Source organism: Culex pipiens, chromosome 3, assembly GCF_016801865.2.
Source record: "Culex pipiens pallens isolate TS chromosome 3, TS_CPP_V2, whole genome shotgun sequence".
NCBI lineage: Eukaryota > Metazoa > Arthropoda > Insecta > Diptera > Culicidae > Culex > Culex pipiens.
Window position 1 is genome coordinate 154,539,093 of NC_068939.1, and position 121,896 is coordinate 154,660,988.

General features: G+C 40.0%; 6 protein-coding genes across 8 annotated transcripts; 4 read left to right on the forward strand and 2 right to left on the reverse strand.

Annotated features, from left to right (window-relative positions):
• Positions 1-748: 748 nt before the first annotated feature.
• LOC120418164 (TP53-binding protein 1-like) lies at positions 749-24,577 on the forward strand. The gene is given in 8 exon segments (XM_039580461.2): positions 749-1,247; positions 4,648-5,956; positions 6,023-7,296; positions 7,365-8,748; positions 23,120-23,304; positions 23,364-23,515; positions 23,576-23,785; positions 23,850-24,577. Coding segments are annotated over 8 exon segments (5,025 nt in total). The 5' UTR covers positions 749-1,198; the 3' UTR covers positions 24,312-24,577.
• Positions 24,578-28,142: 3,565 nt separating this feature from the next.
• LOC120418168 (uncharacterized) lies at positions 28,143-69,185 on the forward strand. Of its 3 annotated transcripts, none has more exons than XM_039580466.2 (4): positions 28,143-28,761; positions 60,684-61,222; positions 66,129-67,313; positions 67,385-69,185. In XM_039580466.2, the coding sequence occupies exons 1-4, from the start codon at positions 28,732-28,734 to the stop codon at positions 68,241-68,243; spliced, it is 2,613 nt and encodes an 870-aa protein (XP_039436400.1). In that variant the 5' UTR covers positions 28,143-28,731; the 3' UTR covers positions 68,244-69,185. The 3 variants fall into 3 exon arrangements, with proteins under 3 accessions (XP_039436400.1, XP_039436401.1, XP_039436399.1); XM_039580467.2 differs by lacking the exon at positions 28,143-28,761 and adding an exon at positions 40,264-40,404; XM_039580465.2 differs by lacking the exon at positions 28,143-28,761 and adding an exon at positions 46,916-47,534.
• An 11,729-nt stretch (positions 69,186-80,914) lies between these two features.
• On the reverse strand, positions 80,915-85,138 carry LOC120418176 (uncharacterized). Its single transcript, XM_039580476.2, has 3 exons — positions 84,740-85,138; positions 84,329-84,420; positions 80,915-81,213 (listed from the first exon to the last, which is right to left on the reverse strand). The coding sequence occupies exons 1-3, from the start codon at positions 84,991-84,993 to the stop codon at positions 81,182-81,184; spliced, it is 378 nt and encodes a 125-aa protein (XP_039436410.1). The 5' UTR covers positions 84,994-85,138; the 3' UTR covers positions 80,915-81,181.
• Positions 85,139-91,251: 6,113 nt separating this feature from the next.
• On the forward strand, positions 91,252-100,651 carry LOC120418178 (vacuolar protein sorting-associated protein 33B). The gene is made up of 3 exons (XM_052710919.1): positions 91,252-91,320; positions 98,559-98,731; positions 98,799-100,651. The coding sequence occupies exons 2-3, from the start codon at positions 98,574-98,576 to the stop codon at positions 100,588-100,590; spliced, it is 1,950 nt and encodes a 649-aa protein (XP_052566879.1). The 5' UTR covers positions 91,252-91,320; positions 98,559-98,573; the 3' UTR covers positions 100,591-100,651.
• Positions 100,652-100,716: 65 nt separating this feature from the next.
• Positions 100,717-101,811, reverse strand: LOC120418175 (uncharacterized). Its single transcript, XM_039580475.1, has one exon. It carries the CDS (start codon positions 101,809-101,811, stop codon positions 100,717-100,719), a length of 1,095 nt encoding a protein of 364 aa, XP_039436409.1.
• A 2,312-nt stretch (positions 101,812-104,123) lies between these two features.
• Positions 104,124-105,932, forward strand: LOC120418180 (uncharacterized). Its single transcript, XM_039580480.2, has 2 exons — positions 104,124-104,296; positions 104,355-105,932. Exons 1-2 carry the CDS (start codon positions 104,281-104,283, stop codon positions 105,839-105,841), a joined length of 1,503 nt encoding a protein of 500 aa, XP_039436414.1. The 5' UTR covers positions 104,124-104,280; the 3' UTR covers positions 105,842-105,932.
• Positions 105,933-121,896: the final 15,964 nt, after the last annotated feature.

The window sequence follows — 121,896 nt, forward strand, 5'->3', positions numbered from 1 at the left end:
TAAAGAGGACATTCTGCCGCGGCGATTGATGTATAAAACATGGTACCGTAATCAGGGGTGAATCGGGACTACAGTCTGAATAGGGACAGCAGTTTTTAGAGCACTTAAAGCTTTTAAATTTGGAAATGGATGTACACATTTTGTTGGCCTGAGTCTGTTCTAAACGAAACCAACCAGAAAAATCAAAATATTGTGCTCCAACATGGTTCAAACTGCTGTCCCAATTCGCCCCATGTGTCCCGATTGACCCCAGTTTACGGTACTTTATTCGAATTTTATGTACTTTTATCTCACAAACATTTTCCGTACGAGGGGGTACGGACAAATATTTGACACACTGTAATTAGGTTGAACTACCCTAAGGAGAAAGCATAACGCACCAACACCATCACACCTCCCAAAGCGTAACGCCATGATATCGCGCTTGCAAGAAAATTCCGTTCACTAGCGGCACCGCTCAAGATTCGCAAACCCATCGTCCATCTTGGATGGCGACTTCGTTGCAGGGCTGCCAGTTGTTACCGCACTGGAGTTTGATTGAATCGTTTTAATGCCTTTTTGAAAGAGATGTTTTACGATAGAATTTCACGAAAATGCCATTCTATGAAGAACTTAATTTTAATCCATTTTATTTTAACAAATTCTTAATCAACTTGATTGAATTTCAACGTTGATTAGCCATTTTGCGCCTCGCTGTCACCCTGACAGTTGGTAACGCCTGCGCGGCATTTTGCAGCGCCCCCTCCGTCAGCCTGGCAACACTGACTCGCGTGCATAGAAAAAAGTAGCAGCGACTCGATTCGGGCTCGGCGCAACGGAGATTGGCTCGGGCAGTTTTTCGCGTAAATTCACTCCGAAACCGGTTGGAACCTACGCCAGTGAGTGCGGTGCGTGCGGGAACAGTGAAATCGGCCACCGGAACCAGGACACGACCGGTAAAAAAGCACTTTCAGACGCAACTTGCCACTCGCGGCTGCTGGACATTTTCTTCTTTGCCTTTTTTTTGCTTGCTTGCTTGCTGTCCAGTGAGTGTGAGTTTGTGTGTGCGTTTGTGGGGGTTAGAGAGAGACAGAGCAAGCGGGACGCAGCAGGCCGCGCCGGGAGTGAACGGAACAACAACAACCCTTGACTAGCGGCACATTAGTTTTGGAAGAAGCGACGACGATCATCCGGAGGAGCGTTTTTCGGTGGAGGTAAAATGGATGCAGAATCGACCGTGGCGGAGAAGATCGTTCCGCCGAACAATGGTGAGTTTGGGAGTTTTTGTCCAGGAAGGTCATTTTGAATTCCGCCCCAAATCAACTTAATCTACCTGGAAAATTTAAGCGAAAACTCGCGATCTCGTAATTTACCCATAAATCAACAACAGGTAATCAAAGGTTCTTTCCGATTCCTTTCTCCGGGTTTCGGTCGTCATTCAGCAAGATTTTGCCTGGAAAGATGCAAAAATCTTGACAACGAACTCTCCCCGCGGCGGAGTGTTGACACCAATACAAGCGCGTGTGGTGTGTGGGGTGCACACACACACATTCTTCCAGCTTCTCGCGAATCGCGGTGGTGTGGGAAGGGTGGCCAAAAACAATGATTTTGCGTGGCAAATCAAAATAATTTTTAATAAAAAAAAAACTAGAGCAACTCACAATCTTCGAGTATACCAGCATCCAGGGTTGCGTGGCGCTAAATGAAGATTGTGCGCAAACTTTGAATAATTTGCCTTTGTGAAACATGGAAGGTATTGTTCCGATTTGCAACATGTTGAAAATTTAATGTTAAACCCTCAATCTTTTGGGCTTATTGAAGAGGTCTTTTGATCACCCATTTCGAACGATGGGTTGCATGATTGATCCGGAAAACGTTTTCATCAAAATAGTCTCAAAAAGTGTATAAATAACTGATAACTTTCGAAATGATTGTCAGTCTTCAATTTTTCGAATTCGTTGGACAGGTCCTTTCTGAAAATATATAACATGACGGGCTTTCTTGCTAAAAACCACCCGTTTTGCAATTTTCAGAACATAAACCAACATCGGATTTTTGCATAAATTTTGAAGTACTTTACTAAACTTCATAATTTTTAATAGGGACTTATGGGACCCCAATAAGGCTTTCTAGGCCCAGTGAAAAAAATATAGTTTACCCAAAAATTACGAACTTCTCGTCATAGTGTCCTGACGCAAACAAAGATCGAGCTCGAGCTGTCACAGCCCTGCGAAGTATGTTGGCTGACATATCGGGCGGTCAGTTGAAAAACCCATAATTCACCACACAAAAAAAAAAAACATTTGCTAGAAAGAGATAGGAAATCTGATGCAAACTAACCGACGCTAACATTTCAAAAAGCATCATGTATAAACCGTGCGTTTCGAGAAAAACGCATTTGAATGTTGAGCATCATTTTTCATTTCCCTTTTTAATATTTATGAAAGCAAAAGAGGATGTTCTTATGCGCTGGGCTTTGTCATAATGAGGCGTGATATTTAATGTTTGGTCATTTTGAAGTGTTATTCTTGATTTAACATTTTTTTAAATATTGTTTTCGAAAAGATCAGAAAATTTCACGAATGTTTCATATTTTAACATTGTAAATCGGACCATTATTTGCTGATATATCGACATTAGAAAATGGTGGATTATTTGGGTGAGACTTAGAAAACATAAATTTTTCTTGTTTTTAAACCTTTGCATGGCAATATCTTAGCAACTAAGGGTCGTATCAACAAAGTTCATAAAAGTAAAATATAGAGAATTTTCTCAGCTTTTCAAAAATATTTTTTTCTATAGATGGGCAAACATGGGCACTAATTTTAAAAAATGAACAGCTGCGACTATTTTGAAAAAAGTTACCTAAAAATGGCTATAACTTGAAAACGGTGCAGTTTATCAAAATTTCACTAGAGTACTTTGCAAACTCAATTTTACATCGAAAAATTAAGTTAAAAAAAATTTGCGAACAATATTTAAATTTTTTGAAAAAATCTGTATTGATTCAAAAAATCATAACTTGGTCAAAGATTTTTTTGCCCAACCTGGAAATTTCTAAAAAGTTGGCATTTGATGTCCTCTAAAACATATCAGAAAAAAATAAAAATATTTTTTTTTTGCAAATCAAGTTTAAGTGACAAAAAAAAAAAATAAATCACCAAAAAAAATTTATCGTGTATCATTTTTTTCAGTGTAGTCCTTATCCATACCTACAACTTTGCCGAAGACACCAAATCGATCAAAAAATTCCTTCAAAAGATACAGATTTTTGAATATTCATTTATATTTTTTTTATGGACAGCTGCCAAATTTGTATGGAAAATTATATGGACAAACTAATAATGCAAAATGGCCTCTTTGGGCATACCGAAGGCACCAAAAAAGTTTCAGCCAGATTAAAAAATACAAAAAAAAAATCGAATGACCGAAATCTCAGAGAATTTCTCAGCTGTCAAAATGCTAATCCGCCCTTTTCTCGTGTTGCTCCAGAGTTGACGAATCTTTGACGGCCTTTCTTCCCATTTAAACACGTGTAATGAAAGGCCATAATTGCAATGTCGTACAGACCCTTCCAAATGTTGCTCCCAGAAATTCTGTACGGCTGTAGCAGAATTCTAATTTAAATGCTAATCAAACTTTAATTGAATAGAATAAACATTACTTTTTCAGAAATATACAATCTAAGGCACTTTCAAATGTTTTTCAAGATTTGCTCGCAAATGTACAACATATTCGAGAATTATTCACTGCCTCTCAGATTTATTTTCAATAACTGATTGGAAATCTGTTAACACTTGGATCCAAAATCTCAATTTACCCAAAAATGGATAAACAAAAATACTTTTATTCTTAACTTGGCCAAAGTATAGAAACTAGAAACCAGTATGTTAAATAAACAAGAAAAAAGTGGATAAAATGCTATTGTTTAAAATAGAAGCAAATTACAATGGTGGACTAAAAAAAGTTTTATGTTTGTTTAAAATAAAAAATCGTTTTTGATTGAACAAATTTTGATTCCCACTTTTCCCCTCTCAAAACAATTTGTCAAAAGAAAATGGAAGAAATCTCTTAGATGTTTTGTAGGTATTTTTTAATTTATTTGTATTTTTATTTATATTCTGTTTTTTTTTAATCTCTTACACTTTAACACAAAACCAGCTTTTGGCAACCCTGCCAGGTATGCTTTTTCAATCTCAACATACTTTTACGGCGGCAACACACAGACACACCTAGTGTGCGTGCGTGTACAAACACTAATTTTTTGCTCTTCTGCCTTCGCCTCCGGTTCTTGTTCTGCTTCTTCCGATCCCTTTACGGCCAAGGGGTCAACGGAGTTTGGCTGGAGAGAGTGGTGTGATGGTAGAAGGTGGTTGGTTGTATGGTTGGAGAAGAGACTGAGGGCAAAAGTTCTGCTGCGGGTGAGAGTTGCGAGTTTTGTGTGTTGTTTCGATGCGAACACCTTTTCCTGGTTCGTTAAAGACCGCGAACATTGCTGCTACACAGCCAGCACACAAGCTTGTTTCCTTCGGCTTTCTTCCTCCACCTGAGATGGATCCAAATTGGATTTATTAGTCGGGAAACCCAGATATTAGAGGTAGATTGGGTGCTTTTTGGGGTGTAACTGTGCTGGAAAACTCAAGTTCTAATCATGTTCTATTTCCGCAGGTTCCGGTGAAACGACGGATCCGGCCGTGCTAAAGGAGAAGGCCGCCGAAGAACTCAAGTCAGCGGCATCGCTCAAGGGCGGAGGTGGCGAGGAGACCACCGCAACACCGGAAGCTGTCCCAATTGAGAAGGACGACCTGCTGGAGCGTCTGGAGAAGATCGACACCTCGTCACCCGCGACCACGACCACCAGCGCCACCACCACCAAGGAAACCGGCGACGGCAGCTCGGCGGCCACAAACGACGTTGACATGGAAAACGACGATCTGATCCAGCGGCTGGAGGCCATCGAAAAGGGGGAAGCGGAAGAGTCTGCGACGCCGACTTCTTCTTCCAAGAAAGAGGAGGACAAGAAGGAAGACGATCTTTCTCCGGCGGAGGCAAACCACCAGAACGGGTTGGACAAACCTGACGAGGACGAACTGCTCGAGGAAAAGATGGAAGTTGACGGCGCAGTAGCAGCGGAAGACAAGAAGGAAGAATCTAGCGTGTCGGAAAAGACGACGAACGGATCGTCATCGGCAGACCATGACACGCAGGCGGCAAGTTCGGCCAAACGGCGCCACTCCGAGGACGAAGAGCTTGAGCCGTCGAGCAAGAAGGTTCACGTCGAAGAGGACGCCAAGAAGCCGGAAACGGTGCCCGCCGAAGAGAAAAAAGAAGAACCTGTTGTGGAGTAGGAGAAGCCGGATTCTGTGCCGGAGGAGAAATCCGAACCTGAACCGGTTGTAGAGGAAAAGCCCAAGCAAGAAGATAAGCCAGCTGTCGAAGAAAGCGTCAAAGCAGAGGAAGAACCGCCAAAGGAGCCGGAAATCGTGGAGGAACCGCCTAAGGAGGAAGAGAAAGTGCCGGAAAAGGAGGCCGTCGTTGACAGTGCTAAGGAGCTTGTTGGCGAATCGAAGGAGGATGAAAAGACCGCGACCGAAGAGAAGCCTTTAGAAGAGTCTGCACCTCCTCCAGAACCCGATCCTGTTGAAGAGCCAGATTCCAAAGAGGAAGAAGCTGTCGAAACCCCAGCCCTCGAAACTGCTCCTGAAGAGAAGAAAGAAGAGAAGCCTGAGGAAATGGATTCTGTTCCGGAGAAGAAAGACGAGCCGGTGCCGGAACCCGCTGTCGAAGAGAAGAAGCCGGAAGAGCCCAAGAAAGACACGAAGCCGGTTGAAGAGGAAGCGAAAGCGGACGAGGTAGTCGCTGAATCTGCGGAGAAGGAAGAGGTCGCCGTTGAATCTAAGGACAAATCAGAAGAAAAGATGGAAGAGGTTGCCGTTGAATCTACAGAAAAGTCGGATGAAAAGACGGAGGAGGTTCGGTAAGTTATTTCCGGCAATATTTCGTATTTTTATCGGAATTGTAATGATTTTTTTACGATTTATAGGGAATCTGTCGAGGAAGCTAAACAGGAGCCAGCTGCTTCAACGGAAAAGGTCGAACCAGTTGACGTCGAAACTGAGAAAGAGACCAAACCCGAGCCGGTTCCAGCTGAAGACAAAGTCGAAGCCCTTCCCGACACGGAACCAAAATCGGAATCGGAATCCCAGCCAGAGGAACAACCCACAAGTTCGTCACCTGCCGAAGCGAAGGAGACAACCGACGACGCCGCCATCAGTTCCTCATCGGAACCGAAAGAAACGGCTGAAGCCAGCCCGGCAGAGGCAGAAACCGTTACGAGCTCGGACGAGAAGCCTGCTGCCGAGCCGGAAAAGGTTGTAGATTCCACACCGGAGGCAGCCGCCCCAGTGCCAACTCAGGCCGAACCGCAGGCCGATGAAGCGATGGAAGTTGACGCCGTCGAGCCAGTTGTGGAGGCGTCCACGGCCGTCGAAGTTTCCGAGACTCCCTGTGCCAAGAAGGAGGCCTATCAGTGCACCGAAAAGGAGGAGGAGAAAAAGGAGGACACCACCCCGAAAGAGGTTCCAGCAGCTGAACCAGAGAAGGCCTCCGCCACGGAAGAGGATGAGCAAATGGAGGTAGACTCCGCGGCCGTCGCGCCGTCCCAGAGCAAATCCGACGGAGATGTTACGGAAGGCATGAACACAAGCAGCGAGGAACTGATCATAACTCTTGCCAAGGAGGGAGACGCAGCGGAGAAGGAGGAAAATGTCGTCGATTTCGCGAGTGAAACGAACAACACAACCACGACGGTGTCGGCCCTGGACAAAAATGTGGACGCCGAGGAGGTGCCGCCGGCGCCGGCCGCCGATGAGTCCAAGGTGCTGGACGACAGCATCGAGAGTTCGCTTCCCACGTCCAGCTCGGACAAAATGGCCGACCGGTTAAAGCAGCGGTTGGATTTGATCTCGAACGGAAGCAGCACACCGAACGCGGCCGTCAGCTCGAGCAACGTGTACAACTCGACCCCGATCCAGAAACAGTTCGAAATCAGCTCGGAGAACGTGAGCAAGATTACGCGACCCTCGGTAGACAACAGCCACCAGGAGGACGAGGAGGAGCACAACGCCATCGTGGCGGACAATTCAACGGCCGTGGACGAAAAGGAAGCGGTTGCGTCTACCTCGGCGGCTGTTGCAGCGAAGGAGCCGGAGCCCAAGAAGGATGCTCCCGAAACGAGCAAGGAGTTGGCTGCCTCGTCGGTAAAAGAAGAAAGCAGTCTGAAGTCGTCGGAATCGTCGGAGGTCGATTCGTGTACAGGTTTGTTGCGCCGGGTGGGGAATTGGCTAGCAGGGAAGTGTTATTTAATGAATCTTATTCTCTTACAGCTTCCTCGGCGCTGAACACCGCAGAGGAGACCAACCTGTACGCCAGCAACGCCCGCAAATTCAACGGAATCTCCTCCACGTCAGGATCCGAGCTAGACGATAAATCTGCCGTGCAGACGCCAGCAAATGTGACGACCACTGCAGCCTCGACCACAACGACAACCACCGCCGCCAACAAGCTTGACCTCACCCAGGCCCTGACTTCCGAGGATGCGCTGTACGAGGTCAGCGTATGGTTCGACGGAGCGGAGTTGCAGTTCTTGTCGGTGGAGAAGGTGATCGAGAACAAGCTGGCAGCGCCCGGTTTGGCTGGTTCAACTCAAGATCTGACCGGAATCGACTCGTCAAAGCAGTCCTCCAACGGTAGCGTGGGCAGTCTTGGTCCGTACCAGCTGCCTTCGGCGAGACCGGCCGCCGATTCACACTCAAGCGCAACGGACAGTTCGGGGACAATCTCCAGCCAGTCGAAGGCGCCACTATCCAAGGTTAAGCACACCGTCCGAGGGGCCAAGGCGCTGGCATCGTTGATGATCGAAGAGTTCACCAAGATCAAGCGGGCACTCAGCAAGGATGACGAACTATCGGACGCCGAACTGGACCAAAGCAGTTCCAACGCGAAGACGCCCAAAACCACCGCCAAAAAGGGTGGTCGAGGACAGAAGCGAACCCGCACCGAGTCCGAAGCCGAAGAAGACTCCAAGTCGAAGCAAGCCTCCTCGAAGAGCGCCAAGAAGCAGAAACCGGACACACCCGTACCTGCCGAGCCGGAACCGCCAGTGAACCAGGACGATTGGTTGTGCTGTATGGCACGGTGGTCCGACCGAAAGTACTATGCCGGCAAGGTCACAGGTTACAAGGGAGACAACAAGTACATGGTGCTGTTCGAGGACGGCGCCTCGAAGGCCCTCTCCAAGGACGTCATCGTGATCGGCGACAAGGACACGCTCCCGATCGTCGGACACGCCGTACACGCGCTCACCGGGGGCGACACCTACGAGGCCGGTTTCGTCGACGAGGTCAAGCGGAACGAAACCACCAACGAAGTGTCGTACGTGGTCCGGATCGGCGAGGGCACCGTCGAGGTGACCGCCTCCGACCTCTACCTAAACGAGGAGCAGGCCAAGTAAATCAACCGGGCATACAAGGCCGCCGAAGGGGGCGCGGACGATCCGATGCAGTCGCCGTCGGCCAGCGGCAAGCGGGGCAGCACGACAAACACGCCGATTCTGCAGACGCCGGACGAAGCGACCGCCGCGGGTGGTGGCGAAAAGGGTTCGCGGTCGACGCGGAGCAAACGCGGCGGGGACAAGCCACAGACGCCGGTCACGCCCGAGGCTGGTTACTCGGGTGGCGTGGGCAAGGGCAAGGGACGGCGCGGTCGAAGGTAAGTGGACATTTTGAGCACCTTTTTATAGCGGCGTGGCCTTGGTTATCTTTTTGGGTTTGTAACACATTTTGTTAAATAACAAGCAACAAAATATTTGGTTAAATTAGCTCTGACTTGGCTGATTCTACAAACTCTCCTCCTGTGTGATTGCTCAAATGTGGACAATTTCTAAGTCTCTTTCTCTAGTTTGATTGAAATTTGCTTTAACGTTTTGATTTATTGTTTTCAAACGCCAAATAAAACTAATTTAGCAACCAACTTCGGTGGCATAGCTCTTAAAAAAGAGCATGTTTAAACATGACATTTCCTTTACTAGCGCAGCTCGGAAGGCATCGGTATTCCCTGAAACCTGTATTGCAAGAAAAGAGGATTCATGTAAAGGCTTGTTATTTTTCGCAACCTTGAAGAGAACTTTTCACTATTTTATCGACATGCCAGCCAAGCTACGATGCTAAAGGAAAGGATTCAATTGAAAAAAAAAAATCATCTAAGAAAGTTGTTCAGTCTCACCTAGTGACTCATTTCATGAATTTTTGGGTGAGGTTTTTTTTTGCCGATTTCACTTATATGTAATCTCCTAAGAGGATTCGCATTTTTCGGTCGACGTGCCACCCGAATTACGATGCTTTGTAAAGGCCTCAAGAGTTTCAATAAAGACTTTGTTTTATAATAATTTTAGCTGCCTTTTAAGCTACGATGCTTTGTAAACATTTCGAGATTGAGTTTTATTCAAACCTGGTTTATAATCACTTCTTACGTCGACGTGCCATCAGAGTTACGATGCCAAGAAAAGATTTCAAAATTCAGTTTCATTTGAAAACATTGACTTATAAAAACTGTTTCGTCGACGTGCCCTCTGAGATACAAAGCTAAGAAAATGAAGTTTTATTTCAGATTTTTTGTGTATGCTAACTTTTTTGTCGAGCTGCTTTTTAAGCTACGATTTAGCAAGATTTAGTTTCATTCAAAAACTTTGGTTTATAAAAATGAAAAGTTTTGTCGACGTGGCCTCTTCGTTACGATGCTAAGAGAGGCTTCAAGATTCAGTTTAATTCAAAAACAGTAGTTATAAAAAAAATCTGTTGACGTGCCATGTGAGTTACTCAAGAAAAGGCTTCAAGTTTCAGTTTCTTTCTTTAACTTTGGTTTACAATAACGTTTTCGTCAAGCTGCTTTCTAAGCTACGTTGATTTGTAAAGATTTCGAGATTCAGTTTCATTCAAAAACTGGTTTCACTATGAAATATCAAGGTTAAGTTTGATTCAAAATCATTTGTTTAAAATCGTGTTTTCGTTGAGCTGCCTTTTAAGCTACGATTTTGTGTAAAGATTTCAAGATTCAGTTTAAAAAAAAAAGGGTTAATACAAACTTTTCTGTCGACGTGCCTTTTTAGCGCCGATGCTAAGATAGGCTTCAAGATTCAGTTTCAATCAAAAACATTGCTTATATAAAAACTTTTCTTTCAAGTCTCTGAGTTACGATGTCAAGAAAATACTTCAAGACTTAGTTGCATTTCAAAACATTGGTTTGAAATCACTTTTTTGTCGAGCTACCTTCTAAGCAACGATGCTATGTAAAGATTCATGATTTAGTTTCATTTAAACACTTTTCTCTCGACGTGACCTCTAAGGTACGATACTAAAATATGCTTCAAGATTCGGTTTCATTCAAAAACATTGGAAATAAAAACTTTTCTGTCAACGTGCCATCCGAGTTACGATGCCAAGAAAAGGCTTCAAGTTTAAGTTTCTCTCTGTAATAACGTTTTTGTCGAGATACCTTATAAGGTACGCTGCTATGTAAAGATTTCGAGATTCAATTTCATTTAAAAACTGGTTTCACTTTTCGGTCGACGTGCCATCCAAGTTACAATGCTATGAATTGGCTTGAAGACTAAGTTTGATTCAAAATCATTGGTTTAAAATCATTTTTTCGTTGAGCTGCCTTCTAAGCAACGATGCTATGTAAAGATTTCAAGATTAAGTTTCATTTAAACATTTTCCTGTCGACGTGCCTTCTGAGCTATGATTCTAAGAAAAGATTTGAGATTCAATTTCATTTAAAAACATTGGTTTGTAAAAACTTTTCTGTCGACGTGCCATCCGAGTTAAGATGCCAAGAAAAGGCTTCAAGTTATAGTTTCGTCCTATAACTTTGGTTTCCAATAACGTTTTCGTCGAGCTGCCTTCTAAGCTACGTTGCTATGTAAAGATTTCGAAATTCCATTTAATTCAAAAACTGTTGTCAAAAGTTGTTGCAAATTTCAATCAAATCAAACATATTAGAACCACCTGTGGTGTAAATAACCATAAATCTCCTTTCTCACAATCTTTCCCCCTTCACATTCTAGGCTGTCGTAAATCCGCGACGCGCATTCTTCGTGCGACGACGACGTCGAGAGCTCACGCCTTTTTGTGTGCGCGCGCGCTCGATGAGAAAAAAAACAAACTCTTAAGTAATATAACATCAAAAAACAGCTAAAAAACAACAACACAGCAAAATCAGAAAAGAAAAAAACCGTTTATAGTCAATAGGAACAAAAAGTAAACTTTTTAGCTATACATATATTGTACTCTCTCCACCTTCCCCCTCCACCCCTCCTCCTTCCCCTACAATCGCATAATATCAGACGACACGAGAATGGAGACGCGGCGGGGCAAGCCATTCTATGTTATTTAGCTATAACAGCATAAAGGAAGAGCGAGAGAGAGAGAAGGATAAGAACAATGACAGCCACATTTCGCCAGCAAAGTCACCAATCGTATATAAATTGAAAGTATTATTGAATCGAAAGTGAAATAAAAAAAAAACAACAGAAAAGTGTAAGAAAGTGTATTGAGAATATCAGCAAAAAATTACGCGTTTAGAATTTGTGAGTGGTGTTGTATAGACAAAAAAAAACAAGAAGAAGAAAAAACACGTTTCCATGTTTTAGCAAAAGAAACTTACAAGAAATTATAAAACAAGATAAAAACAAAATTAAAAGAGATATTTGCTTTTCGGTGTTGGCATTTAGAGAAGGAGTCTTCTTTGCACTTTTAACAACACCTTTCCCAACTGAAGGCAAACAATTTATAAAAATATGCAAACTCAAGAATTTGGTCGAAATTTTTGGCATTCCTACAACAAATTAGGGTAGGATGGCAGTCGTCCGCTGACTTACAGATATAAGTTATTGCTAGGGTTTATTTTTTTTTCTTTCCTTTCTTTACAAAACATAGAATTAGCGTTAGATTCGTTCGCTTCGACGTTCTGTGACAGACTATTTTAACAATCTGTGTATCATGCTAGAGGCAAAGGCAGATTAGATTTTAGAAATCTACAAACTATCCTCGTGGAAATAGAAAGTTCTACAATACTAAACAATACAATTTGTGTTCTATTCTATCAACAGCAAAAAAACAACAAGTAGCTTTGTGGTCTGATTTGAATCGTTTCTTCCATCTAAATTACACATAATAAAACAAAAACACACACACACTCCAAGATGAGAAATGCCACCGAAGGAAGAAGGTCTCTCCTCTTCACTCTACATCCCACACTCATCAATTCTTCCTATTTTGTGACAAACAAAAAAGCAGCTGAATGAAAATAACTAATCTCTCCAGCATAAAAACGCAATTGAATAGTGTAATAGCATTTAAGAGGATAATCGTAAATCAATTAGATTACACACTCACACACGCTACTAGTGTTGGTGTCAACAGCAACAACTACACAAACAGAAATCACCCTCAAACACACAGACAAACAGACATATTATGCGGCAACTGAAAGGGAAGCAACCGTTTGTAATTTAGAGAAAAGAAAAAAATAAAAAACGGACAGAAACATAAACAACCGTAGAATATTTATTAAATGTTCCACACGCGTCGAAGAATGAAATTCCTACACCACGAAATTGGCTGGCACACACAAAAATTAAAACAACTGTTCGTCGTGAAATTATGAAGGAAGAAGAAGGAAATCTCATTCTGCTAATATCGGTATTATATATAAAGAAAGAAGAATAAAAACACATGGAAAGGAAGGCATTATTCAAGTAAGCAAAAGAAAACACATTCTACAGAAACAAAAATACAAGCATTGAGCTGCGTCAGAAAAAAAAACTATACTGGAAATAGTAATTTTAAAAATTGAAGAATATAAAAATAATAAAAACGTAATTATTCTTAACGAATCACACAACAAGTTTTGTTTTGCCTTTTTTTCGTTTCCTAGTCCGATAAGTCCCTTCGATGAGAGAGATTCCCATGTTGTTTGTTTCATGAGCGAGAGAGAGAGAGAGAGGTTCAAGAAAGGAAAAGAGAGATAATGTTGCGGGAAATGCCAAATGTGTTGACCAAAAACCTTTTGTTTCGTATTGTTTTGTTGTGCACTCGAATTGTAAACATGCTTTTATTATTTTTAATGCTTTCTGTTAATGTTACGGTTGGTTGGTCTTTGCTGGCGAAAAAATGGCAAGAAAATAAACTCTTTTCCTCTCTCGACCTCGTCTCTATTTCTTTCGGTCTCTTTTGTTTTGCTGGTGGTCTTGGTCTTTGGAGGGTTTGGTGGTCGCAGTTTTGTTTTCTATTGGTTTTGCTGTCGACAGTACTGGAAGCTGACAAAATGGTTTTGGCATTTTCACTATATTTTCGTTTCCGTTTTCTACGGAAAAAAGACTCTGTGTTAAGGTAAAACGGGAAGCAAAAATTGAAAACTTCAAACATCCCTTCAAAATTAATCCGAAAAATCAGGGGGCAAAAAAATATTTTTTCAAAAAAAATATCAAATTTTCAATTGAAATAGAAGTCTAATTAACTGAGAACAATCTAAAATGCCTTTTTGCATTGATAATCATATTTAACATGTTTGGACCCGTTTAAAAATATTTTGTACTTTTATGGAAGGGCTTAACAAAGCTGGAGGAGGCCGTTACCAGAGCGGAACTAATCGTGTATGCCATCGCCGATAAATAGAGGGTGACGAGCGGGAATTCCCGGGAAAAAATTCCCGGGAATTCGACCATTTTTGGACCTCTCGATTCCCGGGAAATTCGGTCGAGACTCCCGGGAAATTTTAAACTTATAAATATCGAAGCAAAATTATATAAACTAATCAGAAAAACATATGAAAAATTCAAAATTGTTTTGAACATTGAATGTTCAATCAAGTTCGAATAAACCAATGCTTCTCTAATCTTCTTATTCAGATAGTGTAAATTTTAACTTGTCAAATATTACAAAAAAAAAACTATAATTGAGAGGAGCACTTCGGATAATCGAATCACGAAATTTTTATTTTTCGTTTTCTTATTTTTGATTGTTTAGCTTAACAATGACCCCTAAACTACTCTAAAGTGATTCAGAAACTTTTAATCCAAGATGGCGGCCAAAATGGCGGTGTTGAAACATTGAAAAATGCATTTTTATATTTAATAGGCAATCTATTCATATTGACTAAAATGGGTTCGCAGAACTCGAATTTATTTTTTTTGTTCGTGATTCGATTATCCGAAGTCCCATACAAACCTTCGGATAATCGAAAATTCGGATAATCGAGCTCAAGCTCAAGAAACGATTTTGTTTTTGCAGATTCAGAAAAAAAAATCAAAAGGTTTTATATACTAGTTCCTCAAAATAGTGAGGCTACCTAAATTAACGTTTTCTAGAATTAGTATGAATTAATTGTAACTGAATTCATTAAAAAGAAACAAATTTATTACTTTTCATTTTAAATTTTGTCACTATTTGCATAGAAAAAAAACTCCCGGGTCCCGGGAATTCCCGGGAAATGGCCAAATTCAACTCTCGATACCCGAAAAATTGAAAATCTCGAGAATCGTCACCCTCTACCGATAAATGAACATCAAATACATTTACGGAGGATATGGTGGATGCTGTTTCAAGAGGCTGTGGTTGAGTCTATTCAATCATCCTGGATGTGCAATTTGAACCAGCGAATCATCCGGAAATATTTGTTGGGAGTGGAGATATTCGGTGCTAAAGGAACACTTCCACTTCATTTTCACCACCTGGCTGTTTTTTTTGAAGATTTGCTGTTTCTTGGGGAGAGCTTTCCAATTTACACTAACACACCACACCTAACTGATTCGGAGCGTTTGGTACGGTATGTCCACGCATCCTTCCTCCCCTGATGATTCTGTGAAATGTGATCCGTTCACAGAATCTGTCTCTGCGGTTAATGCAATGCAGTAGGCCTGGCCGCTTTAATTTTTGCTATACATTTTCGTGGTAACTCGGATGTACTGCAATTATTAATATTGACAAGAAAGGACTTGGAGCGTAATCTAACTGCAAGTTCTTCCAGGATGCTTTCTTCGGACTGGCTGCGCTTGTGTTCGATTAGATTAGATTAGATTAGATTATGAAATTATAATGTACAGCACCGCAAAAACTTTTTTTTCTCGAAAAAATTAAACTTTCGACGGTACTTAGAAATTTTGGAAATCAATGATTGTAAAACAACTAGACAGGTGTATGATGCATTTTAAAACACTTTTTTCATTCATATGTTGACACCGTTGCCTGTAATATCAATTTTTAACTTTTTAACTCTCGACTGAGCTTTGTTGTTTTCGAACACTTTAGAACAGTTTCAAACTAGGGTGTGTGTCTTGGACAGTTTTTTTTCTGCTATAGTTTGAGGTGTGCACTTTTGTATAGAGCTTTCCACAAGTTGCACGATTGTCTAAAAATCGCTGCAATCTGCAATAAAAGAATTAAAATTATGAATTGAAGAGCGAGATTTTTTCAATTATTAATTTTTTGAATTTTGATGATTAGATGTGCTGAATTTTATTTTTTTCGAAATTTTGAATTTCTCTACCGCTAACTAGATGGAAGCGTTACCACTAGGCTACGTGGCTCGGACGCAGGAAAGTAGGTACATTACAAATTGTTTTTGTTGATGAGACTTTTATTTCCATAAAAATGTGAAGTATTTTGACTTTTTTTGCCTCTGAATTTTCGGGCCGATTTTGAAAGGGATGGGGGAGAGATAAACCTTAAAAAATATTTGCAACGAGTTTTATAAGAATTAGAAATTTCTGGATGCAGGCCAAGGATTGATACCTAAGAGCATGCAATGGCACTGACCTTGTTGCGTGCTCTTCGGTTGACGTCCACGTAAGGAACATCCTGGAAGGAGCGTAACTAACTACATCCGTAGTTCTGTTAGATCATCCGAATTATCTTGATCAGAACAGTATAGCTCTGGTTCCTTGCGAGTGTCCTATTTTCTTACCTCCACGTTGGCTTGGTTTTCATGATGACCTAGCTGGTGGCCTGTGGAAACGGATCGTAATTCTTTGACCACCGCGGGTCAGAGTCGAGACGGCTGAAAGAAAGGGGCGCAACAATGTGGGAAAGGGAAATAATTTGTGATTGTAGACGGTATTGTTTCGATTCGCAGTATGTTGAGTCAACTGCTGTGGATGTACCTAAAACATCGCACAACGGGGTTTCTCTTCTCTTCATTCTCAGCTACCACCTATCTCCTATTTTTATTTTGCTTTACTAATTCTCACTTCTTCACTGATTCTTCTATTTAATATCCATCATTTGATTTTGATTTTACTAACTTTTGATTCTCTTATCTCTCAAAACTTTTCCACTCTTTTTTACCAATTGATACTGCTGTAACAAACTTTGTTTTGTATTTTTTTTTTCCTTAAAAATATACTTTTCCTTAATGTACTAGTAATATCAAGTCTATTTATCATTCGCCTAATCTTTTTTGATTTTTTGTGGGTCTCGTGGCGCAGGGGTAGCGGCTTCGGCTGCCGATCCCGATGATGCTATGAGACGCGGGTTCGATTCCCGCCTTATCCACTGAGCTTCTATCGGATGGTGAAGTAAAACGTCGGTCCCGGTTTCTCCTGTCTCGTCAGAGGCGCTGGAGCAGAAATCCCACGTTAGAGGAAGGCCATGCCCCGGGGGGCGTAGTGCCAATAGTTTCGTTTTTTTTTATTTTAATGCGAATTTATTTATTTGAATAATTCTCTATCTGTCCTATAAATTATCATTACTATAATCTAAGCTTGTTTTGTATCTCTATTTATTAACTATTGTCTAATTTTACATCTAATACATCTAGCTTCTCATTTTTATTCTTTGAAATACGATCATCATTCTCTTACAATTGATACTTGATTTTTATAAAATAAATTCTCTTTTACTGTCTATTGTTTTCAATATTCACCCTTTTTTTTTCAAACAAGTGAGGTTTGAGCCCTTACTCAATTTATGGAATGGTTAAAGGATTAATACAAATACTACTATTGTACTTTTGGTAAACTTTTGAATAACATGCTTAGGTCCAAAAAATTGTAACAAAACACCGCGACATAAGAAATATCAACAGATAAACACGACTTAACATTAGGGAATATTAAAAAAAAAAATTCAGGAGCAAACAATACACAGTAAAATAACAATTAGTTTTTTAATTCAAACTAAAATAACACAGTTTTTGCTTTAATGAAAGTTGATAGGCACACTATAAATGGTTAGGCGCTTATACTTACATCAAACCCTACGTAATGTACCACCCCCGGCCGAGTTAAAATGCGTAACCGGAAAAGAAGGTGTGCATGCCTGGCACGAACACTCAAAGCGTGTTCTAGCGTGCTGCTCGTACTGACTCAGAGCAAGGGTGAGATGTAGGTGTAAGGGCAGTGCGTGTTCGTCGGGAACCTGGTGCATAAGATCGGTCAAGGCCCGTTCTTACACTGAAAATTGCGAATTGCGAATTGCGAATTAGAAATTTCTGGATTTTTCAATTGGAGTTTATAAATTATTGAATTTTACATTTAGAATTTTTGAATATTTCAATCTCTTTATTTTTTTTCCCTTATATTTAATACATTACACCAGAATAGTAATAAATTTACACATTTCAATTCAATTCGGATTTATTGGTGAATATATCAAGATACACTAAGTTCTTTTGGAGTTTTTGTATTCCTTTCTGCTGTGTGTTACATCATAATCATAACCCATTTTGGAACAATTATTGTTTGTAACTAAGGGGTTAGGGTTACCAAGAGTAAGAAAAAACTCAAATACTAAATTGGCAAGGGAAAGGGGTTAAAATAGAGAAGGCTTAAAACTAAATTTACACATTTTCTGAGGTAAAATTACACATTTTTTTCTGACATAACAAATATACCCTTTTCCAGATGTAATATTTTGCCTTCCTCACTGAGGTAAGGCTATAATCCTGCTCTGAAAATGAACTTATTATTAAAAGCTCCTAGACCCACCTTCATGTATACATATCGACTCAGAATCGAAAACTAAACAAATGTCTGTGTGTGTGTATGTATGTATGTGACCAAAATTCTCACTGAGTTTGCTCAGCACTGGCTGAACCGATTTTGATCGAACCAGTTGCATTCGACTTGGTTTAGGGTCTCATACATCGCTATTGAATTGTTTGAAGTTTCGATAAGTAGTTCAAAAGTTATGTATAAAAATGTGTTTTCACAAATACCCGAATCTCAATTATATGCATGTAAACGATGTCCGGATCCATCATCCGACCCATCGTTGGTAAGGTAATTGAAAAGACTTTCCAATGAGTCCAAAACATTTAAGAACTGACAACCCTGTATCCTTGTGTTCTTTTTTTCTGGATCTAAAAAAAAAGCTGAAACCACTCATATTACCCATTTTTGGTAAAAAGTGAGGAAGGCATCAGCCACATAGGTGGATTAAGTTAGTTTTTTACTGTGCAGTCACTGGACTCCCACCACCCCTCTCATCCGCGCAGAGCTCGTTCGTTTGAATTTCTACCGATATTCCAACCACCTTCATCATGACTGCACTCAAATGATTGCTGCCACCACACTTGCCCACACAAGCTAGAAAGAGATAAGATAGGGAGAAAGAGAAAAAGCATGTGTCGTTGTGTCATCTGGCTGTTTGAGTGTTGAGCTCGGCATTCTTTCGTGTCAACTTCGTGTTTGTTAACTGATGATCACATCCTGTTACAACCAAACGACGATCGTGACCGGCGCTGTCAGTGAACATTTAACGATCGAGTCGATAATAACACCGACCAACAAAATTTCTGCGCAGGCTCAACACGAGGGGAAAATGTCCACGTGGTTTATGGATGATCCCTATTTACATATACGGTATAACCATTTGGATTGGGAGTGTTTCTTTATTACGTAACGCAAAAAAGTATGTTTTGGTATAGAAAAAAAAAAATACAGAGAAAGTCGACTTGCGGAAACGTAGAGAATTTAATCCAATATTTTTCAGGTAACTGGGTTGATTTTAAACTGGATTGGTAGCCCACTTGAAAAGTTTGTATGGGACTTCGGGTAATGAAATCATGAGCAAAAACATTTTTTTCGTATCTTTTTATTCTCTTGCATTGAACAACAAATTCGAGTTCTGCGGCCAGGTTTTAGCCAAATTTGAATAGTTTATTGCTTATTGAATAAAAAAAATCATTTTTTAAATATTTCATCACCGCCATTTTGGCCTCCATCTATGATTTAAAAATTCTAAATCACTTTAGAGTAGTAAAGTTAGTAGGCTTGAGTTCGACAATCAGAAATAAAAGTAGTTTATGCAACAAGTTGCAAAAAGAGGATTTTTTCAGCACGAGTCGTACATTTATCCAACGAGGTTCACCGAGTTGGATAAATACGAAGAGTGCTTAAAAAATCAAGTTTTGCAACGAGTTCCATACAACATTTTTTGCAATTCCGAAAAACACCCATTGAGTGAAATTTTAAGTCAAATTTTCACGTATTTTGTCAATAAATCGCTTAAATCAAAAAAATGTTGAAAAGTGTTACTTTTCGAAACAAGTGCTGAAAAGTTCAACTTTTCAGCACCCATTTCAGTGCTGATAAGTAGAACTTTTCAGCATTTATTTTGAAAAGTGTTGCTATTTGATTCTGTTATTTTTGGTACAGAAAAGTAGGCTATTTCGTCGTTCAAGAATGACAGGAAAATTAAGTAGTTTCACGACGGAATTGCAAAAAAAAATATATTTTTGTGTTTCGATTATCCGAAGTTTTGATTATCCAAAGTGAAATTTTGCAAATGCCTTCGGATAATCGAGTCTGGACTGTATCAGTTTTGATATGCAACTGTAAAACACACGATTAAAAACCATTTCTGATCACTTTTCTCATTTTAATGCAAAAAAAATAAATTGACAAGACAACATTTTTACGATGGCTCAACTTAGGTACCCTTGGAATGAGCTGTCAAGTAACTAGGATCTTCTCTGTCAAGAAGGGCCGCGAATTTATTTTTTTAAAATTGAATTAAAAATTCATTTTAAATCCTTTGCGGTCGTACAAATGGTCATTGTAATCCAGGGGTGACCAAAGTATGGCCCGCGGGCCAAACGTGGCCCGCGAAGTGATTTTTTGTGGCCCGCGCGGACCCATTTTGAATGATCATGTAAAATGGCCCGTTGACCATTTGTAGCGAGTTATTATTTTTCAAAATTAAATTTTATTTAAACCTTTTTTATTCTAATTTTTTTTGCTAATATAAACTAATGAATTATCCTTATTTTTTCCCAATTTTACGACTCAAATATTTTGTTCAAAACATTTTTTAGTTCGGGATTCAAATTCATGACGGTTTGATAACGAATCTGATTGATTACCATCTGATACAGGCAGACAAAATATTGAAATTGGAGGAATAAGGCCGTTGCAAATATTTTACAAAGTTTTTTCAGTCCAACCCTCCCTCACCCTTCAAAATCGACTCGAAAAAAAAGGGACAAACAATATTTTTAAAAAACTTCAAAATTGAAATTTTAAGAAAAATTTTAAGCATGTTTGGGTTTATTCAAAACTAATTTGAATTATAGAATTTTCGATGAACAGTGGTTTTGCAAAAAGTGTTTTTACGTTGAAATGCTTCATTTTTGGAAAAATAATTATTGGAAATCAACTGTGCTGGATGTATAATACACTTTCTAATTCTATTTTTTTATTGAAATCTGGATATTCTGGCTTGTAATTTCATATTTTTATTTTTCTGCCTTCCCTCGATAATGGCTTCAGTGGAGGGACAAACACTTTTTTTTAAATATTAGCATCGGCCTAGTTGTGGGAAAATAATTCTGCAACGATTTTTCACTAGTTACACTAAAGATAAAATGACGCTGTTACATAAGTTGTTAATATTTCATGTCACCAATTTCCAAAATAAAACCAACTTCAAAATTTCTATGAATTTCAACTTAATACAAATTTTTCAAACACCAAAAATAATAAAATCAACAAATATGATGGAAAACTGTAAATTTTTGATAAATGTTTTTTAAATAACGAAAATGTTCAAAAAAATAAAAGAAATTTCAAAATATTTAATACTTTTTACGTATATTTTAAATCAAAATAATGTAATTCAATTTTTAAAATAAACTTTTTCGTGCGTTTGGCCCGCAAGCTCTTTTGAGCATAAAATTTGGCCCGGCATCCAAAAACTTTGAGCACCCCTGTTGTAATCAGAAAAATAAGCTTTATAGTTGTGAACAATTTTAATTATCACAGATTTAAACTTAATTTTTTGCAATTCCGTCGTGAAACTACTTACTTTTCCTGTCATTCTTGAACGACGAAATAGCCTACTTTTCTGTACCAAAAATAACAGAATCGAATAGCATCACTTTTCAAAATAAATGCTGAAAAGTTCTACTTTTCAGCACTGAAAAAGATGCTGAAAAGTTGAACTTTTCAGCACTTGTTTCGAAAAGTAAAACTTTTCAAAATTTTTTTGATTAAACGATTTATTGACAAAATACATGAAAATTTAACTTAAAATTTCACTCAATGGGTGTTTTTCGGAATTGCAAAAAATGTTGTATGGAACTCGTTGCAAAACTAGATTTTTTCAGCACTCTTCGTATTTATCCAACTCGGTGAACCTCGTTGGATAAATGCACGACTCGTGCTGAAAAAATCCTCTTTTTGTTTGTTTGTTTGTTTATATTTATTCCGAACTTAAGACATACATCTTATCTGTTCACGCCGTGACGTAGAATGAAATGCGCTGAGAAACAATTGGTAAACAACGAAAGAAAGAACTAGACAATCAAACTGAATTAATCTAAAAACTAACTATTATTAAAATGCTCTAAACATGCTTTCTTAAATCCTATACTCGAATTTAACAATTGTAGATTAGGCGGCAATTGATTCCATTCTGCAATACCTCTAACAAAAAAAGAATTGGCATAGTGAGATGATCTAAATCTTGGCAAGATGAATTTTCTTCCTCTTCGGCTTCTCATAGGAGTTATTTTTGAGGTGATGTATGGAGGGGACTGATTGACAATAAATTTATGTAAGAGTAGAACTGATCTAAGCACACCAAAACGAGAAAACGGACAACCAATTAGGATATTCTGTCTGTGAGTCACGCTTGCAAAACGATTTAAACCAAACACAAAACGTACACAACAGTTTAAAGCAACTTTTAATTTATTATAAGCAAAAGTGGACGATTGTTTCAACACAAAGTCACAGGTTATAAAGTGCGGTAAAATTAAAGCTTTAAATAATTTTAGTTTAATCTTAAAGTCGAGATGATTTGCTTTGAGACGAAGGGATCTTAAAGCAGCATAAACTTTTCCACACTGCATCAAAATGAATTCGTCCCACTCGAATTTACTGGTAATTTTCACTCCTAAGCTGATAACTGTATCGTTATAATGAACTAATTGATTATTTAAAAATATGTCGGGTTTAAACACAGGTCTTTTTGATCTTGAAATACAAATAGCTTGCGTTTTTGATGCATTAAGTTTTAAATTGTTTGAAATAGCCCAATTGGCAACAATGGTCATATTTGTATTTATCATGTTAGATATTTCAAGTTGTGGTTTATTGGTACAGTCAAAATATATCTGTACGTCATCTGCGAACAAGTGAACACCACATCCTTGTAGGTGTGACGGTAGATCATTAATGTATAATGAGAAAAGTAATGGACCAAGAACGGATCCTTGTGGCACTCCTGAAAGAACCGGAAGCAACTGAGAAAATATTCCGTCGTTAAAAACAGCAAAACCTCTTTTTGCAACTTGTTGCATAAACTACTATTAGGACCCAATAGGAAACTTAAAAAGTTACCTCTGGAAACATTTCGTAACACTTATTTTTCATATTTTATTAAGTAAAGGTTATGCGTCGGTGGTCCCCTTCGAATTTCTCGTTCAGCTCAGTTAACGAGCAGTATTCGGTAACTGGTCCAATTACCAAAATTACCAAAAAATTACTGTACTTGGTTCTAATTTTGCGAATTTTTCAATGGATTTTTAAACTTCACCAAAATTTTCACTCAACACCCATTCGAAATCGTTTTTTCATCTGTAGTAAAGCCCAACCGTCTGCCACGGGCCAACCTGGCAACGGGCCCGTCTCGATATCCGAATCGAGCGACGTGTCGGACACGCTCGAGGAGGACATGCCCGCCCCACCCAGCCCGGGACCCGACCTCGAGTCGGTGGACGGCGTCCAGCCGGAGTTGCAGCGCACCCAGAAGGAGTCGGAGATTCGAAGTATGTTTGCAAATCATGAATTAAAATAAGATTAGTTTTATGATTCGACTTTTTTTCAGAAATGTACCTTGTCGCAGAATACCTGGGCAACGGAAACGGACATACGCTGGAAGACGTGCTGGGGCCACTGCCCGGAAGCAAAACTGTGTTTCGGAACAAACACTTCATTTTGACTTGTACCATTCCACCGAAGGGAATCTGTAGTACTCCGGTAGGTTGAAACAGTTTTAAGTTCTTTCGAAATTCAGAATAATTTTATTTGGTTTTCCAGGACAAGGACGACATGCGGAACAAATATCGGAAGTTCAGCTTGGTACCGTTCGTGAAGGAACACCTGCGACTGCAGATCGAAATGGGCGGCGGCAAGGTGTACGACCACTTTGAGGACATTCCCAAGGCAAAGTACAAGCAGTGCAAGCTGATCGCGCCCCATCCCTCGGCGACGGCCAAGTACGTCCAGTGTCTTGCCGTGGACGTTCCGGTGAGTTGAGATTGTTTTATCACTTTTCAAACCTGCTAAACCGAGTGTCCCCTCCCTCTGTCAGGCCGTTTCGCACGAGTGGATCATCGAGTGCTGTCGAACGCTCACCTTCCTGGACTACAAACCGTTCGCCCTGCCCGCCGGTTGGTCCTTTCTCGAGGAACGCTACATTCGCTGGAACTGCGGCCGAGGCGTCGAGCTCCGATCGACGGTCAATCCGTTCGTGGGCTATTGTATCAACATCGCCAGCCTCAACAAGGACTTTACCGAGTTTTGGAGCCGGGTGTGCAAAATGGCCGGCGGAACGGTGCGACTCATCAAGGCCGAAGCGGACCTCACGCCGAACCTGTCCGGCTTCATGCTGACCGACCAGGAGTTTCCCGAGGATATCAAACTGCGAGCCACCCGGTACGGGCTGCAGATCGTCTCGACGGTGTGGGTCGTGCAGAGTTTGATCGTGGGCCGAGTCTGCCAGCCCGATAGCCACGAGAAGCTAACGCAAATCTACCAGGACGATGACTATTAGCTGTGTGTTTTAAGTAAGTCAAACTCAACTCTTTTTAACTTTTGTTTTGTTCTGTTAAATCGTTCCCAGTAATTGTTGTTGGCCGAAATCGGTCGGTGCTCGTTTAACCGTGAGGTAGAGTAATCACTCATAGGTAAAATTTCAAAAATTGTAGACAAAAATCTGGCATTTTTTACTTTCGTAAACTAGCAATGTCGAAAAATGTTTCAAACTGGCTAGTAAGTATTTTTTCAATTGTAAAACGCGTGACCAATAAAACATGCACCTGACCTGAGTAATGAAAAATCAATCTGAAATTATTTTAATTTATGTTAATATTGAGAAAATCGGAATAAAAAAAGGGAGAAGCTGTTGCAATTTGACAACAATTAAGTTTTTTTTCCTCCTCTGTAGATTTCAAATTGTGTTGTTGTTTGAACATTTCGAGCCAAACATTTCATTAGGGCACAAAACCCAAAACCGCGATTCGAGAAAATCGCTTGCAAAAAGTGGACAACTTGTTTCAATTCCTATTTAAAAAAGAAGCTTGACTGATGGTATTTTTACTGATGATACGATAAAACACATCATTATCCTCAACTCTGCTTAAATGCTTCTTAATTTTTGTTGATTTTTGCAATAAAACTCATAATTTAAAAAAAATCTCGTTATTATGCCCTTTTAACTTTCCAACTGTTGTTCAAAATGGGCCCTTTCTAAATGCAATTTCGAAGAGAGCTGAAAGGGCACTAGAGCGCTGTCACTGGATTGTTGTTTTGAATAATGTTTACGGGCCCTTTTGTTTAGTTAGAAATAATGGGGAATTCAGTGGAAATTTTGATAATTGGTGAAGTTTTGTGATTGAATAGTGTAGATAAGGTATGTGAAACATAAAAATTCTTCAAAAGTGTACTGAACAGCAGCCGCGGGCCGTATTAAATATTGTATTGAGACGAAGTTTTTTTCTTCAGAAATCCTTGGTGAAACGTAAACCAAACTTTATTTTGAAGTGAATTAGTGTTAAGAATGTATGAAAAGTTCACACTATAACATAGAAAGTTCCTTAACCACGAAAAACTAACGAAAAAGAAAAGGGCTCAATTGAACTTTTTTCTGGTTTGGAGTGAACATGGTTATGTGCCCTTTTGTGTTTTTGATTTTTTCAATAGGAAATTCTAGAGTTTTTTTTGATTAGGTCCTATAAACATATGAAAGACAATAGTTTATTGGTCCTTTTCAAAAAAAACTCTGGAATTGTTTGTTATCAATCTGATTCTTGGAGGGCATGTAGGGAGTGTACTAATGAATGGAATAGTGGAACAATCCCGAATGTTTACGTTTTGGTTTTGTGCCCTAATGAAATGTTTGGCTCGATTTGTGCTCAAACTCAATCTAATTGAACGAATCATCTTTGCGGTTAACTTTACGCAGTTGGCCTGGTCGTTTAGAAAAGAAGGATATTGGAAGTAATCACCCCGACATTCTCCAGGATACTTCCGAAAGGTTGGCTGCTCTAGGGTTAGATTTTCTATTCTATGTCAATAATCAATGAAGCAAACCTTAAAATCACGGTGATAGCCATTTGACAGTTGATTTCTGGTAAAAATATGTGTTTATAATTTATAAAATGGTAGTCCATTTCTGAAAAAAAAAACTATTCTCGGCCGATCGCAAATGAACATTTTTAAATATTTATATTGGAAATATTGAAAAATTTCACAGAGATTCAATTTGTTTACGTTGAAAATCGATAGTTTCCGAGATATCGTCAAATAAAAACATAAGACTAATGAGCAATTTTCTTCAAAATCTGCCGATCTAGTGCATTTTTTCTTATTTAAAAAAAATATGTTAGCTTTTTATTTGATTTTTTAAATGGTTTTTAAAATAGAAATATTTTTAAAACTATTTTGTACGTCAGTTTTTAATGTAACAGCAATTCCTCACGAAAATAGCATGATTCAAAAAAAAAAGTTCTCCAAGCGGGCTCAACATTTTTCTGGGGGTTCCTTGGCCAAAATAATTAGACCCGTATTTTTTTTGTTTGGCAATTAGGGTGACCTACGCCGTGTTAGGGTGGTCCAAAAAATGTCAATTTTCATTATTTTTCGCAAAAACCACTTTTTTCAAAAAATCATATCTCCGCGCCATTCAATCCGATTTTAGCTGTCTTAGACACAAGAAAGGTGATTAGTTTGGCTATTTGAGAAAAATAGTTTCAAAAATCTAGCTTAACATTTGAAAAGGTCGTATGAAAACTTAAAATGCTGTTTTGAAGGTCTCGGGACCAAAGAGCCTATGTCTGAAAATATTTGTACCTGATTCCTCGGAAAATTTTACATAACATATCAAGAATGGTGAAGTTATGTTTTCAATTTTCTGAGATACGATTTAAAAAAATAAAAACTGGGTTTTTCAACGCGCCACGCGCAAAAATGAGCAAATGACGAAAACGGCAAAAAACGACTTTTTTCACTAAAACTGCGATAACTTGAAAATTTCAGCGATGACCTATACATGTTAGGGTACCAAATTTTTCGTATTTTAAAAACCCAAACTTCTTACTATTTTTCCCAAATAGCCAAACTAATCACCTTTCTTTTGAGTCTAAGACAGCTAAAATCGGATTGAATGGCGCGGAGATATGATTTTTTGAAAAAAAGTGGTTTTTGCGAAAATGACGAAAATGGCCATTTTTCGGACCACCCTAACACGGCGTAGGTCACCCTAATGGCCAAACAAATAAATACGGGTCTAATTATTTTGGCCAAGGAACCCCCTGAAAACTTTTTTTTCGAATCAAATTTTCTGATATCTTGCAAAAAATGTTTGTGAAAATTTAAAATTCAAGACTAACAAGGCCAATACGTACCGCCCAAGAAAAGGGGTTAAGAAATGGCTTTACGAACAGCAGAACAAAGGAGAGCGAACGACTTTTTGGGGCTTTTTTCACCTTCTCTGGCTTGCTTTTGCTGCTGCTTCTACCCATTAGTAATTTTTCTTGGCTGGTTCCTTCCGAAGTTCGTATACCGCTTGAAAAGGATCTAATAATCTAATATTTCTTATTTTATTGAAATTTTCGAAATATTGTTTTCAAAAAGATAGGAGAATTTTCTTAGTTTTGTTTCTTTTTTTCTGAATTGGCAATACCTGGATACTACTCTTATAAAACAAAAATTGCATGTTTGATTGAAAAAATATGGAGTTTTTTTGGTATTTTTGAAAAATTATATTATTGTTTGAAAATTGAATTGTCTTTCTAAGCATAATTGGGTGCTTGAAATTAATTTAGATTGCTTAACCCTCTACTGCCCAAATTTTTTTTTCGAAGTTTTTTAGTTTTTCCCATGTTTAGGATGTAATTTTGAGCAACTTTTGTTCTACGAAAAACTTTACTTCTCTTGTTTTTGGTTTATCTTGTTTCATTTTTAGTATTTGCATTTATCTTGTTTAGTTCATGTTTGTTATTGGTAGAATTTGGCCTATTCTGCCACCTCCTATCATTACATTTAGCCTATCTATTTTTTCATGTTTTTACAGTAACTTTTTCAATTGTTTGCTTGTTTTTCACATGTTCTGCTATAGAATGGCAAAAATTTTAATTAAAGTTTTTGTTAATCATTTGAAAAGATTGTACATATCAGTTAACCATGGGTTCTTTCCACTTGAGTTTAATTTCAAAACGGTCGCAATTTTGTTCTCGCTCTCCCAGCCTAACGCCCCTCGCTCCCAAAACATAACGGCACCCGGTGAATGAAAGTCCGTTACGTTCGCGTTTGTCACCGCACGGTCCCAGCCCTGCAAAAGCTACACGTTGGAGGTTTGCCGACGTTCATTCATCTGTCATCTGTCAGTTTGTGTGCGAGTTTCGGGATCGTTCCGTTTTCGTCGTCGTCCGAATCAATTTGCGCAAATTGTACAACAAAAACAAACCCAAAACGGGCTGCGGTTGTTTGGTGTTACAGCTCAAGGCTTTCCAGGTGTGATTGGAATTTAATTTGGCCCTAATTGATGCCGGAAGCGGCAATTTAAAGTGCTAGTAAAGTACGATTCCGAGGCGATTAGAAGAGAGTTACGCCTTTTGTGGGCTAAAAAGAGAGTGTTACTCACACAGCGAAAAGTTGCATCATTCATTGGAAAAAAAAGAACGGAGAAATTGTGCATGTGGTGGAAATACAACGGCGCGCGCGTGTAAACAAACCAAACAGACGTCGTGATTGTGTTAGTGCTTCTGCGGTATTTTGATTCTCTGACCTAAACTCAGGCTGGGCTGGCGTTATTGAAAGTTTTGTGTGCTAGATTACTCATCGATTTGTGATTGCAGCAGGTATTTTCGGGGATTTCCACGAAACTATTGCGCGGTTTTTTTTGTTTGATCAAATAAATAATCAAACGTTGTGATTGTGAACGAGTCCATACTAAATGACAACTAGGAGACGCAATGGATCTTGAAGAAACTGTAAACTATTTGGTAAGTACCGAGTTCATCCATATGGAATCTATTTTTTCTTAAATTCTCTCAATTTTAGAAACACTTAAGAACAATATAAATTTTAAATTGCAAAAAAATTAAGCGATCGGAAAATTTGATCATTGGGTGTTCAATAGAAGACTGACGTGTCAGAAAGCTGTTTACATAGGATTGCATCATGCAGGTGCAACTGTAAACTGATTCACTGCGCCCACCACAACGCTCAAATTATGTTCTTTTGATCTGATCATTGACACATTTTTGGTCTAGTTTATAAACTAAATATTAAAGATACGGTAACATTTTCTACCCAAAACTTTCACATATTTAAAAACATGCAACTGTGATAAACGCTACTGATTTTGGTCTACCTTTTTGTGGGATTTTACGCGCAATAATTGCGTTGGTTTTGTTTCTTCTCCAAACAAAGTGCATTATTTTACGCGTTTACAACAAAAAACATACATAAAAATTCAAATTGGTGCCATTGCAAGTTGCTGTAAATTATTGTAAACTAACTTTTAAACTAAAGTGTTTAAAATTTATTTTTATATTTTAAATCAAATAGGGTAAATTTAGACTCTTTACAAAGATGTTAAAAAACATAAAACTTAATATACCTATTTCCATAAATTCTTTGTTATTTTGCAAATTTGGGGAAGTAGCATAACCACTTTGTGTATTAACTAAGGCTACCAAGTCTTGCTGAGCAAAAATAAACCGCGATTTGTTGAATCAAATCTTCATGTTCTTCCATTTTTTCATCGTTTAAATTTTTTCGAAATTTTAAGTTTGCTTTTAAAAATAATATCGTTCTCATAAAAAGATTTCTAGAGTTTTTTTTAAAGGTCCTAAAAACATGTGAAACACAATAGCTTATAGGACTAATTATAGGACCTTCTAAGAAAACTTATATTTGTAATTAAAATGTTTACAGGTTTTCACAAGCTTTAGAAAGTATTTGGATCTTTTATCGGATAAATATGTTTTGTAAGGAATTTGAAAAGAACAATAATTGATAATCAACTTTGAACTGAGGAAAACTCGGAAAACTATCCAAATTATCTATTTAAAGCAAATTGACAGTTAAATAAAATAACCAGATCAGAAAAGCAATTCAATTTAAAAAAGAAGTCGAAATTCCGCAAAAAAAAAACGCGTATAATGCGAAAAATTCCGTACACAAATTCCGGCCTGTTAAAAATCCGCGGAGAGCGTCGAAAATTCTAACTGTAAGTAAAAATTCCGTACAGTTGGTAGCCTGAATATTAACCCTCTACAGCCCATTTTTTTTTTCAAAAATTTGTATTTTTCCCGTGTTCAGGAGGTTATTTTGAGCAAACTTTTGCTCTACGAAAAACTTAACTTCTCTTGTTTTATAGTTTTCTTGTTTCATTTTTAATATTTTAATTTGCATTTATCATGTTTAGTCTGTATTTGTTTCTGATAGTATTCGGCTTACTCTACCACCTACTATCTTTGAATTTTGCCTTCAGTTTTTTCATGTTTTTACAGCCACTTTTTAAATTTTTTGTTTATTTTTCACAACACGGAGAAAAAAGAGTTCTCAAAATCGTGAACAAGCGTTCATGAAAATGGAAACCACGAACAAAGTGTTCAAATTTCATGGTACGTTTTTTAAAATCGTACCATGGGATTTGAACACTTTGTTCGAGGTTCCCATTTTCATGAACGCTTGTTCACGATTTTGAGAACTCTTTTTTCTCCGTGAATGATGCCATTTTATTGTAAAAAAATAAGTGGCATCGTCTGGTACACTACAAAAACTACTACATACTTATTTTCACATAATATAGAGGAAATGTTAGTAAGAAACACAGCCAAAGTTGACCCCAGAAAAAAGGACATTTTTTAAAACATAAAAAAACATAAAAAAAAGTCACACTTCCTTAGAATTTTCTTAAATTTTATGTAGAGCGTCCAATTTCCCGTCCCGAGAATTCCCGGGATTTCCCGGAAAAAAATATTTCCCGTTTCCCGGGAAATTTGTAAATTTCCCGGGAATTCCCGAAATTCAAGCGAAAACATACATTTTCTTAACTTTTTTGGACCAACATTTTGAAAATGCTCTGAAAAAATATTAAATGAGAAAACTCTACATTATTTTGTTCAATTATATTCATTGTTAAATTCATATATGTATCAGATTATCAGAATTTTCGATATCAATTATCAAATTATAAACCTGAAAATCATGTGGTTCAAAAAATCATCTTCATCTGTCAATGATGGTTCTGAATGAAGGGTCCAAAAATAGTAAATTCAAATGAAAAAATAATCACTATATGAATAATGCTTCTACAAACAATACAAAGAAAACCATTTTTTGATTGAAACATTCTGAATCAAGATTTGAATGTTTTTCTAAAACAAACATGGCCGCCAAATGGCCGATCGGGAATGATGCCTTCCAGAGCCTTAAAAGAATTGTGATTTTGCAGTATGGATTCATTTTAACTCACTGTCTAAACAAATTGATAAAAAATACTTCCCATTAAAAATACCTGAGATATATTTTTTTTATTCATTGTACTTGATTTATTGTAATTTGAAAAAATATTTTCATTTTCTTGTAGCTGTATGATTTTTTACATGCAGTCAAGCTGTTAATTGATTTTCATACTTATTTTAACCATTAAAGTCACTGTCCTAAACAATGTTTTGCATAACATTAATCAGAACCAAGTTCAGAAACAATTTTCAATATATTTAAAATTTCCCGGGAATTCCCGGAATTTCCCGGGAAATTGGTTGAAAATCTCCCGTTTCCCGGGAATTTGTAACCCCGGGAAATTGGACGCTCTAATTTTAAGAGTTCTTCTTTCTAATGCATTTTATAGATCGAAAAATTGATTTCTGGCGAATTTTTAGATCGAAACCGGCCTAGAGGCGGGGTTGGGTTGTAGAGGGGCTAAAATGTATAAAGCATTTGTGATACTTTTTGCTTTTAAATTTTGAGAGTTGGGCTTGGAATTCAGTGTTTTATTTCTTTTGAACAAACAGATTATTTTCTTATATGTTTTTTTCCCATTTTAAATAAAAATGGGACTTATTTTTATTTGTTTTAAATATTTTTTAACAGGTCGAAAGGAAACATAAAACAAATCCATAATCAATTTCAAGTTTATGACCAAGTCTCGGGTGAGTTTTCAAAAAGCCGTAAGCGCCACCGTGCCCTCCGACACTCATTTTCGTTTTTCTCCAAATTGAAACAAAATTTCATTGATCGTTAGTTTAGGGCACTTGAAGGACGTGTAGATGAACAAATTCAAGTATTTTTGAAATTGTTTCGTAAGTAGGTCGAATACCGATGCAAAAAGGGCTGTGTTTACCTATGGCTCTTAGGTTTTGAAAAATAATCCTAGAAGTATAGTATTTTTTTTAATAATTGAAATTGCTTTTGATAACTGTAAAGCAACACTTAAAAAAACTCGACTTTTATCAAATTTGCCTTCGAAGTCTCAAGTGCAACAGCCTTATTTGAAAAAAAAAAATATAAAGACCTGCCAAAACAAAACATGTGATAACATTTCATAGCCAGATCCGGCCTGCGACTACCCTTGAAAATTGTTCAATGACTGGGTCTTTAGGCCGTTCTTGAAATATTGAACAAATAAGTTGAATGCCTAAATTAAAAAAAAAACATGCTTTTGATATCAAACTTTCACATTTTAGAACAGAATTTGGATGTTGCTAATTCAACGTGTTATAGTATTTTGCTTATGCATTTTATTAATAATAATATTTTTTTTCCTCGATAATTAAAAACATTATTTTTCTTTAAATTTGATTCATTTAAATTTTAAATTTATGTTTTTCAGAATCTATTTTTAAAGTGAAAAATACTACAGCAGAAAACCATATTTTCCAATTCGTAAAAAAATTATTTGTTTGAAAAAACTTAGATTGTCATCTAAAAATGTACAGAAGAAAACTAAATTCAAATTTTTAACAGTTTTTACTGCGTTTAATTCAAATTCATGTTAATCTTTTGTTAAGGAACTCGAATAAAATTGATATTTTTGCGATAAATGAATAAGCAAGGTTGCTGTAACTATTTTTTTTCTGAATAACAGTTTATAAGCAAAATAAGCAAACAATTATATTGAAAATAAATATGGTTGCAAATATTTTTTTTACGATTAAAAATGTGAACCACGAAGGAATTTATTCATGAGTATGGTGCATTTGCATTATAAAAGTGAATATAGGGGAAATATACCCATTTTAAGCCTAATAAGCGGTCAAGTTTGAATGATGCTGGATAATCTGGAGTGTTCCTTGAAATTTTCTAAAACCAAGTACACTAACGAGTGAGCAACTAATTGTGAACATTTCTGTTTATTTTCACTTTTATTAAAAGTTATGCTATTCCTTTTACAAGCATTTAAAACAAAAAAATCGCAATTGCATTCTATTCAGTCGAGTGCATTGGGCCACGCCCATTTTCCTATTTTCAGCTTAGTTCTTTTTTCTTCCAGCGCTTTTTTGGGTCTGCTTAGTGCTGCCAAATGATGAAATTTTAAGCGAACACTCACGAAAGGTAGCATTCATAGCGAAAGTTTCCTGGCAGCACTTGCTCACTCCAACAGGCGCTGCTGGTGGTGTTGGTGGCCACCCTTTGTTCTTTATTTGCCTTTGCTTCTCGCTCGGTTTTCTTCAGCCTTCGATTGGAATGGGTCGTCAAAATTCAAACGTCAAAAGACTTGGCGCGTTTGTTTTTTTTGATGGCGCTTGCTAATTATTTACATGTTTCGGGATTATTTTTCGAGTCAGTGACTAACTATTGTGCAAAAGAACATGTTGCCGGTAGTTGGAATCAATTTTATATCTTAAGCGCTTTGAAAACGTTAGCGCAAGCGAAAAGATATTAATGGCGACATTCGTTAAGCAATTAACCTCCCATCTTGGGTGTGGATGTGTGTGCCACCAAAATAATGAGAAATGGTCTCGCAAAATAGAAATTATGATCAAAAGTGCATTAAATTTGATCTTTTTGGCCAGTAAATGGCATAAATTTGCGTGCTTACTTGAGGCGGTGCTGTTGCTGGTAAGTTTATAGCCTAAATAGTATTTTTGGAGCTTTAATCGAGCATCAAACTCTTCATATGACGATGATAGGTGTTTGATTAGAAAGGGTATATTTCCCCTATTAGTTCGTGGATCTCAAATTCATGAACACTATTCACGATTTCGGGAATTGATTTTTTTTTTTCGTGTAGCAAGGCACAAATAAAGCATATATTTTCAATCGAGTTTACATTTGGAATCGTTCTGTGAACTGAAGATTCTCTTTTTCGGCAGTAATTAGTTTTATTTCTAGAATGTAATTTGAAAAAAAAATCATTTTTAACTTTAATAAAAACTCAATGGACAAATTTTAAAAATTAAATTTGCAATGACCTTGGTATGAGCTCAAACATCATTTGCGTTTTGTTTTGTTTCAAAATTCATAATAAAATTTCAAAGACTGTTATTATCAATTAACTAACGTATAGCTCAATATGTTTAAAGTAAAGTTGATTAACACTCGAAATTACCCACAGATAGCACTCTCTGCACTCTCTGCACCGTGCTTCGCACATCCGTTGCAACGCGTTGTTAGGTGCTCTAATTTTGCTGCGCACAGTACTTTTCATCTGTTATCGCTCTGCGCGCGCTGTTATCAGTACACTGCTGCTTCTGCACTCAAGCCTCAAGGTGTGTGTGTGCACTTTTGTGAACTCTAGGAGGAGCAAAGTGTCCTTGAACCTATGCAGCGTGCAATCATCTGATGCATTTGACTACGGGCGAGGACTTCTGAAATTTTGGACGCAATTTATTTCCAATTTATTCCACCAAAAAGAAGCTCACCGGCAGATAACTGTTCCTTCTCTAAACTGCGCAGCAAAATTTCTTCCTCAGATTGGTGCTAATCGAACAGGTAAACAACAAGTCTCTGGAAGTGGCAAATGTTTTGCGCCACCAATGAGTCAATGAACTATTTGGTATTTGCGCGACTGACGACACTTTTGTAACCCCATTTTCGAAAGGTCCTCCTCCCACGTCGGGCTAGGATTCGATCGAACTCAAAATCAATTAGGACGCAGGAAGCAACCTATATGAGGGAGGAAAGGATGCATAAAGAATAGTAAAAAAGGACGCACCAAGCACCATAAAAGCGTTTATGACTATAATTGTCTAGTCTCCGAGCTATGAAGAGTCTAGCCAGAAACAGGTTTCGTTGCCACGCTCTCCTCAGTCCGGTCATTTGAATCTGTTGTGTAATCGGTATTCTCCCAATTTTTTTTTTCGGGAACCTGATTTTCTGGTTCTGTACGGGATAAGAATTGAGGTTGATCGAATCTGAATGCTATTAGGGAGGATGACTTTAAGATTCTGTCTACGGTGCGGACAGGCAAATGTTTGACGTCGGCAAAAGAAATCCCGTTCGCGATAGTTTGAGTTGAAGTAATTTATGCTTAAATTCTTGTTCTTTATGCAGAATTGTAAAATATCTCTAGACTTTTTTTTTGTAAAAAAAGGTTAGACTAACACAATATCAAACTAAACATAAATTCAAGTCTACAATTTTCTGTGTGGACACTGAGAAATCTCATGTTCAGATATTGAAATCTTATAAGGCCACTGCAAATCTTTTTCAAAGTTAATGTTAACGTTTAAGGTGAAACGGGACGACAGTTTTTAGACAAAATCTGGTCAACTTAAATTAATTTCTGAACTCGACAGACTGCTTGCTATCGTTATACTTATCGGTTGCACACGAAACTTGTTTAAATTGCGGCATTTTCAGTAAAAATGCTTTTAAAAACTCGAGTCGTGGTATCAATATGCACGGAGAAAAAAGAGTTCCCAATATCGTGAACAAGCGTGCATGAAAATGGGAACCACGAACAAAGTGTTCAAATCCCATGGTACGATTTTGAAAAACGTACCATGGAATTTGAACACTTTATTCGTGGTTCCCATTTTCATGAACGCTTGTTCACGATATTTGGAACTCTTTTTTCTCCGTGTGGCGGTGCCTTTTCGTTTCAACTTAAATAATTTGTATTCTATTTAATGATATTGGAAATAAAAAAAAATGTTTATAATGCCGTTTTTGTTTTTTACTCAGGATAAAGTAAACCAGAGGGAAAAGCCATAACAATAATCATGTAATTTTCTAGAAGACAAATTTAAAATTAAAACGTTACTTAATCCACCTTTAGGTGACGTGATCGCAGCACCAAAGAGGTCCTAATAAAAATGTGATGAGTAAAACAAAAACAGACCTCCTACAAACTTTTTTTCAAGATTGTACTCAGCAAAAAATCCGATGGTAAAATCGCATGCGAAAGCATGCACATCACCTTCGTCAAAATAAACACTTAATATTACACACTGCATGTACAATTTTTGCAAATACAAAAAAAAAGTTGCAACCGACGGAATTCAAACCCAGCACCATCGTCAAGGACTGGCGCCTTAGCCCGCTCGGCCATCAGACCGATGAAGAATGTAATGGATAAACGCATATATAGGCTTGACATTAAGGTCAAGTAGGTTTCCCATACTGATGGGCTACATATTTCAGGGTGTAAAATCACATAAATTTGCATAAAATAATGCAATATTTATTTTACACCCAGGCCTTTTACACGCAGCTGGATTACTACTTTTTTAGCTGTGTACATACACCGCCGTGGCGAAATAGATTGAGGTTATGTAAATTCAGAGCTTTTTTTTTAAATTGCTTGTAATTTTAGATAGATAAGTCAGGTCTTGAAAATTCTTAATCCACAAGAAAGGTCATTTCAGAACCTTTCAAAAAATATTTAATATGGCAGGTTTCCATACATAAAGCACCCTTTTTTGCAAACTTCGAATTTTATATGCAGCAGTTTTTAAGCATAACTTTTGATGTGCTTTACTAAATCGTATAAATTTCAATAGGGACTTATGGGACTCCAAGACGCTCATTCGATTCGACAATGTCATAATAGAAACATGCATAAAAATGTTTATTTTCATCCATTTTAACCCTTTGAAAAATGAAAGTTAAAAAAATTAAAAAGCTTTTTTCTGGTGTCATCTAGTATCCTTGGAAACGAACTTGATTTTCAATAAATGTGAATCGAAGATTTTTTTTAACTTTAATTTTTTAAAGGGTTAAAATTGATGAAAAAAACATTTTCATGCATGTTTCTATTGTGAAATTGTCTCAGGAACACGAATATGATAAAATTATCAACATAAAATGTGATCTAAGGGGCCCCCCTAGCAAAAATTTACAACCAAAAAATTCACTAACAGTAAAAGTGTCTATTTAATATTTTAAAATGCATACCCAAAGCGTTCTCAGTCTCAGATGGTAGTCCCAGATGTCCCATTCAAGCTGCAGGTCGAACCGAGTTGATATCTGGATGGAACACTTTTTTATTCGAGTTTTAAAATCATGCTATTTTTTCACTAAAATGCCAATAACTCCCTTTAGATTTAACCAATTGGGATGCTTCTCCCTGCATTTTGTTGCATTTTTTAAGCCCTTTCAGATACATTTTGAATTTTGAAATTAAATTGAATTTTGCCTTATTTATAGCCTTTTTAAGATTTTTGACGCTTTTGAACATTTAAACTTTGTTTTCCGATTTGCCCCACTTCCCGTTAACCTAGAACAACCCCAAAAATTTCAGGCAGATTGCTGAGGTAGATGCGAGATGGGTATGCTTTGCTCGTGGACTCGCTCTTAAATCACTTTAGGGTCATACTTAAGCTAAAAAATCAAAAATAAGACAACAAAGAATTTCTGACAATTATCCGAAGTTTCGATTATCGGAAGTGAAATTTTGTCAAGGCCTTCGGATAATCGAGTCTGGACTGATCTGGTCTGGTATTCAGAAATTGAGAAATTAAAAAAAATCAGAAACAATTATTCAAAAATCAAAAATTCTGAAATAGAAAATTCAAAAATTCAAAATAAAGAAAACTATTACTTTTAATTTAAAAACTCAAAAATTTGAAACTCTAAATTTATAAAAATAAGAAAATCGAAACTCAAATATTCAAAGTCCTCGCAAAAATGTCACTCCAGATAACCAAATTATTCGAAGTCTAAAATTTTCACATAATTACTCTACCTAACTCCAAAAAAATTGAGAAGTCCCAGAAAGAATGCGCCATTTTGATTGGCCGCGTTCCTTCCGAGATCCGTATTTAAAATTAAAAACAAAAATAAAACTTATGTTATGAGCAACATTTAGACATTAGCCCTAATGTATTTCTAGACCAATTTCTGATTCTTTTTGCTTAAAAACATTGATTATTAAGCTTCAAATTCAAAAAATGAATACAAATATCACTTAAGTGGTCCTTACTTGAGACAAGGTTGCTAGTTTGTATATGTTCAGATTCCTTTGGTTTTTCGATTATCTATTCAAGGATTGGATTAGAGATCTGGATATAATTTGCATGCAGATTGAGATAAGTGAGATACTGCTGCAAAAAAGTGTATAATTATCAGTTAGGTCATCACTTGAGGCAGGGTTGCCAGATCTACAATCTTTTATACTCATTGAGAAGGTCTTTGATTTACTATCCACTTTGATTTTCAAAAAATCAAATCAAATTATTCGCTCTACAGCATTGCCTTGGCGTTCTCGATTGCGAGATTCCTACTCGAAAATAGGTGTTCGAAGGCTTGATTGTTGAGGCAATTGCAAACCTCTTTTTACACCTTAGCTTCCATCCACCCCGGGATTCGAACTGACGACCTTTGGATTGTTAGTCCAACTGCCTACCAGCGACTCCACCGAGACAGGACCCAGGGAGACCGAACCTTTTTTAGGTTAGTCCGGGGCCAACATTTACTTCCCTTTCCGACGGAAGGCGTGATCAGACAAATCTCGTCTCGAAAAATGCCACCGGGACCGTCTGGGATCGAACCCAGGCCGACTGGGTGAGAGGCAATCACGCTTACCCCTACACCACGGTCCCGGCCACTTTGATTTTATTTACCTAATTATTGAAAGCAAATTGCTTTTGTTTATAGTGCATATTTTAATACAATTTTTCAATAAAATTTAAAGCCATGACTCGTAATTTAATTTTTTATATTTTTTCAAAAAGATCGAAACAAATTTTCCTTCGTTCAAAATCATATTTAGCATGTCTGGGATCGACCAAAAATGTTTAGAATTTTTGTGAATTTCCGTTGCACAGTAATGCGAAAAGTTTTTTTTCGGCTGAAAAAAAAGTTCGTCAATACTTAGATATTTTGAAAACTAATGATTGCGATACAACTGGGCAGGTGTAGAATGCATTTTAAAACTCTTTTTTCATCAAAATGTTAATACCATGGCTTGTTATTACAATTTTTACATTTTTTTGTCCCCTCCCTTTTACTTTTGCCAGAGAGGATGGGCATAAACTTGCAACGGCCTAAGCGTTATTTTTACAAGTTTTTCTTGTATTATGCCAAAAAAAGATTCAGAAGCTCCCTCGCAAAACATACAAGCTGATACATAACCTACACTCCATTCCTAGCTTCAGCAACAATTCACAGTTATGTGCGAGGGAGAGAGAGAGAGCGAAACTTTACAATCATAGCTGAAAACAAAAAACTGAAACGAAAAATAATATTGAAGAAAAAAAACTTTAATCTCACCTCGCCGATCGCCTTACGCAAGAAAGCAGCTCGCGGCGAACGAAAAGAGAGCGAGGGAGCGAGTAGAGAAAAGGAAAGAAAGAAATAGGCTCAAATTGGATGAAGAATATGTATGAAGCGATATAGTAAGGAAAGAGGGACAAGAGAGAAAGACGAAAGTTACAGACTGTGAAGTTGTATGAAGAGAGTATAGAAGAAGATGAGACGGGCTTGACTTTGACTAATATTGTAGAAGTCATGTGCCGGTTGATCATTCAACGCATGCCCGTCGACCGTTTTGGAGGAGAGAAAGAATTTCTTCTTCTTCTCTGTGGGTTTTCGTAACTCTTCGCGGGTCTATTACACTGGACGACACAATTTTAATTAATTTTATATTTGACTAAACAAATTATTTAGCTGATAACATCCTATAGGATTTTAATTATCCTCAACAAAAAATCTCTCAGATTTTTAAAGTTAATTATCAAATAAACAAAACCCACTTTTTTTTTGCCACACCGTGTTGTAATGGCCAACCGCGGCGGGGCTTCTTCCGCCCATGTAGGGAGAGCCCCGACGGGACCATCCAAGCCAACCGGGCGTGGAAAGAATGCGTGAACCCACCACAAGAACGAACCCACTGCTGGGTAGGTGCTTCAACCCCGGACGCTTCGGCGGTTGGATTTCAGTTTCAAGCGTGGTGTGCTACCTGAGTGACGCAACAGGTTTTGGGCTTCGAGACCAGCAAATTGACGTAAATTGGGCCAACCGTGTAATGACAACGTAAAAATTGTGTTATCGCTCGTTATCACTAAAGTGAAGGTGGAAACAAATGAACCATGTTAGTTTTGTGAAGGTTTGATTGTTGTTTTCGGAAACGGTGTCGAGGCTGAAATCAAGCTGTAGGGTAGTGGGCTCAGTTCAGTTGATTGTAACAACGATATGGGAAGATAGCACACGAGGCAGGAAGGCTAGAACTGGAGTTCAAAATGGAGTATGTAAGTATCTGGGTTGAGCGAAAAGCATGTATTAAGTTTCTAAGAGTTGGGTTTTGTTTAGATCTCACAGATAGTTTTATTTTGTTTAAAATATAAAGTTAAACAGTGTTTACCCCTTGAAAATATGAAACTTTCGTGCACCTTTACTGTTCTACGCATAAGTGTCGTATATCATTTGTTGACGATGTTGGCTTTAGATCGTCAAATAGTCCTGTTTGGAGTATATTTTCAAATAACTTTCTCAAAAAGTATACTTTGTTTGGACGAACTGTACTGCCGTTCTACGCATAATTGTCCCATGTAATTTTTTGACGATTTTGACATTTTTCAATTTAGTTTAAAGTATACTTTTAGAAAAACAAATAAAATTTAGTACTTTGTTCGGAAACTTTACAAAAACAAAACCAAGTCTGTTTGTCCCATCGTTGCATTTCTACGCATAATTGTCCCACCAAGTATTTTCTATCACGAAATCAGTAGTTTTACGAAGCATTATGCCTTGTTTACCTGTTGATGAGGGTGATAAACTGCTAACTGGGGTGATTAGGGACATATGATGCGAATAGAACCCCCGGGACAATTATGCGTAGAACGACAGTTATAACCACTTTCAATTTGGGGGCAGCAAGACCCATTGAAGAATGCCTTATAAAATGTTTTCAAAAATCGGGGTGGCCACTCAATTTCTATGTCCTACATTTTGACTTTTTCCCAAATTTTGGTGCAATTAATTCCGAAATGTATATTGTTTTTTAAATGAATTTAAATTACACTCAAAAAAGGTACCTAAAACATTAGTTTAAAGGTACATGCAAAAAAATCACAAATTTTTTTATTACAGTCCAGACTTGATTATCCGAAGGTTCGGAGAAATTTGACTTCGGATAATCGAAACTTTGGATAATCGAATCACCAAAAAAATATATTTCGTTGCCTAATTTTTTATTGTCAATCTTTAAACTACGCTAAAGTGATTTAGAATTTTCAATTCCAAGATGGCGGTGACGAAATATTGAAAAAAAAATGCATTTTATTATTTAATTGGCTATTAACTATTCAAATTTGCAGAACTCGAATTTGATATTAAGAAAAAAAAAGTTGTTCGTGATTCGATTATCCGAAGTCCCACACAAACCTTCGAATAATCGAACTTTGGATAATCGAGACTTCGGATAATCGAGTCTGGACTGTACAGCAAGTTTATTGCATCGATTAAAGTTTTCTGTATTTTACGTAGTTATGGTAAAATTTTGTAGTATTTAGGATGAAAACACACTCAGAATGTCTCTGAAACATATAATTTAGAGGATCAACAGTTTTATTCATTTTTTTCAACATTTTCATAAAAGAAATCAATAATTTTACCATAAAGCAGATGAAGTTCTTAAGGGAAGTATTAAATATTTTGTATTTTACGTAGCTTTGGTAAAATTTTGTAGTTTTTGATAGCAAAATTGTGAAAAGTATTGTTGAAACAAGAAGTTTTGAAAATTTTCATGTAGAAAAAGTAGGTTGTTTACGAATAAAAACATTCCCAGTTCTGAGAAAATATTAGGAACTCTGAAATTTACGTAGTTTTGTGAAGAAATTGTAGTATTTAGGACGTAAACATGTAGTGAAATGTTAAAAAACATATGGTTGTAACTTTTCCAACAATTAAATACAGAGGTTATCGCGACAAATTTGAAGCTCTAGTCATGAAATGATGCATTTTTAATGTTTCTGTAGTTTTTACGTAGTTTTCAGAATTTATTTGAAAAAAAAAAACAATTGAAATTTGAGAAGCTCATCAAAATTCTAAGATCATAACGAAAGTTTTGACATGAAATTCTAGCAAAGTTATTGAGTATTTGCAGCGTAGCAAAAATGTTCCCGCTAGAGTCACTTTCCAGAAATACACGCGGAAAAAAAGTTGCTCCAACTGATTTAGTCGTAGTGATTAGAGGATTGATCAAATCGAGATCTGCAAAGTTCTAAACTCATCTGGATCCGTACAAATCTCTGGAAAAATTATCATCCAGATTGGTTAAATTTTGGCTGAGAACCAGCGAGTTGAAGTTACCGTTCCGACTTTTTTTCCGCCTTGGTCGTTCGTGTAAGTACGGGATGCCTTGGACGGAGGAGTGTTAAAAAGATGATTTTCAATCCCTCCTGGAAGTTTAATGAAGATATGTCGTGATTAAACTGAAGAATTTAACGATTTTAGCTCAAAATTTGGCCAAAATGGACCAAATTGGCTGAAATTTGGGGTGAAGAGTCTCACAATATATCCCGTGTGCATGGATGGTCCCATATCAATAAATTATATAAAAACTAAACTGCATTGGCGAATGCAGTCGGTTCTTCAAATTTTAATGTTTTCTTCTCTTTTTGTTATTCTCAATTCTAAATTGTTGAGTAATGCAATACAAATAATGAGCAAATAGAATCCGTCAATTTCAACAAAGTTGCTTGTTTCATTAAACAGACACAGTATAAACAGTTGCTTTATTCCCGCTTCGAAGGCTGTCGAAATCGAGTTTGAAAAACAATTTTCTTATTTTTCGTCAAAAACTGAAACGAACATGTTCCACGCAAGGCTGCTGTACCTTGTAACGTTTGTCACTCCACACTTCCCGCTCCTATCTCCAACTGATGCTGATAAAACAATGTGTCGCTTGAGATAAGCAACAACGCCCTCCTCCTTCATGAAACGAGTCATTGATAACGCACGCTGACGCTTGAAAAAAAAAAACAAATGAGAACAGAACGGACTTGGCTGATTATCCTATTTGAGTACGTTATTCCAGTACCACCAAGTGCCGACATGTGGCACGAATGGGATTACCAAGTTTTATGGTTTTGTTGTCTCCGCAAACCGCCTCGTGTTTCGCTGCTGCAACTTTGGAAATCCTTTCGCCGAAAAACGGTTACCTCACCCGCTGACATTTCTCTCAATCTGCGGGGTGAAAGGAATCCTTGCTGAACCAGTTTTAATGTCGCGACACGGGGACAAAGACGACGACGACGGGAAAAAGGTTAAACGCCTCTCGGGCGGACAAATTATGTGTGTCCTTTGCGGTATCTGAGCGCTACCTGTTGCAATTCAAGTTAATTTCGTAAAGTTGTTACCCGAGTTGTTGTCTGTCGAGTTGAAACTCCCACAGCATCGAGATGATAGTTTTTGGCTTTCTCATTTTTGTTTTTGGCCTGATTGTCTAGACCGGCTAAATGGTTTCGCAAGGGGTTCATAAAGTCAAACTAAGTTATTCCGTGGGAACGACTGGAGTCTGGCGGCCAACTGTTTGTTTTCACTTTCTTAAGATGCAGCAAGCTTAGCAATTGCGAAAATATTTCAAACTGTTAATATTTAATTTCTGTTTTTATATACACAGAAAAAAATGGGAATATTCTTCATCAGTTTCTAATAAATTTTCAAAATGGTCACTTTTTTTAAATTGTTTAAGTAAAATGAATTATAAAAAGAGGTTATATTCAACCAACCAAATTTTCAACCTTCCAAAATTATTTTTTTTTCTGTTGAGAAATAGCTATTTTCGTTATAAATCGAGAGGCGAACAGAATAATATAAACTTTGAAAAATATTTGCAACGACCTAACATCATCGTTCAAATAAAAAATGTATCTAAAAATGTTCATTTTCGATTTCAACTTTTCAGCACTTGTGTTAATAATTTTCCAGTCTGTTATTTTTGGTAAAGAAAAAAAGGCCGTTTCGTCGATCGAGACTGCCAGGAAAAGTTATAAATTTCATGACGAAATTGCAAAACAATATTTGTATGGTTTTATATTTTGAAAAGTATTTATTGTGGCATGACTTTTATATACTTCGGGAAGTTGATAAGAACCCCAAAAGGAACTGAAAATTGTTGTGCTGGAAAATCGCTTTCGATATTGAGCTCAAATCAGGAATTTTTCTGGTACTATTGTACCCGACCCTCTCCGATTTCAATGAAACGTTTTAGACATGTTATCCTAGGCCTATATAAGCCATTTTTGTGTATATGGAGCCAATTGTACTCGAAAATAACATTTGAGAAGGGCGTAAGTTATTTAAATATTTTTTTTTATTTTGTATAATTTAAAAATAACTGTATCTCGAAGCCGTTGCATCTTAGCAAAAAGTGGTCAAAGACAAACTTATAGGAAATTAAACGGGCTTTCTTCAAAAAATTCTTCAAAATTTTTGAGTTAATAGCCTAAGATGTTACAAAAAGACTCACGAAAAATGCAAGATGGTATGTCTTTCCTAAAAACAAATACAAAAATCATTTACTAAAACTGTTTTTGTGAAAAGTGGTCTAAACGTCAAAATTTTCAAAAACCGATATTGGGAATTGATTTCCCAGACAATTTTACATTAAAGTATCCATATTGACCATCCTTGTGAAGGTACAGTAGTTTTAAAAACAAAAATTTTGAAAAAATAGGTTATGTGGTGGTTTTTTGCAATTTCTATATGACAGACTTGATTTTTCCGTCTCGTAAATATTTTTACCGGAAAAATTGATTGATTGATTGATTGATTTTTTTTTCAATTTCCTTTAAGTTTGCCTTAAACAGCCATTGAATTGGATGTAAGAGCTCACAGATATAAGCTAAATTACATTGCTCATAATTGAAAATAGTATATTTTTTCCAGTGTGGTAGAAACCAGGATAGTAAATAAGCTTACTTAAATATTTAAACGAGTCAAATTTAAAAGTTGTCAGAGGCAAACTTATGAGAAATTGGACGAACTTTCTGGTTAAAAATATTTTCGAGACGGAAAAATCAAGTCTGTCATATAGAAATTGCCAAAAACCATAAAAAAACATTTTTTTCAACATTTGTATTTTTAAAACCGCTGTATCTTTACAAGTATTGGACATAGTACAATGGTCAATATGGAGACTTTTATGTAAAATTGTCTGGGAAATCGATTCCCACTATCGGATTTTGAAAATTTTGACGTTTAGACCACCTTTCAAAAAAACAGTTTTAGTAAATGATTTTTGTATTTGTTTTAAGGAAAGACATACCATCTTGCATTTTTCGTGAGTCTTTTTGCAACATCTTAGGCTATTTACTGAAACATTTTGAACGAAAATAAAATCGTGACCTTTAAATTTAACTTTTGAGCTTAAAAATTGAAAAATCTCATAGAATTGGCGTGTATTTTTCTTCCAGTGTATTTTTTTCAGAAAGCCCGTCGAATTTTCTACAAGTTTGTCTTTGACCACTTTTTGATACTATGCAACGGCTTCGAGATACAGTAATTTTTTAATTACAAAATAAAAAAAAAATTTAAATAACTTACGCCCTTCTCAAATGTTATTTTCGAGTACAATTGGCTCCATATACACAAAAATGGCTTATATAGGCCTAGGATAACATGTCTAAAAAGTTTCATTGAAATCGGAGAGGGTCGGGAAAAAAAGTACCAGAAAAAATCCTGATTTGAGCTGGAATTGCTCTATTACACCCTAATGTTTCACGTCTTTTTCGATGCGTGGTCCAGAAATTCAAAATTGTTTTGAAACATCAAATGCTTTATTCGATAAAAAATGTAGAAATAAATGATGTTCAGTATAACATACAGTTAAAAAATCATGGTCATAATACATCTGGAATGGGTGCATCTTTCATATCAGAAAAATGTGTAATTTTAGACTTAATCAAAATTGTGCAATAGGGCAATAGTCTTATGCAATATTTAAAGCAGTTAATTTGAAAAATAAACGTTTATATATCTGTAAAATAATAAAAAAAGGAAAACATAAAAAAAAACGATGGCTTTGTGAAAGATTTTGTGACAAAAAAAAACAAAAATATATGTGTTGTTAACATTTTGTTAACTTTTGTAACATCTGCACTATATTTTCCTACCCATTGTAACAAACAAACTTCAAAGTTCCCAGTTCTAAATGACCATGGTTTACAAACTTCCAGAAAACACAACCAACAAACGCTTTTCTTGGCATCACCACCGCCATACCAATTTATTGTTAACTTCCGTAGCATTGATAAAATTCAAGCTACAGCCATTGAGCTCACGAACATACGAAGAAAAGCAAGTGTAAGAGAGAGAGAGTTTCCCAATACCACCATGATCGAGACCATTCTCCACCGGTTTCTCTCTCACTCTTTCTCCGCTCCGTCGACTGACTCGAGACTCACAGCGGAAAAAGGTGACTTAGTTTCCAAGCGACCGCCGAGCTGCCCAGTTGACTCGGAGCGGCGTGCGTGCGCGATTTTGCTTGTGAAAATTTTGCGATTAATCGGTGTTCCACACCTGTGTCAATTGGGTGCTCTCTCTCTCTCTCTATACACGTGTTCGATACGAGAGTCCTTGAAGTGTTTTGGTCGTCATTTCCTAAGCCTGTGTTCAAGAGTTGGAATGCAGTTGCAGTTTTAAGCATTTCGAAAGGAAGTTGTGTGATCAAGTGCGACTGTTGTTCAGATGAAAAGCTCATATAACAAAAACCACCACACAACCATAAAACCGTCACAGAAAGTGCACAGAAGTGAACGGAATGAAGGCAAAAAAAAGAAGTAATAATTGCCACGTTAAATAATTTTCCGCGAGCCATAGTTGAAGCCGTGGCAGAAGCATAAAAAGAAGAAGTTTAGCGCCTCGCGAGTGTTTTAAGCGCGTAGAGTAAAAGTGTTGATTTGTTTCGGTGTAACCACCGATTTTTGGGCCATAGTGAAAATGTGCCCCCCAAGCGTGTCCAATGGAATCGACCAGCAGCAGCTGATATTGGCCAACTGTTGTGGTGGCGGTGGAATAGTTACCAACCATTAAATAAAAAATAAACTTCAAACGTTGATCAAATTGCAATTTTCGGTGGTTGGACCCTTGAGTTTGGGGAGTTTTCCAAAAGAGGAAAAAAGAAGAAAAACCGCAGCAGAGCTTGGTGCGATCCACCCCTTCGGAGATCGGATCTTGGCTGCTTGAGCGGGCTTTACACAACTGGTCGTAACGAATAAACGGTGCCTGCTGATTCATAAAACAACAGCATCTGAGGAAGAAAGTAGCGAGTAGCTAGTGGAGCTAATGGTCATCGTCGTCGACAAATTAAAAGAAAAAACTAGATTGTCCAAAATACGCAACCATGGATAGCGTAATGAGCGACTTGCTCCTAAATGTATGTATTTTGAGCTTTTTTAGAGCAATTTCTGGGTTCATCTTGGGTCTCTTGTTTTAAGTGATAAAGCACATGTGGTTAATCAATTGCGGGTGTCGGCGTTTTTAGTCAATTACTATTCCACATTTCGTGATATCCTAACTTCAAAGAATGTTTACGTAAGGTGTGGGAAATTTATTTCATGTATTTTTAAAAGTAAAACCAATTTTGAATATTTTTTTTATTGTTTTTGCAAAAGTCTCATTCGCATGGAGATGGTAACCTTAGCGGGTTGCAGACTGGATTTCGTCATGTATATGTGGTGATTGTCGAATCCAGGTTGCTTAGACATTGATTAAAGAGAATTAAAACCACTTCTATCAGAACAGGACAGGCAGCACCATGAAAGCCATCCATTGTCAGCCGCTCCCATCTCCACTAGCAAACAAAAGGTTAGATTTTGGAAGGTTGAAAATTTGGTTGGTTGAATATCACCTCTTTTTTGAGTAATTTTACCTAAAAATGTGTAAAAATGTGAACCTGATGAATATTACCATCGCTTTTTTCTGTGCAAATAATTGATAAAAAATCACGGCAGAAACATTTTTGGCTTAAATATTCATTTAAAATCAAGCTTCCCATGCGCCAGTGCCAACGCACACCGCGGGTTTGGTTTTCTAGCTTCGGTACGTGCCTGAACCCATTTTTGTATTGGTATCTTGGTACATCGTACCAGCGCACCACGACACTCTCGGCTCGCCCCATCGGTTTTGTGTCTGGCACTCACCCATGGCATGAACACAGCGTGCCGTGGTACGTGTCGTGGTATTGAACCCGTTTTGTACCACCAGCGCGTACCACGGCACGTACCTCGGCTCGTGACGAGTGAAGCACCTTGGCTCATATACCGGGTTCATGCCATGGGTGAGTGCCAGACACAAAACCGACGCGGCAAACCGAGAGTGTCGTGGTGCGCTGGTACGATGAACCAAAATACCCTCGGTTCGTGTGAGTCGGGTACGGGTGTAAACCGAACAAAGCAGGCGCAAAGCAAACCCGAGATACAAGTGAACCGCGTGTACCGCACGGTGCAGGGAAGCTTGTTTAAAATCGTATTTTACGCAGGGTTGCCAATCATATTGGAAAATCGGAAAATCGGGAATCAGTCTGGAATTCGTCATGATCCGCAAAAAAATCGAAAAAGGAATTTGTAATATTTTTTCAAAAAGTCGGCATACCTCTCTGGAAAAAGTTCTAGCTCTTGAATAATTTTATAATATTTTGTATACTTTTTAAAACAATTGCACTCAATTCGTCTTGAGCACTTAATCAATATTCGGAGGTTCGTTTCACTATTTTAATCTTTTTGAGAATGGAAGAATTTAAGCCATAAAAATCCTGATAGCTCTTAGGAATTTTTGTTGACGTTTACATATAGGAAAATGATTGATTTCCAGAAAAAATAAATATCGAAAACATACAAAATTAACATCAAACAAAATATTAAAACTGTAAAATGGACAAAACGAATTATACAAATTTTCATTCATGCTGTCATAAAAATGTTTTAAGAATATGTATTTTCAAAAATTGTTCAAGTTTCCTCTCTTTATCAAAATGATGATTGTTTCCATTTTTGAAAAAAAAAATATTTTCAAATTTGATTTCTTTCACAGTAAAATGTTAAATAAAGACGGTCGAAAAATTTAAAATAAAACCCCGGAATTCAAAAATCCGTTCCGGGATGGCCAAAGCGAGCGCATGTCATAAATTGAATATTAATTCTTAGACAAATATAACTTATTTTTGCTTATCTTTTCAATTAATCCTCACTTTCCTTTAAAAAAAAACATCCGTTGAAAAATGTGCACTTGATATACCAGTTTGGACCAAAGTGTGCTTTAAAAAGTGCAAATTTGAACTCCATCAACCTGGTTGCCTTTTCAGGGAGTTGAATGTTAAGTCGGATCAATCCATGCTCCCTGACAAAATAAGTCCAGAGTCATGGAGACATTCCGTGGTCAATCAATGTACGTAAATATTGACAAATCATCAATGAAACCATTACCTGGAGCAAACATTACCTGATAATGTGACTTCTCTACCCGTCACATTCGACGTCAGCACTAGCAAATCTACTCAGAAGCACACGAATGTGCCCCGTCCAAGGTCAACCCCGGCACCACGACCGCTCAGCCACACTCTGCATGGCGAAAAAAAAAACAAGTCAGTTCATCAACCAGTAATTACGGCTGGCTTCTGCAGAATAAGCCCGACTCCCGACCCTTTGGGTTCACTTGGTCTTGGCAGTTTCTTCGTAAAAATGCATTAATTTGTGTATGTGATGCATCACCTCGTTGGCCTTATAGTGCTATAAATAGGGGGCGCCCTCCAGGTCCCAGGGTCTTGGCGTCGCTCTCTAGGGTTCACCTTTATGGTGGTCATGTCGCGCGAGCCATTTTATTTTCTTCGTAAGTGCCCTCCGCGATGTGATTGCTACACGTTACGGTGGAGCAACTATCAGTTACGTAATACTCCACAGTTCATACAGCCCCCCTCAGTGGTAGAGAGTGACCATTACTGATAGCATGTTACGATTACGGGTTCGTCGTATTAAGGTACGCGACCCTACTTTGTTCCGTTCAAATTTGCACGGTTATAACTATTTGGAGTGCATCCTTAACTTTAACTGGCAACACTGTACCGGTTGACCTCCTGGCTTATATGTTTGATTCATGCGAAGCACTTACTACGAACAAATACATCCTCACACAACCTCTTGGGAACAGAGCGAGCAACAATCAGCGGAGTCGTTGATAAGATCCCGCATATTATTCATCACCACCAGCACACAGAGTCATATTTGATTGCCGGAGAATGAAAGCGTGACGGTGGTGGTGCTGGTGATGATGGCGGCACCGAGCCTTGCACACATTTATGGGAAATTCAAATTAATCGACCGGCAATTGTACGGGGTTTCCCGCGAAACCCCGTGCGTTATTCCAAGTCTGGAATGTTTTTGCAGTGATTTTAATAGCAATAATAAAAATATACTTCGGAATTCGATGTACAAAGTGTGTAGAACTTTTGTTTTTGGGAAACATTTGCCTTTGGATAAGCGTTATCAAAACCTTGGAAAGACTAGCTATCACCACATTTCGCAGATAACCCAAGTATACGTGTTGGGGGGTATCATTTGGGATTTCGAACTTTAGAATGGAGCACTATTTAAAACCGCATTAGCCCATAATATTATGTTGGGCTTGTTTTGAAAATAAGCCGTTATCATCTGTTCAAGTCAAGATTTGCGGGGTTATTTGGAAACTTATTGAGGAAACATTATTGTATAGTTCACGTTTCTGTTTTCTACAAATGAGCAACTCTCTACGAAATCGGCCGATTTCGACCATTTTTATTTTTTGTATTTTTTTATTTGGGTCAAACTTTGTGGGGGCCTTCCCTATGACCAAATAAGCTATTTTGTGTCATTGGTTCACCCATACAAGTCTCCATACAATTTTGGCTGCTGTCCATACAAAAATGGTATGTAAATATTCAAACAGCCGTAACTTTTGAGTGAATTTTCTGATCACTGATTTTCTGTCTTCGGCAAAGTTGTAGGTATTTTTGAGGACTATTGAGAAAAAAATAGGTATACGGAAAAAAAATTTGCTGATTTTTTTATAAACTTTTTTTTCACAAAAACTCAATTTCCCAAAATACGTATTTTTTGATTTTTCGAGATTTTTTTACATGTTTTAGGGGACAAAAATCCGCATTTTTTGAGCCATAGAGAAACATGGTCAAAAAATCTGCCGCCGAGTTATGAATTTTTCTGTAATTCTGTAATTTCTGTAATTTCGGAATACATTCGTCCGGCTTCAGCTGAAGATTCATGCTGTCCCATGTTGCATGTACGAGTGTAGACCTACGGAAAACCTTGCCGCGAGGAGAGGTGAGTGAGAAGTACACGAACCACCTACGACATAATTCCTCGGGCGGCCCAGGTCAACTCGAAGTTACCCCAGGCACCCCCAGTGCAGGACACATTGGGGGTAGAAAGTGGATAGAATTTTCAGTGAATACAATAATTATGACAATATAGGTTCATATAATCCTTGTTCCTTGATCTTACCTTTTGACACTATCAAACCTAGCAATATTACTATTGCATCTTACCATTCCCTTTTGACAGTGTCAACTTCAAACCTTCATCCATTGTGCAATTAACACCTAATTTCCGCTATATTCTTCATGCGGAATCGTCGTCTACTTTCTTCGCCTTATTATCACTTAACCACGACGCGATATTGTTCTCACATTTTTTGAGCTTCAACGACCGATTGTTATTCACGCACTTATAAAAATACTTGTTCTGTTTCGCGGCTTTGTGAAAAATACACGTGTGTTGGCTTATACAATGACTTTTTCGGTCATCGTATGCTCGCAAGGTACATGAAAGAGAAAAAGAGAAAAAATGGGATAAGTACAATGTAAAATAAAATCGAACATTGAATAACATACTAACACAGAAAGAAAGAATAAAGAAACCTTATTTTGCAACTAGACAGAACTACTAACTTGTAACGAGAAGTTTTCGAGAAAACAACTGAAGTTGTGACATATGGGACAAGACAAACAACTTGAATAGTTAACATATATAATAAAACATATTGAACGTACCTTTAATCATATTAATAACAGTTATGCCCAAATTTCTTACCAATTTTTTCAGTAGTTACATTTCTACAATAATGTATTGCGATTCCAAGATTGAAGAATAGAGTACTTAAAGTTTGTGAAGTAAGGGACAAGTTATAGCAATAACAAAAAATAGATAGGTAGATTTTACTAAATTTTATCTTAAAATAATAGGAAAAATCTAGCTTGTTTTGAAAATAGCCAATGCACCAAGAGCAAACATACAGCATGTCACGTTCACACCATATGGAGTAAATGTGATAAACTATATGTCCACATTCGGGGCACCACCTTTTTCAGAATATAGGAAATGATAGAAGGAAGACCCCATTCTGTATGGTGGAAGATTTCTGCAACACCTTGGACTCGGACCAGACATTTTGTCTGAAATAAGAGAGAAAGACAAATATTAAAATTGTGGTATTATCACTAAATCCTATCATCCTTTCACCCCCCAAGACATGGTCTATCCTTCGTGCCTTCGTGTCTTGGGTGATGGCGAATTCTACCTTCTTCAATGATCTTCGGACCACCTCCAACTAGAATTCACAACAGGACCTCCCTCGACTCCAGTTTACAACATGACAGCGACGAGAACACAGCCGAATGGGAGTTGACAGTATCAAATGCATGCTATACCCTTTGCTTTGCTGGATACTTACTAATAGCAAAGGGCGAGAGTCCTGCGACTCTCAGCAATCATGAATACTGCCCATTTGCCACAATCTGCCGCCGAGTTATGAATTTTTGAAAAAATAGTGATTTTTGGAAAAAATCGAAATTTCATGCAAAAACAAATTTGACGTTGTTTTTTAATGCAAAATTGAATTTGCAATCGAAAACTACTTTACAGATTTTTTGATAAAGAGCTCTGTTTTCAAGATATAGCCACCGAAAGTTCAATTTTAGCGAAATATTTGCAGTTTTTCGATTTAAAAAAAAAAAGTGACCATGAGTGACCATTTCTAAAAATATTTTTTTTGAAAAGTTCAGAAAATTTGCTATAAAATTGTCTAAGAGACATTGAAGATTGGACCTCGGGTTGCTGAGATACAGCCGCTTTAAGAAAAAAAAACACGAAAATGAAGTTTTATAAGTCTCACCAAAACAACGCACCATTTTCTAATGTCGATATCTCAGCAACTAATGGTCCGATTTTCAATGTTAAAACATGAAACATTCGTGAAATTTTCCGATCTTTTCGAAAAAAATATCTTTAAAAATTTTAAATCAAGACTAACATTTTAAAAGGGCCAAACATTGAATATTATTATTTTCAAAAAATCTCGAAAATCAAAAAATACATATTTTGGGAAATTGAGTTTTTGTGAAAAAAAAGTTATTAAAAAAATCGGCAAATTTTTTTTTCCGTGTACCTATTTTTTCTCAATAGTCCTCAAAAATACCTACAACTTTGCCGAAGACACGAAGATTGATCAGAAAATTCACTCAAAGTTACAGCTGTTTGAATATTTATCTACCATTTTTGTATGGACAGCAGCCAAAATTGTATGGAGACTTGTATGGGTGAACCAATGACACAAAATAGCTTATTAGGTCATAGGGAAGGCCCCCACAAAGTTTGACCCAAATCAAAAAATACAAATAAAATCCATTTCCGGTTTTGGTAGAGAATTGATCAAATATGTTTTGTCTGTTTGATCTTTTTTATATTTTTGAAAAGATTTGCAAAGAAGAACAGTTCGGCAGAATGCAAATATTCGAAAATCGGTATTCTAAAAAGGGATTTTCTGTACGATTTGGCGTCTTCGCCAAAGTTTTAGGTTATGATTTAGATTTTATGTAAAAAATAGGTACACGGAAAAATACCTATTTTTATATTGATTTTTTTTGAGCATGAGCATGAGCATGAGAGATCACCCATGGTTGCCCCTCCGTTGCTGAACAGAACCGTAATATCCTTTCAGCACTACTGATCATAGGCTTTGACGATCTAGTAGTGTTTCCCTTATCAACAGCATGTATGAATGCGCCGAAAAGATAAAACACCATGATTGCTAAAGCTAGATCAATTGCGAATAGGTAACAGTCATTGGCCACCAACGGCGCCCGCCATGTCAGTTTGTAGACCTCGATTTTAAGGGACGGGAATGTTAGTTAGCGCAGGTTGCTACTAGGGCAGCTGATTTACTCTGTGCTTACACCCCACGAGCGCCAGGAACCTGAAAACTTGTTAGTAGGATAGGGTGTTTGGTCAGGATTCATCATAGAAGATGATGATGCAACCCAAAATCATAGTGTTTGTTGAAAGGTGTTACACTCAAACCCCGATGGTTTTACACCAACTGTTGTCAAACGAACGGGGTCACTTTTTAGTTTGACACCCCTTTTACACGGAGTTCACACACACTACCAAACGTTTGTTTTAATAGTGTGTGTGAGCGCCGTGTACAAAGTGACAGTTCGTCACTTTTTAGTTTGACTTTGACCAACCAACGGGGTACAAACTAAAAAGTGTCAAAAAAAAAAGTGACCAACCACCGGGGGTTGAGTGTATATATTATTCTCAAGGCAACCAATCGGATGCTGCGGATGAGACATTTCCCGTTTATCGGTTGTTCAATTTTAAATTAAATGGTTTAGTCTTAGACAGCCGGCTGTGGAAATATAGAACCAAAATCATTTGTAATTAAAACTGAAGGGTTTAACAGTGTAATTTTAAACTTGAGATGATTTCACGAGTTTTAAATGATTGATGTTTAGTGAGGTACTGATTAACTTTACGAACGACGAGTTACGATGTTTATCGAGATGAAATGGTATGATAGGGTTTTGTTGTTGTTGCACGCCGCGACGGACACGAAAAAAAAATGTATGACCCCTTTCTCCCCTCTTTCTCTCCGCTCTTTTTTAACAAAAAATACTGCACATAATTTGCAATATTGATTAAAATCACGACCAAAGTTGACCTAAGATTTTTTTAAATACGAGATTTCATTTCCAATGCTTTTTTTAAATTGAAATTTTTAGTTTCGAAGCCCGTCTAGAAGCGGGGTTGGGTCGTTAGGTCATTCCAGGTGTAGGAGTCGTCTATTTGAAGTTGTTACAGACTAAAAAATATATACAAAAAAGGAATATTTCCTTGCAAATGCATGTACTAGTTAGAACAAATTCCTTCCAAAAATCTTGAAAATCATTCTTCGTGCTTTCAGTCTCTTTTAAATTTCTCTCGTAACGATTGTTCAGTGAATTTTTTTTTCTAGAGAACCTTACTCAAAATAATATTGAAATTATAAATAAATTGTTTAAGTTTATTAAAGTTACAGACATTTAGTTTTGCAATTAAATAATTATTAATATTTAATGCATATTTAACTCAAACCAATCATATTATAAATTTTAAAACTTACAGCGTTGATTTGCTAGCCACTTGAGCTCAAACTGCGTGATCATCGACAAACAAAAAAAAACCCCCGGCAAATAAACGACTGCCACGAACGCGACGCCGGCTTTTCAACACTCTCACACACTCGACTCATTTTCGCATACCTTCACCCAGGTTAATGAGCTCTGCCCACTGTCTCTCCCTCTCTCACATGCTCGCGAATGCTAAGCTACTCAGGCTCGGCTCGCCCAGAGAACGGCTTCGAGCACGTGTTCCGAGAACCAAAACTGTCGACGTATGCAATACCGCTCTCTTTTTTTTGGGGGGCTAGCTTGGAGCGAATTCGAAAGGGAACCTGTTTTTTTTAACCGGGTCTCTACGCAAAGTGACGCAATTTTACAGTCGTGTCGGCACATCGAGCGCAAGTCTTGACAAGTAAAACAATTCAATCAAAGGTTGCTCTCGAAGGAGGAGAAGGAGAAACAGGAGACACAGGTCGTCGTAGACAAGCTCACGTTCGATATGAAAGTCATTTTGACCGACCTGTGGAGTACCCTCAAAGTGGGGACGACGAAATTTAGGTCATTGTGGAATTCGTCATCGTTGTTCAAGCCAATACCGCGGAGTTGCGGTCATGACGAGACAGGCATTCGAAAACGAAAACAGTAATAGCTTGTAACGGGACCTGACATTCTTCGATAAACATTTATTTACTTCTCCTCTTACACACTGCTTTGTTGATAGACTTTTGGTGAAGAGTTCTTCAATCTCTCCAAACAAGAACTTGAACCTGATTGTAATCACAGTTAGTTGCCACTTGCATAACTTTGTTTGTTCCGTTTATTTTAAAGGAAGAGAACGGCGTCGGAGAAAGTTGTTCTACAAGTTTCTTTCAAATCGGTCCCAAAGTCGTTCCAACGGCAACGTGGTGTTCTTCAAAGTGAACGGCCTCCAAATGTTGGTTGGCGTCGCGTCGTCCACATGCAGATTTTGTGCAAACCTTCGCCGGTCCAGTCGATTTACTATAGTCGCGTTTTTTGGGTTGAATATTTGGTGCATGCAATTTTGTTTCAGCAGTTTCGATTTAGCCCGCGGGGGAGCTCTACGAATTTTGTTGCCATGCCATGTGGTCTGTTTTACGGTACACACGGTCTTGACATTTTGATGATTTTTAAGCTGGAACTGGTTGGTAGTGAATTTAAAGGTTTGTAGTCTGATTCGAAGGAACGGGTTAGGGCGTTGCTGCGCCTCCCGGGAGGTCATAATTTCTCAGAATAAAGTTTACTGTATAACTTGTTGCTTATAAATAACTCGAATAAAGTCTCTGAATTGTGTTAGTCATTCGGTAAAAATATATAGTATTTAATGAATTAATGAATTTAGTTAAACAAATTAAGAATATTTACCTCGAAAAAGACCATTGCCAAATTTAAGTTGGAATCTTTTATAAAATATTCAATCAATGCAATGTGACAAAATGAGGTAGAATCATACGATTGCCATAATCGAAAATATGAGGCTCTATTTTTATACATATATGTTTTTCATCAACATTGTCACCTCTTGTTAAATAAACAAAAAACTAATAAAAGTCTTTTGATTCATAAAAAAATTAAGATCTGCGTCCAATATTTATTAGGATTCTGAATGTCTCCTTTCAAATGTTGCCCCAGAAATAGTCTTTTCATTTTCAAATAGACTGAAATAGTGAAAGGAACCTTAAATTTAAAGTTAGTTACTTGTAAGTTATTAAAGAAGTGAGTGAATTTATTTTAAAATTGTACAAAATATTACACAAAATATTTTCAAGTTTCAGCGATTGTCCACGCTCTATACCTAAAAGACAAGCAAAACAATGTAAATGGACCAAAGCCGAAGTGTAAACAAAGAGTCTGTTCTGCTCGCTTCTAACGTAAACATCCACTGACATAAGCAAGACAGATTGTTCGTTTACACTTCGGCTTTGGCCCATTTACATTGTTTTGCTTTAAAATTTGCTTGAAAATTTGTTTTATATTTTTGCGCAATTTAATGTTTTGTGCAGGTCAATTTAAAAAAAAATGAGGAATTATTATTGAAGTAACTATTTTTTCTGATAAGGCAAATATTTTACAAAGATTTTGTACCTAGGCTCGGCAAAAAAATATAAAAATTGAAATAACAAGCCAAAATTTCAACATTTCAATGCTTTGGAAAATATTTGCAACAGCCTAAAGTAGGTATTAGACTTTGACAAACAAACAAACAGTTACTCAAACTTTTTGACAGTTTGCTTGCTTTGTTTGTCTGCCTGCATTTGATTGTAGAAACGTCAGCCGGCATACAGTCTGCCTTGTTTGTGAGCAAGGCAAACCATCAAACACTAAAAAGTTGCGGGTTTGTTTGTTAGTTATATAGTCTAATACCTTCTTCAGAAAACATATTTTTTCCTGCTTGTTTTTCTCTTGGAGGCTCCATTGGACCAATCTTCAATGTCCTATAAGCAATTTTCTGATCTCCTTGAAAAAATAATACCTGTTCAGGTAAAAAGTCACGATTTGAAAATAAAATCAAGTAGTAAAACCTTGACAACGGTGCACATCATATTTTATTTGTAAGTGCATTTTGATTTCAAGTTTTTTTTTTTACATTTATAAATAATTTTGTTTGACGCATTTTTGTCAACGCCTACGATTTTTTTTTTTAAATAAGCTTAATAATTATGCTTAGTGATTTTTCACGCTCCAAAATCGCAAATTTCACGGGGACCTTAATTTCAAAACACAAAATTTCACGGAACGGGAAAAATGTGAACATAAGTCTATAATCTTATGCTAAAAATACAGAAACTACTTTTTATGCTTCATTGTATATTATTTTTCAATAGCCAAAAAAAATCTTCACAAAATTTGAACGAAACACAAAAAAAAACTTACCTTATTTTCAAAAAAGTGTCCCCGTCTATAAATATATTTTGAAACAAAATGTAGAGCATGCGTATTCTCATTTATTGAACTGCTTTTTTATATTCGTGCAATATGTATAGCTAAACAGTTTTCGTTGATTTGGTTTTAAATTCTCTTTTTAAATTTAATTGAATTTAATGTCAAAGCTAGATTTGACAATCTTGTCTAGCAAAAATATTTAAAATAGTGACTTGAATTTTCTGCGACATTTTGCCTAGTAAAAATATTTTTTAAAGTTTTCATCTCACTTTCAAAAATTAAATTAAAAATCAATAGGCACACATAATTTGATTTGTAACAAAATCCTCTAAATTTTATTTAAAATCAGAAAACAAAAAAATCATATTTTTTAACTTCCAAAATAGTCGCATATCGTAAAAATTGATCAGGACTCAGAAAAAACTGATTTTTATAAGATCATATATAGTATTCATTTAATCTTAATAAACCAAGCTTTACTTTTTTTATTTTAAAATTATACCTTTCAATTAAAATAAAAGTCAAATTGTTATTACAGCGAATGCAAATATTGTTAAAATTTATTACCTAGTTTCCTAAGGAAAAATGATAAACTGATCTAAATAGCAATATTTTTCTTATTTTTTTTCTCTACTCTAATGGATTTAAATTTGTCGTTCTATATTCTTATTGCTTGCTCCTCTGGTCAATTATATATTGACTAAGGGAAAGACGACTGTTTTTACTGAGTGTTACTTTTACATGAACGTTTGCTTATAATTGATTTCTAAACATAAATCAAATCAATAAAAATGATCTGTGCATTCTTCAAAAACTTATCACAATATCATTTTTCAGTCAATTGTAACAAAGTTTGGTTGAAAAAGGAAATTTTTTTCAAATGATTGATGATATCATCCTTGGGATAACTTGATGATTATGAGAATATGTTTTTTACTTTGACTGATTTTTGCAAACATCATTTAAGTATTCGCAGCATTCATTTCTCAGTAAATCTTGTAACAATAATGTTCGTTTGCTAACAATTCTTGAAATGGTTCATATCACGCTTTTCAATTGAAAACTAATAAAATTTACTTAAAAAAAGTCTTTACTGATAACATATTTATTATATTGTTATTTCAAAGAATTGATTTGAGAAAATTGATAAATTTCACGGGATTTCACGAAAATCTTAAAAATTTCACGAATTTCACAATGTCCGCGAAATCGTAAAAATTCACTAACCCCATAATAAATTTTAAAAATGTTTTTTGTTGCGCAATTCAATGTTTCCGAAAACAACAAATCCGTTTTGAAAATTCAGATTTTTTTTTTATTTTCATTGCCTTTTGTATGGATAACTGCCAAAATTGTATGGATGAACTTATGATGCCAAATGACTTCTTTGGTCATAAAGAAAGTACCCTAAAAGTTTCCGTCAAATTTATCCTGAAAATTGTATAAAACATACCACTTAATGCAATATTTAATTTTTTTGCCTTTACCAAAGCGTTTTTTTTTACTTTAGTAACTAATTCATTGAAACCGATCCATTTCGTGCCCACCACGCTAAATTGCATAACTCCTAAAATTTGCAACGTCTTTGATGAAGCTCTTCAAATTACATTCGGTTCACCGCAACTTTTACTTCTCGTTTGCTTTTTTTTTCTTGTTCGATTGTATGGCTGCAATTCGCGTCGCAAATTATGCCGCAGTCGCGGCATATGAAAAAAAGGTGACGTGCACTACCACTATTCGCAAAACAAGCCCCGATTTATGTGTGAGCTCTTGTAGTCTAATGGGAGAAACCATCTTGCGGGTCTTGGTACCAGAAGTAAGCGCATTATGTGGCCTGGGACGTGCTATAAATAAACGCTGCTTTTATGATACACTCGTTTTGCGAAGGGAAACTATTTCAGGAATATCAACTTTATGCTGTTTTGCTCACTATTCACTAATAATAACCTATGTTATTGTACTCACCTTAGTTATTGCATCACAGCGCGACCTGTGAGCATGATTCAAGGTTCGACCACGCGTATTACGTCAACCGCAAATCCTTAGCCACACGGAGCCGGCCGGCAGTCGTACGTTTTCCTGTCCCCGAAAAAAAAATCCTTTAATTCAATTATGCAATTCACTTTCACCCAACTGGCCCAACCAATATCTAGTTATTGCTTTCACTCACCTCAATTCTCGTCTCTTTCTTTTCTCCAGCCGGAGGAGTGGCCCGCCAACCCGGACGACTTCATGGACCTGTTCCAGCTGGACACGAACCTGCTGTTCAGCGAGTCCAGCAACGGTGGCTCGCCGGACGCCGGCATGAACGACATTTCGTCCAGCTTGATCAGCAACCTGCAGAACGGATTCAGCAGCAGCAGCAGCTCGTACGCAACAGGCGAACTCGGCATGATGGCCAACCTGGGTCTGCCCGAGCAGGCCATGTCGCCGCTTTCGTCGCTCAGCTCGGACCAGGAGTTCCACGGCTTCCCGGGTAGCTCGGCCGGATCGCTGGAGGACGACGGCGAGGACGAGTTTATGGGCGACGCATCGCCGGAGATGGCCGCTGCCGTTGTGCCGACGGTCGCGGTAGAACAGCCGGAACTGACGACCATCAAGATGGATCTACTGGAAGACGATGGGATGGCCGAGTTTAACGAGTTTGAGAGGTGCGTTGCCGAGCAGCAACAGCAGCAGCAAGGCGCGCTTTCGTCGGCCGCGTCCGACAGTGGGCTGTCGAGCGATAACTTGGACTTGTGAGTAGCTATTTGATTTCTTTACTGGATTGCTTGGGAAATTAGTTCCATAGATTAGTTTTATCACCTCTCAGTTTTTGAGAGACCATGAAGTTAAATGTTGAAAAGTTGGTCACAAGATTTGAAATATAATTAAAATCCGAAATAATTTAATGTGCGTTTAAGCCACTTTTTTATGATTAAATTAAAACTCCAAAAAAATCAAGAATTCCAAAAAATCCAAATTCAAAAAAAAAATCTAAGAGCTTAAAAAATATAAAAATTGAATATAAAAACAATCAATAGAACAAAACCATAAAAATTCGTAAATTCTCAAACCTTGGACCTTTAAAAAAAGGAATATCCGAATTCTTATATTCTGGACCTTTAAAAAAAATTAAAACTGCAGAACTCATCAATTCTTAAATGCTGCAATTTTTGTCACCATCATAGATTACAGAAAATCTGATAACTTTGGAGCTTTTTTGAAGTCATATTTTAGGTTAGAGAAATTTTGAGAAAAAAATAATACAAATTTCGTATTTCGATTTTTCTGAATGACACTTAAGCGAGGATCATCGAGTAAGAACTGCATGCTAATTATAAAATCCTCAGATTTAGAATTATGAAAAGTTTTATTTTTAGAAAATTAATGATTTTTTAAATTTTCTTTTAAAATTTTATTTATTTGTGTATTTAAATTTCAAAATATTTGATTTTTTTTAGTCACATTTATTGTGATGGCTTTTCTCGCTGGTTTACTTTATCCTAAAAATCCTAATTACCGGCGCTTCAACATTCTGCGTTCTAAGATTGGGTTTTGGGACGGCGCGGATTTTTTTCGACTTCTCCGTAAGGGACCATCCACAAACCACGTGGACACTTTTTTGGAAATCGCAACCCCCCCCCCCCCCCCCTCTTGGACAATTATCCATACAAAAAAAACTTTTTTTGTATTGAGCGTGGACAATCGCCATACCCCCCCCCCCCCCCCCTAAAGTGTCCACGTGGTTTATGGATGGTCCCTAACTACCCTGTAATATAAACACTCGAAAATCTGTAACTTTTGAAGGAGTTTTCTGAAAATTTTGTGTCTTCGGCAAAGTTGTAGGTATTGATGAGAACTTTTTTTGGAAAAATATGCACACGGAATTCGTTTTGCGGATATTTAAATTCAAAAACTAAGTTTTCCAAAACCCGTTTTTTTTATTTTTGAGATTTTTTTTATATGTCAAAAACTCAAAAACAACTCGTAAATTTTGAGCCATACAGAAATATGGTCAAAAATTCTGCCGCCGAGCTATAATTTTTTGAAAAATAGTGATTTTTGGAAAAAAAATCGGAATTTTATACAATTTTTTAAATGTAAAATTTAATATTCAAGCGAAAATTAGGTACTTAATTTTTTATGACAAAGCGCCCCGTTTTCAAGATATTAGAAGTTTTTCGACTTTTCAAAAAAGTGACCATGCGTGAGTGACCATTTCTGAAAATATTTTTTTAATTCAGAAAATTTGCTATAAATTAGTCTAAAAGACATTGAAGTTTGGACCTCTGGTTGCTGAGAAACAGCAAAAATAAAATTGAATAAAATAAAATTTAAATAACAAGCCATAGTCTCTGCATTTGGATGCAAAAAGTGTTCTAAAATGCATTTTACACTAGTTCAGTTGTTTTTCAATCATTAGTTTTCAAAAAATGTAAGATTTGACGAAAAAAAAAGTTTTAGTCAAAAAAACTTTTAGCGGTACTAAACATCGCAAATTTTTGAAAATTCTGAAGGTTTTTAAATCAACCCAAAAATAATATATATTGATTTCAGCTGATTGCACTCAAGTTTCCATTGAAATTTTGTGAAAAAAAAAAACATTTGCCCCCTGATATTCTTTGAATTTTGTGTCCCCCTCACAAAAACTTTAAATAAAATTTGTACCAGCCTAATGGTTTGATTTTCAATGTTAAAAAATGAAACATTTGTGAAACTGTTCGATCTTTTCTAAAACAATACTATATTTTTCATCAAGACTAAAATTTAAATATTGAATGTTTGGCCCTTTTGAAAAGTTAATTGAAAAAAGCGATTAAAAAAATTAAAAAAGACCGTACAACAAAACGAGTTGTCCCTGATAAGTTTTGAACGATTCAATAAAAACGAGTTCGAACATATTTTCAATAGTTTCAAGGCAGAACAGCGACATCTAAACTTCAACCGAGTTGGCCAAAATTTGGCACACAGAGACGATTGTCCCTAAGAAAATGGATAAAGGTGCGTGCCAAAATGGAATATGCAAATGTTAGAACACGTTTTTTTTCAGTCTAAATTGTCTTATATGAATGTTTCGGGATTGAAAGAGTTGATATCTGTAAAAATATTTAATTTGAATTCATCTTTTCAATATTTTTTGATAAGAAATATAACCAAAATTTAACAAAATTATTTTAAAAAGGTATTAACTTTTATAAGTAGTTCGCTCGCTCTTATTTTGTATGATCAACTTTAACATGCACTATGGAAAACATACAGGAATTCATTTTTGCATTCACGGGTCCCCCACAGACCGTTATTATGAGAAAAAAAATTCCACCCAAACCAATGATTGGACATGGTTCCTGGGACCATTCTGCACCTCTAGGCCGAGTTTCAAAATATTTGCCGGCAGAAATTTCGAATACGGTCAGTTTTAGTGTTTTGAGTAGAAATTAAGGGGAAATCGCATGTAAAATGCGTAGGAAAAGATCAAAGTTTCAATGTTTTAACTCGGAAACATTACTGGTCATGGTTTTAAATTGTACTAACATGTAGCAGAATGATATAAAAACGATTTACAGCACTGACTTAGCCGGATTAAGCCTAAGTCAAGTGACTTAAGTTATTATTTACAAAAAAACTCCTACATCAAGGAATTTTCAGTTAAAGAAAACTAGATTGCCCAAAAATAACTTAAAATGGGGTGACTTTGAGCCAAGGGGTGACATTGTACCAAATTTTACGATTTTATAATAGCCAGATAGCTTACCAACAAGCTCGATAAGCTTGAATTGTAAAGTATAATCGTAGCAAATATTGTTCTTAGATTTTGTTGTCCTCTGCCATAAAAAGTTCAATAAGAACGAAAAACTAAAAAAAACAATATATAAAGCTTTAGTTCCATAAGCCTTACCGCTTGACCCCAACTAGAGTTTAGGACACAAGTCACATTGAAAACTTACATCGCCTGTACGTATTTGACTCTACTGGGTTCGGTGGTGGAGTGTTAAACGTGGTTGCCTCTCACCCTTGTTGGGCTGGTATTGTTTGTAGAGCGAACAATTTGATTTGATTTGATATTTAACTGTACTATTTCCATGTATTCATAAGATATGCCAAGCTTGTTATAAGATTGATTGTGTTTTCACATTGAGTAGAAGTAGGTTTTGTTTTGATGAATACATTATTAGTGAACGTTCTTGATGAACAATAATATGTTCTATTGAATTCTAATTATGAGTTACTTTAGTCAATTATAAAATGTTATTTTTTATTTCATGACGATAACTGCAATGTTGGAAAATAATTAATTGTTTTGAAATATGAATCTTGTGAGAAGTTGTGTCATTTAACTTTTTGCTAATTATTATCATTACACAGGACAACAAAAATATATGAGCTAAATGATAGCTGAAGTACTCTCAGGATTTCATTCGTAAGGTTGAAATTTGTAAACGGTTAAAAACAAAAAAGAACAATTTTGTTCTAATTGCAATGTCAAAAACTTGCCACGTACAAAAATTTGTTGCCCTAATATTTTGATTGTGTTTTATTTGATTTCAGTAGGAATTGATTCAAGACTGTAAAATGTGAGCATCATTTTCAAATTTGGAGGATTCCAGGAGATTGTAAATTTATTTTAATTTATTTAATTTTAAATCAGCAGGCTTTATTTAAACAGATTAAGCAGATTTGCGTAGCAATATCAGCAAAGTGCTTTGTGGGAGCATAAATAGACCAAATTAATCCGTCTACAAATAAATAAATTAACATAATACTCAAGCTTACAAAGCAATCTTTATGCCTTGGCTCAAAGTCACCCCATTTTAAGTAATTTTTGTGCAATCTAGTTTTCTTTGACTGAAAATTCCTTGATGTAGGAGTTTTTTTTTAATATTAAGGTATAAACTTGTAAATAATATACTTAAGTCACTTGACTTAGGCTTAATCCGGCTAGGTCAGTGCTGTAAATCGTTTTTATATAATTCTGCTACATGTTAGTACAATTTAAAACCATGACCAGTAATGTTTCCGAGTTAAAACATTGAAACTTTGATCTTTTCCTACGCATTTTACATGCGATTTCCCCTTAATTTCAGAGGTGCAGAATGGTTCTAGGAATCATGTCCAATCATTGGTTTGGGTGGAAATTTTTTTCTCATAATAACGGTCTGTGGGGGACCCGTGGCATTGCTATTTTCAAAATGCAGTTTGTTGCATTGCTGGTGTGGTGATCTTCTAGACATCTGATGATCTCGTCATCAGACCCGGTGGCGGCGACTGCATGAGCCGCCATCACAGTGGTGGCGAAAGTATAAGAAACCACAAGTAGAGCGCAGCTCAACGGATAGCGTACGCAGTTGAAAGAAGCTTAATGATATACCACGATCACGATACTAGTATGTACGGTTGAGTACTGTATTTTACACACAACGCTAGTAGTCCTCCAAATTGAAGCTGGCACGAGAAACAAAACCGGCGAATCATTTCGACGCTGCGCGTCTGTTTTTAAACTTCCCGCACAAAGCGCGAACGTGACGATGGTTCAGGCCTAATATCTGGGTCAGGAACGACGACGCTTAAGTGAGTGCTCGATATGAATCTCGCTGCAGCAATGCATCGTCACTACTTTAAATAGAACTTCAATCAGCTAATCAACCCTTTCTCTTTACTTTGCAGTGGCACGGACTACGAAGCCCTCAGCCCGGCTGTGTCGTCGCCGGGGCCATCGATCAGCGAACGTGGCGGTCAAAACTCCCCGCCGCGGTACATGAAGCAAGAACCGATCCAGAACCAGCAGATCATCGTTCAGCAGCCGCAAACGGTGACCGCCGTCATGTCCAAGGCGGGCAGCAAGGTCTACCAGACGGTCAAGACGGTTATCAGCAACGGTGCCCAGCAGCTCAAGAAGGCAGCTCCGACGACAGCCAAGGTGATTGTCGAGAAGGCTCAGCCGGACTTTGAGCCAACGGTGGCCACAAATGTCACCGCCGGTGGAGGGTTGGTTTTGAGCAAGGATCAGCTGCAGACGACCCAGCTAGTCAACGGCAAGGAGGTCAAAATATACCGCGTTGCAACGGCCAAGGCCGGCCAAACGGTCGCGAACAATATGAATAAAAAAGTTACCCTTCAGTTGAAGAACGGTTCGATGACGACGGGAAAGTCCGGTGGAACCGTTTTCCTGAACAACAAGAACGTCGTGTTGACGTCTGGTGGCGCTGCCAACGGAGTGCGTAAAATCATTCGTGTTCAGCAGCAACAGCAGCAGAACGGTCGTTCCATTTTGGTGCCCGTTTCGATTCAGGACTTGCGAACTATCAAGATTGTCAACCCAGCGAACTTGAATGCCAAGTCCGCCAACATTAAGCTGGCCGCGGCGAATCTGCTGCAGCAGTCCAAGCAAGGACTCATCCAGAAGAACGTCGTCCTCAGCAAGGAGCAGCTTGTGATGGACGATGGCGGCAGCGACACCGCGCCCAACTCGGACAACGAAAGCTTCGTCTTCGAGGACATTATGCAGCAAAGCAATTCCGTTATCGAGCAGGTCCAGAAGCAACAGCACCATAATCACCACTCTCTGGTGAGCGATTCCGACGCCGAAGATCTGGACGACGACCTGGATGGGGACGACGGGATGAGCCTAAACGGCGGAAAGACCGCTTCCGGAGCCTACCAAAAGTTGGTTCTCACCGCGGAAGAGAAGCGCCTGCTTTCGAAGGAAGGAATTTCGCTGCCGACGAGCTACCCGCTGACCAAGCACGAGGAACGCGAGCTGAAGCGAATCCGGCGGAAGATCCGCAACAAGATTTCCGCCCAGGACTCGCGCAAGCGCAAGAAGGAGTACGTTGACGGGCTGGAAGAGAGGTGAGATGTTTTTTGAGAGGGAGTGAGTTTGAGAATGTTAACTAAAATTAGATTTTTTTTCGTTTCTGCAGGGTCAAACAGTGCACCGAGGAGAACCAGACGCTGCTGAAGCGCATCAAGATCCTGCAAAGCCAGAACCACGATCTCATGAGCCAGATGAAGAAGATCCAGTCACTGCTGACCAAGGGTACCGGCAAGACGACACAACCGGCCACCTGTCTAATGGTGCTACTGCTGAGCATGGCCCTCGTTGCCGTCCCGAACCTGAAACTTGGCGGAACCCAGCAACAGCAGAACATCCAGGACTCGATCGAGATGGCCGAACTGCTGCAGGATGCCGCCACCGAGAAGACCCAGGTTCAGACGCCCCAGGCCCAAAGCCGGCGCTCGCTTCTGTTCGACACCAAGGAACAGCTCGGTGACGCACTGGTCGACGAAGAGATCAACTTCGATGAAATCATGGCCTTCAACGTCAACTCGCTGATCGCCAACGAGCACGATTACACGTCCGAGGAGGAACCGCCCAAGGCCAAAAAGGCCAAGACGCACTCCCTCGTTGAGTACGACGTGGACGACGACGTCTGGAACGGCAGCAGCAAGATGCGCATCAAGCTGGAAGCCGAAGAAACGCTGTTCAACCAGAAGGCGGCCCAGTTCCAGCGCGAGTTCGAGCAAATCGTTGCCAACAGCGAGCACAGCTCCGGGTTCAACATAAAATCCGAAGTGATCGTCGATCGTGATCTGCTGGAGTCGGTGAAAAAATCGCCCGAAATCTACTCGTCGACGGTTTTCGCCAAGGATGGCCACAACATTGACCTGCTGGGGACCTCCGGAGGCCAACTTTCATCGGACGTTGAGGAAGCAAACCAGAAGCTGAACGCCTCCCAACAAATCCAGCAACAAAACAACAAACGAAAGCTGCTGCTTTAAATTATTTGCATGCATGTTTATTTTCAAACCTTGGGCTGTTGATTCTATGTGTACATAAAACTTCATTTCCATAAGAGTAGTTGTAGGGAAAAACAAAAAATTAAGAAATCAAATTTATTTCTTAAGTTCTGCATGTGGTGTATCCAATTATAAAATTGATGCATTTTTTTAAAATAAAACTGTTGACACGTGTATCGTCCAAACTTTACATTGCAAGCGAAGAAACAGCCACATTTAGTATTGAGACGTACTGGTATGAAATTGGAAATTTCCATCTCTAGTTAATATCTTTAGAATGAACACAAAATATAAAAATTATATCTGTTATACTTTATTGTTGCTTGTTTCCCACCCCCCTTCTTTTTAAGTTTAAAAAAGTAATCAATTTTGTGCAATTTTATGTTTCTCCTTCCTCCCACCACTCCAACTGTAAACTGTTAAAAGCAAACTCTAAACTGCTTCTTGTGCTAAGGTTAGAACACATTTTCTTGATCACCTAAAATCACCCATTACTTTAGTATCATCACACACTGTTAAGACAAGAATAAAAAAAAAACGCACGGGAAATCAAATTTAAAGCTATATCTCTAAACTATAAAGTTTCAATCTAATAATGACGAAGATGAGAGTAACTAATGTAAGTTAACTTTTTTGTTAGTCGATAAAACAAGTGCACACATTAGGCACCATCCAACAACACCCTCTCTCTTGCGGTAGCAGATCGATTCCTATTAAAATTGATGATTTCTCCCTTGTCCTTGTCCAGGTTAAGCAAATTTATGTCCGATACAACGCAGAAGACAGAGAAGCAAAATTTGATAAATGATGAAGAATGTATGGTTACACTGATTGTTACAACAAGACAGGCAGATAGATGTACACCCCACACACTATTATACAATAGCATTAAAATAATATATTCTATTGCTGTATAAAACAGTACGTGCCAAAGTGTTTTATTTTCGAATGAGATATCCGAAGTCCAAATAAATTTGTAAATACATGTCTCATCGTTTTAACCCCTCACCCCGTGAACATTATATAACATCATTTTAAAATTATTTAGATCAATCGGACCGCGCACTGGATTCACAATCCAGAATTCGTCGGTTCGAATCCGGAGATGGACGCAAAAAAATCTAAGCGTAAATATAGGTATCCGGTGCTTCTCCCCGTGCCATACCTTCACACTTAGGAGACCCGGGACTGTATGAGAAGAAGACTGAAATATTTTTTTTTTTGCAAAAATAGTGTGTTCCTTCAAATAATTTATTCTAGTTCTGCTATATTGTGGTTAGCTTTTCCATTATTTCAAACATAAACAGTTCAGTTCTTTAAAAAGTTCTTAGAAAAAATAACAACAGCATTTTCTTTATTTGTGATATAAATATACATAAAAAAAACATAATTCAATCTTGTATATGTAATTTTTATTGCCAGTTTTTATTCCATTCTTGGTAACAAATACTTTTTTCAATAGTTTTTTTTTTTTATTTCAAGCATATTCTTTTTATGATATTTCTGTAAGTTTTTGAACTTCCCGCATAAAGATTTCCGATGAACTTACAGTAAATTTTAACGTTACAAAACGATAAAATATATTGTCATTTTGACAGTGTTTTAACAGTAGACAGCATCGTTTTTTAAGATAATTTGCGTCGTATTTTGGGACTTTACCATAAAAAAGGGGGGTTGTTATGCACCGGTACCATAAAAATTTCGAAATTTTTCCATGCAATTTTTTTCCAAATACGACGCATTTTACTGTTAATCTAATGTTGCATTTTTCATCCAAAAACTCGTCCTGACTATAGAAAACATCATGCATTAATAATAAATACAGCAAGCATTACAATGCAATGCACAGTCAATTTACAGTTCTTCATGGTTTCTTATCTACTGAATGATGCGGTAAAAACTATATGCGGACAATAAAACTAATAAGCATTACAATGAATTACACAGTAAAATTATTGTTTTCATGGTTTGTTCCCTACTAAATTGTACTGTGACAACAATATTCGGACATTAAAATAAATAGTAAATACAGTATGTTTTACAGTACTTTTATATTATTCATTGTAATTTATTTACATTCAACATTGAATAACTTTGTTTTTTTTTCAATTGTTAATTGATAATGTCTTCTCTAGAGTTTTGCAAACACCAAAACGAAGCCGCTTTCTTTCGCTTTCGATCTCGATCGCGACCGATTCTTGTTTCTCCTCGGATGGGTGATGTCATGGTGCGTTTAAACTGACCACCGGCTCCTTTTTGTCGACTGGAGACTCCGGATTGATTTGCTGGTTTCGTTAGTGCTTAAAATGAGAAGACAATTAAGTAAAGGATAAAATCAAACATTTTTCATAACGCTGGGTACAAAGCTCAGAACGAACGCGGTAAAAAAAAAGTTGCGCAAGTTTTATGCTCCCGCTCGAGTTGAACCTACACAAAAAATTCGTAGTTCGGTGTTATTTGATTCTTAAATTCTAAAAATAATTAAGTTATTAGATGCTAATATTATTATTATTAAAAATTATAATTAATCTCAGCATTTAAAAAAAATCGGAATTTCCAATTTATTTTTCTAAGATTCATTAATTTTTGAATACTATAATTCTTAAATCCTAAAATCTTAATTTCTTAAATTCTTAATTTCTTAAATTCAATAAAACATTATGCAAAAAAATAAAACAAATGAAACACAACATTAATTAAACATTACTGAAACGTTTGTTATTTTAAATTGCATTCAAATTTTCGTATCCAAATTATTAAATTTATTCAACAAAAAAAAAATGATAAATAGGTTCTTCACGATTTTGTTTGAACTTCACGATCTGTTCTTTTTCGTTCCTGCTTACCCGGTTGTGTTGGGAATGTTCCCTTGGTGATCATTTGACCCATGTGCAATGATGTTCCTCTATCGTCTGATGATTGCGACCGGACTGGTACTCCCCGGCAGCACAAATTGGGCCACACGCCATCCACGATCGTCCTTGTAGAAAAGCCAACTTCTTGGCGATCTTGTCGAGTGATTCTGTTGCGGCTTTCCTCGTCCAAATCGAGCGCGAAGTTCACCCCGTAGGCGAAATGTTCCCTGTTGAATAAAAACACTAAATGATCGTATTGTTTTTACATGCAGCAACATAACCAAACTTTTCGGCACCCGCAGCAAACGTAAATCAGTACAAACTTGCTGCCGGATCTCTTCCGGAAAAGATCCGACAGCAATTTTGAGTGGTTTGACGTTGGTTGGGAGAGTCGAAAAATGAAGACAAATCACTTCTTGCATCAGCCAATCAGGTTTTACGCCGACTCGAGTTTAAGGTTAGAAATTTGACAGCTTGCCTTTACTGTTTACATTTTTTACACGTGTGTCAGTAAAAATGTGTGTGCGTGTGCGCTCATGATGTCAAGCTGTGAAACCTAATTAGGTTTTACGCCGTGACGTCATTTGACAGCTCGTGTGCACTGTTTACATGGTCTTCGTCGATTGTCGACGAATTTCACCGAACAAAATCGACGACCGCATCGAACTGTGCACTCTTTTCTATCCTCCAAATCGAGTCGGCGTAAAACCTAATTAGGTTTTACGCCGACTCGATTTTTAGGTTAGAAATTTGACAGTTCGGCTGCACTGATTACTTTTTTTGCACGTGTGTCTAAGTAAAAATGTGTGTGCGTGTGCGCTCGTGACGTCACGCTGTAAAACCTAATTGTCTTTTGCGAGAGTAACACAAAAAAAAACTTTTCGGCATCCTCAGCAAATGTCAAATCAGTAAAAATTGCTGCCGGATCTTTTTCCGGATCTCTCCCGGAAAAGATCCGGCAGCAATTTTGTTTGGTTTGACGTTTGTTGAGTGTGCCGAAAAAAGATGAACAAATCACTTCATGCATCAGCCAATATCCAAGCAGCTCAAGCAGGCAAAAGAAAATGTATGCCGTGGGACGGGATTCCGCCCTCCGCAAATATAACCCACCTGAAACATTCGTTGTTTTAAAGCAAAACTCTTCGCCATCGTCGGAACAGTTCGAACACCCGGCGGATGTGTCCAACACCAGGAACGCATTCAGAATCCTGAGGCCAACCGCTGGATGTTACTTTTTCACGAGCACACGCGATTTACCGTTGAAAATTTCGGTTAACACTGCGACCGAATACAGACACAGACAGGATCGAGCACGCGCGAGTGAAAAACTTTGACAGCTCGCTCAACTATGGTGCGTTCGTTTCAGGAGCGTCGCACGGGTTCAGTGTAATGGTGTGTCCGTTGCAAGAGCGACGGCTGCACATATTAAGTGTCATGTTACCCAGTCACGAAATACTCTAGCAAAGCTGGTTCTGTCAGAATCCTGCTAGAACGGTCGAACATTTCTGCTAGAATTCTGTAAGAATATCCAGCTCTGTAAGAACTCTGCTAGAATCCTGCTAGAACGCCGTGACAGGGTAGGTTCGTTTGTTGATACTTATTATTGCTTATTGCGAGATAAAATCACGTTTCTCCATCGCTGTGAGTTACAGGAGATTATTGCCGCCTAACTTCCGCAGGGTAAAAATCAGCAAGTTGAACTGAAATTATGCATTGATTTGGCTGTCAACTTGGTTTGTTTTGAATATTTTCCAAAAAGTCAGCTGAAAACTCAAGGCAACCTTTGACAACAGACAAAAAATTGTTCTGCGGTTGTCATGCGGCTGTCATGCGACCATTATCTTGCGGTCGTATCGCCGCGCGTGAACTCTAATTATTTTTTTTTTTTTTTTTCATAAAATTATTTTTATTAGGTCCTTTTCGGTACTGGGACCTGGTTAGGACCGAGTCGGCTTTTGTAATTACAAAAAACTTAATAATTACAGAGGATCTTGTGTGTAAATGTTAGTGGGAGGGGAGCCGATTACCCGCGGCCTACTCGGGGTTAGTAGGGAAGGGATTGATGTTAAAGACAAGGCGTGGGAAGGGAAGGGGGATTGTGTAGGGGTCTTGGTTGGCTCTTCTGGCCTTTGCGTTTTGTCCTCAGCCGCAACTCGGTGTCCAGCTGCTGGGGCGATCTTGCTTTGCTTCCGGTGCAAACCAGAAACGACGGCTTTGTGTGAAGGCGAGTTATACTAAATAAAGGAAAACTAACTGAAGAGAAACTAACTGGAAGAAAACTAAATAGATATTTTGGAATCTGAGAGGAACTGATAGATAGGATAGAGAACATCAAGGTCTAGCTGAGAAAGCGCGTCTCGCATCGGGATTTCTGGTGGTCTTCCTCGGGCCCTGAGGGTATCTTTCAACTTAATTCTGTGAGCCTGGTGATCTGGACACGCCCATACGAGATGGTCGATGTCCTGATAACCCTGCCCACAGTCGCATATGTTCGTATCACTCATGTTGATACGGTAAAGATGAGCCTTGGACGAGTAATGGTTCGACATAAGGCGGGACATCGTTCTGATGAATCCACGCGTCAAGTCCATTCCCTTGAACCAGGCTTTTCTTTGCACCTTAGGTCGTATGGAATACATCCAACGTCCTTTGGTGTCGTCGTCCCATTGATTTTGCCAATCCAGAAGCGCACGCTGCCTCGGAAAACCGTAGCATTCTTGTAGGCTAATTGGCCTTTCAAAAATGTTTCCACTCTCAGCACCCTTCTTGGCGAGCAAGTCCGCTTTCTCATTACCCGGAATCGAGCAATGAGCGCGGACCCATACCACCGTGATGCTGAAGGACTGAGCCGCCAGGTTGTTTAAAGTCTTGCGTATTTCCGTGAGGAAAAACGTAGACTCCCTGGTCGGCTTCAGAGTCCGGATAGCCTCAACAGAGCTAAAGCTATCGGTGAAGATGAAGTAGTGGTCAGGTGGCATGGTCTCGATGATTCGCAGTGCGCAGTAAACCGCGGCTAACTCTGCGACGTAAACCGAACTCGGGTCCTTCAGCTTAAAGAACAGCTGATAAGATTCATGATAAACACCGAAGCCCGTACAGCCGTCGAGCTTGGAGCCATCGGTGAAGAATCTGTTGTTTGGAGGAACATGGTTGTACTTTGATGCGAAGATCGACGGTACAACTCCCCGCAGAAGATGGTTTGGGATACCGCGAGTATCGGCTTTCATGGACGTGTCGAAGCCAATCAGGGTGCTGCTGGTTAACGGAGGCGTGCGCTGTACCGTTGTGCTCGGGCTCCACTCCCACGATGACATAAAGTCATAATATAGAAGCATGCGCCGAGACTCAACGTGAAGGTTCAGCAACGTTTCAAAGTTGTCAATTACCAGTTTATTCCTGTAATCACACCGGATCAGGAACCGGTAAGACAGTTCGTAGTAACGAGTTCGCAGAGGCAACACTCCCGCCAAGACCTCGAGGGTCATGTTGTGAGTTGAGTGCATGCATCCCAAGACAATGCGAAGACTTCGGTACTGTATCCGCTGGAGAACCAACAAGCGTGATTTCGCAGCTGACTGGAAGCAGAAACTGCCATATTCCAGCACCGAGAGTATCGTTGTCTTGTACAGTCGAAGCAGGTCAGAAGGATGAGCACCCCACCGGTTGCCAGAGACGCTGCGCAGAAAATTAGTTCTTTGCAGGCACTTTTGCTTCAGGTAGTTAATGTGCTTCCCCCATGTTCCCTTCTGATCAAAGATGGTTCCCATGTACATGAAGTGGTCCGACTGCTCGATAGTCTTTCCCGAGAGAGAAAGATTGAGCTGCGGCGGTTCATGCTTCCCCGTAAAAACGACCAGTTCCGTCTTCTCCGGAGAGAATTCAATACCCTTTCCAACTGCCCAATGGGCCAAGTTGTTCAGGGTATCTTGCAAGGGTTCTAGCAGATCGACTTCCTTCTTGGCAGCGATTGAAACCACTGCGTCATCTGCGTACTGTATAAGGGTGCAGTCTCCGGTCAAGCAATCATCGATATCGCTGACGTAGAAGTTATACATGGATGGACTAAGGCGTGAGCCTTGTGCCAAACCCATGTAACTTATCCGGGTGATTGCCAGATCACCTTGCACAAAGTGCATGTGTTTTTCTGACAACAGGTTGATGAGGAAGTTGCACATCGTCGGATTGAGACCGCTCCGCCGCAGCTTTACTCCCAACACATCGATGGAGACTGAATCGAATGCACCCTTGATGTCTAGGAAGACAGAAGCCATTTGCTGTTTTTTACCACGGGCTATGTCGATCCCTGTGGCCAGCAAGGCTAGACAGTCGCTTGTTCCCTTGCCTCTCCGGAAGCCATACTGCGTGTCAGACAGCAAGTGCTCTCGTTCCATCCATGGTTCGAGGCGGTCGAGGATCATCTTCTCCAGCAACTTGCGTAGACACGACAGCAAGCTGATTGGACGATACGAGTTGTGGTCGGATGCCGGCTTACCGGGCTTTTGAATGGCAACCACCCGGACCTGTCGCCATTCGTGTGGAATTATGTTCTGCTCCACGAACTTGTTGAACAGATTCAACAGACGCTGCTTGGCGACGTCCGGAAGATTTTTCAGCAAGCTGAACTTGATCTTGTCCGGACCAGGAGCAGTGTTGTTGCCCGTCAATAGTGCTATGGAGAGCTCTACCATCGAGAAGGGAGGATTAGAATCGCTCCCATCAACAACGTCGAATGATGGTTGTGTCGGCACCGAGTCCGGGCACACCTTCTTGGCGAAATCCAATATCCACTTGTCCGATTTTTCCACACTCTCGTTCGGAACGGAACCTCTACGCATGGCCCTCGCAACGCGCCACAGAGTGCTCATGGACGTATCTGCTGGTAGTCCTTCAACGAACTCCCGCCAGTACATTCGCTTCTTCCGCTTCAGAGTATTACTGTACCTGCGATCAAGAGCTCTGTACTTTTGGAAGTTCGCTCGGATTCCACACTTGCAGAAGTCCACATAAGCTTCAGACCTGGCCGCCGAGAGATCCGTACACTCCTTGTCCCACCAGGGAAGTGGCGGGCGCGTTCGGATGTACGGTCCCGGGACGGGTTTTGTCTGAGCTTGTAACGCACTGTCATAGATCAAATTAGCCAGAAACGCATATTCTTCAAGCGGTGCCAACCCAGCTCGCAACTCAACTCCAATGGAGACTGCCTCCGCGTACTGTTTCCAGTCGATATTTCGCGTCAGATCGTAAGGCATCTCCACCGTTGTCGATTGCTGTGAGCCATGGCTAACCAGAATAGCGATCGGCAAATGATCACTGCCACGAGGATCTTGAAGCACGTTCCAGTCACAAAGAACTGCCAGACTGTTGGAACAGAGCGACAAGTCGATGGCACTCGCCTTCGTGCCGGACGTGGTTGGCGTTGGTGGTGTTGCAATCCGCGTAACTTGCTTGTCCCTATTTAGGAGGGTCATCTGGAAGTCGTCGCACAGTTCATGAATCAGATATGCTTGAGGGTCTGTCTTGTGACTTCCCCACTCGGTGCTGTGAAGATTAAAGTCACCCAGAACCAGTCGCGGTGCCTGCAACAGCTCAAGCATACCCCACAACTTTTGTCGAGTTAACGACACCTGTGGGGGAACATAGACGGACACAATGCAAATGTCCAGTCCTCTGATCCTGGCCTGTACTGCGACTGCTTCGATTCCTCCTAGATTCGGGAGCGTGACCTTTCTAAAAGTGTGGCATTTCCTGACCCCAATCAGTACGCCTCCACCTCTATTTGGCCCTGCCCTGCTCTCTGTGATGATGTTGTACCCCCGGAAAGCTGGCGTCTCATCTCCGATAAGAAACGTTTCGCTCAGCGCAAAGACATCACAGTCTCGTTCGAATGCGAATTGTTGAAAATCGTTTAACTTGGGGGTTAAACTTCTGCAATTCCATTGTAGAAAGGAGATGCCGTTTTTCGTTTTTGGTGTATTACCCATCAAAGGAAATGAACGACAAGAGGGGCGTCGTGCTAGCAAGCTGTTTCCCGATGTGTCTAGCGAGAGGCTCAAACCGCTTTATGATTAAACGCGTCGGTTCACTCACAAAAGAGCACAGCCATTCCACGATTGTGGAAAAAGGAAGGACTCCTTTGAAGGCATCGGTGATCGGATTCGGTTGAGGAACCGTTTTTAGGGGGATCTTTGGCAGCTTGGGAACGGGCTTCAGCGGCTTGAGAGGAATCGGTGCCGGCTTCGGTGTCGGCTTCGGTGCCGGCTTCGGAGCGGGCTTACCCGACGGACCGAAAGGAAAATCCTCCTCGAAGTTCAACGAGTCACTTTCCTTACCCTTGCCGCCAGCGGCTTTCCTGGACTTGGAAGCCTTGTTGCGCTTCGGGTTTGGTCCGGAAGAGTCACTTTCCTCGTCTCTCTGGAAGAGGACCTCCACATCGGAATCTTCGTCCCCCGAATCTTCGTCCGCCAAAGGAGCGAAGCGATTGGGGTGGGTCACCTGACTAAGGATTTCCGCGAAGGACTTCTTGGAGCGTTCCCTCAAGGATCGCTTCATCTTGTCCTCGCGCTCCTTGTACTTTGGGCACTGTCGAGTTTTGTGCGGTTCCCCGCCACAAAGCAGGCATTTTTCAGCCTGCTTTTGGCAATCCACGTCCTTGTGGGGGCCGGCGCACTTTGAGCACTTGCTCTTGTTGCTGCAGTAGGTCTTGGTGTGTCCCAACTGCTGGCAGTTTTCGCAGCTCATCACTCGCGGAACGTACAATCGAACTGGAAGCCGAAGCTTGTACAGCTCAATGTAGTCCGGCAGAGCTGACCCTGCAAAAGTCACCCGGAACGAGGCAGAAGGAATGAACTTCTTCTGGCCACCCTCGGTGGTGACGTTGCCCAGTTGCCGGCACTCGAGTACCTCCACAGCTGGAAGTTTAGGGTTCTTGAAGCGTCCCACCGCCCTTGAGAGGTCGACAAGCGACAGACTGTCATCGGTCACCACGCCGTCGATTTCGACTTTGTGGGCCGGAATCCAAACACGGTACTCAATGCTGAACCGCAGATCAGTTACGATCTGATTAGCTTGCACCGCGGAGTTCACGATCACGCGGAGCTTGCTCTTGTTCAGCTTGGTACATTCGACCACCCCAGGATAGTGCTTCTGCAAATCCTTGGTGATCTGTACAAAGTTTAACGGCTTCTGTTTGGGCCGGAAGAAGACCACCCATTCCGTTTGCGATCCCTCTTGATACTGACGAGGACGAGGAATCGGTTTTTGGGAATGAGGATTCAGGAGCGGTGGGGGATTTGGATCCGGATTCGGCACCGGTGTTTTAGGAGGAATTGGATCTGGATTGGGAGAAGGAATTGGGTTTGGAGTCAAGGGGGGAATCGGGTCTGGAGTCAAGGGAGGAATCGGTGGTTGAGGGGGAACCGGATTCGGATCTGATTTAGGACGCTTTCGCTTCTTCCTCTTAGACCCGTCCGTGGATCCCCCTTTACCGTCAGCATCCTTATCCTTCAGGAAGTGGTCCCTGTTGGTGGTGTTTGAAGGAACTCCCGAGACAGAGTCCTTCATTTCCACGTCCTCGTCACCATCAATGGATGAATCGAAATCAGATTCCTCGTGTTCCGACTCGGTCGGATCCATGATTGAGGAAAAAACGGAAGAAAACTAATCAAACCAAAAATAAGACTAAAATAACGCAGAAGAAATGAGAAAAAAATCTAACAGGAAAAAAAAAACTATGAGAAAAAAAAAAAACTAAAAGCAAACAAAAAACTCGCCTTTCGCACTCACCGCCGAACTGGCCGCACTGGCTGCCGCCCGCAGCGGGATGCGCGGGAAGCTCGTTTGCGCGCGCTTGTTGTTGTTGTTGTTGTGCTGCCTGCTGCCAGCCACGTAAACAACGGGGTTGTCTCCGACCTGGCCTGGCCGAAAACTGGTCCGCCGACCGCAGTCGACTCTCCGGGGCCGTTTCCACCGACCAACGACCGTCTCTCGCCTCAGCTGCCTCCGCGGCCGCTGCTGCTGACTCCTCCTGCTGCTGCTGCTCGGATGCAGGAACTCGTTCCTCTTCCGCTGCTGCACCGCCGCCGTGTCCACGACGACCAGATTGTGGCCTCTCTGACCACCGGAACGGGCTTGTCCGCTCGCACACGCCTCGGAATCGCCGTGAAAAACGCACCAAACACACCGCGAAAAAACACGACTAACCGCTGAGACTTCTGCCGGAGCAATGAACTCTAATTATTAACGCCCGCAGTAATATTTATTTTTCGAAAAAAAATTTATATATTTAATTGTTTAAATGTTTAAATGTTTAAATGTTTAAATGTTTAAATGTTTAAATGTTTAAATGTTTAAATGTTTAAATGTTTAAATGTTTAAATGTTTAAATGTTTAAATGTTTAAATGTTTAAATGTTTCAATACACTCAACTCCCGGTGGTTGGTCACTATTTCGTTTAAAAAAAAAAACAAACTGAAAAGCGATAAACTGTCTCTTTTTACACGGCGCTCACGCACACTATCAAAACGAACGTTTGGTAGTGTATGTGAACTCCATGTAAAAGGGGTGTCAAACTAAAAAGTGACCCCGTTGGTTTGACAACAGTTGGTGTCAAACCATCGGAGTTTGAGTGTAATAAAATCAAAAAATATAAAGTGTCAGAGTATCAAAACTTCACAATGTGTAGAAGCAATCAAACAACATTTAATTCTAAAATGTTAAAATTTCGAAAAAATCTAATATTTTTTGTGTTGCCATATAATTATTTTACGAATATTTTATTACTGAAATATTTCTATTTTCGACTCTTTTGATATTTAATATTTTAAAATTTATTTATTTTTTAATATTTCAATGTTTCAATTTTTTAACATCTTAATTTTTCAAAATATTTTTTATAAAAATAGTTTAATATTTTAGTATTTCAATACTTTTTAAATGAAAATAGTTTAATATTTTAATATTTAAGTACTTTAATATTTTAATAATTTGATTTTATTTGATTTGAGCTTGTCAACGTAGATTGTGATGTTTTGTATTTAAAATATAACAATGAAACTTACTGTAAAAAATAATTGAAAAAAATGCATTATGAGATTTCCAATAACAGAACCATAATATTTGCTGTAATCATGAATTTTAAGGTAGCTCTATCTTCATTCCAATAAAGTTCGAAAAAGTCAACAATAAACTTACCATAGATATTATGATATCTATTGTAACTGCATGGTTTTAACAGTGCAAATCATCATATAATTTTATGCGGGTTTTTCAAAATAGGAGCTTCATTCTTGTATCATTTTTTTATTGTGATTTTTGTATTTTTCAAGTTTTAGTATTATAAGCTTTCTATGTTTTTTTTTTTTTTCAAATTTGTTGTTCCTTTCTTCCCGCATAAAGTTTTACTATAAACTAACAGTCGATTTTATGGTTATCACACGATAAATTCTATGGTTATTTTTACCATGATTCTACAGTAGCCTTTATGTTTTTTCACCATAGAATATATCTTATTTTGGGAAATTACTATAAAAAAGGGGTATTGTTAGGCACAGTCACCATAAAAATTTCGACTTTTCCCCATACAAAAAAAAACCAAAAACTATATATTCTACCGTATTTTCATTGATGCCTTTTCCGTCCAAAAAATTACCCTGACCATAGAAAACATCATACCTTTATAATAAAAACAGTAATCATTACAATGGTTTGCACAGTAAATTCACAGTTCTTCATGGATTTTTCCATACTAAATAGTACGGTTTAAACTATATTCGTACATTGAAATAAATAATAACTACAGTATGATTCATAGTATTTTCATTGTATTTATTTTTTTCTCTCCACTAAATTGTGCTGTTAAACATAGATTTATACATTGAAATTAATGGTCAATACGGTAAGTTTTATTGTATTTTTATAGTTTTTTTCGTTGATTTAAAAAAATAGTCCTTTTTTCCGCGTCGTTTTCTTTTAATATTCTGCTTCAATCCGAACTTTCTGACGTTATTCGAAATATTTGTAGCCGGTGCCGGAACTACTGCTTCGTACTTGGGATGAACTCTCGCGTATTTATGAAGCACAATCCTCAGTGGAATAGGCCCCTGTAAAAGAGAAACACACTAAATTAGACACAGGGAATATTTTCATATGTTTGTTTCGGTACAAATGCTATTAAATTAGCTGTAACTAAAATTCTAAAATTCTAAAATTCTAAAATTCTAAAATTCTAAAATTCTAAAATTCTAAAATTCTAAAATTCTAAAATTCTAAAATTCTAAAATTCTAAAATTCTAAAATTCTAAAATTCTAAAATTCTAAAATTCTAAAATTCTAAAATTCTAAAATTCTAAAATTCTAAAATTCTAAAATTCTAAAATTCTAAAATTCTAAAATTCTAAAATTCTAAAATTCTAAAATTCTAAAATTCTAAAATTCTAAAATTCTAAAATTCTAAAATTCTAAAATTCTAAAATTCTAAAATTCTAAAATTCTAAAATTCTAAAATTCTAAAATTCTAAAATTCTAAAATTCTAAAATTCTAAAATTCTAAAATTCTAAAATTCTAAAATTCTAAAATTCTAAAATTCTAAAATTCTAAAATTCTAAAATTCTAAAATTCTAAAATTCTAAAATTCTAAAATTCTAAAATTCTAAAATTCTAAAATTCTAAAATTCTAAAATTCTAAAATTCTAAAATTCTAAAATTCTAAAATTCTAAAATTCTAAAATTCTAAAATTCTAAAATTCTAAAATTCTAAAATTCTAAAATTCTAAAATTCTAAAATTCTAAAATTCTAAAATTCTAAAATTCTAAAATTCTAAAATTCTAAAATTCTAAAATTCTAAAATTCTAAAATTCTAAAATTCTAAAATTCTAAAATTCTAAAATTCTAAAATTCTAAAATTCTAAAATTCTAAAATTCTAAAATTCTAAAATTCTAAAATTACTAAATTCTTAATAACTCAATTTCCTAATTTCTTTATTTCCTAATTTCTTAATATCCTGATTTCCTAATTTTCTAATTTCCTAATTTTCTAATTTTCTAAATTTATAATTTTCTAATTTTCTAATTTTCTAATTTTCTAATTTTCTAATTTTCTAATTTTCTAATTTTCTTATTTTCTAATGTTCTAATTTTTTAATTTTCTAATTTTCTAATTTTCTAATTTCCTAATTTCCTAATTGGCTGAATTCCTAACTTCCTAATTTCCTAATTTACTAATTTCCTGATTTCCTGATTTCCTAATTTCCTGATTTCCTAATTTCCTAATTTCCTTATTCCCTAATTTTCTAATTTTGTTATTTCTTAATTTCTAAATTTCTTAATTTCTTAATTTCTAAATTTATAAATTTCTAAATTTCTTAATTTATTAATTTCCTAATTTCCGAATTTCCGAATATCCGAATTTCCTAATTTTGTAATTTTTTAAATGTTAAATTTTTTAATTTCTTAATTTCCCAATTTCCAAATTTCCTAATTTCCTAATTTTCTAATTTCCTATTTTCTAATTTCTAAATTTCCTAATTTCCGAATTTCCGAATTTTTCTTATTTCCGAATTTCCTAATATCCTAATTTCCTAATTTCCTAATTTCCTAATTTCCTTATTTCCTTATTTCCTAATTTCCTAATTGCCCAATTTCCTAATTTCCTAATTTCCTAATTTCCTTATTTCCTTATTTCCTTATTTCCTAATAGCCCAATTTCCTAATTTCCTAATTTTCTAATTTCCTTATTTCCTAATTTCCTAATTGCCCAATTTCCTAATTTCCTTATTTCCTAATTTCCTAATTGCCCAATTTCCTAATATCCTAATTTCCTAATCTCCTAATTTCCTAATTTCCTAATTTCATAATTTCCTAATTTCCTAATTTTCTAATTTTCTAATTTCTAAATTTCCTAATTTCCGAATTTCCTAATTGCCTAATTTCCAAATTTCCTAATTTCCTGATTTCCTCATTTCCTAATTTCCTAATTTCCTAATTTCCTAATTTCCTAATTTTCTTATTTCCTAATTTCCTAATTGCCCAATTTCCTTATTTCCTAATTTCCTTATTTCCTAATTTTTCTAATTGCCCAATTTCCTAATTTCCTAATTTTCTAATTTCTAAATTTCCTTATTTCCGAATTTCCGAATTTTTCTAATTTCCGAATTTCCGAATTTCCTAATATCCTAATTTCCTAAATTCCTGTTTTCCTAATTTCCTAATTTCCTAATTTCCTAATTTCCCAATTTCCCAATTTCCTAATTTCCTAATTTCCTAATTTCCTAATTTCCTAATTGCCCAATTTCCTAATTTCCTAATTTCCTAATTGCCCAATTTCCTTATTTCCTAATTGCCTTATTTCCTTATTTCCTAATTTCCTAATTTCCTAATCTCCTAATTTCCTAATTTCCTAATCTCCTAATTTCCTAATTTCCTAATTGCCTAATTTCCTAATTTCCTTATTTCCTAATTTCTTAATTTCCTTATTTCCTAATTTCCTAATTTCCTAATTTCCTAATTTCCTAATTGCCCAATTTCCTAATTTCCTAATTTCCTAATTGCCCAATTTCCTTATTTCCTAATTGCCTTATTTCCTTATTTCCTAATTTCCTAATTTCCTAATCTCCTAATTTCCTAATTTCCTAATCTCCTAATTTCCTAATTTCCTAATTGCCTAATTTCCTAATTTCCTTATTTCCTAATTTCTTAATTTCCTTATTTCCTAATTTCCTAATTTTCTAATTTCCTAATTGCCTTATTTCCTAATTTCCTAATTTCCTAATTGCCTAATTTCCTAATTTCCTTATTTCCTAATTTCTTAATTTCCTAATTGCCTAATTTCCAAATTTACTAATTTCCTGATTTCCGAATTTCCTAATTTCCTAATTTCCTAATTTCCTAATTCCCTAATTTCCTAATTTCTTAATTTCCTAATTTCCTAATTTCCTAATTTCCTAATTTCCGAATTTCCGAATTTCCTAATTTCCGAATTTCCGAATTTCCAAACAAAATTATATGAACATTTGTAATAATCAGTAGCATTCAAATTTGCAAATTCTATTTAAAAAAAAACACACACACACACACAGGCACCGTGCCAATAAACGTCAAACGCTACTTTCTGTTTCTATTATTTTTCAGTTGCGTACCACTCAACAAAATTCTTTTCGTGACCTTTTCCTTGACCGTTGTTTGGACGTTCACCGTTGAGCATCAACACACAACTTACCTAACGATTTTCGCCTCCAGACGAAACGACCATCCTGAACAAATCCGGCCGGAAGTGTCCGCAGCAGGCGCCGGACCTGGTAGAAGAAGTCCCTGTAAAAAAAGAGGAACACACACAGTTTGTTCAGACCATTGCTCTCTTGCTGACCTTGAACATTCTCTTTTGAAGATAACCAAACTTGTCCGCACCCTCAGCAAACGTCAAATCAAAACAAATTGCTGCCGGATCTTTCTCCGGATCTCTCCCGTAAAAGATTCGGCAACAATTTTGTATGGCTTGAAGTTTGCGGAGAGTACCAAAAAAAGGTAAACAAATCACTTTGTGCATCAACCAATAGCTTGGGAAATTTGCCTGCTGCTGTTGCGGGGCGATTCCGCCCTCTCCAAGTTCAACAAAACTCCTTATACTCACCCAAATATGAAAAAGTTCCGCCATCCCAGAGCCGTTCCGGTTCGATCACCCGGCAAATTTGTCCAAGACCGTGTTGGACAAACGCCGGATGTTGCCTTTTTCACGAACACACGCGATTTCACTAACACTTTTTCGATTAAACAGCGGCCAAACACGATCGACACAAACATGATCGAACACGCGCGCGATTGAAAACAAATGAGAGCTCGCCATGGTACGTTCATTAGGGGAGCGTCGCCCAGTTTAGGTGTCATGGTGCGTTCGTTAGGGGAGCGTCGCCCAATTTAGGTGTCATGGTGTGTTCGTTTTGTGATCTTTAATATTTTTTGCCGTTTCAATTATTGAATAAAAATGTTTAAATGTTTAAATGTTTAAATGTTTAAATGTTTAAATGTTTAAATGTTTAAATGTTTAAATGTTTAAATGTTTAAATGTTTAAATGTTTAAATGTTTAAATGTTTAAATGTTTAAATGTTTAAATGTTTAAATGTTTAAATGTTTAAATGTTTAAATGTTTAAATGTTTAAATGTTTAAATGTTTAAATGTTTAAATGTTTAAATGTTTAAATGTTTAAATGTTTAAATGTTTAAATGATTAAATGTTTAAATGTTTAAATGTTTAAATGTTTAAATGTTTAAATGTTTAAATGTTTAAATGTTTAAATGTTTAAATGTTTAAATGTTTAAATGTTTAAATGTTTAAATGTTTAAATGTTTAAATGTTTAAATGTTTAAATGTTTAAATGTTTAAATGTTTAAATGTTTAAATGTTTAAATGTTTAAATGTTTAAATGTTTAAATGTTTAAATGTTTAAATGTTTAAATGTTTAAATGTTTAAATGTTTAAATGTTTAAATGTTTAAATGTTTAAATGTTTAAATGTTTAAATGTTTAAATGTTTAAATGTTTAAATGTTTAAATGTTTAAATGTTTAAATGTTTAAATGTTTAAATGTTTAAATGTTTGAATATTTTAATATTTTAATATTTTTATTTTTTAATATTTTAATATTTTAATATTTTAATATTTTAATGTTTTAATATTTTAATATTTTAATATTTTAATATTTTAATATTTAAATATTTAAATATTTTAATATTTTAATATTTTAATATTTTAATATTTTAATATTTTAATATTTTAATATTTTAATATTTTAATATTTTAATATTTTAATATTTTAATATTTTAATATTTTAATATTTTAATATTTTAATATTTTAATTTTTTAATATTTTAATATTTTAATATTTTAATTTTTTAATATTTTAATATTTTAATATTTTAATATTTTAATATTTTAATATTTTAATGTTTTAATATTTTAATATTTTAATATTTTTATATTTTAATATTTTAATATTTTAATATTTTTATATTTTAATATTTTTATATTTTAATATTTTAATATTTTAATATTTTAATATTTTAATATTGTAATATTTTAATATTTTAATATTTTAATATTTTAATATTTTAATATTTTAATATTTTAATTTTTTAATGTTTTAATATTTTAATTTTTTAATATTTAAATATTTAAATATTTAAATATTTAAATATTTAAATATTTTAATATTTTAATATTTTAATATTTTAATATTTTTATATTTTTATATTTTCAATACTTTTATTACATGATTCGCATTATTTAAAAAAATCGTTCAAAAAAAGTTCACACTATGCAACTATAACATTACAATGAAACTTACTGTAACAAAAAATTGGAAAAAATGCGTTATGAGATTTCCAATAACAAAACCATAATATTTGCTGTATTCATGAAATGTACAGTAGTTTTATTGTTTCAATTTATTACATTGCCAATAACAAAACCATGAAATTTGCTGTAACTATGAAATCTACGATAACTTTATCGTCATTCCAATGAAGTAAAAAAAAATCAACCATAAACTTACCATAAATATTATAATATCTATTGTAACTTCATGGTTTTGACAATACAAATCATCATATAATTTTATTCGGGTTAGCTTTCTTTGTATGGTTTTTGAGTAGTTCAGATTAGTTTTCAAAAAGACCTAAGAGCCAATGGTAAACAAAGCCTTTTTTGCATCGGTATTCAACCTACTCACGAAAAACGTAACATACACGTCTTTCAAGTGCCTCAAACTAAAAATAATTGAAATTTTGTTACAATTTGGAGAAAAACCAATATTAGTGTCGGAGGTCACGGTGGCTGTTACGGCTTTTTGAAACCTCACCCGAACTATAAACTTTTGTGTTTCATATGTTTATACTGCCGTTCTACGCATAATTGTCCCATGTTCAAAAAAGTGCAACAAACAGAGAAAAACGCGATTGAAATTTTTCGACCGATTTCTGTGTTTCTACGCATAATTGTCCCGTGGGTTCCTATTCGCCCTATGTGTCCCTAATCGCCCCAGTTAGCAGTTTATGGCCCTTATTTGTGATTCTCTTGCTATACAACAGGTAAACAAGTCAGTAAAACTAATGATTCCGTGTAAGAAAATACTTGGTGGGACAATTATGCGTAGAAGTTTAACGATGGGACAAACAGACTTGGTGTTGTTTTTAAGAGCGAGTTTTTAACCGATGTGAAACAGGTCGTATCGAGGTGCTCCGATTTGGATGAAACTTTCAGGGTTTGTTTGTCTATACATGAGATGAACTCATGAGCCCTCTACGACAAAGGGAAGTGGGGTAAAACAGGCATTGAAGTTTGAGGTCGAAAAAACATAAAAAATCTTAAAATTGCTCGCATTTCCGTAAAACTTCATCAATTCCAACTCTCTTAGATGCATTCGAAAGGTATTTTGAAGCCCTTCAAAATGTGCTATAGACATCCAGGATTGGTTTGACTTTTTCTTATAGCTTTTGCAAATTACTGTTAAAAATGGATTTTTTTAAAACCTTAATAACTTTTGGCAACAGCCTCCAACACCCATACTCCCATAGGTCAAAAGTTAGGGAATTTCATGGACTATAAGCCTACGGTATTAACTTTTTGGCCAATCGCAGTTTTTCTCATAGTTTTACGATTTTTCTAGAACAAACATTTTACAACGTTAGTTTTTGCCCTGTAGGCCAAGAAGACGGCACTTTTTGGTCTCAATTTTGTCATATTCGGAATCCTCGGACAATTTCACGTAAGTTAGAAGTATTGGAGTTGTAAATTTGATTGAAAAAAATGCCATTTGGAATAAATAAAAATATTTTTTTACATTTTGTCAGATTAGGGGTAAAACAGATATTCGCCTACTTGATACAGCATTTGACGTATTGATCACAGAATAAACCAAATCTAACTTTTTTTCAAAAATGCTTTATTTAATTATTTTTTAAAATCAAATTTACAACTCCAATACTTCTAACTTACGTGAAATTGTCCGAGGATTCCGAATATGACAAAATTGAGACCAAAAAGTGGCGCTTTGGCGGCCTACAGGGCAAAAACTAACGTTGTAAAATGTTTGTTATAGAAAAATCGAAAAACTATGAGAAAAACTGCGATTGGCCAAAAAGTTAATACCGTAGGCTTATAGTCCATGAAATTACCTATCTTTTGACCTATGAGAGTATGGGTGTTGGAGGCTGTTGCAAAAAGATATGAAGGTTTTAAAAAAAATACATTTTTGACAGTAATTTGCAAAAGCTAAGAGAAAAAGTTGAACCAATCTTGGATGTCTATGGCACATTTTGAAGTGCTTCAAAAGACCTTTCGAATGCATCTAAGAGAGTTGGAATTGAAGAAGTTTTACGGAAATGCGAGCAATTTTAAGATTTTTTATGTTTTTTCGACCTCAAACTTCAAAGCCCGTTTTACCCCACTTCCCTTTGTCGTAGAGGGCTCATATTTGGCATGAGTTCATCTCATGCATAGACAAACAAACGCTGAAAGTTTCATCCAAATCGGAGCACCTCGATACGACCTCTAGAACAAACCGAGCAATATTTACAAATACTGTCTCTTAATGAGTTTCCGAACAAAGTACCAGATTGTATGTGCTTTTCATAAAGTACACATCAAACTAAACTTTAAAATGTCATAAAGTCAAAATCGTCCAAAACTGACATGGGACAATTATGCGTAGAACGGCAGTATAGGACCTATAAAAAAAAACTCTTGATTTATTGCTTTGGATGAAACTTTGTCCTTGCATTCACTCTGTCTTTTTTCATCATTAATTATTTCATACATGTCTTTATACAATTTTGGGGACAAAATGGGTTAGTTTAATGTATGAAATTATGTATCTTAAGAAGGGATTTTCAGATCGTTTTGGTGTCTCCGGCAAAGTGAGGTTTTTTTTTAATAATTTGGTCTAAAATATAAAATAAGGAATATTTTTTAAATTTAAGACCTGTTCAAAAGTAAATCCTTATACTTTTAAACTTTTTTTAAAAAGATCAGAAAATTTCGCCAAGTTTCAATTTTTAACATTGAAAATTGAACCAATTGTTTATACCTAAAAGTAGTTATGACTTAAAAACGCTATACTCTATAAAAACGTTACTTAATCCACCTTTAGGTGGTTGGTGCCTTCCTCTCATTTATAGAATGATTCCAACCCCCCTAAAGTGTCCATATGGTTTATGGATTGCCCCTAACGTGATCGCAGCACCAAATAGGTCCTAACAAAAATAAGTGATGATTAAAAAAAAAACAGACTGCCTTCAGACTTTTTGTCAACATAGTACTTACACCACAGTGGGGAAATAGATTGAGGTTATGTAATTTCAGAGCATTTTCTAAACTGCTTGTAATTTTAGATAGGTAAGTCAGATCTTGAAAATTATTAATCCATAAGAAAGGTCATTTCAGAACTTTCTAAAAATATATGATATGGCAGGTTTCCATGCAAAAACCTCCCTTTTTTGCAAATTGTGAAATTTATATGCAGCAGTTTGTTAAGAATAACTTTTGATGTGCTTTACTAAATCTCATGAATTTCAATAGGGACTTATGGGACCTCAAGACGAATCGAATGAGGCCAATACGGTCAAAATCGGTTCAGCCAGTGACGAGATATTCCAGTGACATTGATTCGGTACACATGTCTACATACCGAGCTACATACAGCAAAACACACAGACATTTGCTCAGCAGGTGATTCTGAGTCCATATGTACAAATGAAGGTAGGTCTAGGAAAAGCAAAGCAAAGCAATCCACTTTAACGACCCCCGGGTCTTTTGTGGTCTCTGTTGCAAGTTTCTGCTCATTTCTAGGCGTCCGAAGGTTATGTGTGGTGAGTCACCCAAAACCTCTTTTGCGCAAACTAGGTAGGTCTAGGAGGTCTAATTAAAAAGTTAATTTTTCGAGTGATTTTATAGCCTTTCCTCAGTAAGGTGAGGAAGGCAAAAAACATGGTTGATACTATTCAATAGCAAATTCGATTTTGCATTAAAAAAAGATTTTTAAACATTGTTTCTTTCATATTTTCGGTATTTTCCTCAAAACACGATTCATATCTGCTACACCCTAGGCTACACCATATTTTGATCACAATGACTCAGATGGTCTTTTATTTTAAGACTAGGTTTAAGATGTCTTTTTCAGTCCTCTTAAAATATGGAAAAATCTAAAATTAAAGATTTAGTCATAAAAAATTAGATTAAGAAAGGGATTTAAAAATTTATATGGGTAAATGCCAGAGGTTAAAAACAGTTTTCTCTTGGTGTATGGATGTTCTCTAACTGTATTTTAAATTGGTAACGTTTTTGATTTTTTGGAGATCTGAGTTTATATGTTATAATAATTAATAAATATTATTTTCAAAATTAAATTACAATTTATTGATGCGGACGGTTTCTATGGGACTTCGAATAAAGAAATCACAAACAAAAAAATGTTTCTCGTTTTTTTTTATTTTCTTACTTTCGACATCAAAATACATAGAATTCTCCGACCCCATTTTAGTCAAATTTGAATGGTTGATTGCTATTAAAGTTATCAAATCCATTTTTTTCCAATATTTTACCCCACCACACCATTTTATTTCTAATTTTATAATATTAATTTTTGTTCCTATAATTTGGTTTGTATTGTTTTTTGTTATTTTTCAGTTTTTTTTTGTACATATTAAGGCCGTTGCAAATAGTTGCCAAAGTTTATGGCCATTTTTAAGCAAATATTTCTGATTCCTAAGAATTTATGTATTTATTTTAGAATTTAATTTTTTGTATTCTTATTTGTTTAGAATATCTAGTTTGTAAGGGTTCGTTCAAAAATTACGTCCAGGAAAAGGGGGAGGGGGGGGGGGTCTAGGGTTTTGTGACAGCCCATGTTAAAGGTATAGGAAAAGTGCGTGACAGGGGGGAGGGGGGGGGGTCTGAAATCCCGAAAATCTCTGGACGTAATATTTGAACAAACCCTAAGATAAACCACCATTGGGGCCCAAGCCTGTTTGTGTCCTATAAATAAATAAATGATTTTAACATAATCTACTGCACTGCTTTTTCCGCTTTTTCTTCCTGCCCCAAATTTCAAAAAACGAGTAAAATTGCACCTGCATCCGATTGATTCAAATTAGTTGTGTAATGTTTATTTTGAGCCCGATAGGATTCTGTAAAATTTAATGTTATGATTCACGACCTAGGTTCATACACGGCTACGTCACGACTGTCATCCACATATAAAGCGAGTGAAGTCAAAATCGAACCAAGATCGAACCAAGTTTTTGCCGCGTGGCTTTTGGAAATGTCGTATGCGCATCGGACATGAGCTAAAAAAATAAAAATACATTTTTAGTTTTGTTTTCTTTTTTACATTTAATCTCAGGGGACAACTAGGGGAACAGCATTTAATTCCTTCAAGCACATAATGTTGGCATACCAGCACTGTGGTGTTCAGTGACAGCTAGTTTAAATCATTTTCGACTTAAATTTAGTAAGTTTACTAAAAGCGCAATTCATTTTAAACCAACGGTCAGGAAAAATAAAAATAATTTCATTTTATTTTAAGGAAACTGAAGCTATTCAGTTTTTAAGCTAAGATGTGTGTTGTATTGTATTACTTGAATCGTCAAGTAGGACTTTTTTTTATTGATCTAATAATTTTAAAATGTGGAAAAATGTACGTAATAATTGTAATTATCTCGCAAATATATGCAAAAGATAGAAAAAACTTGGCTGTCCCGCCCGTGTGGATCAATCGGACCGCGCACTAAAATTCTTTGTGTAAATATGGGTATCCGGCGCCGTCGCTCCGTGCCGTACTCAAACACTTAGGAGCCCAGGGCGGCGAAGTCCTTGTAGTTAAAAAAAAGGAAGACAGTAGTGGTTGGTACTAGCAATAGTGGCCGACAGCTCTAAAGTCAACTTCGTTTCGTTTAGTAAAAACCTACAAAAAAAAATAATTTGGGAGCAACATTTATAAATTTATTTCATACGACCTTTTCAAAAACCACACGTAAACAATAGTGACAGCGCCTCTGGCGGGGACTTCAGGAAACTGCATGCGTGTCAGATCCCTGGGTTTTTTTTTTTTTTTTTCATAAAATTATTTTTATTAGGTCCTTTTCGGTACTGGGACCTGGTTAGGACCGAGTCGGCTTTTGTAATTACATTTGGCTTAATAATTACAGAGGATCTTGTGTGTAAATGTTAGTGGGAGGGGAGCCGATTACCCGCGGCCTACTCGGGGTTAGTAGGGAAGGGATTGATGTTAAAGACGAGGCGTGGGAAGGGAAGGGGGATTGTGTAGGGGTCTTGGTTGGCTCTGCTGGCCTTTGCGTTTTGTCCTCAGCCGCAACTCGGTGTCCAGCTGCTGGGGCGTTCTTGCTTTGCTTCCGGTGCAACCAGAAACGACGGCTTTGTACGAAGGCGAGTTATACTAACAGAAGGAAAACTAACTGAAGAAAAACAAACTGGAAGAAAACTAAATGGATATTTTGGAATCTGAGAGGAACTGATAGATCGGATAGAGAACATCAAGGTCAAGTTGAGATAACGCGTCTCGCATCGGGATTTCTGGTGGTCTTCCTCGGGCCCTGAGGGTATCTTTCAACTTAATTCTGTGAGCCTGGTGATCTGGACACGCCCATACGAGATGGTCGATGTCCTGATAACCATGCCCACAGTCGCATAAGTTCGTATCACTCATGTTGATACGGTAAAGATGAGCCTTGGACGAGTAATGGTTCGACATAAGGCGGGACATCGTTCTGATGAATCCACGCGTCAAGTCCATTCCCTTGAACCAGGCTTTTCTTTGCACCTTAGGTCGTATGGAATACATCCAACGTCCTTTGGTGTCGCCGTCCCATTGTGTTTGCCAATCCAGGAGCGCACGCTGCCTCGGAAAACCGTAGCATTCTTGTAGGCTAATTGGCCTTTCAAAAATGTCTCCACTCTCAGCACCCTTCTTGGCGAGCAAGTCCGCTTTCTCATTACCCGGAATCGAGCAATGAGCGCGGACCCATACCACCGTGATGCTGAATGACTGAGCCGCCAGGTTGTTTAAAGTCTTACGTATTTCCGTGAGGAAAAACGTAGACTCCCTGGTCGGCTTCAGAGACCGGATAGCCTCAACAGAGCTAAAGCTATCGGTGAAGATGAAGTAGTGGTCAGGTGGCATGGTCTCGATGATTCGCAGTGCGCAGTAAACCGCGGCTAACTCTGCGACGTAAACCGAACTCGGGTCCTTCAGCTTAAAGAACAGCTGATGAGATTCATGATGAACACCGAAGCCCGTACAGCCGTCGAGCTTGGAGCCATCGGTGAAGAATCTGTTGTTTGGAGGAACATGGTTGTACTTAGATGCGAAGATCGACGGTACAACTCCCCGCAGAAGATGGTTTGGGATGCCGCGAGTATCGGCTTTCATGGACGTGTCGAAGCCAATCAGGGTGCTGCTGGTTAACGGAGGCGTGCGCTGTACCGTTGTGCTCGGGCTCCACTCCCACGATGACATAAAGTCATAATATAGAAGCATGCGCCGAGACTCAACGTGAAGGTTCAGCAACGTTTCAAAGTTGTCAATTACCAGTTTATTCCTGTAATCACACCGGATCAGGAACCGGTAAGACAGTTCGTAGTAACGAGTTCGCAGAGGCAATACTCCCGCCAAGACCTCGAGGGTCATGTTGTGAGTTGAGTGCATGCATCCCAAGACAATGCGAAGGCATCGGTACTGTATCCGCTGGAGAACCAACAAGCGTGATTTCGCAGCTGACTGGAAGCAGAAACTGCCATATTCCAGCACCGAGAGTATCGTTGTCTTGTACAGTCGAAGCAGGTCAGAAGGATGAGCACCCCACCGGTTGCCAGAGACGCTGCGCAGAAAATTAGTTCTTTGCAGGCACTTTTGCTTCAGGTAGTTAATGTGCTTCCCCCATGTTCCCTTTTGATCGAAGATGGTACCCATGTACATGAAGTGGTCCGACTGCTCGATAGTCTTTCCCGAGAGAGAAAGATTGAGCTGCGGCGGTTCATGCTTCCCCGTAAAAACGACCAGTTCCGTCTTCTCCGGAGAGAATTCAATACCCTTTCCAACTGCCCAATGGGCCAAGTTGTTCAGGGTATCTTGCAAGGGTTCTAGCAGATCGACTTCCTTCTTGGCAGCGATTGAAACCACTGCGTCATCTGCGTACTGTATAAGGGTGCAGTCTCCGGTCAAGCAATCATCGATGTCGCTGACGTAGAAGTTATACATGGATGGGCTAAGGCGTGAGCCTTGTGCCAAACCCATGTAACTTATCCGGGTGATTGCCAGATCACCTTGCACAAAGTGCATGTGTTTTTCTGACAACAGGTTGATGAGGAAGTTGCACATCGTCGGATTGAGACCGCTCCGCCGCAGCTTTACTCCCAACACATCGATGGAGACTGAATCGAATGCACCCTTGATGTCTAGAAAGACAGAAGCCATTTGCTGTTTCTTACCACGGGCTATGTCGATCCCTGTGGCCAGCAAGGCTAGACAGTCGCTTGTTCCCTTGCCTCTCCGGAAGCCATACTGCGTGTCTGACAGCAAGTGCTCTCGTTCCATCCATGGTTCGAGGCGGTCGAGGATCATCTTCTCCAGCAACTTGCGTAGACACGACAGCAAGCTGATTGGACGATACGAGTTGTGGTCGGATGCCGGCTTACCGGGCTTTTGAATGGCAACCACCCGGACCTGTCGCCATTCGTGTGGAATTATGTTCTGCTCCACGAACGTGTTGAACAGATTCAACAGACGCTGCTTGGCGACGTCCGGAAGATTTTTCAGCAAGCTGAACTTGATCTTGTCCGGACCAGGAGCAGTGTTGTTGCCCGTCAATAGTGCTATGGAGAGCTCTACCATCGAGAAGGGAGGATTAGAATCGCTCCCATCAACAACGTCGAATGATGGTTGTGTCGGCACCGAGTCCGGGCACACCTTCTTGGCGAAATCCAATATCCACTTGTCCGATTTTTCCACACTCTCGTTCGGAACGGAACCTCTACGCATGGCCCTCGCAACGCGCCACAGAGTGCTCATGGACGTATCTGCTGGTAGTCCTTCAACGAACTCCCGCCAGTACATTCGCTTCTTCCGCTTCAGAGTATTACTGTACCTGCGATCAAGAGCTCTGTACTTTTGGAAGTTCGCTCGGATTCCACACTTGCAGAAGTCCACATAAGCTTCTGACCTGGCCGCCGAGAGATCCGTACACTCCTTGTCCCACCAGGGAAGTGGAGGGCGCGTTCGGATGTACGGTCCCGGGACGGGTTTCGTCTGAGCTTGTAACGCACTGTCATAGATCAAATTAGCCAGATACGCATATTCTTCAAGCGGTGCCAACCCATCTCGCAACTCAACTCCAATGGAGACTGCCTCCGCGTACTGTTTCCAGTCGATATTTCGCGTCAGATCGTAAGGCATCTCCACCGTTGTCGATTGCTGTGGGCCATGGCTAACCAGAATAGCGATCGGCAAATGATCACTGCCACGAGGATCTTGGAGCACGTTCCAGTCACAGAGAACTGCCAAACTGTTGGAACAGAGCGACAAGTCGATGGCACTCGCCTTCGTACCGGACGAAGTTGGCGTTGGTGGTGTTGCAATCCGCGTAACTTGCTTGTCCCTGTTTAGGAGGGTCATCTGGAAGTCGTCGCACAGTTCATGAATCAGATATGCTTGAGGGTCTGTCTTGTGGCTTCCCCACTCGGTGCTGTGAAGATTAAAGTCACCCAGAACCAGTCGCGGTGCCTGCAACAGCTCAAGCATACCCCACAACTTTTGTCGAGTTAACGACACCTGTGGGGGAACATAGACGGACACAATGCAAATGTCCAGTCCTCTGATCCTGGCCTGTACTGCGACTGCTTCGATTCCTCCTAGCTTCGGGAGCGTGACCTTTCTAAAAGTGTGGCATTTCCTGACCCCAATCAGTACGCCTCCACCTCTATTTGGCCCTGTCCTGCTCTCTGTGATGATGTTGTACCCCCGGAAAGCTGGCGTCTCATCTCCGATAAGAAACGTTTCGCTCAGCGCAAACACATCACAGTCCCGTTCGAATGCGAATTGTTGAAAATCGTTTAACTTGGGGGTTAAACTTCTACAATTCCATTGTAGAAAGGAGATGCCGTTTTTCGTTTTTGGTGTATTACCCATCAAAGGAAATGAACGACAAGAGGGGCATCGTGCTAGCAAGCTGTTTCCCGATGTGTCTAGCGAGAGGCTCAAACCGCTTTATGATTAAACGCGTCGGTTCACTCACAAAAGAGCACAGCCATTCCACGATTGTGGAAAAAGGAAGGACTCCTTTGAAGGCATCGGTGATCGGATTCGGTTGAGGAACCGTTTTTAGGGGGATCTTTGGCAGCTTGGGAACGGGCTTCAGCGGTTTGAGAGGAATCGGTGCCGGCTTCGGTGTCGGCTTCGGAGCGGGCTTCGGAGCGGGCTTACCCGACGGACCGAAAGGAAAATCCTCCTCGAAGTTCAACGAGTCACTTTCCTTACCCTTGCCGCCAGCGGCTTTCCTGGACTTGGAAGCCTTGTTGCGCTTCGGGTTTGGCCCGGAAGAGTCACTTTCCTCGTCTCTCTGGAAGAGGACCTCCACATCGGATTCTTCGTCCCCCGAATCTTCGTCCGCCAAAGGAGCGAAGCGATTGGGATGGGTCACCTGACTAAGGATTTCCGCGAAGGACTTCTTGGAGCGTTCCCTCAAGGATCGCTTCATCTTGTCCTCGCGCTCCTTGTACTTTGGGCACTGCCGAGTTTTGTGCGGTTCCCCGCCACAAAGCAGGCATTTTTCAGCCTGCTTTTGGCAATCCACGTCCTTGTGGGGGCCGGCGCACTTTGAGCACTTGCTCTTGTTGCTGCAGTAGGTCTTGGTGTGTCCCAACTGCTGGCAGTTTTCGCAGCTCATCACTCGCGGAACGTACAATCGAACTGGAAGCCGAAGCTTGTACAGCTCAATGTAGTCCGGCAGAGCTGACCCTGCAAAAGTCACCCGGAACGAGGCAGAAGGAATGAACTTCTTCTGGCCACCCTCGGAGGTGACGTTGCCCAGTTGCCGGCACTCGAGTACCTCCACAGCTGGAAGTTTAGGGTTCTTGAAGCGTCCCACCGCCCTTGAGAGGTCGACAAGCGACAGACTGTCATCGGTCACCACGCCATCGATTTCGACTTTGTGGGCCGGAATCCAAACACGGTACTCAATGCTGAACCGCAGATCAGTAACGATCTGATTAGCTTGCACCGCGGAGTTCACGATCACGCGGAGCTTGCTCTTGTTCAGCTTGGTACATTCGACCACCCCAGGATAGTGCTTCTGCAAATCCTTGGTGATCTGTACAAAGTTTAACGGCTTCTGTTTGGGCCGGAAGAAGACCACCCATTCCGTTTGCGATCCCTCTTGATACTGACGAGGACGAGGAATCGGTTTTTGGGAATGAGGATTCAGGGGCGGGGGGGGATTTGGATCTGGATTCGGCACCGGTGTTTTAGGAGGAATTGGATCTGGATTGGGAGGAATCGGTTCTGGAGTCAAGGGAGGAATCGGGTCTGGAGTCAAGGGAGGAATCGGTGGTTGAGGGGGAACCGGATTCGGATCTGATTTAGGACGCTTTCGCTTCTTCCTCTTAGACCCGTCCGTGGATCCCCCTTTACCGTCAGCATCCTTATCCTTCAGGAAGTGGTCCCTGTTGGTGGTGTTTGAAGGAACTCCCGAGACAGAGTCCTCCATTTCCACGTCCTCGTCACCATCAATGGTTGAATCGAAATCAGATTCCTCGTGTTCCGACTCGGTCGGATCCATGATTGAGGAAAAAAACGGAAGAAAACTAATCAAAACCAAAAATAAGACTAAAATAACGCAGAAGAAATGAGAAAAAAAAAATCTAACAGGAAAAAAAAAACTATGAGAAAAAAAAAAAAACTAAAAGCAAACAAAAAACTCGCCTTTCGCACTCACCGCCGAACTGGCCGCACTGGCTGCCGCCCGCAGCGGGATGCGCGGGAAGCTCGTTTGCGCGCGCTTGTTGTTGTTGTTGTTGTGCTGCCTGCTGCCAGCCACGTAAACAACGGGGTTGTCTCCGACCTGGCCTGGACGAAAACTGGTCCGCCGACCGCAGTCGACTCTCCGGGGCCGATTCCACCGACCAACGACCGTCTCTCGCCTCAGCTGCCTCCGCGGCCGCTGCTGCTCACTCCTCCTGCTGCTGCTGCTCGGATGCAGGAACTCGTTCCTCTTCCGCTGCTGCACCGCCGCCGTGTCCACGACGACCAGATTGTGGCCTCTCTGACCACCGGAACGGGCTTGTCCGCTCGCACACGCCTCGGAATCGCCGTGAAAAACGCACCAAACACACCGCGAAAAAACACGACTAACCGCTGAGACTTCTGCCGGAGCAATGAGATCCCTGGGTTCATAGCGAAAGATGGACTCAACGCTGGACAAGAAGCTGCTCGGCTTTCGCCAGATCGCGCAGGAAAAGCTTCGCAACATCCTGTACTCGATCCCGCTGGAAAAGGACCTGGTGATCGAACCGGCCCTCATCAAACCCCTGGAACATGTGGTGGGTGCTTCGTGGCTGAGGTACAGAATAGCTATACTAAATTTTTACAAGAGTTTTTTCTGTGATTGATGGATGATGAATTTCCAGGAAGAATGGCATCGACAAGATCTACAAGTTTGACCCGAAGAACCCACCGCCCAAGCGGAAGCAGTTTCTGTACTTTCTGAGCGCGAATCTGTTGCAGTTCAAGAGTGCGCTGGACCAGATCAGCAGCTTCCAGAGTCAAACGTCGAGCAGTTTGATGGTGGCGGAAGCGGATCGTACCGGCCACGGGCAGTACCACGTGGTGGTGTTTCCACTGGTGTTGGCCAGCTTTGAGCAGCTGCTGGAGGAGGAAGGCTTGTACGGGTCGGTTCAGCTGTACAGCTTCCAGTGGGACTTTATTGCGCTGGACCAGGGACTGCTGAGTTTGGAGTTGCCGAATGTGTTTGGGGATGTGTTTGTGCGGGAGGATCGGTCGATGTTGGGCTCGATCGCGCAGAGTTTGAGGGTGTTCAATATGGTGGCGGGGAGGCCGAATATGGTTTTTACCTTGGGGGAGAACTCGGAGAAGGTGTTTCAGATGATGCAGCGGATTGACGCGGGGAAGAAGGTGAAGAGTGGAGCTGGGAAGGAGGTGCCTGATTTTAGCACGATGCTGATTGTGGACAGGGATCGGGATTATCCGTCGTGTTTGCTGACTCCGGTGGTTTACTCGGGGTTGCTGCTGGAAATTCACAAGTTTGTGTCTGGGTCGTTGACGATTGAGTCGTCTGGGAATAAGATTAAGAGTGGGAAGCTAACGATTCTGCAGAAGGATGAGCCGCAGAAGTCGAAACAGGAAAGCACGAACCTTCGGATGAATGCCACGCAGGACGTGATCTACCAGGAGAACAGGTATCGACACTTTTCGGAGGTGATCGGATTGCTGAGTTCGCAGGCGAAGGCACTCGGGCTGGAGGGAAAGATGTACTCCAAGGACATGAAGCTGTCCGAAATGAAGGACTACGTAACGAACAAGTTGCCAAAGGTGGCCGCTCAGAAGAAGGAATTGTTCAAGCATCTGCTGCTTTGCGAAACCATCGTCGATGAAATCGGTGGCAACTTTGAGAAGCATCAACTGATTGAGGAAAGTATTTTGACCAACACGAACCGCAAGCAAATTATGTCCTACATTGACGAACTGATGGCGGCCGATGCCCACAAGTACAACACCTTAAGGTTGATTTGTCTGTACCACGTGACGTTGGGACTGACGAGCGAAGACATGACCAAACTGATGACCGCCTATCTGAACGCGTTCGGATATCACCACCTGACTGTGTTCAACAGCTTGACGACCGCTCGACTATTCCCCGACACGACCAACCTGACCAAGGCGAAAATCCTCTCGCAGATTTCGATACCGATCCTCAAATCTCCCTTTCAAATCGAAGCCAACAAGCTGAAGCTTCTCCCCACCGATTCCAACGACTCGAACACCCCGGTCAGCTCTCCCACCAGCCCAACCGGACCGGGCAAGAAGCAGCAATGCCCGAGCTACGTCTTCAACGGCAACTACATTCCACTGGTGGCCCAACTGAGTCAGATGATTCTGAGCGCGACCAGCTTCGACGAGCTGAACAACCGCTTCGGCCATCTGGAACGACTCAAGCTCGGCGCCAAGAACTTTGTCCCGAAAACGATTCGCGAGCTGTCCATCACGAGCGCCAAAGCGGAAGTCAACCTGCTGCTGCCGCTCAAGGCGAAGACGATTTTCGTGTTTGTGGTCGGGGGTGTTAGTTATGCGGAAGTGGCAGCCTGCCACGTGGTAGAGAAGTGGACCGGCGGAAAGATCATCCTCGCGTCGGATACGGTTCTTTCGGGATGCGATCTGATTGAGAGCGTCGTAGGATGTTGAGTTATGAATAAAGGACAGTTTCTTTCCTGGAAATTAATCACGCTTTTCTTTCAACTGTGCAACTTTACTCGAGATCCTAACCTTATGCTACGGAATCACAATAACAGTATCAAGTAACGCGTGACCTCAGCGACCGCTTCGTCCCGCCATGCCAGGCACTCTGTATAGGAACTCTCCGTCGTCGTCGTAGAAGCAATCGTCCAGCTGATACGTGGCGCCTTTGCGGTACAGTTTCTTGGGGATTTTGACGAACTCCCGAATTTCTGACCGCGCAGCACCTCTAATCTCTGGCAGGGGAACCGCTCCCGTTTCGTGCTTTTGCACCTTCAACTCCTCGATTCGCTCCACAAGATCGGTGTTGACCATTTGCGATTGTGTCGCTTCTACTGCTGGAGGAGTACCTTGCTCATGTTTCATCTGCCGCAGCGTTTTGTGACGACGATCCGACACCTCACCCATCAGGAACATATCATCGTTGGGAGCTCTGAACGGGATATCCGGGGTTGAAGCGGAGCGTTGCTCTTCACCTAGAAGTTTCTGTTCCTCGACAGGAGTGTCAGCGTACTTCTTGCAGCTGGTTATGATTTGGGAAAATTCGCCGCCTTCCGGAAGCTGCTGAATCTCGTACAGGCGCTTGGTTTCCAACTTAGGTTTCTGGACTTCCTGGAAGTTTCTATGAACGAACTTGTTCAGGTGTTCGGCGAATCCGTCGTCAATGTTCTTAATCCTCCCGGATTTCAGCATTTCCCAGTTTTCGCGGACGGTTTCGTCGTGCCGCTGAACTCGGCCCGCATCCCGCGGCGTCCACTTGGCCTTGACGATCTTCGCCACGGTGTACCGATCCGCGGGGAAGCTCTCCACCAGCTTGTCGATGGTCCAATCTTCCGGGTCAAAGTTGTGCAGGTAGCGGATCTGTTCCTTCTCGGACCAGGTCAGAAAGTTGAGCTGCTTTGTCTTGAAGTACTTGTTCCCGACGATCCAGCTCTGCAGGCGCTCCCGGTACTGCTGGGTTTCCTTCTCGTACTGCCGATGCGACTTTGCCACCCCACTAAAGTCCACCTCATCGATCTGTTCCAACTCTTCGAGGTCGGTCTTCAGCTGGTCATCGTTCAGCAGGCCCATCTGACGATCCACGCCAGGGTTGCGGGCCCGCCGGACATAGTTCCGTGCCAACAGCACCTTCTGCTTAGTGTCCGCGAGCTTGAGGATAGTTCGTAACATTTTGCTTTATAAAACTGAAAATTGTGACCTGAATTTAGAACTTTTTTAGCAGACGACGATTTATTATTTATGTTATTTTTTCGATATTGCACATGGAACTACTGAAATGACACTTCTAAGCGCAAACTGCGAAAATCACGGCAGCAATTCAGAGCATTTCACGGCAATCTTCAACCACAGACAAACAGACGTGACTCTCCATACAAATTATTTTTGAAATCCATCGTCCTTCATCAAACCACCTAATCACGGCGACGCCAGCGCTGTCTGGTGAGCTGATGCCGAAGCGCAGCCCAAAACATACCAATACAAACTCATTACTGTTACGTGTCATGTCAGTGTATGCGTGAGATAATCAAGCCTTAACGATTGTAAACAACAACAGCTGCTTCAAAATTAGTCTGTTGCTGATCGTCAGTACCCGATTAAAAAAATCAACACCGACATCCGAAGATGACGGTGGGTCGGTTCCACGGTTGCTTCCGTTTCCATTGGCAGAACCTCATGAGACAAATCATGCGCAGCACCAGCAACGATGCACCACAACCGCAACGACAGAGACCAAACCACTGGTCCTCCCCGTAGCTTCCAAGTTCGGTCGAAGAATCCCCCTCCCCGGGGGGGTTTGGAAACATCCGCGGGGAACGTGTCCACGGCGCAGTTAAGTTACGCCAAAAACAAAAGCAAAAAAATGGCGAATGAGACGAAAAAAAAATGCAAAGATTCCAAAAAACGCTGCTGCAAAATAGATCGACGGAACATCACCAAAAAGCCAAAAGGACGACCAGCAGCAGCAATCTGAGCAGCAGTTTACGAAGGATAAGCAGGTTGCTCCGAAGGATCCGGCATCCTCCACAGTAGCGGGCGCCTCAGCAGCAGCCTCGACATCGGCAGGCAGTTGAGTAGGCCTACCGGGTTAATAGTGGGGCAAAAGGTATGTCCTCGCTAGTCTGCCGCTCATCTAACCTTGGCCCAGACTGCCAAAATCTTGTCCCGCAAAGCATGGACTATGGATCACCGTTAGAATTCCGGAATTCCATCATATTTTTATTTGTTTTCATTCGCTGTCTCACACGTGCTCACGCTCAACTTAGAAAAACAAAAACACACACATCACACATACTAAGAAAAGACGGGCGAACTGTCACGACAGCAGCGCCATCAGCGCCGGGTGAGTGGATGCCGAAACAAAAATGCATTTGAAATACACTGAAAGAAAGGCACATAGTAATGTCACATGTTTTACACATGAATCTGCCCCATACCACTAAGCATGTGAATGTCATGTGAAAATCATATCAAAATGGTTCAAAATGCGATGCGGTAAATTCAAGTGAAATTTTCATCATAATTAAATGAAAAACACGTTACCTTCAAGTGTCATCGCACATGATTGTCACGTGAAATCCTTGTGAATGTGAAATGGGAATCACGTACTTTTTTTTTCTTTTGTTGCTGTTAAATATCGGTAAAAAAATCCAAAAATTGTTTTTTTTATTTTTCACATTTTATTTCACGCATATATTTAATTATCAACAACACATAACTCTTGGTCATCCTCATTCACTGGTCACTTAAGTACACATCGTACTGTCCGCAAATACTCTTTCGTGGACAATTTTGCACTTTCGGAGTCCTCGAACACCAGCACTGAATGCTCCTAAAGCTGCATCCCAATCCGGTTCACAGTAATCCGCAGGATGTTTTGCACTTGAAAAAAGACTCACGAACTTGGTTTCCTGGAAACAAAAAGTATTATGAAACTTCTTAGCAAAGCATTACTTTATAATTGCATCATTACTTACCATCGTCAAAATAACGATTCTTTGTGAAAATTCAGACGAATACCTTGAATAATTGAAATAAAAAACGAGTTCAAAAGACGAGCTCAAATCGTGAATTTTTCCTTCTCGCCATCTTGCTTATTGATTTGCTGAACTAATTTGCAACACTCGACATTCAAATTCAAAACATCTGGTTTTAACGTGAATTTCCCTTCACTATCAAAGGAAAAGTCAAATGGGGCAAATCGAAGTGGAATTCACTTGAATCCGCAGTGAACACCATGTGATAAAAGAGTGAAGCGGTTTTCGGTTGGGATCAGCTGATTTCAAATGATTTTCACATCAATGGAACCAGAAAAAACTATCGAAGTCATTGGATAAGCATGTGAAATTATCGTGATGATTTTTGGAGCAGCTCACGTGAAAAAACACTTGAGTTTGCTATGTCAGATTTTTTCAGTGTAGCCGTTTTTGGAGGACGATGGTTCCGCACTCGAGTGTCCCGTCTGTTTGTCTGTGCTTCAACTTCGCGGTTATCATGAAAACGCGACAAATTGTCTAGCCCACGCATGCCTAGCATCAAAACAAAGAATACGCCCTTTACAAACCAACGTCAGAGCGTCGCTCTGTCAATCAATGAAAAGTTTGTGAATGAACACAACAACAATCAGCCCGATGGAACACCATGAACAGTAGATCCAGTAAGTTGACCATCAACGCACCCCAAAACAACCAACCTAATAGCCCTTCCCATTCCAGTCCTGCGACGAAGACGACACCGCCGCAACCACAACTACTCGAACCAGGACATCCGGAACGCGATCGCGCTAATCCGCCGGCGCCAGTGCTCGATCCGGCAGGCGGCCCAAGCCTACAACATCCCGCGTACGACGCTGACCACGTACTTGAGCCGGCTGCAAAAGTTGGTCGTCGCTGGGACGATGCAACCGCACGAGGAGCAAACGCTGCACGACTGGATGACCGACTGCTGCAAGCGGGGCTTCACGGTGCGGAAGCGCTGCGTCGAAGCGGCCGCCGAACTGCTCATGAAAAAGGGCGGTGGAGGGGTGCGGAAGCAGCCGTTTGGCGATGCTGGTCAGTACGAGGCGTTTCTGAAACGGTGGTTGGCGGTGGACGCGGAGAAGGAGCGCAAGTTTGTCGGAGCCGTTCCGGATTGGTTCGCGCACATCGAGGATTATCTGGCGGAGACGCACTCGCTGGAGATTATGAACGACTCGAGTCGGGTGTTTCTGTGCGACGAGTTCAAGTTTAAGGAGCGGATGGACATTCCAAGCAGTATTAAGGACGCGCTGACGGACGCCAATATGCTGTACACGGTGACCGCTGCGGGGGATGTGCTGCAGCCGTTGATCGTCTACCCGTACAAGGGTGAAATCCCGGACCAGATCGTGAAAGCTGCTCCGAGAAACTGCGCTATCGTACCGCAGCAGCACGGCACCGTCACGCCAAAGATTCTGATTGCGTACCTCAAGAAGGTTCTTCAGAAGTACCTCGAACAGTGTCACATCGCAACGCCGGTGATCATGTTCGTTGACGAATCTCAGATCGACCCAACGATGGAGCTGACCTCTACGTGCAAAAACTTGGGCATCATCCTGCTCGGACTGTCCTGCCAGGTTCTGAAACCAACCATCAATCTGTTCCGAGGTCTGGCGAACGGCTGGTCTACCGAGGTGAACAACTGGTGTGCAACGGGCGACGGGCGAACCTTTTCGATCATCGAGTGCGCCCGGATAATGCAGCTGGTGAACCAACGGTACATTCAGCGAGAGGAGATTTGCCGGGATTTTGGCGACAGTGCGCTGTTTCCGTGGAATCGAGCGGCCGACTACCAGGACGAAGAGCAGGAACTGGAGCGGTTTCTGGAGGATTTCGACGACGACGATGACGATGATGAGGACTACACGATGGACGAGGACGCGATGCGGGAGTACTTGGAGGTAACGAAACCGGCGGAAGCTCCAGTTGAAGAAGCTTCTACGCCGCCGATAGCAGCGGACACGAAGATTTCTCTGAGATATGACGAGTTTGATAAACTGCTTGGGAGTGAATTGGCCCAAAAGTTGGACAAAGACTTTGGCTCGGCGACGGCGATGTTTTCCAGCCGGGCAGAGCGAGCCTTGTTTGACATCTATCGTAGATTCCGGGAGGCTGCTGGACCGGCTGTGGTTGGGCCGAATCGTAAGAACGCCGTCATCGAGGTGGTGGAGATTATCGACGACTGAACGACGGGTTTGTAGCAAATCGTAACAATTCTAGTCATTCCATGAACAATTCTTGTCAAAATTGAGTGAATAAAGTAAGATAAAGCTATGTTACTGCATGCTTCTCTCCAATGTCTTCAATTTCTAATGTTCTGAATGTTGGGAGGCAACCACCCAACCAGCTCCATGGAGACGATTGTGGTATCGATCAACAGATCGCAGTGTGCTACTGTGTGCGGTCAACTGTAACTTTTCATTCCTAGTCTGACGATTCTTCAATAAAGACCGTTTTTCTAAAGCTCCTCTGACTTCATCAGGTAATGGGCCCAGAGTACGCTCAAGAAGTTTGAAGTTTTTCAAGGTTTCAAGATGTCGGAGGAGAAAATTTGGTTGCTGGACGGATCGAATTTCGGCAACTGGAAGTTCCGGATGGAAGTCCTCCTGGAGGCAAAAGGTTTGCTGGATTGCGTGGCCGAACCGCTGAACCTGGGGGCCTTTGCGGAGCTGCAGTCGGACACGCAGGATCAGAAGCTGCAGAAGCGGGCGCGTCGGGCGGAACGGGTTGCGAAGGACCGGAGCTGCAGGAATCTCTTGGTCAACCGCATAGCCGAGGATCAGCTGGACCACGTGAAGGACGCGCGGACGGCTAAGGAGACATGGGACGCGCTGCGCAACACGTTCGAGCGCGTCGGGATTGCGGGCAAGCTGTTCCTGAAGAAGCGGTTCCAGGAACTCCGCTTGGCTGAAGGCGGGGATGTCCCGGCGTTCCTTGTCCAGTTTGACAAGTTGCTGCGGGAGCTTAAAGCGGCCGGCGTGAAGATGGAAAAGGAGGACGTGGTTTGCCAGCTGCTACTGGCGCTTCCCAGGTCATTCAACGCGCTGGTGACGGCGGTTGAAACGATCGAGCCGAAGGACGTGACCCTTGAGTACATCAAAAAGCGCTTGCTGGACGAACAGGCCAAGCGGAACGGTCAAGATGTTCCAAGTGAAGAGGAGAGCTGTCCTGGTGAGTCGTCGTTCGTCAGCAGGAGAAGAAGAGCGCTAAAGTGCTTCGGATGTGGTGGGTATGGCCACAAACGAGCGGATTGTCCCGACGGACGGTCGGACGAGATGGAATCGGAAAGAAGCTGGAGGTCTGGTAAGTCTGGCAGAGCTAACGTGACCAGCGAAAACCAGATTGCGTTTGGCGTTGCTACGGGCAACGTTGCTGATTGGTCGTCGCCTGCTGTGGGTCGAAAAGTTGAGTGGTTTCTGGATTCTGGAGCGACAAGCCACATGGTGCGGGACAAGTCACTCTTCGAGGAACTGCGGCCGCTGGCTCGGAAGGTGCATATTGCCGTGGCCAAATCGGGACAGTCGCTGGTGGCGGAATCAGTCGGCACGGTACGAGTTAGGATGTTGGTCAAGGGAAGGTCGCTACAGGCTGTAGTCAACGATGTGCTCTACGTGCCTGAGCTGCGAAGCAACCTGTTCTCGGTTCGACGGCTCGAGGACGTTGGAATGACCGTGAAGTTCGCTGGTGGGAGAGTGTCCATTGAAAAGGGAGATCGTATGGTCGGCAGCGGACGTCGATCTGGACAACTATACGCGTTGGACGTTTTCCGGCGTGGTGGTGTTGAAGATGGTGGAAAACCATCCCGCGAGATCGGAGGCGGGAAACCTGCGGAAGAACAAGCTGAAGACGTTCCAGCTGATAAGCCGCCACGAGACTCCGAGAACGAAGGCAAAGAGGTACGAATCGCCTGCTCGTCAGGTAGACAGCCCGGTGTAGCGGAGATACTGGAAGCCAAGGACAAGGTGGGACCCACCGGCGCGCTCCCTTCGCAACCAGAACGTGACAACTGCTCTGCAGATGTGTCCACGAGGCCTAGCGGACGGGAGCGCAAAATCCTGGGTAAGTTCCTTGCAACCGTAACGAGGCTTGGCGGAAGTACTGCTGGTGGACGTTTTACAGATTCCACGACGGAGGACCCCAAGGTGATCCAGGCGAGGGATGCTGGCGCAGGTACGAGTGTCGAAAATCCGGATCCGTTGGATAAAATGAAGCGGTGCGGTCACAAGACAGAGGTGCCAAAGCTGCCAAAGGAAACTAGAAGCTTTAAATGGATGTTCAAGATCAAACGTAGTGCGAAAGAGGATAGGAAGCACTGACGTTCAAGCTAAGATTGTGTGTTTGAGAGGGAGTGTTGGGAGGCAACCACCCAACCAGCTCCATGGAGACGATTGTGGTATCGATCAACAGATCGCAGTGTGCTACTGTGTGCGGTCAACTGTAACTTTTCATTCCTAGTCTGACGATTCTTCAATAAAGACCGTTTTTCTAAAGCTCCTCTGACTTCATCACTGAATTCAGATCCTGGGCAGAGGTCGCACGGCTTATCCAGTTTCATTTTGTTGAGTTTCGTTCCGTGGTGACAAACTTGGGCCGGCCCACCTGAGCCTCTCGATCTTCGCCTGGGTGGCGATGATCAGTTCGTGGTTCATGCGTCGTCGCCACATTCCGTCAGACACCATCAGCACTCCACCGTAGATCGTTCGTAGCACCTTCCGTTCGAAAACTCCAAGGGCACGTTCGTCCTCCTGCCGCATCGTCCAGGTCTCGTGGCCATAGAGGACTACCGGTCTAATCAGTGTTTTGTACATCGTCAGCATCGATCCGATGTGAGGGTCTTCCGTAATCCTAAGTACGCACGATTCCCAGCAAAAATACGAGTCCGGATCTTTTTGCTGGTGTCATTGTCGGCGGTTGCCAGCGATCCCAAGTACACGAACGCGCTCACCTCCTCCAACTGAGAGGAGGGGAGACTTGAGGGGACGACTTCCTTCGAACCCCTTTCCCCTCATGTACTTCTTCTTCGTCGTATTCATGCCAAGTCCTACATGCCTTGCTTGTACCTTGAGTCGGGTGTAATCATCTTTCACCGTTTCCTGGTTTCTTGCCACAATATCTATGTCATCGGCAAAAGCAAGCAGCTGTTAGGACTTGTTCAAAATCGTGCCACTCGTGTCAATGCCCGCCCTTCGAATAATGCCCTCAAGGGCGACGTTGAATAGCGCACAGAATAAGCCATCACCTTGCCGCAGCCCTCGGCGTGATACTAAGGGTTCCGCTAATTCCCCCAATACACGCACGTGACACATCACACCATCCAAGATAGCCTTGATCAGCCGAGTCAGTTTATCCGGGAATCTGTTCTGCTCGCCGTCGTCTGTATCAAAGGGAGCCTTAAAATCGATGAAGATGTGATGTGTAGGCACGTTGTACTCACGACATTTCTCGAGGATCTGTCGGAGATAAAATATTTGGTCCGTGGTGAAGGCGCTCCAGTGAAGCCGGGCTCCACGAACTCCATTGCATGGGGTGACAGCTGACGGCAGAGGACCTGGGAGAGGATTTTGTAGGCCACGTTGATAAGCGTGATGCCACGGTAGTTGCCGCAGTCCAGCTTATCGCCCTTTTGGTGGCCATCCATTCCTCTGGTAGCTTCTCCTCCTCCCAGATCTTGGAAATCACACAGTGAAGCGCCCTCGCCAGTTTCTCTCCTCCATATTTGAAGAGCTCACCGGGTAACCGATCCTTGCCGGCAGCTCTGTCACAGAGTAATCCAGAGAGAACCAGGGAGTAGACGATCTGTCAAACTCCATACAGTGAGAGCAGGGAGTAGACGATCTGTCAAACTCCATACAGTGAGAGCCAACCTCTCATCTTTTGGTACTTTGACATGTTTTGGTACTTTGGCAAGTGAGAAGTGCCAATTTTGGTACTGATGAATTGCCCTAATATCGCACAACTTGCATTTCGTTCGGGTAAAATGACAGTTATCAATCTTACGTATTTATAGAAATTTAATTACTAAGTGGTTTTTATTCATATTTATTTGTCGTTTTCTTTATGAAACAAACAGAATTGCAGTTTTTTGATACTTTTATATCATTTTTATTTATACCGCCGCCGATCTGCTGACCTCACGATGCTTAGAGTCAACCCAGCGCAGTTTTCTGAAGGGATGTTCCAAAGTGAGTAAACAGTTGGTGGTATCGTTACAAATCGACCGTGCTCTGCTAGTTTTTATCCGCGTTGGACTCTTTAACTAGTCTAGAACGAAGCATTAGTGAGTGCTACAGCTGTGAATAGTGAAGGTTGAGCCTGACTTTTTAAATCGACCCGCAAAACGGAACAAATTAAGTCCGCTTTGGCACGCTGTATTCGGTTGACCCTTCAGCAACATCTCGCTCGGTACGGTTTATAGTCTTTTTCGTACGACCCTCTGAAGTTACGACTGACAACTAACAAACACAGTTGTCGTCTGTCTCGCTACTGCTATGATGGCTGGCCAAAATAAAAACAAACCTGGGGGAAAAAACAGTTCGACCAAGCGATCCAGAGAAGACATCAGCATTTCCGACGAGGTGGAATCTTTAAGCGACCTGTGGACCAACATGAGAATGCTGCTCTCCGACAACAGTTCCCGACTTGAATCGAAAATCGATGCTTGCAAAGCTAGCATTTTTTTTTTTTTTTCTCATAAAATTATTTTTATTAGGTCCTTTTCGGTACTGGGACCTGGTTAGGACCGAGTCGGCTTTTGTAATTACATTTGACTTAATAATTACAGAGGATCTTGTGTGTAAATGTTAGTGGGAGGGGAGCCGATTACCCGCGGCCTACTCGGGGTTAGTAGGGAAGGGATTGATGTTAAAGACAAGGCGTGGGAAGGGAAGGGGGATTGTGTAGGGGTCTTGGTTGGCTCTGCTGGCCTTTGCGTTTTGTCCTCAGCCGCAACTCGGTGTCCAGCTGCTGGGGCGTTCTTGCTTTGCTTCCGGTGCAACCAGAAACGACGGCTTTGTGCGAAGGCGAGTTATACTAACAGAAGGAAAACTAACTGAAGGAAAACTAACTGAAAGAAAAACTAAATAGATATATTGGAATCTAAGAGGAACTGATAGATCGGATAGAGAACATCAAGGTCTAGTTGAGATAACGCGTCTCGCATCGGAATTTCTGGTGGTCTTCCTCGGGCCCTGAGGGTAACTTTCAACTTAATTCTGTGAGCCTGGTGATCTGGACACGCCCATACGAGATGGTCGATGTCCTGATAACCCTGCCCACAGTCGCATAAGTTCGTATCACTCATGTTGATACGGTACAGATGAGCCTTGGACGAGTAATGGTTCGACATAAGGCGGGACATCGTTCTGATGAATCCACGCGTCAAGTCCATTCCCTTGAACCAGGCTTTTCTTTGCACCTTAGGTCGTATGGAATACATCCAACGTCCCTTGGTGTCGCCGTCCCATTGTGTTTGCCAATCCAGAAGCGCACGCTGCCTCGGAAAACCGTAGCATTCTTGTAGGCTAATTGGCCTTTCAAAAATGTCTCCACTCTCAGCACCCTTCTTGGCGAGCAAGTCCGCTTTCTCATTACCCGGAATCGAGCAATGAGCGCGGACCCATACCACCGTGATGCTGAAGGACTGAGCCGCCAGGTTGTTTAAAGTCTTGCGTATTTCCGTGAGGAAAAACGTAGACTCCCTGGTCGGCTTCAGAGTCCGGATAGCCTCAACAGAGCTAAAGCTATCGGTGAAGATGAAGTAGTGGTCAGGTGGCATGGTCTCGATGATTCGCATTGCGCAGTAAACCGCGGCTAACTCTGCGACATAAACCGAACTCGGGTCCTTCAGCTTAAAGAACAGCTGATAAGATTCATGATAAACACCGAAGCCCGTACAGCCGTCGAGCTTGGAGCCATCGGTGAAGAATCTGTTGTTTGGAGGAACATGGTTGTACTTTGATGCGAAGATCGACGGTACAACTCCCCGCAGAAGATGGTTTGGGATACCGCGAGTATCGGCTTTCATGGACGTGTCGAAGCCAATCAGGGTGCTGCTGGTTAACGCAGGCGTGCGCTGTACCGTTGTGCTCGGGCTCCACTCCCACGATGACATAAAGTCATAATATAGAAGCATGCGCCGAGACTCAACGTGAAGGTTCAGCAACGTTTCAAAATTGTCAATTACCAGTTTATTCCTGTAATCACACCGGATCAGGAACCGGTAAGACAGTTCGTAGTAACGAGTTCGCAGAGGCAACACTCCCGCCAAGACCTCGAGGGTCATGTTGTGAGTTGAGTGCATGCATCCCAAGACAATGCGAAGACTTCGGTACTGTATCCGCTGGAGAACCAACAAGCGTGATTTTGCAGCTGTTTGGAAGCAGAAACTGCCATATTCCAGCACCGAGAGTATCGTTGTCTTGTACAGTCGAAGCATGTCAGAAGGATGAGCACCCCACCGGTTGCCAGAGACACTGCGCAGAAAATTAGTTCTTTGCAGGCACTTTTGTTTCAGGTAGTTAATGTGCTTCCCCCATGTTCCCTTCTGATCAAAGATGGTACCCATGTACATGAAGTGGTCCGACTGCTCGATAGTCTTTCCCGAGAGAGAAAGATTGAGCTGCGGCGGTTCATGCTTCCCCGTAAAAACGACCAGTTCCGTCTTCTCCGGAGAGAATTCAATACCCTTTCCAACTGCCCAATGGGCCAAGTTGTTCAGAGTATCTTGCAAGGGTTCTAGCAGATCGACTTCTTTCTTGGCAGCGATTGAAACCACTGCGTCATCTGCGTACTGTATAAGGGTGCAGTCTCCGGTCAAGCAATCATCGATGTCGCTGACGTAGAAGTTATACATGGATGGACTAAGGCGTGAGCCTTGTGCCAAACCCATGTAACTTATCCGGGTGATTGCCAGATCACCTTGCACAAAGTGCATGTGTTTTTCTGACAACAGGTTGATGAGGAAGTTGCACATCGTCGGATTGAGACCGCTCCGCCGCAGCTTTACTCCCAACACATCGATGGAGACTGAATCGAATGCACCCTTGATGTCTAGGAAGACAGAAGCCATTTGCTGTTTTTTACCACGGGCTATGTCGATTCCTGTGGCCAGCAAGGCTAGACAGTCGCTTGTTCCCTTGCCTCTCCGGAAGCCATACTGCGTGTCTGACAGCAAGTGCTCTCGTTCCATCCATGGTTCGAGGCGGTCGAGGATCATCTTCTCCAGCAACTTGCGTAGACACGACAGCAAGCTGATTGGACGATACGAGTTGTGGTCGGACGCCGGCTTACCGGGCTTTTGAATGGCAACCACCCGGACCTGTCGCCATTCGTGTGGAATTACGTTCTGCTCCACCAACGTGTTGAACAGATTCAACAGACGCTGCTTGGCGACGTCCGGAAGATTCTTCAGCAAGCTGAACTTGATCTTGTCCGGACCAGGAGCAGTGTTGTTGCCCGTCAATAGTGCTATGGAGAGCTCTACCATCGAGAAGGGGGGATTAGAATCGCTCCCATCAACAACGTCGAATGATGGTTGTGTCGGCACCGAGTCCGGGCACACCTTCTTGGCGAAATCCAATATCCACTTGTCCGATTTTTCCACACTCTCGTTCGGAACGGAACCTCTACGCATGGCCCTCGCAACGCGCCACAGAGTGCTCATGGACGTATCTGCTGGTAGTCCTTCAACGAACTCCCGCCAGTACATTCGCTTCTTCCGCTTCAGAGTATTACTGTACCTGCGATCAAGAGCTCTGTACTTTTGGAAGTTCGCTCGGATTCCACACTTGCAGAAGTCCACATAAGCTTCAGACCTGGCCGCCGAGAGATCCGTACACTCCTTGTCCCACCAGGGAAGTGGAGGGCGCGTTCGGATGTACGGTCCCGGGACGGGTTTCGTCTGAGCTTGTATCGCACTGTCATAGATCAAATTAGCCAGAAACGCATATTCTTCAAGCGGTGCCAACCCTGCTCGCAACTCAACTCCAATGGAGACTGCCTCCGCGTACTGTTTCCAGTCGATATTTCGCGTCAGATCGTAAGGCATCTCCACCGTTGTCGATTGCTGTGGGCCATGGCTAACCAGAATAGCGATCGGCAAATGATCACTGCCACGAGGATCTTGAAGCACGTTCCAGTCACAGAGAACTGCCAGACTGTTGGAACAGAGCGACAAGTCGATGGCACTCGCCTTCGTGCCGGACGTGGTTGGCGTTGGTGGTGTTGCAATCCGCGTAACTTGCTTGTCCCTATTTAGGAGGGTCATCTGGAAGTCGTCGCACAGTTCATGAATCAGATATGCTTGAGGGTCTGTCTTGTGACTTCCCCACTCGGTGCTGTGAAGATTAAAGTCACCCAGAACCAACCGCGGTGCCTGCAACAGCTCAAGCATACCCCACAACTTTTGTCGAGTTAACGACACCTGTGGGGGAACGTAGACGGACACAATGCAAATGTCCAGTCCTCTGATCCTGGCCTGTACTGCGACTGCTTCGATTCCTCCTAGATTCGGGAGCGTGACCTTTCTAAAAGTGTGGCATTTCCTGACCCCAATCAGTACGCCTCCACCTCTATTTGGTCCTGCCCTGCTCTCTGTGATGATGTTGTACCCCCGGAAAGCTGGCGTCTCATCTCCGATAAGAAACGTTTCGCTCAGCGCAAACACATCACAGTCCCGTTCGAATGCGAATTGTTGAAAATCGTTTAACTTGGGGGTTAAACTTCTACAATTCCATTGTAGAAAGGAGATGCCGTTTTTCGTTTTTGGTGTATTACCCATCAAAGGAAATGAACGACAAGAGGGGCATCGTGCTAGCAAGCTGTTTCCCGATGTGTCTAGCGAGAGGCTCAAACCGCTTTATGATTAAACGCGTCGGTTCACTCACAAAAGAGCACAGCCATTCCACGATTGTGGAAAAGGTAAGGACTCCTTTGAAGGCATCGGTGATCGGGTTCGGTTGAGGAACCGGTTTCGGGGGGATCTTTGGCTGCTTGGGAACGGGCTTCAGCAGCTTGGGAACGGGCTTCGGTGCCGGCTTCGGAGCGGGCTTACCCGACGGACCGAAAGGAAAATCCTCCTCGAAGTTCAACGAGTCACTTTCCTTACCCTTGCCGCCAGCGGCTTTTCTGGACTTGGAAGCCTTGTTGCGCTTCGGGTTTGGCCCGGAAGAGTCACTTTCCTCGTCTCTCTGGAAGAGGACCTCCACATCGGAATCTTCGTCCCCCGAGTCTTCGTCCGCCAAAGGAGCGAAGCGATTGGGGTGGGTCACCTGACTAAGGATTTCCGCGAAGGACTTCTTGGAGCGTTCCCTCAAGGATCGCTTCATCTTGTCCTCGCGCTCCTTGTACTTTGGGCACTGCCGAGTTTTGTGCGGTTCCCCGCCACAAAGCAGGCATTTTTCAGCCTGCTTTTGGCAATCCACGTCCTTGTGGGGGCCGGCGCACTTTGAGCACTTGCTCTTGTTGCTGCAGTAGGTCTTGGTGTGTCCCAACTGCTGGCAGTTTTCGCAGCTCATCACACGCGGAACGTACAATCGAACTGGAAGCCGAAGCTTGTACAGCTCAATGTAGTCCGGCAGAGCTGACCCTGCAAAAGTCACCCGGAACGAGGCAGAAGGAATGAACTTCTTCTGGCCACCCTCGGTGGTGACGTTGCCCAGTTGCCGGCACTCGAGTACCTCCACAGCTGGAAGTTTAGGGTTCTTGAAGCGTCCCACCGCCCTTGAGAGGTCGACAAGCGAAAGACTGTCATCGGTCACCACGCCATCGATTTCGACTTTGTGGGCCGGAATCCAAACACGGTACTCAATGCTGAACCGCAGATCAGTTACGATCTGATTAGCTTGCACCGCGGAGTTCACGATCACGCGGAGCTTGCTCTTGTTCAGCTTGGTACATTCGACCACCCCAGGATAGTGCTTCTGCAAATCCTTGGTAATCTGTACAAAGTTTAACGGCTTCTGTTTGGGCCGGAAGAAGACCACCCATTCCGTTTGCGATCCTTCTTGATACTGACGAGGACGTGGAATCGGTTTTTGAGAATGAGGATTCAGGGGCGGAGGGGGATTAGGATCCGGATTCGGCTCCGGTGTTTTAGGAGGAATTGGGTCTGGATTGGGAGGAATTGGATCTGGATTGGGAGGAATCGGGTCTGGAGTCAAGGGAGGAATCGGTGGATGAGGGGGAACCGGATTCGGATCTGATTTAGGACGCTTTCGCTTCGTCCTCTTAGATCCGTCCGAGGATCCCCCTTTACCGCCAGCATCCTTATCCTTCAGGAAGAGGTCCCTGTTGGTGGTGTTTGAAGGAACTCCCAAAACGGAGTCCGCCATGTCCACGTCCTCGTCACCCTCAAGGGTTGAATCGAAGTCGCATTCCTCATGGTCCGACTCGGTCGGATCCATGTTTGCGAAGAAACGCGATAAACTAAACGAAAATAAAAGTGATGAAACTAATCGCAAAAGTAAAAAAGGAGAGAAAAAAAAAAAAAAAAAAAAAAAAAACTAGCCGAAAAAAAAAAAACTATGAGAAGAAAAAGAAAAAAAAAAAACTAAACGCTAACAAAAAACTCGCCTTTTGCACTCACCGCCGAACTGGCCGCACTGGCTGCCGCCCGCAGCGGGATGCGCGGGAAGCTCGTTTTCGCGCGCTTGTTGTTGTTGTTGTTGTGCTGCCTGCTGCCAGCCACGTAAACAACGGGGGTTGTCTCCGACCTGGCCTGGCCGAAAACTGGTCCGCCGACCGCAGTCGACTCTCCGGGGCCGATTCCACCGACCAACGACCGTCTCTCGCCTCAGCTGCCTCCGCGGCCGCTGCTGCTGACTCCTCCTGCTGCTGCTGCTCGGATGCAGGAACTCGTTCCTCTTCCACTGCTGCACCGCCGCCGTGTCCACGACGACCAGATTGTGGCTCCTCTGACCACCGGAACGGGCCTGTCCGCTCGCACACGCCTCGATTTCGCCGTGAAAAACGCGCCAAACACACCGCGAAAAAACACGACTAGCCGCTGAGACTTCTGCCGTAGCAATGAAAAGCTAGCATTGATACCTTGGAGAATGAGTTTGTGGCGCTACGCAAAGAGTGTGAAGATAAGATGGGTTACCTTCATTCAACTATTGAAAACGTCCGCTTCGAACAACTACAAACTGCCGAGGACGTGGGTAAGCTGGAGAGAGCCGTGGAGTTGATTGTTTCTGGGGTGCCCTATCAAGCGAACGAGAACCTTGCACAGCTTTTTGCCAACATCTCCACTGTGTTAGGCTACCAATCTGGACAACTCCCGATTGTCGACTTACAGCGCTTGTCCAAATTACCCATTGCTGCGGGAAGTACGCCCCCGATACTCATCCAATTTGCTCTGCGGAATGTGAGGAATGAGTTCTACAGGCGCTACATGGGTAGTCGTAGTCTCACACTGCGTCACCTTGGATTTGATGCGGAAAACCGGGTGTTCATCAATGAAAACCTCACCAAGCTGTCCAGAGTCATCCGAGCGGAAGCGTTGAAGCTGAAGAAGTCCGGTAGCGTTGTCCAGGTGTACACCAGAAATGGAGCAGTCTTTGTGAAGCGGCGTGGTGCGACTGAAGCTGAACAAGTGCGAAGCATCGATCAACTTCTTCCTGCTGAAAAGTAAATCCTTTTCCCTAACGATCTTCTTCTTCCTTTTCTCTATTTTCCTTGGTTCCACTCCTGATTTTCCTTTGATTCCGTCCCCTCCTAAAAGCAAAAAAAAAAAAACCAAAAAAAAAAAAAAAAAAAAAAAAAAAAAAAAAAAAAAAAAAAAAAAAAAAAAAAAAAAAAAAAAAACTAAAAAAAAACCCAAAAAAAAAATAAAAAAAGAAAAGAAAAATAAACTTAAAAGTCTGTAGGGGACAAAAGACACTTGTTCCTGAGTTAATGACTCAGCCGTAGGGGAAACCCGGCATTTTGTGTGTCGGTCGCCTAACTTACAATGTTTCCAGTGGACACTCCGGTGAGCTGGACATTGTACGTTAGTGGTCCTTCGTAGGGGGGAAGTCAAACCCCCAGAGTTATTGGAGGCCACCGACGGCTGTTCCCTAGCCAATCCCTTTTCCTTAAACGTTTTTCTTCTTCCTTCCCTTTCCTCCTATGAATCCGATCCCTAGTTTCTCCCATGATTCCTAAATCCTTCCTAAAAGTCAAAAAAAAAAAACAAAAAAAAACAAAAAAAAACCAAAAAAAAACAAAAAAAAAAACTAAAAAATACAAAAAACCAAAAAAAAAAGAAAAGAAAAATAAACTTAAAAGTCTGTAGGGGACAAAAGACACTTGTTCCTGAGTTAATGACTCAGCCGTAGGGGAAACCCGGCATTTTAGGTGTCGGTCGCCTAACTTACAATGTTTCCAGTGGACACTCCGGTGAGCTGGACATTGTACGTTAGTGGTCCTTCGTAGGGGGGAAGTCAAACCCCCTGAGTTAATGGAGGCCACCGACGGCTGTTCCCTAGCCAATCCCTTTTCCTTAAACGTTTTTCTTCTTCCTTCCCTTTCCTCCTATGAATCCGATCCCTAGTTTCTCCCATGATTCCTAAATCCTTCCTAAAAGTAAAAAAAAAAAAAAAAACAAAAAAAAAAACAAACAAAAAAAAAAAAAACAAAAAAATACAAAAAAACCAAAAAAAAAAGAAAAGAAAAATAAACTTAAAAGTCTGTAGGGGACAAAAGACACTTGTTCCTGAGTTAATGACTCAGCCGTAGGGGAAACCCGGCATTTTAGGTGTCGGTCGCCTAACTTACAATGTTTCCAGTGGACACTCCGGTGAGCTGGACATTGTACGTTAGTGGTCCTTCGTAGGGGGGAAGTCAAACCCCCTGAGTTAATGGAGGCCACCGACGGCTGTTCCCTAGCCAATCCCTTTTCCTTAAACGTTTTTCTTCTTCCTTCCCTTTCCTCCTATGAATCCGATCCTTAGTTTCTCCCATGATTCCTGAATCCTTCCTAAAAGTTATGTTCCTGTCACGCTATGGATGTCTGATGACTACTGGACCTGAATTGCTGAATTATGGACGCTGCTGTTTCTGACTATTCCTGATAACTGCTGGGATGCTGTCTCCTGATTTGTCGGAAAGCTTGCTGGGGCCACTCCACGTCGATGCCATTGGAATTTCGGGCCGTTGCTGCTCTGGTGTCACGCTGTAGTCGCTTGCCGGCGTTAAGCGATTGGATTAGTTCCATTTTTGGTGCGTGCATTTTCTTTTATCTCTTTTTTTGTTATTTTCTTGGTCGTTTTGTTAACGATACTTATTGAATTAGTAATCAAATAATCATGAATGAATCTGCATTTAGTTTTAAGAAAAGGTTCTCTCTAACTATTATTTATTCTGTTGTTTTTGGTGTGGTGACTAAATCATTTTCTATCTGCTACGTTTTTCTTTTTGATTATGGATGATTTACCTAATCATGCCTCAGCAAATCCTTTAATCCCTAAAGCTGTTATGAATGCTGCAATGTTGAGTGATAAAATCAATATCTGCCACATGAATGTTCAGAGCCTTTGTGCTAGACGGTTTACAAAACTTGAAGAATTGAAACAAAACATAATTGGTAGCAAATTAGATATTATCTGCTTTACTGAAACTTGGCTTGATACCTCCATCAATGACTCCTTAATTGCAATACAAGGTTTCGACGTGGTGCGTAATGATCGGAATCGCCATGGAGGTGGAATTTGTGTATATTTCAATCAAAAAAGGTTAACGTGTCGAATACTTAAAAATTCAAACAATTTAGCAACTAATGAAGGTCGTTATACAACTGAGTTTCTTATATTAGAAGTTATTTGTGGTGATAGTAGATTTTTACTATCTGTTTACTATAATCCACCTACGTTAGACTGCTCTTACAGTTTGCGATCCCACATTGAAGAGTTTTGTATGAACTATGAAAGATCTTATTTTATTGGCGACTTCAATACCGATATTCGTTTTCAAAACAGAAGAACAAATGAGTTTGTGGAAACAATTTCTAGCATGTCACTTTCATGCATAAATAATGAACCAACTTTTTATCACAACAACGGCTCATCACTGTTAGATTTATTGTTAACTGATGCTCCAGATTCTGTACTTAAATGCAATCAAATTTCTATGCCTGGTGTTTCTAACCATGATCTAGTTTTTGCCACTTTAGATATAACTTCACGCCGCGAGTCTGTGGGTTATTGGTTTCGTGACTACTATCATTATGAACAGGAATCACTAAATGTAGCTTTCAACCGCATCAACTTAAATGAATTTAAAAGTATTCATGACTCTGACATTCTTCTCAACATTTTAAATAATCGTTTATATATAATTCATGAACAAATTTTTCCTCTTCGCTTTAAAAAATCTCAATGTAATTCGTGGTTTAACTCTGACATTGAAAGAGCAATAATTAATAGAGATCTAGCCTACAGAAATTGGAAAAACTGCAAGACTTCTGCAAATCGAGTTCATTATAATAGAATGAGAAATCTTGTCACTTCTCTTATAAGACAAGCTAAATACTTTCATGATAGACAACGCATTAACACAAACCTTCCAGTTAAGCAACTCTGGAAAAATATAAAAAACATTGGAATTTCAAGTTCAGAGTTATCCAATAGTAGCTCTGCTCATTCGGCAGAAGAGATAAATAATTATTTTGCATCAAATTTCTCTGAAATCGACAATTCACTCCCAAAATTCGTTTCATTTTGGTCAAATTGATTGCAATGATATTATTATCTCTTTGTTTTCTATTAAGTCCAATGCGGTCGGACTTGACCTTCTTCCCCTTAAATTTCTTCAAACCATCTTACCACTAGCATTGCCTTTCATCCATCATTTATTCAATACAATAATTTCTACATCTAAATTCCCATCTCAATGGAAACGCGTGAAAGTTATTCCAATTCTTAAGAAAAGAGGAAACTCGGATATTATGAATTTGCGCCCAATAAGCTTGCTAAGCGTTCTATCTAAAGCTTTTGAGAAGATAGTTAAAGATCAAATCTCACAGTTCATTGCTGATATGAATTACTTGCACCCATTTCAATCTGGCTTTCGCAAAAACCACAGCACTGAAACAGCTCTCATGAAAGTTCATGACGATGTTGCGCTTGCAATCGATAAGAAAGGTGTCGCTATTCTCTTATTGATCGATTTCGCCAAAGCGTTTGATAGAGTTTCGCATGCTAGACTAATCAATAAATTAATTTCTCGTTACAATTTTTCTGACTCAGCCGCAAAGTTAATTGAAAGTTACTTAAAAGATAGGTATCAGTCTGTTTGCTCCAATAGCACTTTTTCACCTTTTATACTCTGTGAATCTGGGGTTCCTCAAGGTTCCATACTAGGTCCCCTTTTATTCTCTCTCTTTATCAATGATTTACCACTTGTATTGCGTCACTGTTCAGTGCATTTATTTGCTGACGATGTACAAATTTATTACTGTGTAGCTCCAAATTTAAACATGAGTGTAGTGTGCGAAAATATAAACTACGACCTAGAACAAGTGATAAATTGGTCGGTATCTAATCTACTTCCCATTAATCCTTCAAAAACGAAAGCTTTGTTAATTCACAATCAAAGGGAAACACCCGAAACACCCATTATAAAAATGAATGGAATAGTGATAAACTTTGTAGTTGAAGCGAACAACCTTGGTGTCATCTTTAAAAATAACTTGGCATGGGATGCTCAAATTAATTCCCAGTGTCGAAAAATTTACATAGCTCTGAAACAATTAAACATGAGAACTAAACATTTAGATACAGCTATTAAATTAAAACTTTTCAAAACGTTGATCTTCCCGCACTTTATATATTCCGATTTCATATATTCTAACGCACTGGGCGCTTCGTTGGACAGACTTCGTATTGCATTAAATGCGTGCGTTCGATATGTTTACAACTTGAATAGATATTCTCGAGTCTCCCACCTACAAGCGAATCTCATTCACACTCGTTTTCGACAGCTCTGAGAGTGTAGACGTGTTTGTTGTGTCGTGCGCGCTAAAGGCATCGTTGCGTGCCTCGAGTTGTTTGACGGATGGAGGTGGAAGAGACCTCCGAGACGGACGATTTCCAACTCATCCCCGGAAATCGGAAGCGGAAGAAGTCCCCTGAGATCACCGGAGCTGTCGTCGAAGAAGGAAAAGTGGAGCAGAATGTGCTCAACAACAACAAGTTCAGCCCGCTAGCGGAAAACAACAACAACAACAATGCCAGCCCAGCAGGAGGAGGAGACGCCCCGGTGGTTC

Bases quoted from the DNA above. Each gene is read 5' to 3' on its own strand.
- LOC120418168 (XM_039580465.2), top strand. From the start codon at position 47,502: ATGGATAGCGTAATGAGCGACTTGCTCCTAAAT. The intron at 47,535-60,683 runs GTATGTATTTTG...TCTTTTCTCCAG, and splicing joins TGAGCGACTTGCTCCTAAAT to CCGGAGGAGTGGCCCGCCAA. The intron at 61,223-66,128 runs GTGAGTAGCTAT...TTTACTTTGCAG, and splicing joins TCGAGCGATAACTTGGACTT to TGGCACGGACTACGAAGCCC.
- LOC120418176 (XM_039580476.2), bottom strand. From the start codon at position 84,993: ATGACACCTAAACTGGGCGACGCTCCCCTAATGAACGTACCATGGCGA. The intron at 84,421-84,739 runs GTGAGTATAAGG...CTTTTTTTACAG, and splicing joins CGGAACTTTTTCATATTTGG to GGACTTCTTCTACCAGGTCC. The intron at 81,214-84,328 runs GTAAGTTGTGTG...TCTCTTTTACAG, and splicing joins CTGGAGGCGAAAATCGTTAG to GGGCCTATTCCACTGAGGAT.
- LOC120418178 (XM_052710919.1), top strand. From the start codon at position 98,574: ATGGACTCAACGCTGGACAAGAAGCTGCTCGGCTTTCGCCAGATCGCG. The intron at 98,732-98,798 runs GTACAGAATAGC...ATGAATTTCCAG, and splicing joins GTGGGTGCTTCGTGGCTGAG to GAAGAATGGCATCGACAAGA.
- LOC120418175 (XM_039580475.1), bottom strand. From the start codon at position 101,811: ATGTTACGAACTATCCTCAAGCTCGCGGACACTAAGCAGAAGGTGCTG.